The following is a 124,350-nucleotide window of genomic DNA, read 5'->3' as shown; positions in this document are numbered from 1 at the left end:
TAAATTATTACCGGCCAGTATGTTTGAGCGCGCATGGCGTGATATAGATCGGAGGCAATGCGTGCGCACTGAAGATATGCGTCGGCACCGAAAAATCGCGGACGCAATATAAGTATAAGTATATATAATATACTCATAACGGTTCGATGTATGCGTGTGCTCCATACGACCGCGTCACTTGTGCGTGCATGCATGAGTGCACTCTCGGCCGGCGATGACTTGTCATGTGCGGGCTCTCATTTAAAAGCATTGCCAATGGGACCCCGGCCGGTTCGAATCGGTGTAAAATTTTGTGTCTGAACACAGATTTTCAATTCGGCCGTTCGCTCGATCGTCCATGCGCGGGTTGCATTGCAATATGATGGTTACAACTCCTCAATTGTTGACCGTACGATAGTAAATCGTTCATGCGCGGTAGGCCTTAGCCGAAAAACTATGACATTGAGGCTGTCATAGATCGTTCGACATATATATGACAGTCTATGACATCATATTTTACACTCTGAGACAGAGGACGCCAACATAAGAAACGGGTTTTTCGTCATAGTCAGTAGGCACCGTGCAATGCCTTTGGGTGGATCCGAATTTTCTTAAATTCGTTGTTAAAAATTTGAAGAATTCCTTGGATATTACCACGTTTTTATTAGCTCGTATTCTTGCTTGTCCAGTACTAATTTTTTCTTGTGTATCCAGTACATTTTTTTTCTTGTTTGTCTAAGATTTGTATTGGACGATTGAAGATTTTTAACTAACTTCCCGACTAGCTATACATTTGAAACTTTTAGAATATGTCAGAACACGAGGAAAATGGATTCTTTTAATACTTTTAGCCATTTTTAGGCAGAATTGAATTCATTTTCAGTTATTTCTGTTTTGTAGGGAAAGTTATTTCGGAAGAAATTCGTAAAAAATACAACACTATTATTGGTTTCTAAGGGGGTCCTAGCTACTAAATTATTAGTATATACGTGCGTTACTATGGAAATCAATAAATGACATTTCAGTATTCTATAATATTTATTCAGTATTTCTATCAAGTACAAAAAAGTATTTATTAAGATCACGGGATTGGCATAAATATATTATGTTATCGCAATATTATATCTGTTAATAGACAGAATTTTATCACTAATAAATACTATTTATGTTATTTAATACATAGAATTGTCAAGTTTATATGATTTAACAGAAAATTTAAAAACGTGGTATATAAAAAGTTCTTTTTAGCTTGTAATTATTTTTTACCAATACATTTTCAACCAAAGACTTTGGTACCTACCAACCTACGCGTTTTGCGTTTCAATTTCTTGGAGGCTGAACCATAGATAATATACGTGACTGAACTCGCTTTTGGAGTACAAGTAGCAATTTTTTATACTAGCAATACTACAACTCCCTCCTCTTTGACATTTCAAAATATTTGAATTTAGAGTATTTGACATAACCCATAGGCTACATAACCTGTATAAAATTTACAAATAAAGTGTTTATTTTTTGTTATTTAATTGCACACTGTAAAAATGTTTCGATTTTTAAAAATTAATTTAAAAAATGCTTTTACCAGTAGAGTGTGCTATAAAGCTAAGCAAATCGAATATTGTTTGAACCACCTACCGTCTCCTGGTAGAAATGTCTGGTTTAGTTTCATAGATCAAATAAGAAGTCGCAATACAAATAAAGCAATGTTATGTGCAACAATATTGAGTTTGATTGGACTAGAGAAAGAAGAAGCGAAAGAAAGCGATTTAATCACGACTATTAAACGGTCTATACTTCTCATCCAAAGAGACGAACTTGTAAAGGCTAGTAGTTATTTTAGTATTTTAACCCTTAGAATGCTACGCAACGGTATATTGTTGTTTTTGATAATGGCCAGAAATGCTAACAACGATCGTCGTTTTGCTTTTCATGGCTGAAATGTTAAGTTGATTTGCGAACATGCTACTGCACCAGTGGTACGAAACATGGTTTTACCATATATTTAGTTGTATTGTTGTGTAATATAACCCGATTCATATGTTTTGTTACTGGGTAGGTAGGTTTTGAACTTATACCTATTGTATTTTTTTTTTCATGGCATCACCCTTTTTATAGTAAAAACATTAATTCCAAATACAAATTACAGTTTACAATGTAAAAATTTGTTTACAGTCAAATTTTTGGTGGAAGGACAATGTTTTATTTTATTTTATCCATTTGAAACAATGGGAAAGTCTTTTACTCGACTCAGTGTTTAAAGTAAAATGGATTTGTGCTATATAAAAACAGTTTCATTAAAGTATAAAAAAATAATGAAATAAAATCATTTCCAATACATATTTTAAATGTTCCAATAAACAAACACCATAAAGACCCTTTTCACAAATCACGTATATTGTACGCGATCTTTTAACGAGGCCACCATGCAAAAAATATCTTTAATAGCACATGTAGCATATCTAATTGCCCCATTATTTATTCAAAACGATAAATTAATTACGAAACGTGTTTTCATAATATTCCGATTTCGCAGAATCAATTAGAGTGGTAAGGTGTCTAAAAATAATACGATACTTTAATTTATCGACAATTATTGGTAGCAATCCTCGACCGGATTTTGCACAACATCGTAGCAGCCAAAGGGTTCACTATAAATAAAATACTTTTATTTATTTTTGATATATTTTTTATGACTCCTTATTATTTTATTGCAAGATAATAATATACGTAATAATTTAGGCAATTTATTATACAATATATATAATTTATTAATTTATTATTTTTAATACTATCGAATGAGGGTGGAATTTGAATTAAAATTCAATGCTAATTAATTTCAGTTTTGTACTTTACATTTGAGTCATTTTTCCGGCCTAGTTTCGAGGGTAATACCTAGAAATAGGAAAACTGGTCAAGTAAGTCTACTTATACAGTAATACGTAATATATAAGTATACTTAGTCTTCAAAATCGACCAGTTTGCCCACCTCTACTAAGTATACTTACTACCAGTATAAAAAAATACTTGGTATCGAAACTTTCCCCATAATACTTACTAGTAATACATACTCAACTAGAACTAAAACTAATTCCATATTATTACAGTATAGTCACCATTTCTGTCCTTCACTATACCAACTTTACAATTGGGGAGAAAGAGAGAGAATGACGATTTGAAATATCGGCTTTAATAAAATCGCTAAAAAATACACTGAGCGTTGAGTCGATTTTAAACACATTTTAAATTTATGAGCTGTTTTTATGTTAGGTTATAAATAATATTCTTGAATGAATATACAATGATTTTTTTAATTTAAAACATGTTTTGAACTGTCATAAAATAAGCCTGTCGGAATGTGGTCCAATAATCAGGCAAAATTTATAACCTATTATTTATACATAAGCGAGTCGTGGCGTCTGCGGCGATGATGTCATAGGTAGCAACTGTACCAACTAGCTAGCGGACTCACTGGTATCGAGGACGGCGAGATCTCATACTCGTAGCATGCGTTCGAACTTCTAAGTATTTTGTAACAAGTTTATTGGGCCACACGTATTGAATAGGAGTAGTGCATGCCGAGACTTGAGTACGCAAACTGGTGGCAGTATTTCCTCACCTTTAGTAATACCCAGTTTACACATGTATGGATTTACTGCTGACAGTACTGTAAACACGTATTATCGTGGAAATTACAAGATTGCATGCATAAATCAAAAAAGTTCAGAATATTCTGAATTTTCACGCAACAATTGGACCGTGCAATATATGTGCCTGTGCAGTAGAACGATAGAAGCATACCTGCCTGTAAAAAAACAAACTACACCGCGCAAAGATTCATTTTGAGCAATAACCGGTTTTCACGACCTGTCAAATAGTACCATATAATGATAACATTGCATCTCGCTTACTCTTGAAGAATGAGATTGGCGAGATAGTCAGCACTTTTACGTGTAAACAGTTATTAGCGTGATAGTTTAAAATACACACTATTGGTGCAAGTAAATCCATGCATGTGTACAGGCGCTATAAATGGTAGTGGGTATCTATATAAGTTCCAACTACCTCAAAATTTCCAACAATTAACACAATAAAAGAAATTTGACATTTATTATAATTACATACATTTTCTGATCCTGTAATACTGTCAAAATAAATTGGTATGTTTCTGAGACTTATAGAGAATTTTAAGGTTAAAAATATTACAATCAGCCATGTCCAACTTCAAGTAGGTTGCAGTGGCGAAGGGTGGAGGTAGGCTGTTAAGATCCGCCATAAACAGTGCACATTAAACTTTTTCAGACATACATATTTGTTTTCATTGAAATAAGACTACAATTTACAGTGATAGTGTTGGTTAGTTTTTAAAATTCAATTAAACCCTGAGAAACTAAGCCATAATAGATAATAGTCAAAAAATACATGTCTATCTATAAAATATCTAAAATTATGCAATTAAATCATACATAACTTGGAATATTTTATAAATATAATATAATTTTTTATTTATTATACTTTGGTTTAGTCAGGGCTTAATGAATTAAAAAAATTAACCAACAATATGTGTAATATGTATTTTTAATCCAACGAAAACAAATAACTATGAATGAAAAAGTATGCACAATTTTGTCGTATTGCCCAAATTAGACCAAAACTATTATGGTTTCGTTTAGGCATGGTTTAATTGATTTTTAAAAACTAACTAACACCATCTGTAGTCTTTTTTTTTTTTTTTTCGACCATGTCCGATCCTGATAGGATCATATGGGCCTCCACAGAGTGGAGGTTTGTATTGACAGATTTTGTTTTTTACGAGAAATGGATGTCAGCCACTTGCTCAACCTATTAGGTCCATACCCTGACACACACAAATTGAAAAACTTTGTTTTTTTTTTTGTTTTTGTTTTTTTGTACTTGCCAGACCCAGGATTCGAACCTGGGACCCACGGCTTTGTAGTCCAACGCTTATGCCGCGCGGCCACCGTGGGCGTCTTAGTTCAATAAAAACAAATACATATGACTAAAAAAGTTTAGTGTGCACTATTTATAGCGAATCTTAACAGCCTACCTCCACCCTTCGCCACTGTTCGCTACTGATAGGTTGTGACCTACTATCCAGTATAAAAACTGAAAGTAATTAGTACCACACTCTACCATAGTCATTCTCAAATATGTAATATTTGGCTGAGGACAATTGAACAATAAATAGCACTTTTGTCTTCTACCACCATAAAGAAATACCTACCTACTCAATTTACCGTTCATCATTTCCCATTTGTCATGAAAATGATAATTTAACCGAGGACACTGAGTTGCAACAAATTAAACACCACTGTTTTCCAACATCACAAAGATATAGGTATTCAATTTCCCATTTGTCATGAAAATAATAAGTTTTGGTCTTCTTTTGGGCACTCACTGCACCCACTGCACTCATCGTCAAACTATTCTCCTACTGTGCAAAGAGCCTACTGCACTTCTGTAAGAGGAAACTACACATTAGTTTAAAGCACACGGATTCACACTTTCTCTCACCTCTGTGGCAGGCCATGAGTGATGTAATACGAATCAAGTGACACAATGAGATCACGCGGGCTTCCTCACTGTTAATATGACAATGATCGGTCTATGGTGTAATCAACCAAAATCCCTTCGATGATCAACATATTAGTCATGTCTGAAGTAGATTTTAAAGATGAGAAGGCACTACATAAAAAAGTTTGTGCCAGCAATAAGTGTGAATGGTCGAAGTGAAATAATTTGAATATATTCATTGAATAAAACTTTTAGTTGGAAGTACAGTACTCCTCAGTAATCCGCCACCCCAAAAACCAGACAAGTGTCCAATTAGCGAAAGCGGTGGATTATAGTGCATACATACAAAATATGGTAAAAATTAAAACAGGTATTTCGTAAAAACAGTTTTTTTGAGAAATCTAGTACAAATTTCTTGTAATTGTTTGTCTTAAATGTCAAATTACGGTTTTATTTATAATCAAAATCAAGTATTTACGAAATTATACATATTTATAAACTAAGTTTATTAACTAAAGATTAAACAGTAAATTACTTGACACAACCAATTGTTCAGTGAGGCAGATATTCTTGAATGGTTTAGGATTCCTGGCTCTCCTTATGACCAAAAGCTTTATTTTATGTGTCCCGGTTGCAATGGAGCACGGCATAATTGTGATGCGGTCCTTGGGCACTTTCCTCCCTGGTACATTACTTTCTTTGCGATGAATGTAGGTTTTACGAAGGAGAAGTTTCCAAATAAAATCCGCCTCATCTGCTTTGTATACTTGTACGCGGTAGACTACTGAATTTGACAATGAATACCGGCGAATTATAGAGCTTGATTTTGTGCTTTCGACTAGTAAAAATAACGGCAGATTATAGTAGTTATCGGATAATCGAGCGGCGGATTACTGAGAGTGTACTGTTTTTTTTTTCCGACCATGTCCGATCCTAATAGGATCATATGGGCGTCCACAGAGTAGAGGTTTGAAATAGCAGGTTTTGTTTTTTACGAGAAATGGATGTCAGCCACTTGCTCAACCTATTAGGTCCATACCCTGACTCACACACAAATTGAAAAACAATATGTGTACTTGCCAAACCCAGGATTCGAACCTGGGACCCACGGCATGATAGTCCAACACTTAAGCCGCGCGGCCACTATAGTACAATAATATTCATTTTACATTCATACCATTAACATTTTTCTGCTTTAATATAGGATCATTGTAAATTGAAAAAAAGTTTAATTTCAGGCTGAACAAATGTTGCACTTGGCACTCCGCATAGCGCAACAAACACAGAGTGAACCTGGTATAACTTATATTTACGATGTGATGGCTAATCTTGCTCTTGAACGTGGCGAATTGGAAAAAGCTGAAAAGTTATTTGTCACTGTAATGCAACGACTTATTGCATATGGTGGAGCCCAAGATAGTATTAAGGTATGTTATAAAATAATATCAATCAAAATAAAATAAATGAATAATAGTCAAATGACTTAACCATGAACGCACGCATGAAGTAGGTGGGGCTAATTAGGATATCGTTGAAATCGACCGTGTTTACATTAGTCCCGCTGCAAGAAAATTTTATTTTACTTACGCAGTACAATATTATATTACACCATCTCGATCACATGAACATGTTTTTAATGTTACGAAATATGTAAAAGTGATGAAAAACATCTATACAATATGGACTACAATTTTGTTAAATTAGCAAATGAAGCAACTAGTATATCATACCTGTTAACAGCATTCAGAAATTAATGTGGGAAAGGAAAAAGTCGATAAACTTGACAGGTCACACGTTATTTAGTATTTCAAAAGGCAACATTTTTTTTTTCCGACCATGACCGATCCTAATAAGATCATATGGGCCTCCATACAGTGGAGGTTTGTATTAACAGATTTTGTTTTTTACGAGAAATGGATGTCAGCCACTTGCTCAACCTATTAGGACCTAAGGCAACATTACTCCATATTTAAAATAATGCAAACGAGAACAAAATTCATAAATTCTTCACCTTACTCCTACATTGATAAAATTACATGAAGTCTAAAAATAAAGTGACATTAGTAGGTATGGTATAAGGTATGTTAGATTGTAGGTAGTAGAGAATAATTAAGGAAATTTCTTATAATACTAGGGTTTCGATGGAAAAAGTGTGAGTCAAGGCAAAATTTAATGATTTGAGATTATTTTCTGTAGAGATCTTTGTTTTGAAATGAGTTCGTGAATTGGAATGAATGGATGTTGTCGTATTTGGATGACAACAGCGATGATTATTCAAATAGTAGATCACGGCTTTCCAAATTTGAAACATAGCAAGTAACATTTTTCAAAAATCCATTTTATTGTATTTTTAAATACACATATGTCTGTATTTAATTTTTTTTTTAAATTGCTTCATTTTCGAGTTATTCAAAATTAAAATACCTGCTGGTTTACAAATTCTTACACAGTATCCAACAAAAACAGTTTTGAAATCATGCAACGGCGCAACACTCAGATACGACATTAGAATGATGTGTGAATTATATTGTATGTAGCAAAATATTTGATACTGAAGGATTTTTTTATAATTCAACAATGGCTATGTATAATATAGGCTTGTTTACCGTGCTTAGCCGCTGTCGTGTCCGACCGAAAACAGTCAGTGATAACTGAACTTTCAATACTTCACGCTTATGTTGTTGAGTAATAGTTTTTAAACTGTCTAGCATTCGCCCATCTTAACAATAGAATACCAAACTTTTAATATAAATCCTCTTTGTATTCCTTACACAATTTTTTATAAACTAATATAATCAGTAAACAATGTACTTCATACATGACCACTAAAAAATGTTCTACATTAAAATTAAGTGGCGAAATATAATGTTAGATTTTTATTGAAAAATTGATCATAATAGTATGTTACCTCTAATATTAAATTATCTCTCGAATAACGTGCAAAAATTATTTTATAATTTGATTTAAATTAATTTCTGGATATTTAAATGCTCATCACAACATAGACGCGTTTCGTTTGGGCATGACTACATGTTCAATGCAATGTATGGGTTAATGAGTATTGAAGGCGTTCAACAATGAATTTGGACTAAAAAACAAGGTTTTCTTCAATATCTTTGGACAAACACATACGGCACTGTAAATCGACGTAAACTGCAGTGTGTCAAAGAAGGTCTTAATTCATTCCAAATTTATCCAATTGGAACCAAGCAAGAACCACTACAATTCGTGTCAATTTGTTGCAAATTACAGCATAATGTGTCTTGGCCCTTTGGTGTTAAAGATCTAATTGAAGTTATTTATTGGTATATATGGTTTTCATAAAAGAATAATTTTTAATCATAACCTATTTTTAGAACATACATATCAGTATAAAATTGGCAAGAATATGTCATCTGAAGGGACAAAATGAAAAAGCTTCTGTCGGCTATAGATGGACTATAGAGAAATTAGAAAAGGTTACTGAGAACCAACTTTCACAAAATGATCTTATGTTACTTATCCAAGCTAAAGACTGGTATGTTTTGAGTTGATATAATATTATTGTGTTGTATCTTTATATTCATTTAATGTTTACCATAACTAATAAAAGTGACTTTTCCACTGTCACATTGTGGAAAATTCTGCAATTTCACTGTACACAAATGGTCGTTTGAATAATGATAGGTTTAGATTCGGCTGTATCAAACCTTGATGTATTTCTGAATGGATAATAGATTATATTAAATGATCTTGATTAATTATTAGTGACCATTTTTTTTCTTTTTAAATCACGGTAGCTTTTAAGAATAGCATGTGGACCCCCCCCTCAGAATGGAGGTTATAGACACTCATTTTATGAGAATCCTTGCATTTTTTTAATACTCGCGAGATCGGACCCACAGCGGTAGCCACAGTGAGTGCAGTCAACTCAACACAACTACACCAATGTTATATTCTTATATTCAAGATTATTGAAATGTTATTATACTTGTTCATTGTATTTAAAAAGGTGTTTATTTTTTAGGTATGCTCGTTTATTAATGGATGAAAAAAAATATGAGGAAGCCTTAAAATGTTTAGAAGGATCTCATGATAATATATGTCAAATGGAAGAAAAAGACATGGAACACACTGTCATGGTATTAAATGATTTGGCAATAATATGCGAAATGGTAAGAATATTGAATTAATAGTACATAATATTATTTGAGTTTCCCAAAAAGTGCGCAGTGAATGATTGGAAAGTGCATTGCAAGATAATGTTTTGTTCAGTGAAGACTTTTCTACCATTTCCCACCAGATGTTTACTCTATGAGCAATCTATCTCTATCCTCTTAACCAGGAATGACAATTACTTCTTCAAGTATTGCGGTAAACTTTAAAAAAATGTGTTATCTTATACAAGTCTAAGTGGTTCATATTTTTCATTATAAAATATGATTTTGGAATAACCCATGATTTTGTTCGGCGATCTGTCGGCAATTTGAAAGAACTAATTTCAAGGCAGACATGTAAACTCACATTTTATAATTCAAATTGTTGTTTTAATCATAATTATAGCATTTTTTAATTGGGAATGAATAGGACTTGGAGATAATAGTATATTAAACCATGATCCAATATATTATACCATGATGGTTAAGTTTTCTCCAAAATTACATGTCAATTGCAAACTCTATCAGAAACTACCTACAAGAAAAAAATCTTTGAAAAGAATTAGGTATATATCATAGGTATTTTCAAATTATATTATGTTGAATAAAGAATGTTACTTTCTTAAATATTGTAAATAATTTGTTGAATAAAAAGTGCAGGTACGTTTTAACCAACATTTGAAGAGATCCTGCCATCGTCTAGTAATTATTAAGGTAATTGATACCTTTACTTAAACCACAAAAGTCTTTGTCCAATGTCCAATGTCCTTCTGAAATGGACGAAACAGGTTCAGAATAATATTAAAAAAGTGGAATCAGTTATAAATATTGTTTCATTTAATTATTAATCCAGTTGCTAAAATTAACGCAATTACTTAAGCGCTTAAAAATCTAAATATTGCTAGTTAATTTCGTTGTTTACAAATGGGACACACGTAACTCAATTGGTAAAGTACAATGGTGCGACTACATTAGATTGGAGTTCGAATCCTGCTGGGTGTCTTATTTTTTTCAAAGATTTTTCTAGTGGTGGTCTGAGATGTTGTATAATATGTTAAATAAGTTTCCTAAAGCCGCATTGACACGGTCCAAGTACGATCCAAGTACACTCGGATCGAGTGCCATCCAAGTGACAGCTTCATACTAATTATTCCTATCCAAGTTAACTTGGATGAGTAGGACGCGGTCCAAGTAGCTTCGACAGGAATAATTAGTATGAAGATGTCTCATACGAGTGCACTTGGAGTGCACTCGGTCCAAGTGTACTTGGATCGTATTTGGACCGTGTCAACGCAGCTTTATTGAATTGTGAAATGCAAAATTAATTTTAATGAAATGACATCTTACAAATTGTTTTTTTTTTTAAAGATGGAAGATTACAGTAAAGCAGAAGATTACTTATTACGAGCAATCAAACTCAGTAACGATGTTCCCGAAATATATGATATTGGAACAATGCATGTAAACTTAGGGAGAATGAACATAAGAAAAGGATTATATGATGTAGCCAGAAAAAATTGCGGTTTAGGATTAAAATTAGGCCAACAGCGAAAAAATGAAGAAACCGTCAAACAAGCGAGTTCATGCCTGCGAGATATTACTAGACTTCTTTAATTATTTTTTGTGCATATGAAATAAAAATCTTTCATAAGAATCGATTCAGTATAAATGAAATGAAAAAAAAATCATATTATTCTTTTTTTGGTCTGTCACAGTATGTCTTCCTTCTTCTTTCCTCAACATTTTGGGCCTGTTGTAGAGATACTTCTTTAGACGTGCTACTCTTCTGAGAATGGTCTCCATAATAAGGCCAAAATGTCGAGAAGAGATGGAGAAGGAAATACATACGGTGACAGAGAATATGATAACAGACAACCTTGAATGTCGCAAGCATTAAGTATATACATATGCATAATCATGGCCCCCACAAGGAGGGGGCTGACAGGGGTCTAGTCTGGGGGCCCGGGGTGGCTAGTTAAGTGAGATATACATACACCACAAATTTGCTTTGATAGTAAAAAAAAGTCACCTGCAAAGAATATTTACATGATGTGCGATGCAATTTGATTTGATTGAAGATTGGTATAGTTAAATGATAATTCATGTGTAAAATTTAATTTTATACTTATTTTTAGTGTGCTTCCTCACTATAAAAAATGGCCATTTATCCAATAGGTATGTCAAAGGGTCGCATGTTACTTGACTACCACAAAGGCGGTGGCGATTAGTGCCTCATAATAATAATTATGATGCTGAGTAGCGACAACTCAATAAATCAAGTGGGTTCTAAAAATACAAAAATCGCTAAAAAATACACGAAAAACCCTTAATTTGACCTCAAAGAACCCTGGGGTTCCGCGGAATACCATTTGGGGAACACTAATGAAAAAAAATCACACTGTCCTTCACCTTAGCGATAGGTAGGGGGCCCCCCAAACATCTTGGTCTGGGGGCCCACTTCCATGTTTGGAGCCATGTACATAATATGTGTATAAAAGTACATTATGTTTCAAAGCAATATTATTTAGGCCATGGTCTTTGGACCCATAAACAATGTAGGGAGGTGAAATTTGGGACGTTTGTAGAGTTTTGCTAGTGAATTAAGAATATCTGGTGTTACAAATTTTACAGAGTGGGCAAGCTACGCCAGATCATCTCAAACTTCCTTATTTTGCTGAACTTTAAAAATTCATTATTAATTTACGCGATGCTATTTAAATCGTTGTGTTTTTGATTTAGGTTTATAAGTTTTATATTTATTTTTTATCTAATATGGAAAAATATAGTTGTTTATGCATGCATCACAAAGGTCTTTTTTGTGACTTAGGAAGCATATATTTTTCTTTTTCATTGCATCATTAAATGGTTTCCTGCTTAACGACTGTATATTATTTTCCTGGCATTTATTTTGGTACTCCCTGTAAATATCGATCATCGTTCCTTTAAATAGGCTCCAAGTATATTTTATCAGTATCTCTCCTACAATAGTGTGAAGGTTAACTTAGCTAAGCTGTGTATAAATTCAATTAAAAATACATTATGAGCTTCTTTTCTGCTATTGCTATTTATGTTCTCTGAGTATTTTTAATGGGAATTCTGTGGTTATGGGTTTTTAGCCAGTTATGAACAGACCACTCTCCCACGCCAAATGTTGAAAGGAACGTTTTTTTGCATACCACATGTTTGTCATGATTTACTTTTAGGTAGTATGACAATGTGACCGCCCTTCTCGATTCTTTTTTGGGATCATAAGTTTTTCTCTGACTCCTTTGTACGAGGTTTACAATGTATACCTTTTTCTCACTCCACGACATTTTCTAAAAATTCTCCCATAAATTTATTCTTTGTAATAGTAAACATTGTAAACCAAGTTATTATTTATTAGATGCAAAATTACATGAGCACTTTTTCCGTATAAGATATAGAAATTATAAACCTAGGACGAAAATAAAATTATTAAAACAGCATTGCATTAATGGGTTAATTAAATCATTTAGTGCTAACAACGCGACTGGCGCGTTTGCATTACCTGGCCAATAGATATAATTAACATGATATTTAAATGTGGTAATTAAATATTAATTAACAGGTCAGCAGTGATTGTGTCATTAATTATGAATTTTTTGTATTTAGCAAAATCAGGATGTTTGAGAAGCTCTTGCATACTCCACCCGCATCGTAAATTATGCAAGATTCAATATTTTTAATCCATAAGTGTGCCTAATTTCAGCTTTCAAGTTTTAGGTACTGGTCTATATTGTTGTAAGTTTTTAAAATAATGAGATTAATTACTTTTGGACGACAAAGTTAGCCTTCAATGATATACAAATTATTTAAAAAAAGATTAATGAATCAATGGTGATCGTCATGTTTACATAATATTTGTGAAAATAATGTTATTATTCTTATACATAATATAGTTTGAATAGATTAATCAAAAACAAACTGTTTTATCTATTGTAATTAGGTGACTTTTAATAAAAAATATACCTAATGAGATTTTATTAATAATGTACTTTTATTCTATGGAATCTTTAAGATTTGAAGAAGAATTTATTTACCTCTGCGATTGTTGCTGATAAAAATGAATGTTTAATGAACAATTATAATACAAAAACATAAGTCAAAAGCATTTCAATAAATATATTTTGTCCTAATAACCACAACAAATAGTGATTTTCATGCATGAGAAATCAATGAAAACATACAATATTGTGCATTCTTACAATCATAGATTGTGTATTTAGATAATTTCTCAACTAAGGGACAGCCTTGGCAAAAATCTGTTCTATGAAGCATGGAGAACACCGAAATACCATAATAATTAATTACATACAAGGGACCAAAGAAGATGCTTCTAGATTAGTGGTTTTTAACTACTGGTTCATGAAAACATACAATATTCATCTCTAACATATTGATTCAAATCTGAAATACTAATACACAAAATACTATTACTGTTTATAATGAATTTTAATGCTGCCTTGGGGCTAAGACACACAGCAAAGCAGACGGTACTGCATCAGTGCTGCTTTTACTTGATTCCAAATGTATACAATTGGAATCAATGCATCTATTAGAAATGATATCGCTTGATTCCAATTGTATAGGTGTAAGACCTGCTTTGCCCTTAGCGGTGTGCAAATCAGTTTCCCTATCTACACCGGTCCACAGGTATATAACAAATTGGCAAACTTACTAGGGTCCGTCCTAGCAAGTGTGAGGCCTGATTGGAGAATTTGCGTGAGGCCGCTAGGGGTGCACGAATATTATACTCCCCTCTAGGGAATCTAATCCCGAGCCAAAATCTTTATCCCAGGTTTTCGGGATTACAATTTGACAATTCTGGGACTGTTCCCGGGATTGGAAATTTTTCAATAGTTAATATAAAATTTTTATATATACAAATAATGTTGATAAAATCGTTCAAAAATAAATCTTGTATAATTTATACTATTTAAGACATTTATTGCTAATATTGAAATCATAGACTCGCAATATTGTCTATTAAAGCAGAGATGGCATTTAAATTAGATTTAGTGGTATATAATATATTGTTAGTAATGTATCCATACAACACATTTCTTAGATATTGGAGTCATGAAAGGATGATATAAAGTACTGCATAAAAAAATGTGGCGGCATTTTGGCACTGCCTAGGGACAGCATACTGTCTAGGGACGTCACTGAGGTGGAATCACTTTGTTAAAAGTGGGAAGCATTGTTTTTTCCAATCTTTCCCATTTTTATTAATTTATGTGAAAAAATAAAATGAATTGTCAACATGGGTAATAAACCAAACTTCATACAAACTCAGTTTATTTCTAATGTAGTTAGGTATATGTTATTTAAAGTATTTTTTCTGTTATATTTTCGTTTTTATTTTATTTTCCATAAAAAATGATAAAAAAATCAATCCTGAAAGATTCGAGATTATGTTTACCGATCCCGGGATTCATAGGTATCGAAAATAGTTTAGGATCCTGGGATTGGAATCCCTACTCAAAGAAGTTATTCAGCAGAATAGTAATTTTTATTTTCATAAGGTCTTAATATCATCGCTGTAGGATTAGTTTGTCGAATAGACCAAATGTAAAATGTTCAGTAGATGAAAAACAAATTACATTATCCTATATTTAAATTGTTGTTTTTACAGCATATGAATGCTGTTTTCATTACAAAGCAATTTAAAGAAAAGGATGGTTCTGGTCCATCTAGATACAAAAAATCATTCTGCATTAAAAGGTCGATTCTGACAAAATCGGATATTTGACAAACCAATCCTATAGCGACAATATAACAAGGTCATAAAAAATTTTGGTCAGTATTGAGTGATGCATGCCATCTTATGCAGCAAATAAACCAGTTGAGTGAATGTTCGTTCATCCACCACTGCAACAAAATTCCCTTGATGTACCTACCTAAACACTTTTTGCCAAGCTAGCTAACATTCTTTTGTATTTTCTAGTGCTAATGCGTTTAGAAAAATGCTCTAAAAACGCTCATTCGTTTGATCTAAACGCCTTCTAGAGCGAAAGCAAAATAACGTTAAGCATTCGTGATCGGATGCATTCGCTGGCGGAGTGGTTTCACCTATACATTTACTCTGGGCTTTTTTTTTTAAAAACAAATGTGACGGAACTGCGTACTCACAATATAATCTAAATCATGTTTATTGAATACAAAAAAAAACAATTGGGTACATTGGTAACTGTATTGTTTATTAAATAGATATACAAAAAATGATACAAATAAAATGAAAGGAAATATAAAAAAAATAAAAACACTAATTTTTGTTTGAGGTTTTTAGCTAGACTTTTTATATTAGGTTGATATGTCGTTGATTGCAAATTAATACATGCTGCTGAATCTTACTTTGTCTACCTATTTCTAGTCTTTGAATGCAAGTACATGATTTAATATAGAATATCAACTGTCCAGTGTTGCCGCAATATACATCAACATGATTTCGCTATAATTTAATATTTTTCCGCTTTAAACGTTTTGAATACTAAAAAACAAAAGGAATTTATTTTTTTGGTGTGCCGTCAAAAATTTTTTACATGCCAAGGTGGGCACGCGTGCCATGTATTTGCCATCGCTGGTAGGTATAATATCTAATTTACTTGCCTACCTATTTTCTTCTGCCTATCCCTAGTATTCCGGTTATAGTATTTATTTAGGCAAGGAATTGATTTCAATATTATACAGCCATGTATTTCCAATACAACATCTCACGATGAACTGTGTTACAGCTAACTGCATACGTACAAATTTCAGGACATGGGCCTCCACAGGATAGATTGAATTAACATATTTTATTTTTACTAGACGGATGTTAAGCTAGGGTTTCCTAATAAAGCGGTATCGTTATGTAGCGGCCGTAAGGTAGTGGTGGTTGACGTCACTAAAACATTGTCTATGCAAACCAGATGGCGTTGGTTTCCTAGAGAGCGTTGATTGTGATCGTAACGTCAAAAAGGAGTGTCCCCATTTGCATGACGGCTGTCATGTCAGAACAAACAGTCGTGGAATGTTTTTTCCCGTGCAGCGGTGACTGTTTTAAATTAAAAAATGAGTGTTAATACTGCAAACGTAATTTGGACCATCGAAAATGACTAAATATTGATTTGTTTTGTAAGAAATAATGAAGCTTTATATAATGTGAATAGCACTATAGAAATCCCAGTTATAACAAAATCCATTACGTATGGTAATAGTGCCGCAGAAACCTGCATGAGCTTTTTTGACTTTCTTTTTAGACCAAACCCAATCTAATATAATCATAGTGTGAAATGTATGAAAATTTTAAATTAATAATTATTGGATCGAAAAGCATCTGCGTGGACAGAAAAAGGTACCTATTTAATATAATAATTTATTGTCTACTACTGGAATAAATTGTTTTTGTAAAAAAAGCTCTTGCGGGCATCTGCGGCATATTTACCAAAAGTATACATGGGTAACTTTTCTTCTGGGCATTGACTTTTTGTGTTTATTATATGGTTTTGAAGGTAAGCCGTCTCTTATGTGATTCAGTACATAATCAAACAATACTGGTGTTCAGCGAAAGTATTGTCTGAATTTTTCCTCGTTGCTGTGTAGGCGGCGATGCACTAAAATTAGAAATGCACTCTGTAGCACGATTTTTAAATATCTCGCTCTCCTCCAAACGACAGTTTTCGTCTTCCGATGACTACTCATCTTCCAAATATAGTAATAATGCTATGTCTAGATTATCCATTCTCTACCGCTATACGCTCACCATACGCTCACTGACAGTTGTCCGTCTTTTTTTAAATTTACATCTCTGCTTACCGTTCTTACGGACCTTTTCTTACATCTGCCACATCACCTCATGTTACGGCCGCTATATAACGGTACCGCTTTCTTAGGAAACCCTAGCTTTAGCCATTTGCTCATACTATTGGTCCAAACATACATTGGAAAACGTTTACATAATTCTCAATTTAAATTAAGAATTCCAACTGTTTATATTAGATTTAACCACAATGTTAAAGAACTTAGGTAGGTACAGTTCTACATAGCGATACCCTAATTCTATAAGGAAACAACTCAAAAATCCTTGTTCTGAGTAAATCGCATTTGAAGTTTTACATAAAATGGTTCCTTTAGTTCCGAAGATTTTTTTAGTGAAAGCATTATTAAATAGTGATAGATATAATATTGTAATTTATTAAGGTTTAATTTTTTAATAATATTATTAAAGGGCAGTCGGAAGCCAACAGCGGTGGAGTGAGGTTGTACAACTTCGCTTGAGTACTCGGGTCGCTATTCGCCTGGTTACTCGCGAACGGTTATAAATACGGGATACAACAAAAATAATATTGTTTGTAAACGAATTTGACAATAAACTCAACATGTGTGGTCCCATGTGATTTTGACAATCAGTGCCAGTGCTTGAGAAAAAGTGAAAAATATTTATTGTTGCACGGATAGTGCACTTTGTGCGGGGAGTGCGTCAAACGCTGTGAAGCGAGGGGTTGTCCACACTGTTTTTTGTTCACACTGTTGCGCGAATTCCAAGACCGCGTGAACGGCAAAAGCAATAAAATGGAAAACACCACGATGGAAGTGAATGAAACCAAAAAAACGAAGAAGAAAAGAAACGATGATGAAGAGGAAGTGGTTGGAGAAAAAGAAGAAGAATGGCAGACGGTGACCTCTGGAAAAAAACCCAGAAGAGACTCTGGGGTCACTCCAAAGGGAAACCAAAACATCGTCATGATAGCGACGGGAAGTAAAATTCCATTAAAATTGAAAATAGCGCAGATGCTGCATAAGGCAGGAGTAAAAGTACAGAAAATTTACAATACAAATTTAAAGACGTACATCCAAGTAGAAGATGAAAAAGAAGCAGATAAAGTGAAACAAGCTGGAGAACTCAAAGATCTCGGTTTTGTGACCAAAGAGAATGACTCCTGCTCTTATGGAGTAATAAGAAAAGTCGATATTGATATGGACCTCCAAGAACTGCAAATGGAAATCAAAAGTGATGCAAAAGTAATCAACCTTAAGAGGTTGACAAGAAAAGGTGATACAGGAGAGCTGACAAAGACCTCGTCAGTCAGTATTAAATTTGGGGAGAAAATATTGCCGAGAACAATTTACATATATGGAGTCTCTTTTGCTGTAGAACCGTATGTATTCAGGGTTATGCAATGCTACAAATGCTGGCGATATGGGCATATCGCGAACAATTGCGGACGTACAGTAGAAACGTGCCCTAAGTGTGGTGAAAACCACAAAACCTGCGAAAAAAATGAGGAAATTACGTGCATCAATTGCAAAGGTAACCACGCGGCAAACAGCCAAAAATGCCCAAAGTGGCAAGAGGAAAAGAATTGCAAAGAAGCAATGAAAAAAATGAACATACCTTTCAAGGAAGCAAAAAAAAATATGTTAAATAATAGCTATGCTGACATATTAAAACAAAAAAAAATCGTAGGAAGAGATGAAAGCGAAACAATTCAAAAAACTAAGGAAAACAAAAAGAAAGAAGAAGCGGTGGTAGAAGCTTCAGGCTCAACAATAATATCTACAGGTAGCAGCGTAAAGCCTACAAAAAATAAGAAAAATTCAAAGGGGAAGACAGAGGTTAACGCGATGGGAGAAATTATGAAAGTCTTGCTGAAAGGGGGAGACTGGCAGCAGATCATTAAACAACTAATAATTAAAGCAGTGGACTGGGTATGCAAACAATTCAAAGAAGGACACTTAAAGGAAATTCTAGGGGAGGTTCTGGAGCAAAATGGATAATAAAAAACAAATTAGGATTTTACAATGGAATGCCAGAAGTATGAAGCAAAAAAAAGGATGATATAGAACTCTACTTAATAAGACAAAAAAATTTCAATAGCATTAATCTCAGAGACTTGGCTGAGGTCTGAATTAGACTATCTGAAATTCAATGATTACACGATGTATCGAAAATACAGAAGGGATGGATACGGAGGAGAGCGATTCTGGTGCATAAAACACTGGCGTCTAAAGAAGAAAGAAAGAAAGACGGAAGAGCTAGACAAAATAATTATAAAGCCATTTAACAGAATAGGAGTGAGGACCTGATCGAAGGATCCCTTCTAGAAGAGAAGAGGCGATATGACAGCGAGTCGCAGTCAAAGCCTCGGTAAAATCACAAAAAAAAAAAAAAAAAATTATTAATAATTGATGCAAGAATAAATTAATATTAAATAAAAACTAAAGACTATTCGACTTGTTTCCAGTGACGACAAATAAATCCTCTACATTCATAGTTCTATAAGGAAACAAGTCAAATGGTTCCTTATAGAAATATGTTTGCTGCGCAAACTTGTTTGAATGCTGCTTGCCTATAGAAACATTAAACAAAAATATCCCCAAAAACTCCCAAAAATATCAGCAACAAAAAAGAAGGACTTAATTTTATTATGCGATGGCAATGTTATTCCTATGGTCCATTGGGATTTTTACAAAACCCCTTTTATAGTATCTACATCTTTTTTTAAGTTTGAATATTTTTATAATTATTCTTATGTCACTTTTATTGTTTACTAAACGTTGTTAAAATAAACATTGTCATGTCCCGAATGCCAATTTTTTATATATTTTTATTCACATACCAAAAAGAAGGACCCTATTACAGAGTAATAATGTCATAATACACCAACAAAATATGATTCCAATTGTAATGGATTTATGTTTTGTACTATTCTATTTGAGTCGATTTTTGCAACCCGGGTTTCGCCTTTCGGCATCTTCAGGCGCTATGTGCACCAGTAGCGAAGAGTGGAAGTAGGCTATTCAGATCCGTCCAGTGACGGCCCTAGACAGAATGCCGCCCCTAGGCAGTGCCAAAATGCCGCTCCATTTTGTATGCAGTATTATTTATCATCCTTTCATGACTCCATTATATAAGAAATGTGTGGTATGGATACACTATTAACAAAATATATACGACTAAACATACCAAATTAAATTTATAAATATTTTTAATTAATAAGTTAGTAAGTCAGATTTTAATTATTCACAAAACTGAACATGTCGTTTATTGTCACCAACGACATCAAAGGGCAACGGAAGTAAACTAGACATCGCGAACACGACAAAAAATTACAGTCCTGTTAAACCTTTTATGTTAATTAATACACTTTGTTTCCAACCAGTGAGCTGATTTTTAATGGAAGGTTATTTTCGTTATTATTAAATTTAGTTAATAATAACGAAATAATAAAATATACTAAATGATTCTCCTCTATTTGCCACCCTTCGAGTAGCTGCCGCCCCCAAGCGACACTCAATCTGCCTACCCCCACAGGACGTCACTGGATCCGCCATAAATAGTGCACACTACCCATTGTCAGTCAAACGTATTTGTTTTCATGGAAATAAGACAAAAAATTATAGACGGTGTTGGTTTGTTTTTAAAATTCAATTAAACCCTGCGAAAATTAAGCCCTAATAGATCATAGTCAAAAATACTTGTTTATCTATATTTTTTCTAAGATTATGTAGTTAAATTATAGAAAAAATTGGATATTTTATAGATAGTACAATATTTTTTTTATCTAGGAGGTTTAGGCAGGGCTTAATGAATTAAAAAAAAAATGAACTAACAATATGTGTACCTAGGTAATATGTATTCTTAATCCAACGAAAACAAATTTTGCGAAAATGGAGACTGCCGTTTTTGTTTCCAGAGCCCTCAATTTCCAACATGGCGGCCATATTAAATTTAAAAATTAAAATTCATTTTTACCACATAATGTACTTAATACTTAAACATATTTAACAAACTATTGACACCACACATAAATGTAGGTAGGTACTTTATTTTATTTATTTATGTTCCGGAAAGAATATCGTCTTAAAAATTATAGGTAGGTACTCCATCTAAGTGGCAACATACCCACAAATCAAAAGGAAATAATCTTATTATTGGGTAGGTACCTACCAGTTAACGTTACTTCAAACTTCAAACTCAGCTTCTTTTATACACTCTCACTTCTTTTATACACTCCAAAAATGTGTGTATCCGGTCTATTTTATTGAACTCATTAAAATCGATCAAAATCTCGTTCTAATAATTCATCATCCGCGTGTCTAAATTCAAACTGACATTATTCACCGCCACCTTGTTAAATTTAAATTTCCAATTTTTTTGTATGGCTGTTCTACTGCTTTTTTTGAACCGATGAAAATTATTTAATTTATTAGCTAATATCCCAAAAATATTTATAAGCAATTCAACAATAAATTGGTGTTATAATATAGGTACCTACACATTCAAATAATTATCAGCCTGGATCGGTTTACTCTTCCCGATCCTAAGTAAATATTGTTATATTAATTTATCAGAATTAGTGACAATTATTTTCGACATAATGCCGAATGAAATAGGTCCATTTACCTGGATCACCCAATGTTAAAACTCCAACTTTTTTTGTGTGCATTTGTTTGTGCATCGTTAGTGCACGTTTGTGCACGATTTTTTTTCATTTGTGCACCTATAATAACCGAAAAATTCCAATTTCAAATTGGGTGTTCCAGCAAAACGTTGGGTCACCCAATGTTGAATTTTCAACTTTTTTTTAGTGCATTCGTTTGTGCATCGTTAGTGCACGTTTGTGCACGCGTTTTTTTCGTTTGTGCATGCACATTAAGGGGGTTATTTGCTTTTCAATTTGGGTGACCCAGCTAAATGCTGGATACTTGTGTCACTAAACTTGGATTTTTTTCAAAATTTAAATTGTAAACACTAGTGCGTTGGTAGTAAACGTTAGTGCATGATTCTTTTTTGTCTTTTCATCTATATTCAGCGCGCTATTTAATTTTTAAGTTTGCATGCAAAACCTGACTGCGTGGGTTTAAAGTAAAATCTCTTTTCGCATAGCTAATGCGCAATCCTGCATACTTTTTTAATTTTTTTCTGATATGGTGCGTGAGTTATTCGATATGATATATTTGATGGACGTTAAGTAGAACCATCCAACAAACTTTTTTAATTTTTTATTAAGTCATCAATTTGCCTATTATTAGCTTACGTTTGTGCACGTGCTTTTTTTGTTTTCGAGATTATATCGTGAGAGATATTAGTTCTCTAAATTCAGTGACTTGATACTTGAACAATTAAATTTGCTTTAAAAAAAATTTGTTAAGTGCATACGATTATGTATATTTATTTAAAATTTTAACACGATTTTTCAAATTTTTATCTTTTATATTAATCTAGAAAATTAATTTTGAGTGGCCGTCAAGTTTTAACACCAAACATTTTTTTCCACATTTTTTAAATGCATACCTTTGAATAATTTAATTATATGATTTTTCATATATTTTTTATTGTTTTTCCATGTAAATTACGCGAAAAATTCGCATTTTTCCATTTTCACTAAGTACCCCGTCAAAATATCCCGAACAAAAACAATCGCATCCGCATCCGCATGGATGGTCTGGTCAAAAGAGTTTCGCAAAACAGCCAATACGGCTCCTATCTACCTGTTTTCCATTTATACTTATAGTTATATACTCTCTTGCTATCAATTAAATGTTGTGCAACCCTGTATCAGCGTGTTTACGTCCACCACCCACTCTTCTACTGTCAAATGTTGTCGGCTAGCGATATTAACTATTGCTCACTATAGCCGGTATCAGTATGAAATGAAATTTATGAGGAAAAGAATAAAATCCTTTCTACATAAATTTTAAAAAGATCTCATTGCTCCATCTATCTAGTAATCATAATAGTAATTCAAGAACCTTGTCTATCCGCTTAATTCAGCAGGGTGAAAAATTTTCTCAGTTCAGTTCATTCAGTTGTCTTGTAATTTGTTTTCAGGATTACAATCCAAGTCCAATAACAACACAGAGAATCAGGGGTTGTGTGCGGAGAACTGTTACTAACTTGCACGAGAAACCGCGACCAGGCTACGCAGTTTGCACTTTCTGCATTTGTCCTGCCGCACTTTGGCCTCGAGCAGATGTATATCATTTTATCGGGGGGATTCAGAGAATGTATGTATATTTTATATCATATTTGTTTAGGCGTACAGTTAAAAATATATTTTTTACTGGCCGTACAATCCGATGTGGATCTCGGCTGCCTCACGAAGAGGTCTCATAACAGATATTTTTTACAAGAAATATATGATCGTTTGCTCAACCTATTGGGTCCACAGCTTAACAGTTGATATTCCTAAATAATACACGTGATTTAAGAATGTAACAGTCTTCATTGAAAATATTTAGCTTGGAACAGCCTCAGTAAAATACCCATTCGAAAAATCTTGGATCTTCTCAAGCTGACTCAGCTGGCATGCGATAAATCTAGGGTTGATTCCCATGTCATGTTCTAACATTTTTATCAATTAGGTTTGTTTCTGAATCTGTTTCGAGTTATGTGTGGAAGATTGATGAATGTTTCATTGTTAAATCTTGTGTAACATCTTGAAGAATCTATAATTTAATTTAAACTATTAAAAAGTACTAGTATGTCAGTACGAAAATTCGAAGAGATCCTTATGCTATCTATGAATCAAAATTTGTATATAATAGAATATGACCTGGTATTCACCACTTAAGAAAATTGCTTTACAATAATTGTTTTGTTCACCCATACGCACTTGCGGCAGGCCGCTGCGGCTAGCCGGCATACAAAAAACGATATGCGGCAGGCCGCTTCGGCTAGCCGCAAGTGCGTATGGGCACTAAGCTTTTTATCAAGTCATCATCATCAGCCAGGGTCGATCTACAGTTGGATGAAGGCCTCCCTTAGCTTCCTCCATTTTTCTCGGTCCATAATTCTTTACTGCCACATACATCCTTCTTCTTGGTCGTTCACTCATGGCTGAGGATCGTGACCACTTTTTAATTTTGCCATTCAACTTTATTGCTGAGTTTTTTCTTATTTTTTTATCAAGTATGAGGACTTAAATTTATGTTCTAGTCTATATTATTATAATGTTGTAATTATTATTGTCAATACTGTATGGTGGGCGAATTTAAATAATTCATGCAAAGCCAATGTATAAATATATTAAGTTGTTTTATTGTATTCAACAATTATTCCTTCACTGGGCCTCCCAATGTTTCAAAAATGTCATAAAGGCTCAACCAAACAACTACGAGATAATAAAAATTCTTGGATCACTATACGCTAAATCTACCTTTCAATCTTAACGAGATGTAGCTCGTGCACATCTCAAGAAAGTCACCGATCAATTCCCAGATGACATCGAAGCTTGGATTTAATTAGAGCAGTCTGATTTGCAGTTATATCATCCCATTTTTTTATTAATATACAAGACATAAACTTTCATTTTTAAAGATATAATAATTATGTATAACCATCTTAGTCATTTTGTCATGTGTCTTTGTTTCATCGTTGATACTAGATAGATCAATATACACTTCAGATAAGAGGTGTTTATTATCTGCATTGTGAAACTTGTAAAACAGTTAAGAGATTCAGATTCACAATTCACCAAGCACGTCTTTATAGCGAGCAGCAGCCATATTGTAGATCCAATCCATGGTCCGAAATATGTGTATCTATATGACAAGGGTGATCGACTAAATCTCATGGAGCAATTTGGGATAAAAAAAGTGTATTCTAAAAAAGTCCATGTGGATGTTAATCTGTAAAAGACTTGTTTTCGCAGGGTTTAATTGAATTTTAAAAACTAACCCAACACCATCTGTAAGTTGTCTTATTTCAATGAAAAAAATATGCATGACTGACAAAGTTTAATGTGCACTATTTATGGCAGTTCTTAACAGCCTACCTCCACCCTTCACCACTGCTATCTATCCCCAAGGCTTTCTATGCAATGTGCTGCTCACCCATCTAATGGTTAAACAATCAATGAAATGTAAAAAGAATAAATTATTGACTACGTAGTATACGTTTATTCAGCAAATATTTTAAGTAATATTCTGTATAAAATCTATATCACGTTTGCTTAATCTTATCAATGCTTTTTTGTTTGCAGTATGAGAATTGTTTGAACAAATTCCACGCTCACCATAATGTGGATGATTTGATTTACATGGCCCGAGCTGTGTCGTATGCGAATCGACTCCAGGAAGCCAATATAGCTTTGCTGCGAGCCAGACGAGTTGGGCCTTGTAACGGCTCTCTACTCTACACCATGGTGCTCATCCTGGAAGAATGTCCGCCCACGTTTTGATTGGTCACAGAAGTTTATTACTTTCAATACTTACCTATGTAACTACCTACCCACAGAAAATTGATTAATTTTTGTATCATAAATTTCATGATTTTTCCTTTATAACATTGATGATTTATTGTAATATATTTAGACCAAGCAAAGAAATTACACGTTACACCTCCTTACATTTTTAAGTTTAAGTCGACCACCCAGTTAAGTACCTCTTGGATTGATGATTGATAATAGAAAGGTAGTTTAAAGTATTTTAATAAATAATTGATGTTTTATGATAAATGTTGAATTTCATTTTTTCACCCTTTCCTTTGCTCAGCTGTTAAGTTATAAAATATTATTAAATTCGCAGAGAGCATAATATTAATAGACTATAGATACATCTAGACGCCACCCGTTGCATTGCTAAATGAAGCTGCGTGCCATGCGTTTGGTTTGTGGGCGAGCGAACGCATTCGTCTACAAATGTTCGAGACCATAGACCATTTCGGTAGTGCTCGCACTAGACGCTCAGAATTAAAATATAATTTTCTATTTTTTTTACGTTATATAGTATTTTTAAGCGGTCAAAATGCAACCATTAGGTAAAGATATCCATAATTTAAGTTATTTTAAAGAAACTAGGTCACTGATATTAAAATATATAATAATATACAAATAAATTATCACGAACATGTATCAACTTACCTATGAAACGTAATACCATCTTTTTGCTTATCAGTACGGCTACCATATTTTAATACAACACACAAAACCATCTTTCCTGCTTAAATAATTAAAAATATTTTCCAATGACTATGTTTAACACAAAAAATATCAATTTAGTAACACGAGCTACGACGCTACGTGAAGCGATTTACCACAATTTGTCGGCGATTCTTTTGGAAACTAACTCAAAAATATGTAGACCTTTTATCTTACTCTAGCGCGTGTCGCAGGGATTATAAGGGTGCCGAATACTTTCCCACTCGCACTCATGCATCGTTTTTGTTCAGGCCTTGATAATATTACTAATTGCACTTTTGGAGGAGTCCACACTGCTCTAAAGGGATCTTATAGAATATACTATATCACAATATTTGTGAAGGTGACATTCTTTATGAACATAAAACACAATTTTAAAACATATCTGCTCGATTAATGGAACCGCTGGAAGCTGTGTCCCATTGTATTCTTACCAAGCCGCAAAGGTCAATAATACTAGCATAATTTGTAAAAAGCTTCAGTCACATTACGGCTAGTTATGCCGTAATTGGATATAATACTGGTGACTAAATTGGTAAAGCGCATCGGCCAGAATTCAATGTATACAGGTTCGAATTCTGTCAGGCGTCTTATTTTTTTAAGTACCAATGTTTCTGAGGTGTTTTCAAACAATGCAAGTAGGTGGGTATATTGTTCTTGTCGGTTTATAGGAAGCCAGCGGCAAACAAATTTTGAAAATAGCTGATATACCTACTGGATTATTTGTTAGGTTAGGTTTTCATTTTTGTATTCATGAATTTTGCCAAAATCAGCAATAAAAATTGGCGCGGTTCCCGCCTGGCTTCCTGTAAACTGACTTGCACCGGTATGTAAATCAATGCCCCGAAACCTTTTCTCACCCACGACACACCACAGGTCTTCACAGAAGACAGTGACACACCGCATGTAAAACAATTTATAAACCAAAACATGGACCCCATATCCTGAAGGGGGACCCCAGACTAGGATATTTGCCCCCCCTACCTATCGCTAAGGTTAAAGACAGTGGGATACTCTAAAATAGAGTTTTTAAAATGGTGTTTGAGGTATAATTAATGGTATTGAATGTTTGTATTTATTAATACATCCACTTGAATTATGGTTAGTTGTCTGGTTAAGAATATTTGTTTGTCGAATATTGACACAATAATAATAAATAATTATTGTAACCTACAATCGAATGTTTTAAATTATTAATACCAGCGTAGTAAAATAGCGCTGCAGACAATTATTTTTAATATGTGAGCAAATTTGTAATTTATGTTTATCTTACTTATCTGGTTGACCTGCCACGCAGTCCCACCCCTGAGCCTGGTCCCCCAGGCTAGAGGCCTATCAGTCCCCCACCCTGTGGGGGCCATGCACCAAAATAACATTTCATACATATTTCGATACATAATTAAATATACATAACAGACGAGGAAGAACTAAATATACATTTGCATGTATTTGTATTAATAACAAATTAATGTGATACCTGAGCTTCTTTCAATGAAGGTAAAAGTTTTATATATTTTTTGACTTGATATTTGAAAAAGCAACCCGAAGTTCTTGGTTATACTACATTCTCGAAATTTTTGATTATAACTTGAGTTGAAAAACTTTTGCACACATATATCGTAGATATGGTAGCTGAACTGCAGTAGCCTTGTCGGAAATCCAAGAATATTCTTTTTTAACCGAAATCCAGAAAATAGCCAATGGAACATCTGCAAAATTCAGTTTTTAGAGTCCCATAGTTTCTCAATTCTACTAATTCCTCTCAAATTTATAGAGAAAGCGCTTCCATATAATTTTCGGCATTGGTTGCGAAAGGGTTTCGAATCCAGTCGTATTGATTGTATGAATGTAATGATGAAATTACAATTTACACCCACGGTGGCCGCGTGGCTTAAGCGTTGGACTATCATGCCGTGGGTCTCAGGTTCGAATCCTGGGTCTGGCAAGTACACATATTGTTTTTCAATTTGTGTGTGAGTCAGGGTATGGACCTAATAGGTTGAGCAAGTGGCTGACATCCATTTCTCGTAAAAAAAACAAAATCTGTTAATACAAACCTCTACTCTGTGGAGGCCCATATGATCCTATTAGGATCGGACATGGTCGAAAAAAAAAAAAAAAAAAAATGATGAAATTTCTTTTGCTGCAAAGTTAATTGTTTTTGAGACGGATCCAAAATTAATTGCTTGTTTTTAATGGTGGTCTGGTAGGTCCTTTGATACATTTGTAGAGATCCTGGTCTTAACTCCTTCTAGTTTATCAGAGCACGTCAATATATTATTTTCATTCTGACTTTTCATTGTTTTATTAAGTTCATGCAGGTGTTAAAATATATTAAGTACCGAACATATATTTTTATATGTACGCAAATTTGGTTATTAAGTAATTATCGTATAATATACAAAATTATTTGTTTTTTTGCAAGCAATGCACCGCGACACACCTACCAACGTCTAGCGGCGCACCGGTGTGCTATAGAGCTACAAGCCTCATGACAGTTTTAAACAGAGTATGATTCTCTCAGTTCAGATGGCATCCTAGCTATTTTCGTGGAGCGTATGTGGCATAGGTGCTGGTGCATTATGGCTCATCCATCAATATTGACCACGGCACTGGGTGTGTAGAAAATGATGGGTATTAGGAAATGAAAAAAATATCGACGTTATCGTGACATTGTTACCATAGAATACTTCAATGTAGTTACTAGGTGCTGGGAAAATTCTAGGGAGAACAATAATTATCCACTATAATTGCTTAAGCAGGGATGTGGTAAATAGACGGATAAACTTGTATTAAATAGTATTTCCAGTACCCTAAACATGAAAGGCGCATCTCATGTGACAGAAAATGAAAATGTCATGCTTGGCGTCGTGTCGCCTTGCGTCCCGCAGCAGCCTACGCCCCGCGTGCGCCCCAGTTCGTGCCACGTGTTGTGCCGCCTTGTGCCGTTGCAGCCTACGCCCCCGCGTGCGCTCCAGTTCGTGCCACGTGTTGTGTCGTTGCAGTCTACGCCCTCGCGTGCACCCCAGCCTGTGTCACGTATCGTGCCGCCTTAAGTCCCGCAGCAGCCTACGCCCCGCGTGCGCCCCCGTTCGTACCACGTGTTGTGTCGCCTTGTGCCGTTGCAGCCTACGCTCCCGCGTGTGCCCCAATTCGTGCTACGTGTTGTGTCGTTGCAGTCTCGCCCTAGCGTGCACCCCAGCCTGTGTCACGTATCGTGCCGCCTTGCGTCCCGCAGCAGCCTACGCCCCCCCACGTGTCACGCCGCCTCGTGCCACGATTGTTTTTTTTTTATTGACTTTTTCGCCTGTGTTATGTTATAGTTATATACTCTCTTGCTATCAATTAAATGTTGTGCAACCCTGTATCAGCGTGTTTACGTCCACCACCCACTCTTCCACTGTCAAATGTTGTCGGCTAGCGATATTAACTATTGCTCACTATAGCCGGTATCATTTCTGGCGCCCAACGTGGGGCATACGCCTTCTGATCGTGATCGTCTACGATTAGAAGGTAGGCGGAATTTTTTTCGCCTGAATCCAAGCCCTGAGAAGCGATTGATTGACAACCGGAAGAGAGAGCAGCGTGTGGAATTGTGTAAAACAGTACAGCGTCCAGAGGCTCGACCTCTGGTGGCGCTCAACTTGCAAGCAAGCAGAATCATCAAGCCTTCAAGATGCCGCCTGTCATGGATCCGCCGCAGTTGGGAAACTATCGCCGGCCGACTCATCGCGCATCATCAGTAATCACGCACGAGGATGCTGCCGAATAACAGCACGCCAGACCAGTTGCAAAACCAAGGACTCTCGATGTTTCCCCGACCAGCTGCATCATCAGTCGACCCTGGCCCACGGATGGATACGTCGAGGAAGTTCCTGGCTCCAACTGTCTGCGCGCCTTGGAATCAGCCCTGGCCCAGACATGCAACACCAAAGTGCGTAGTCGCTACCCCACTTCGGAAGAGTCAAGCAGCCTTCTTCAGCAGAGAAAAGCACGCCAGACCAGTTGCAAAACCAAGGACTCTCGATGTTTCCCCGACCAGCTGCATCATCAGTCGACCCTGGCCCACGGACGGATACGTCGAGGAAGTTCCTGGCTCCAACTGTCTGCGCGCCTTGGAATCAGCCCTGGCCCAGACATGCAACACCAAAGTGTGTAGTCGACGCCACCGGCGCGTCATCTACCACACTTCGGAAGAGTCAAACAGCCTTCTTCAGCAGAGAAAAGCAGCCTCCAGCAGCAAAGCGAGCAGCCTAGCAGCATCCTCAACTAGCCGTAGCATAGCGTCATAGGTTAGGTAGTTTCAAAAAGTGTTTTGTGTTTGAACGTGGTGTAAAGTCAGTTTAAATATAAGTACAACATTTTAGCGTCAGTTTATACCTAGTAACCTAAGCCTTGTAAAAAAAACTTTAGCCTGTGTAATGACCTGTTAACCTAGTTTTTTTCATGTAAAATTGCCTGTCAGTGTGTGTAACTGGAGGCATGGCAAGCAAGCAATCAAAAAGTGGTCGCGTGGTATGCATCTGGGTGAAGTGTCGTTCGATCTTCGGACCGGCGTTAAGACAGGCTGGGCGCGACGCCCTCCACTCTCAGCATCCTTACGGTAGGTCCGGAAAACTGTGGAGTCACTGACCGCGAGGCGTCAAAGTGCTGTATTCCCAGTTTGACCGGCCACCGACGGTTCGGAGGGGCTTCGATCCTTTAACGCAGGAGATGCAACCACCCACATATCAAACCACCGCATTGTCCAGTTACACACGCTAAAAACTTTGAATCGTGGTCGATATTAATCTGCCCAATTACGGTTCAGGGCCTTTCCCAGAGAGGTCGCTTGATACCGCCTAAACCATGGCATCCTCAGAGGATCCAAGGCCATGAGGCCTGAATCATCATTGGGCTGATTCATGCAAACATAAACAGATCGACTGCGAGGCAAATTTCTAGCCCGTAAGCAAATAGTAATTATTAATATCATTTTTTAATATTATTACCTACATTAGCCTTCATCCAATTTTGACCAATAGGTATTAAATTCATACAATTACCTACCTAAATATTGAAAGCAAAGTTCCCAGCCATACAATGTACCTAGCACCTAGAATATCTGATTGGAGATTACTTTGAAAAAATATGTATTTGTACCTAGTTCAAATATTTCAAAAATATTACCTACAAATTCTGTCACTGAAAATTGACAAAAGGTCAGCCTTTACACCCTATGTACCTGGCTGGTAGGTACATTGGGTGTCATATTTCTGAGAATTTTTGCTAACCACAGAAATATTCAAACAGACCTTTTTTAGGTACCTGCTTTGAAAAGGGCTGTATTTCTTTGCTAGGTATGTACATATTTTGAAATATTTGAACTAGGTACAAATACATATTTTTTCAAAGTAATCTCAAATCAGATATTCTAGGTGCTAGGTACATTGTATGGCTGGGAACTTTGCTTTCAATATTTAGGTAGGTAAGTGTATGAATTTAATACCTATTGGTCAAAATTGGATGAAGGCTAATGTAGGTAATAATAGGTATTAAAAAATGATATTAATAATTACTATTTGCTTACGGGCTAGAAATTTGCCTTGCAGTCGATCTGTTCATGTTTGCATGAATCAGCCCAATGATGATTCAGGCCTCATGGCCTTGGATCCTCTGAGGATGCCATGGTTTAGGCGGTATCAATACTCATGTGATATATGAAATTTATATCATAATATTTACATTAAGTATGTAATTTTATTAATCAGACATAATTATAGGTTCATATAATTTCTTCATGTTTTCTTTACAGAGACTTAACGGCCCACATGCTCAGCGTAGGTAAAAATGGAGCTTTTATGGTATTCTTTTTCTTTTTTCTTTCGACCATGTCCGATCCTAATAGGATCATATGGGCCTCCACAGAGTAGAGGTTTGTATTGACAGATTTTGTTTTTTACGAGAAATGGATGTCAGCCATTTGCTCAACCTATTAGGTATATTCAGAGCATAATCCTGGACATTCCTTAACGTTTTAGATAATCTATTTATATAGTTTTGAAGCCTTATTATCCTTTGTATTTATTTTAAACATTTGATGACTGCATAAAGTATTTTTATTACATAAAATAGTTTTTTTAAACTTTTCGCTCTAATGTTTTAGAATATAGTCATATTTCGGTACATCCATGTGCAGTGGTATTAATATTTTTTAGATTCATTAATTTTTAAACGCATTTACAAAACCATTAGTAAAATTAATGTTAACATTATAAAGTGACATATTTACGATAAAAAATTATATTTAATAATCTTTGTGATCCCAAATTTAGCAAAAATTAGGCATTTTATTAATAAAAAATTGGCACGATTAACACATTTGAAGATAATTCTAAAGACACTAATTATAAGCTATGTCTTTGACCATTCAAATGTGATAAACATTCTACGAATAATGTTTGCTTTATAATAATTATTGACCTAAGAATAAGGTACTATTTTTTGAAATACGCCATATTTATTGGCATTTCCCAGTGGTTAAGCTACAACATACGGCCGTAGCCATAAATTGACAAATGATAAATGAAGTAGGGAGTAAGATCATGGTAATGCCCGTGTTTAAACATGTACCGATTTAAAAAAATATTTTTTTTCGGTTAGGTTAGATTATGGTTATGGCTACGGTCGTATGTTGTGGCTTAGCCACTGGGAAATGCCAATAGAAATGGCGTATTTCAAAATAATACTACCTTATTCTTAGGTCAATAATTATTATAAAGCAAACATTATTCGTAGAATGTTTATCAGTTGTGTAATTCATGCGCACTAGAAATCGTATCTGTGGATGATCAGGGTTAAATTATTGTTACACTATAATGGTTTTTCATTGGAAAAAATATTTTAAATATAAAAGATTTTTATTATGAGAAATGGATGTTCCTATATACGATAAGTGCACTTTTGGTCAAAATTGAGATAATGATGACATTTTTTTCTACCGCCAGCGCTCCACAATTTGGTTCAGTTGATTCGTTCCTAAAAACTATAAATTCATATGAAAAGAGAGTTTCAAAATCACGATGAATTCCTATCGGCGATAAATGCACGGTGCGGTTGGTTCCTAAGGCCGATAAATCCATGCGACCTTGTAGACAGCCAATTAGCATTTGCTAAAATCAACATGGCCGTTGTAGCAGTTCGCGTTATCAAAAGTGTCTCAAGTTTTTAGTAGAAATACAACGAAATAATGTTTGATCTTAGCCAGAATGTTGCTAAAGTGGAAGGAAATACATCAAGGAAACGATTCATCAATTAGGAATTATGGAAAAAGAACGTGGATCATCGGGGAAGGTATTTAAAATAAGACTATTTTGCATTAAATGTTGGCAAATATTGGGTGATTGAGAATTTCTCTCGAATTAAACAATTTATTTTTATTTTAGTTATTTCCGTACTTTTTTGTAATTGTTCTACCTGCACAAAATAAAATCTGTGTGAATGTAAGCTTCCCTCGTTTCAAATAATGGTTTTTTAATAAGATTTTTTTATAACATTTTTTTCTGTTAAAACTTACTCGGAATACGTTTATTTAAAAAAAAAATTGTGATTACATTCTTGATAGTAAAAAAGTGTCAAAATTATACATAATAGGTACATTGTGTAAAAGTACATGTTGTTTTTTCATGGTATGCTTGATCCAGTGCAAGGGCCTAATGGGTTGGGCGAATGGCAAACAACCATTCCTCGAAAAAAAAGGTCTCTTAATATAACCTTCACTCTGTGGAGGTTCCTATGCTCTGCTTAGGAGCGAAGACGGTAATAACATTTGTGTATCTTTTTCTACTATCACTTACCTAAAAAATCTTTTTAAGTTACCTAACCATGTTATATTTTTTTGATTTTATTTTACTAATCATTTGTCTATTTGATAAAGAGAAGACAAAACTTATGTTCGACTCGTTCTAATGTATTAGGTTTTATGATAATAAATAAATTTAAAAAAAATACGATTTTTATTTTACTGACGAAAATTCCCAGATCACCAATGAATGAAATCATTCTAACAAATTATTTTTGTATTTATTGAAATAATAATTGTTTTTTATTTACCCTATACTTGTCAACCACTCATCGTTAGCGTTGAGAAACAAAGACCGGTAAGTCACACCTACTGGGTTCCTAAATACGATAAATTTGACAGTAAGTTCCAAATGCCGATAAATCCATCACTGTTTTGTCAATTTCTCCTTTACTGCTATGAAAATGGTGAAAGAGGATAGGTTTTGATGAAATTGAGTTTTCATATTTCGACGCTTGTTCCCTATTACCTACCAAACGCTGTCAACCGCAGGCTGTACATGAATGAAAGGTAAAAGAGGATAAGTTTTGATAAAATTGAGTTTTCATATTTCGACGCTTGTTCCCTATTACCTTTCAAACGCTGTCAACCGCAGGCTGTCCATGAATGAAAGGTAAACGAAGATAAATTTTGATGAAATTGAATTTTCATATTTCGACGCTTGTTCCCTATTACCTTTCAAACGCTGTCAACCGCAGGCTGTCCATGAATGAAAGGTAAAAGAGGATAAGTTTTGATAAAATTGAGTTTTCATATTTCGACGCTTGTTCCCTATTACCTTTCAAACGCTGTCAACCGCAGGCTGTCCATGAATTAAAGGTAAAAGAGGATAAGTTTTGATGAAATTGAGTTTTCATATTTCGACGCTTGTTCCCTATTACCTTTCAAACGCTGTCAACCGCAGGCTGTCCATGAATGAAAGGTAAAAATGGATAAGTATTGATGAAATTAAGTTTTCATATTTTGACGCTTGTTTTCTATTACCTTTCAAACGCTGTCAACCGCAGGCTGTCCATGAATGAAAGGTAAAAGAGGATAAGTTTTGATAAAATTGAGTTTTCATATTTCGACGCTTGTTCCCTATTACCTTTTTAACGCTGTCAACCGCAGGCTGTCCATAAATGAAAGGTAAAAGAGGATAAATATTGATGAAATTGAGTTTTCATATTTTGACGCTTGTTCCCTATTACCTTTCAAACGCTGTCAACCGCAGGCTGTCCATGAATGAAAGGTAAAATAGGATAAGTTTGAATAAAATTGAGTTTTCATATTTCGACGCTTGTTCCCTATTACCTTTCAAACACTGTCAACCGCAGGCTGTCCATGAATGAAAGGTAAAAGAGGATAAATTTTGATGAAATTGAGTTTTCATATTTCGACGCTTGTTCCCTATTACCTTTCAAACGCTGTCAACCGCAGGCTGTCCAAGAATGAAAGTTAAAAGAGGATAAGTTTTGATAAAATTGAGTTTTCATATTTCGACGCTTGTTCCCTATTACCTTTCAAACGCTGTCAACCACAGGCGGTCCCTCAATAAAAGGTAAAAAAGGATAAGTTTTGATAAAATTGAGTTTTCATATTTCGACGCTTGTTCCCTATTACCTTTCAAACGCTGTCAACCGCAGGCTGTCCATGAATGAAAGGTACAAGAGGATAAGTTTGAATAAAATTGAGTTTTCATATTTCGACGCTTGTTCCCTATTACCTTTCAAACGCTGTCAACCGCAGGCTGTCCATCAATGAAAGGTAAAAGAGGCTAAGTTTTGATAAAATTGAGTTTTCATATTTCGACGCTTGTTCCCTATTACCTTTCAAACGCTGTCAACCGCAGGCTGTCCATGAATGAAAGGTAAAAGAGGATAAGTTTGAATAAAATTGAGTTTTCATATTTCGACGCTTGTTCCCTATTACCTTTCAAACGCTGTCAACCGCAGGCTGTCCATGAATAAAAGGTAAAAGAGGATAAGTTTTGATGAAATTGAGTTTTCATATTTCGACGCTTGTTCCCTTTTACCTTTCAAACGCTGTCAACCGCAGGCAGTCCATGAATGAAAGGTAAAAGAAAATAAGTTTTGATAAAATTCAGTTTTCATATTTCGACGCTTGTTCCCTATTACCTTTTAAACGCTCTCAACCGCAGGCTGTCCATGAATGAAAGGTAAAAGAGGATAAGTCTTGATGAAATTGAGTTTTCATATTTCGACGCTTGTTTCCTATAACCTTTCAAACGCTGTCAACCGCAGGCAGTCCATGAATGAAAGGTAAAAGAGGATAAGTTTTGATAAAATTCAGTTTTAATATTTCGACGCTTGTTCCCTATTACCTTTCAAACGCTGTCAACCGCAGGCTGTCTATGAATGAAAGGTAAAAGAGGATAAGTTTTAATGAAATTGAGTTTTCATATTTTGACGCTTGTTCCCTATTACCTTTCAAACGCTGTCAACCGCAGGCTGTCCATGAATGAAAGGTAAAAGAGGATAAGTTTTAATAAAATTCAGTTTTCATATTTCGACGCTTGTTCCATATTACCTTTCAAACGCTGTCAACCACAGGCTGTCCATGAATAAAAGGTAAAAGAGGAAAAGTTTTGATAAAATTGAGTTTTCATATTTCGACGCTTGTTCCCTATTACCTTTCAAACACTGTCAAGCGCAGGCTGTCCATGAATGAAAGGTAAAAGAGAATAAGTTTTGATAAAATTCAGTTTTCATATTTTGACGCTTGTTTCCTATTACCTTTCAAACGCTGTCAACCGCAGGCTGTCCATGAATAAAAAGTAAAAGAGAATAAGTTTTGATGAAATTAAGTTTTCATATTTCGACGCTTGTTCCCTACTACCTTTCAAACGCTGCTAACCGCAGGCTGTCCATGAATGAAAGGTAAAAGAGGATAAATTTTGATGAAATTGAGTTTTCATATTTCGACGCTTGTTCCCTACTACCTTTCAAACAATGTCAACCGTAGGCTGTCCATCAATTAAAGGTAAAAGAGGATAAGTTTTGATGAAATTGAGTTTTCATATTTCGACGCTTGTTCCCTATTACCTTTTAAACGCTGTCAACTGCAGGCTGTCCATGAATGAAAGGTTAAAGAGGATAAGTTTTAATAAAATTCAGTTTTCATATTTCGACGCTTGTTCCATATTACCTTTCAAACGCTGTCAACCGCAGGCTGTCCATGAATGAAAGGTAAAAGAAGATAAATTTTGATGAAATTGAGTTTTCATATTTTGACGCTTTTTCCCTACTACCTTTCAAACACTGTCAACCGCAGGCTGTCCATGAATGAAAGGTAAAAGAGGATAAGTTTTGATAAAATTCAGTTTTCATATTTCGACGCTTGTTCCCTATTACCTTTCAAACGCTGTCAACCGCAGGCTGTCCATGAATGAAAGGTAAAAGAGGATAAGTTTTGATAAAATTCAGTTTTCATATTTCGACGCTTGTTCCTTATTACCTTTCAAACGCTGTCAACCGCAAGTTGTCCATGAATGAAAGGTAAAAGAGGATAAGTTTGGATAAAATTGAGTTTTCATATTTTGATGCTTGTTCCCTATTACCTTTCAAACGCTGTCAACCGCAGGCTGTCCATGGAAAAAAGGTAAAAGGGGATAAAATTTGATGAAATTGAGTTTTCATATTTTGACGCTTGTTCCCCATTACCTTTCAAACGCTGTCAACCGCAGGCAGTCTATGAATGAAAGGTAAAAGGGGATAAGTTTTGATAAAATTGAGTTTTCATATTTCGACGCTTGTTCACTATTACCTTTCAAACGCTGTCAACTGCAGGCTGTCCATGAATGAAAGGTAAAAGAGGATAAGTTTTGATAAAATTGAGTTTTCATATTTAAACGCTTGTTCCTTATTACCTTTCAAACGCTGTCAACTGCAGGCTGTCCATCAATTAAAGGTAAAAGAGGATAAGTTTTGATAAAATTGAGTTTTCATATTTCGACGCTTGTTCCCTATTACCTTTCAAACGCTGTCAACCGCAGGCTGTCCATGAATGAAAGGTTAAAGAGGATAAGTTTGAAATAAATTGAGTTTTCATATTTCGACGCTTGTTCCCTAATACCTTTCAAACGCTGTCAACCGCAGGCTGTCCATGAATGAAAGGTAAAAGAGGATGAGTTTTGATGAAATTGAGTTTTTATATTTTGACGCTTGTTCCCTTTTACCTTTCAAACGCTGTCAACCGCAGGCAGTCCATGAATAAAGGTAAAAGTGGATAAGTTTTGATAAAATTGAGTTTTCATATTTCGACGCTTGTTCCCTATTACCTTTCAAACGCTGTCAACCGCAGGCTGTCCATGAATGAAATGTAAAAGAGGATAAGTTTTGATGAAATTGAGTTTTCATATTTTGACCGTTGTTCCCTATTACCTTTCAAACGCTGTCAACCGCAGGCAGTCCATGAATGAAAGGTAAAAGAGGATAAGTTTGGATAAAATTGAGTTTTCATATTATGACGCTTGTTCCCTATTACCTTTTAAACGCTGTACACCGCAGGCTGTCCATGAATGAAAGGTAAAAGAGGATAAGTTTTGATGAAATTGAGTTTTCATATTTTGACGCTTGTTCCCTTTTACCTTTCAAACGCTGCTAATCGCAGGCTGTCCATGAATGAAAGGTAAAAGAGGATAAATTTTGATGAAATTAAGTTTTCATATTTCGACGCTTGATCCCTATTACCTTTTATACGCTTTTAACCGCAGGCTGTCCATGAATGAAAGGTAAAAGAGGATAAGTTTTGATAAAATTGAGTTTTCATATTTCGACGCTTGTTTCCTATTACCTTTCAAACGCTGTCAACCCCAGGCTGTCCATGAATGAAAGGTAAAAGAGGATAAGATTTGATAAAATTGAGTTTTCATATTTTGACGCTTGTTTCCTATTACCTTTCAAACGCTGTCAACCGCAAGCAGTCCAAGAATGAAAAGTAAAAGAGGATAAGTTTTGATAAAATTCAGTTTTCATATTTCGACGCTTGTTCCCTATTACCTTTCAAACGCTTTCAACCGCAGGCTGTCCATGAATGAAAGGTAAAAGAGGATAAGTTTTGATGAAATTGAGTTTTCATATTTGGACGCTTGTTCCCTATTACCTTTCAAACGCTGTCAACCGCAGGCTGTCCATGAATGAAAGGTTAAAGAGGATAAGTTTTGATGAAATTGAGTTTTCATATTTCAACGCTTGTTCCATATTACCTTTCAAACGCTGTCAACCGCAGGCTGTCCATGAATGAAAGGTAAAAGAGAATAAGTTTTGATGAAATTGAAATTTCATATTTCCACGCTTGTTCCCTATTACCTTTCAAACACTGTCAACCGCAGGCTGTCCATGAATGAAAGGTAAAAGAGGATAAGTTTTGATAAAATTGAGTTTTCATATTTCGACGTTTGTTCCCTATTACCTTTCAAACGCTGTCAACCGCAGGCTGTCCATGAATGAAAGGTAAAAGAGGATAAGTTTGAATAAAATTGAGTTTTTATATTTCGACGCTTGTTCCCTAATACCTTTCAAACGCTGTCAACCGCAGGCTGTCCATGAATGAAAGGTAAAAGAGGATAAGTTTTGATGAAATTGAGTTTTCATATTTCGATGCTTGTTCCCTACTACCTTTCAAACGCTGCTTACCGCAGGCTGTCCATGAATGAAAGGTAAAAGAGGATAAGTTTTGATGAAATTGAGTTTTCATATTTCGACGCTTGTTCCCTATTACCTTTCAAACGCTGTAGACCGCAGGCTGTCCATGAATGAAAGGTAAAAGAGGATAAGTTTTGATGAAATTGAGTTTTCATATTTCGACGCTTGTTCCCTTTTACTTTTCAAACGCTGTAAACCGCAGGCAGTCCATGAATGAAAGGTAAAAGAGGATACGTTTTGATAAAATTCAGTTTTCATATTTCGACGCTTGTTCCCTATTACCTTTAAAACGCTGTCAACCGCAGGCTGTCCATGAATGAAAGGTAAAAGAGGATAAGTTTTGATAAAATTGAGTTTTCATATTTTGACGCTTGTTTCTTATTACCTTTCAAACGCTGTCAACCGCAAGCAGTCCATGAATAAAAGGTAAAAGAGGATAAGTTTTGATAAAATTCAGTTTTCATATTTCGACTCTTGTTCCTTATTACCTTTCAAACGCTTTCAACCGCAGGCTGTCCATGAATGAAAGGTAAAAGAGGATAAGTTTTGATGAAATTGAGTTTTCATATTTGGACGCTTGTTCTCTATTACCTTTCAAACGCTGTCAACCGCAGGCTGTCCATGAATGAAAGGTTAAAAAGGATAAGTTTTGATAAAATTGAGTTTTCATATTTCGACGCTTGTTCCCTATTACCTTTCAAACGCTGTCAACCGCAGGCTGTCCATGAATGAAAGGTAAAAGAGGATAGGTTTTGATGAAATTGAGTTTTCATATTTGGAGGCTTGTTCCCTATTACCTTTCAAACGCTGTCAACCGCAGGCTGTCCATGAATGAAAGGTTAAAGAGGATAAGTTTTGATGAAATTGAGTTTTCATATTTCGACGCTTGTTCCATATTACCTTTCAAACGCTGTAGACCGCAGGCTGTCCATGAATGAAAGGTAAAAGAGGATAAGTTTTGATGAAATTGAGTTTTTATATTTCGACGCTTGTTCCTTGTTACCTTTCCAACGCTTTAAACCGCAGGCTGTCCATGAATGAAAGGTAAAAGAGGATAAATTTGGATTAAATTGAGTTTTCATATTTTGACGCTTGTTCCCTATTACCTTATAAACACTGTCAACCGCAGGCTGTCCATGAATGAAAGGTAAAAGAGGATAAGTTTTGATAAAATTCAGTTTTCATATTTCGACGCTTGTTCCCTATTACCTTTCAAACGCTGTCAACCGCAGGCAGTCTATGAATGAAAGGTAAAAGGCGATAAGTTTTGATAAAATTGAGTTTTCATATTTCGACGTTTGTTCCCTATTACCTTTCAAACGCTGTTAACCGCAGGCTGTCCATCAATTAAAGGTAAAAGAGGATAAGTTTTGATAAAATTGAGTTTTCATATTTCGACGATTGTTCCCTATTACCTTTCAAACGCTGTCAACCGCAAGCTGTTCATGAATGAAAGGTAAAAGAGGATAAGTTTTGATGAAATTGAGTTTTTATATTTTGACGCTTGTTCTCTTTTACCTTTCAAACGCTGTCAACCGCAGGCAGTCCATGAATAAAGGTAAAAGTGGATAAGTTTTGATAAATTGAGTTTTCATATTTCGACGCTTGTTCCCTTTTACCTTTCAAACGCTTTCAACCGAAGGCAGTCCTTGAATGAAAGGTAAAAGAAAATAAGTTTTGATAAAATTCAGTTTTCATATTTCGACGCTTGTTCCCTATTACCTTTTAAATGCTGTCAACCGCAGGCTGTCCATGAATGAAAGGTAAAAGAGGATAAGTTTTGATAAAATTGAGTTTTCATATTTCGACGCTTGTTCCCTTTTACCTTTTAAACGCTGTCAACCGCAGGCTGTCCATGAATGAAAGGTAAAAGAGGATAAGTTTTGATGAAATTGAGTTTTCATATTTCGATGCTTGTTTCCTATTACCTTTCAATCGCTGTCAACCGCAGGCTGTCCATGAATGAAAGGTTGAAGAGGATAAGTTTTGATTAAATTCAGTTTTCATATTTCGACGCTTGTTCCCTATTACCTTTCAAACGCTGTCAACCGCAGGCTGTCCATGAATGAAAGGTAAAAGAGGATAAGTTTTGATAAAATTGAGTTTTCATATTTCGACGCTTGTTCCCTTTTTTACTTTCAAACGCTGTCAACCGCAGGCTGTCCATGAATGAAAGGTAAAAGAGGATAAGTTTTGATGAAATTGAGTTTTCATATTTCGATGCTTGTTTCCTATTACCTTTCAATCGCTGTCAACCGCAGGCTGTCCATGAATGAAAGGTAAAAGAGGATACGTTCTGATGAAATTGAGTTTTCATATTTCGACGCTTGTTTCCTATTACCTTTCAATCGCTGTCAACCGCAGGCAGTCCATGAATGAAAGGTAAAAGAGGATAAGTTTTGATAAAATTCAGTTTTCACATTTAAACGCTTGTTCCCTATTACCTTTCAAACGCTGTCAACCGCAGGCTGTCCATCAATTTAAGGTAAAAGAGGATAAGTTTTGATAAAATTGTATTTTCATATTTCGACGCTTGTTCCCTATTACCTTTCAAACGCTTTCAACCGCTGGCTGTCCATGAATGAAAGGTAAAAGAGGATATATTTTGATGAAATTGAGTTTTCATATTTCGACGCTTGTTCCCTATTACCTTTCAAACGCTGTCAGCCGCAGGCTGTCCATGAATAAAAGGTGAAAGAGGATAAGTTTTGATAAAATTCAGTTTTCATATTTCGACGCTTGTTCCCTATTACCTTTCAAACGCTGTCAACCGCAGGCTGTCCATGAATGAAAGGTAAAAGAGGATAAATTTTGATAAAATTCAGTTTTCATATTTCGACGCTTGTTCCCTATTACCTTTCAAACGCTGTCAACCACAGGCTGTCCATGAATGAAAGGTAAAAGAGGATTAGTTTTGATGAAATTGAGTTTTCATATTTTGACGCTTGTTTCCTTTTACCTTTCAAACGCTGTCAACCGCAAGCAGTCTATAAATGAAAGGTAAAAGAGGATAAGTTTTGATAAAATTCAGTTTTCATATTTCAGCGCTTGTTTCCTGTTACCTTTCAAACGCTGTCAACCGCAGGCTGTCCATGAATGAAAGGTAAAAGAGGATAAGTTTTGATAAAATTCAGTTTTCATATTTCGACGCTTGTTCCCTATTACCTTTCAAACGCTGTCAACCGCAGGCTGTCCATGAATGAAAGGTAAAAGAGGATAAATTTTGATGAAATTGAGTTTTCATATTTCGACGCTTGTTCTCTATTACCTTTCAAACGCTGCTAACCGCAGGCTGTCCACGAATGAAAGGTAAAAGAGGATAAATTTTGATGAAATTGAGTTTTCATATTTTGACGCTTGTTCCCTATTACCTTCCAAATGCTTTTAACCGCAGGCTGTCCATGAATGAAAGGTAAAAGAGGATAAGTTTTGATAAAATTGTATTTTCATATTTCGAAGCTTGTTCCCTATTACCTTTCAAACGCTGTCAACCGAAAAGCTGTCCATCAATTAAAGGTAAAAGAGGATAAGTTTTGATGAAATTGAGTTTTTATATTTTGACGCTTGTTCCCTATTACTTTTCAAACGCTGTCAACCGCAGGCAGTCCATGAATGAAAGGTAAAAGAGGATAAGTTTTGATAAAATTGAGTTTTCATATTTCGACGCTTGTTCCCTATTACCTTTCAAACGCTGTCAACCGCAGGCTGTCCATGAATGAAAATTAAAAGAGGATAAGTTTTGATGAAATTGAGTTTTAAAATTTTGACGCTTGTTTCCTATTACCTTTCAATCGCTGTCAACCACAGGCTGTCCATGAATGAAAGGTAAAAGAGGATAAGTTTTGATGAAATTGAGTTTTTATATTTCGATGCTTGTTCTTTATTACCTTTCAAACGCTGCTAACCGCAGGCTGTCCATGAATGAAAGGTAAAAGAGGATACGTTCTGATGAAATTGAGTTTTCATATTTCGACGCTTGTTTCCTATGACCTTTCAATCGCTGTCAACCGCAGGCTGTCCATGAATGAAAGGTAAAAGAGGATAAGTTTTGATAAAATTCAGTTTTTACATTTCAACGCTTGTTCCCTATTACCTTTCAAACGCTGTCAACCGCAGGCTGTCCATCAATTTAAGGTAAAAGAGGATAAGTTTTGATAAAATTGTATTTTCATATTTCGACGCTTGTTCCCTTTTACCTTTCAAACGCTTTCAACCGCTGGCTGTCCATGAATGAAAGGTAAAAGAGGATATATTTTGATGAAATTGAGTTTTCATATTTCGACGCTTGTTCCCTATTACCTTTCAAACGCTGTCAGCCGCAGGCTGTCCATGAATAAAAGGTAAAAGAGGATAAGTTTTGATAAAATTCAGTTTTCATATTTTGACGCTTGTTCCCTATTACCTTTCAAACGCTGTCAACCGCAGGCTGTCCATGAATGAAAGGTAAAAGAGGATAAGTTTTGATAAAATTCAGTTTTCATATTTCGACGCTTGTTCCCTATTACCTTTCAAACGCTGTCAACCGCAGGCTGTCCATGAATGAAAGGTAAAAGAGGATAAATTTTGATGAAATTGAGTTTTCATATTACGACGCTTGTTCCCTATTACCTTTCAAACGCTGCTAACCGCAGGCTGTCCACGAATGAAAGGTAAAAGAGGATAAATTTTGATGAAATTGAGTTTTCATATTTTGACGCTTGTTCCCTATTACCTTTCAAACGCTTTTAACCGCAGGCTGTCCATGAATGAAAGGTAAAAGAGGATAAGTTTGGATAAAATTATTTTTTTTTATTTTGACGCTTGTTCCCTATTACCTTTCAAACGCTGTCAACCGAAAAGCTGTCCATCAATTAAAGGTAAAAGAGGATAAGTTTTGATGAAATTGAGTTTTTATATTTTGACGCTTGTTCCCTATTACTTTTCAAACGCTGTCAACCGCAGGCAGTCCATGAATGAAAGGTAAAAGAGGATAAGTTTTGATAAAATTGAGTTTTCATATTTCGACGCTTGTTCCCTATTACCTTTCAAACGCTGTCAACCGCAGGCTGTCCATGAATGAAAATTAAAAGAGGATAAGTTTTGATGAAATTGAGTTTTAAAATTTTGACGCTTGTTTCCTATTACCTTTCAATCGCTGTCAACCACAGGCTGTCCATGAATGAAAGGTAAAAGAGGATAAGTTTTGATGAAATTGAGTTTTTATATTTCGATGCTTGTTCTTTATTACCTTTCAAACGCTGCTAACCGCAGGCTGTCCATGAATGAAAGGTAAAAGAGGATAAATTTTGATGAAATTGAGTTTTCATATTTCGACGCTTGTTCCCTATTACCTTTCAAACGCTTTGAACCGCAGACTGTCCATGAATGAAAGGTAAAAAAGGATAAATTTTGATGAAATTGAGTTTTCATATTTCGACGCTTGTTCCCTATTTCCTTTTAAACGCTGTCAACCGCAAGCTGTCCATCAATTAAAGGTAAAAGAGGATAAGTTTTGATGAAATTGAGTTTTCATATTTTGACGCTTGTTCCCTATTACCTTTCAAACGCTGTCAACCGCAGGCAGTCCATGAATGAAAGGTAAAAGAGGATAAGTTTTGATTAAATTCAGTTTTCATATTTCGACGCTTGTTCCCTATTACCTTTCAAACGCTGTCAACCGCAGGCTGTCCATGAATGAAAGGTAAAAGAGGATAAGTTTTGATAAAATTGAGTTTTCATATTTCGACGCTTGTTCCCTTTTACCTTTCAAACGCTGTCAACCGCAGGCTGTCCATGAATGAAAGGTAAAAGAGGATAAGTTTTGATGAAATTGAGTTTTCATATTTCGATGCTTGTTTCCTATTACCTTTCAATCGCTGTCAACCGCAGGCTGTCCATGAATGAAAGGTAAAAGAGGATACGTTCTGATGAAATTGAGTTTTCATATTTCGACGCTTGTTTCCTATTACCTTTCAATCGCTGTCAACCGCAGGCTGTCCATGAATGAAAGGTAAAAGAGGATAAGTTTTGATAAAATTCAGTTTTCACATTTCAACGCTTGTTCCCTATTACCTTTCAAACGCTGTCAACCGCAGGCTGTCCATCAATTTAAGGTAAAAGAGGATAAGTTTTGATAAAATTGTATTTTCATATTTCGACGCTTGTTCCCTATTACCTTTCAAACGCTATCAACCGCTGGCTGTCCATGAATGAAAGGTAAAAGAGGATATATTTTGATGAAATTGAGTTTTCATATTTCGACGCTTGTTCCCTATTACCTTTCAAACGCTGTCAACCGAAAAGCTGTCCATCAATTAAAGGTAAAAGAGGATAAGTTTTGATGAAATTGAGTTTTTATATTTTGACGCTTGTTCCCTATTACTTTTCAAACGCTGTCAACCGCAGGCAGTCCATGAATGAAAGGTAAAAGAGGATAAGTTTTGATAAAATTGAGTTTTCATATTTCGACGCTTGTTCCCTATTACCTTTCAAACGCTGTCAACCGCAGGCTGTCCATGAATGAAAATTAAAAGAGGATAAGTTTTGATGAAATTGAGTTTTAAAATTTTGACGCTTGTTTCCTATTACCTTTCAATCGCTGTCAACCACAGGCTGTCCATGAATGAAAGGTAAAAGAGGATAAGTTTTGATGAAATTGAGTTTTTATATTTCGATGCTTGTTCTTTATTACCTTTCAAACGCTGCTAACCGCAGGCTGTCCATGAATGAAAGGTAAAAGAGGATAAATTTTGATGAAATTGAGTTTTCATATTTCGACGCTTGTTCCCTATTACCTTTCAAACGCTTTGAACCGCAGACTGTCCATGAATGAAAGGTAAAAAAGGATAAATTTTGATGAAATTGAGTTTTCATATTTCGACGCTTGTTCCCTATTTCCTTTTAAACGCTGTCAACCGCAAGCTGTCCATCAATTAAAGGTAAAAGAGGATAAGTTTTGATGAAATTGAGTTTTCATATTTTGACGCTTGTTCCCTATTACCTTTCAAACGCTGTCAACCGCAGGCAGTCCATGAATGAAAGGTAAAAGAGGATAAGTTTTGATTAAATTCAGTTTTCATATTTCGACGCTTGTTCCCTATTACCTTTCAAACGCTGTCAACCGCAGGCTGTCCATGAATGAAAGGTAAAAGAGGATAAGTTTTGATAAAATTGAGTTTTCATATTTCGACGCTTGTTCCCTTTTACCTTTCAAACGCTGTCAACCGCAGGCTGTCCATGAATGAAAGGTAAAAGAGGATAAGTTTTGATGAAATTGAGTTTTCATATTTCGATGCTTGTTTCCTATTACCTTTCAATCGCTGTCAACCGCAGGCTGTCCATGAATGAAAGGTAAAAGAGGATACGTTCTGATGAAATTGAGTTTTCATATTTCGACGCTTGTTTCCTATTACCTTTCAATCGCTGTCAACCGCAGGCTGTCCATGAATGAAAGGTAAAAGAGGATAAGTTTTGATAAAATTCAGTTTTCACATTTCAACGCTTGTTCCCTATTACCTTTCAAACGCTGTCAACCGCAGGCTGTCCATCAATTTAAGGTAAAAGAGGATAAGTTTTGATAAAATTGTATTTTCATATTTCGACGCTTGTTCCCTATTACCTTTCAAACGCTATCAACCGCTGGCTGTCCATGAATGAAAGGTAAAAGAGGATATATTTTGATGAAATTGAGTTTTCATATTTCGACGCTTGTTCCCTATTACCTTTCAAACGCTGTCAACCGAAAAGCTGTCCATCAATTAAAGGTAAAAGAGGATAAGTTTTGATGAAATTGAGTTTTTATATTTTGACGCTTGTTCCCTATTACTTTTCAAACGCTGTCAACCGCAGGCAGTCCATGAATGAAAGGTAAAAGAGGATAAGTTTTGATAAAATTGAGTTTTCATATTTCGACGCTTGTTCCCTATTACCTTTCAAACGCTGTCAACCGCAGGCTGTCCATGAATGAAAATTAAAAGAGGATAAGTTTTGATGAAATTGAGTTTTAAAATTTTGACGCTTGTTTCCTATTACCTTTCAATCGCTGTCAACCACAGGCTGTCCATGAATGAAAGGTAAAAGAGGATAAGTTTTGATGAAATTGAGTTTTTATATTTCGATGCTTGTTCTTTATTACCTTTCAAACGCTGCTAACCGCAGGCTGTCCATGAATGAAAGGTAAAAGAGGATAAATTTTGATGAAATTGAGTTTTCATATTTCGACGCTTGTTCCCTATTACCTTTCAAACGCTTTGAACCGCAGACTGTCCATGAATGAAAGGTAAAAAAGGATAAATTTTGATGAAATTGAGTTTTCATATTTCGACGCTTGTTCCCTATTTCCTTTTAAACGCTGTCAACCGCAAGCTGTCCATCAATTAAAGGTAAAAGAGGATAAGTTTTGATGAAATTGAGTTTTCATATTTTGACGCTTGTTCCCTATTACCTTTCAAACGCTGTCAACCGCAGGCAGTCCATGAATGAAAGGTAAAAGAGGATAAGTTTTGATTAAATTCAGTTTTCATATTTCGACGCTTGTTCCCTATTACCTTTCAAACGCTGTCAACCGCAGGCTGTCCATGAATGAAAGGTAAAAGAGGATAAGTTTTGATAAAATTGAGTTTTCATATTTCGACGCTTGTTCCCTTTTACCTTTCAAACGCTGTCAACCGCAGGCTGTCCATGAATGAAAGGTAAAAGAGGATAAGTTTTGATGAAATTGAGTTTTCATATTTCGATGCTTGTTTCCTATTACCTTTCAATCGCTGTCAACCGCAGGCTGTCCATGAATGAAAGGTAAAAGAGGATACGTTCTGATGAAATTGAGTTTTCATATTTCGACGCTTGTTTCCTATTACCTTTCAATCGCTGTCAACCGCAGGCTGTCCATGAATGAAAGGTAAAAGAGGATAAGTTTTGATAAAATTCAGTTTTCACATTTCAACGCTTGTTCCCTATTACCTTTCAAACGCTGTCAACCGCAGGCTGTCCATCAATTTAAGGTAAAAGAGGATAAGTTTTGATAAAATTGTATTTTCATATTTCGACGCTTGTTCCCTATTACCTTTCAAACGCTATCAACTGCTGGCTGTCCATGAATGAAAGGTAAAAGAGGATATATTTTGATGAAATTGAGTTTTCATATTTCGACGCTTGTTCCCTATTACCTTTCAAACGCTGTCAACCGAAAAGCTGTCCATCAATTAAAGGTAAAAGAGGATAAGTTTTGATGAAATTGAGTTTTTATATTTTGACGCTTGTTCCCTATTACTTTTCAAACGCTGTCAACCGCAGGCAGTCCATGAATGAAAGGTAAAAGAGGATAAGTTTTGATAAAATTGAGTTTTCATATTTCGACGCTTGTTCCCTATTACCTTTCAAACGCTGTCAACCGCAGGCTGTCCATGAATGAAAATTAAAAGAGGATAAGTTTTGATGAAATTGAGTTTTAAAATTTTGACGCTTGTTTCCTATTACCTTTCAATCGCTGTCAACCACAGGCTGTCCATGAATGAAAGGTAAAAGAGGATAAGTTTTGATGAAATTGAGTTTTTATATTTCGATGCTTGTTCTTTATTACCTTTCAAACGCTGCTAACCGCAGGCTGTCCATGAATGAAAGGTAAAAGAGGATACGTTCTGATGAAATTGAGTTTTCATATTTCGACGCTTGTTTCCTATTACCTTTCAATCGCTGTCAACCGCAGGCTGTCCATGAATGAAAGGTAAAAGAGGATAAGTTTTGATAAAATTCAGTTTTTACATTTCAACGCTTGTTCCCTATTACCTTTCAAACGCTGTCAACCGCAGGCTGTCCATCAATTTAAGGTAAAAGAGGATAAGTTTTGATAAAATTGTATTTTTATATTTCGACGCTTGTTCCCTTTTACCTTTCAAACGCTTTCAACCGCTGGCTGTCCATTAATGAAAGGTAAAAGAGGATATATTTTGATGAAATTGAGTTTTCATATTTCGACGCTTGTTCCCTTTTACCTTTCAAACGCTGTCAGCCGCAGGCTGTCCATGAATAAAAGGTAAAAGAGGATAAGTTTTGATAAAATTCAGTTTTCATATTTCGACGCTTGTTCCCTATTACCTTTCAAACGCTGTCAACCACAGGCTGTCCATGAATGAAAGGTAAAAGAGGATAAGTTTTGATGAAATTGAGTTTTCATATTTTGACGCTTGTTTCCTTTTACCTTTCAAACGCTGTCAACCGCAAGCAGTCTATGAATGAAAGGTAAAAGAGGATAAGTTTTGATAAAATTCAGTTTTCATATTTCGACGCTTGTTCCCTGTTACCTTTCAAACGCTGTCAACCGCAGGCTGTCCATGAATGAAAGGTAAAAGAGGATAAGTTTTGATAAAATTCAGTTTTCATATTTCGACGCTTGTTCCATATTACCTTTCAAACGCTGTCAACCGCAAGCTGTCCATGAATGAAAGGTAAAAGAGCATAAGTTTTGATGTAATTGAGTTTTCATATTTCGACGCTTGTTCCCTATTACCTTTCAAACACTGTCAACCGCAGGCTGTCCATGAATGAAAGGTAAAAGAGGATAAGTTTTGATAAAATTCAGTTTTCATATATCGACGCTTGTTCTCTATTACCTTTCAAACGCTGTCAACCGCAGGCTGTCCATGAATGAAAGGTCAAAGAGAATAAGTTTTGATGAAATTGAGTTTTTATATTTCGACGCTTGTTCCCTACTACCTTTCAAACGCTGCTAACCGCAGGCTGTCCATGAATGAAAGGTAAAAGAGGATAAATTTTGATAAAATTGAGTTTTCATATTTTGACGCTTGTTCCTTATTACCTTTTAAACGCTGTCAACCGCAGGCTGTCCGTGAATGAAAGGTAAAAGAGGATAAGTTTGAATAAAATTGAGTTTTCATATTTCGACGCTTGTTCCCTGTTTCCTTTCAAACGCTGTCAACCGCAGGCTGTCCATGAATGAAAGGTAAAAGAGGATAAGTTTTGATGAAATTAAGTTTTTATATTTCGATGCTTGTTCTTTATTACCTTTCGCTGCTAACCGCAGGCTGTCCATGAATGAAAGGTAAAAGAGGATAAATTTTGATGAACTTGAGTTTTCATATTTCGACGCATGTTCCCTATTACCTTTCAAACGCTTTGAACCACTGGCTGTCCATGAATGAAAGGTAAAAGAGGATAAATTTTGATGAAATTGAGTTTTCATATTTCGACGCTTGTTCCCTATTACCTTTCAAACGCTGTCAACCGCAGGCAGTCCATGAATGAAAGGTAAAAGAGGATAAGTTTTGATGAAATTGAGTTTTCATATTTCGACGCTTGTTCCCTATTACCTTTCAAACGCTGTCAACCGCAGGCTGTCCATGAATGAAAGGTAAAAGAGGATAAATTTTGATGAAATTGAGTTTTTATATTTCGACGCTTGTTCCCTGTTACCTTTCAAACGCTGTCAACCGCAGGCTGTCCATGAATGAAAGGTAAGAGAGGATAAGTTTTGATGAAATTGAGTTTTCATATTTCGACGCTTGTTTCTTATTACCTTTTAAACGCTGTCAACCGCAGGCTGTCCATGAATGAAAGGTTAAAGAGGATATGTTTTGATAAAATTCAGTTTTCATATTTCGACGCTTGTTCCCTATTACCTTTCAAACGCTGTTAACCGCAGGCTGTCCATGAATGAAAGGTAAAAGAGGATAAGTTTTGATAAAATTGAGTTTTCATATTTCGACGCTTGTTCCCTATTACCTTTCAAACGCTGTCAACCGCAGGCTGTCCATGAATGAAAGGTAAAAGAGGATAAGTTTTGATGAAATTGAGTTTTCATATTTTGACGCTTGTTCCCTTTTACCTTTCAATCGCTGTCAACCGCAGGCTGTCCATGAATGAAAGGTAAAAGAGGATAAGTTTTGATGAAATTGAGTTTTTATATTTCGATGCTTGTTCTTTATTACCTTTCGCTGCTAACCGCAGGCTGTCCATGAATGAAAGGTAAAAGAGGATAAATTTTGATGAACTTGAGTTTTCATATTTCGACGCATGTTCCCTATTACCTTTCAAACGCTTTGAACCACTGGCTGTCCATGAATGAAAGGTAAAAGAGGATAAATTTTGATGAAATTGAGTTTTTCATATTTCGACGCTTGTTCCCTTTTTCCTTTCAAACGCTGTCAACCGCAAGCTGTCCATCAATTAAAGGTAAAAGAGGATAAGTTTTGATGAAATTGAGTTTTCATATTTTGACGCTTGTTCCCTATTACCTTTCAAACGCTGTCAACCGCAGGCAGTCCATGAATGAAAGGTAAAAGAGGATAAGTTTTGATAAAATTGAGTTTTCATATTTCGACGCTTGTTCCCTATTACCTTTCAAACGCTGTCAACCGCAGGCTGTCCATGAATGAAAGGTAAAAGAGGATAAATTTTGATGAAATTGAGTTTTCATATTTTGACGCTTGTTCCTTATTACCTTTTTAACGCTGTCAACCGCAGGCTGTCCGTGAATGAAAGGTAAAAGAGGATAAGTTTGAATAAAATTGAGTTTTCATATTTCGACGCTTGTTCCCTGTTTCCTTTCAAACGCTGTCAACCGCAGGCTGTCCATGAATGAAAGGTAAAAGAGGATAAGTTTTGATGAAATTGTTTTTTTATATTTCGATGCTTGTTCTTTATTACCTTTCGCTGCTAACCGCAGGCTGTCCATGAATGAAAGGTAAAAGAGGATAAATTTTGATGAAATTGAGTTTTCATATTTCGACGCTTGTTCCCTTTTTCCTTTCAAACGCTGTCAACCGCAAGCTGTTTATCAATTAAAGGTAAAAGAGGATAAGTTTTGATGAAATTGAGTTTTCATATTTTGACGCTTGTTCCCTATTACCTTTCAAACGCTGTCAACCGCAGGCTGTCCATGAATGAAAGGTAAAAGAGGATAAATTTTGATGAAATTGAGTTTTCATATTTTGACGCTTGTTCCTTATTACCTTTTAAACGCTGTCAACCGCAGGCTGTCCGTGAATGAAAGGTAAAAGAGGATAAGTTTGAATAAAATTGAGTTTTCATATTTCGACGCTTGTTCCCTGTTTCCTTTCAAACGCTGTCAACCGCAGGCTGTCCATGAATGAAAGGTAAAAGAGGATAAGTTTTGATGAAATTGAGTTTTCATATTTCGACGCTTGTTTCTTATTACCTTTCAAACGCTGTCAACCGCAGGCAGTCCATGAATGAAAGGTAAAAGAGGATATGTTTTGATAAAATTCAGTTTTCATATTTCGACGCTTGTTCCCTATTACCTTTCAAACGCTGTGAACCGCAGGCTGTCCATGAATGAAAGGTAAAAGAGGATAAGTTTTGATAAAATTGAGTTTTCATATTTCGACGCTTGTTCCCTTTTACCTTTCAAACGCTGTCAACCGCAGGCTGTCCATGAATGAAAGGTAAAAGAGGATAAGTTTTGATGAAATTGAGTTTTCATATTTCGATGCTTGTTTCCTATTACCTTTCAATCGCTGTCAACCGCAGGCTGTCCATGAATGAAAGGTTGAAGAGGATAAGTTTTGATAAAATTCAGTTTTCATATTTCGACGCTTGTTCCCTATTACCTTTCAAACGCTGTCAACCGCAGGCTGTCCGTGAATGAAAGGTAAAAGAGGATAAGTTTGAATAAAATTGAGTTTTCATATTTCGACGCTTGTTCCCTGTTTCCTTTCAAACGCTGTCAACCGCAGGCTGTCCATGAATGAAAGGTAAAAGAGGATAAGTTTTGATGAAATTGAGTTTTCATATTTCGACGCTTGTTTCTTATTACCTTTCAAACGCTGTCAACCGCAGGCAGTCCATGAATGAAAGGTAAAAGAGGATATGTTTTGATAAAATTCAGTTTTCATATTTCGACGCTTGTTCCCTATTACCTTTCAAACGCTGTGAACCGCAGGCTGTCCATGAATGAAAGGTAAAAGAGGATAAGTTTTGATAAAATTGAGTTTTCATATTTCGACGCTTGTTCCCTTTTACCTTTCAAACGCTGTCAACCGCAGGCTGTCCATGAATGAAAGGTAAAAGAGGATAAGTTTTGATGAAATTGAGTTTTCATATTTCGATGCTTGTTTCCTATTACCTTTCAATCGCTGTCAACCGCAGGCTGTCCATGAATGAAAGGTTGAAGAGGATAAGTTTTGATAAAATTCAGTTTTCATATTTCGACGCTTGTTCCCTATTACCTTTCAAACGCTGTCAACCGCAGGCTGTCCATGAATGAAAGGTAAAAGAGGATAAGTTTTGATAAAATTGAGTTTTCATATTTCGACGCTTGTTCCCTTTTACCTTTCAAACGCTGTCAACCGCAGGCTGTCCATGAATGAAAGGTAAAAGAGGATAAGTTTTGATGAAATTGAGTTTTCATATTTCGATGCTTGTTTCCTATTACCTTTCAATCGCTGTCAACCGCAGGCTGTCCATGAATGAAAGGTAAAAGAGGATACGTTCTGATGAAATTCAGTTTTCACATTTCAACGCTTGTTCCCTATTACCTTTCAAACGCTGTCAACCGCAGGCTGTCCATGAATGAAAGGTAAAAGAGGATAAGTTTTGATAAAATTCAGTTTTCATATTTCGACGCTTGTTCCCTTTTACCTTTCAAACGCTGTCAACCGCAGGCTGTCCATGAATGAAAGGTAAAAAGAGGATAAGTTTTGATAAAATTGAGTTATCATTCCACACAAGTATATTTTGCATATCTAATTTTTTTTTAATACTGTAATAAATATACATAAATACCTAATTACTAACTTCGCATGCTTGTACGTTGGTTCTGTTTCGACATCTCCACAATCATTACCTCTTCAAAACATTGTTTATATGCAAATATGAACCGATAGCAAGTGTTTACTTAAGTCAAATTGACATCTTACGCCAAACTAAAAATTACGAAATTTCCATAAACTAAACTTTATGTCGGTGTCATAAAGACGAAACGCCGCTTACCCCGAACTGTCCTTAATCAATCGGCATTAATGTCAGTCACACAGGCGTTAAAAGGTGTTCGCCTATATGAAACTAAAATTCCATATTGATTTGCAGATACGCCGAGTAATGTCTGGCAAACCGCTATACGTACGAGTTTCATCTTTGTTCATATAATAGAACTGCGTTTTAGCTAGACAATGCAATATTTAACTCAAAACAGCCATTTTGTAATTTCGCCCTTATGATCCTAGAACCCCGATTTAATGTCAACGACACACATACTCTTGCGCAGCCCTTATGAATGAGAGCTTGGCGCATGGAACTCAGAAATAGTAAAAGTTCTATGGCTTGGCGTAATAAGGAAATTTGTTTAGAGTCAATAAATCGGCGAACTATATTTCTGTAGACGATAAGAATGCCAAAACTATATCCGTCTTCTTTTCAGTGACGAAGGGTGGACGTAGGTTGTGCATATCGGGTATACATAGTGCATACTAAATTTTGTCAGTCAAACATAACATAAGTTTTCATTGAACTCTAAATTGCAATGTTTACTTAGTTTAACTAAGATTTTAAAATTCAATTAAATCCTACTGATCTAAGCGATATAATACTAAAAAAATATTCGACTATTAGCTGCTGTCTTTCTAATGATTTTTTAATTACCAAAATGCACGTTAATTACATCGATTGGCCGCCTGGTCATTACGCGCCAGGTGCGTCTTCAGCGTCCAAAGTATTAATAGGATGTATTCTTAATTCAACGAAAATAAATAAATATGACTGTAAACGAGTGCACCATTTTCGTCGGGTCGCGCATAGCACACCTGAACTATTATGGTTTGGAGAAGGCAGGGCTTAATTGAATTTTAGAAACTCACAGCACCATCTGCCTGTATTCTTAGTTCAATGAAAACAAATAATTATGACTGACAAAAAGTATAGTGCGCACTATGTATGTTGCATCTCAACAGCCTACCTCCACTCCTCGCCACTGCTATTAGACACAGAGATCCATAATTTAAGCTATTAGTAAAAAAAACTTCATCACTTGATATTAAAATATATAAGTAATAATATACTTACAAATAAACTATCACACACATATTATGTGTAAACTTACCTACATATGAAACATAATATCTGCTTCTTACTTCTCAGTACGGCTATTATAATTTTTAGTTAGACCCCTTTTTCTGATTCTATTTTTGTGACCGAATTGCATAAGCGACACTAATTCTTAAATTGAGTCATATTTTTAAAAAGTATCAACACCACCACTTAGACACAATCTTCAGGACCTTATAAAAGTGCAAATTTTAAAAATCGAACCATTGGGTGATTTAGAATGATTTTTTTTCCAAAATTCTTAACTTTTGAACATTTTGTATGTTGTCGGTTATTCCCGATAGCCTTTCAAATGCCGTCGACGTATGAAAAGCTTAAAGGAATAAGCGACAGTTTTGATGAAATGGAGTTCTATGTAATGGATCTTCTTTTTCATGTGTAAATAAAACTAGCTTAACGGTGCATAAAAAACATACAAACTATTAAATTTCCATATGTACCTATGTGATAGTTTAATACCTATTAAATGTGTTTTAAAATAAACAGTTCGGTTGTTTTTACAACGTTTTTCTTAGCTTGTATTCTTATTTGTCCGGTACAAATCTTGCAATCGATTTTTAACTAATTTCCCGACTAGCTAGACATTTGAAACTTTTAGAATATATCAGAACACGAAGCCAATGCATTCTTTTATTACTTTTAGATCTTTAAGTAGAATTGAATTCATTTTCAGTTAATTCTGTTTTGTATGAAAATTAGTTATTTCGACACCATTATCGGTTGCTAGGGGTCTGGGGTCCTAGCAACTAAATTATTAATATATACGTGCCTTACTATTGAAATCATAATGACATATTGTCAAGTACTTACAATTTTTTTGAAATCGTTTAAGCTAGTCAAGTCAAGTTGATATGGTTCAACAGAATTTAAAAACGTTGTATATAAAAAGTTCTTTTTTATCTTGTACTTAATTATTTTTATATAGGTAATATTTTATCTTAACAAATCCAGTATTCTCAAAATATAAATTCATTTTAAATCAAAAATGATGCTTTAGGTAAGTAAGTAGGTACCTAGGTACATACCTAATTCATTTTGCTATTGTCAAAATATATTTTCCTTCCAAGCGGACCAACTCATCACGCTGATAGTGAAGAGGCGACGTTGGACCTAGCTCGGCCACTGCGGACGCCTGAAGAGAAGTTCAACCTGACTGACCTGTTTCTTACAAGCCACCATATTCCAACGGAAGGGCACCAAATAACATCTACAGACCTACAAAGTTATCTAAAGAATGGATGGGGGAGCCGCCGTCGAAAACTACCCAATCAAGACTCGCAGCTGGACAAAATCTGACATTCGAATGACGTTTTCAAAATGGCGTCCATAGTGTAGTTCGTAGTTCAATTTTTGACCATTCTTTAGATAAGTTTGTAGGACTGTACGCTATGGCCCTCACATCCTTAACCGGGCCCCCAGGCTAGGATCTTTGGCGGGAGCCCCTTACCAATCACTTAGGACAAATACAGTGTGACGCTCCACATAGCGTTTTCCAAATGGTGTATACGGTAAAATTAATGTGTATATTTAGTGTTTTTTGCATATTTTAATACATCCATTTGAATCATAATCGCAGGCGACTTTTTTTTACTATGGAAGCAATTTTGTGATTTATGTGTTTATCTCACTTATCTGATGGACTCGCCTCACCGGGCCCCTAGGCTAGGGCCCTGCCAGAGCCTCCCTTGTGGGGGCCATGCTGTACACGGTGTATACGGCGGAGCCACGGAATGCTGGAATTACGCAAGGAGACTGATGAGTGACAGGGATTCTTGGAAGCGCCGAGTGGTGTCCATAATATGTTTCAACTAAGTGGCGGACAAGACATTTATAACAAAATACATCGAATTTGTAAAAAAAAAAACTTCGCTATAACCTTTCTAGTAAAGCAACCAGCAGCCCGGTAAGTAGGTACTACTACCTATGAGAGAAAATATGGCGTTTTATGGTAGTACCTAGGTATCTAGTAAAGAATATTAGTTTAGAAAAACTATTTTTTCTCCCATGAATAATATTTGGGAGATTTTCAAAAATTGCTTTATTTTTTAGTCTTTTCCAAATTATTTACTTGTATTAAAACAACAAAAAAATCAATAGTACATAATTCTTGTTAAAATTATCAATTTACAAGTCTGAAAGGCATTAAAGAATCGCTTGTACTCAAAACATGACATCGACATTAGGTACTTCTTTTACCAAAAGTCCAGAAATATAATATTATTATTTATTTACAACATTGAAGTAAATAATGCTATTTCGGTTAACCTATAATATTCATGTACAATACATAATAATTACAAGATAAAAAGAACTTTTTATATACTTACAACGTTTTTAAAATTTATGTTAAATAATCATATAAACTTGACTTGACTAGCTTGAAACGATCAAAAAAATTTGTACTTGATAGAAATGAGTCGTATAGTTCCTATATACGATAAGTGCACTTTTGGTCAAAATTGAGATAATGATGACATTTTTTTCTACCGCCAGCGCTCCACAATTTGGTTCAGTTGATTCGTTCCTAAAAACTATAAATTCATATGAAAAGAGAGTTTCAAAATCACGATGAATTCCTATCGGCGATAAATCCACGGTGCGGTTGGTTCCTAAGGCCGATAAATCCATGCGACCTTGTAGACAGCCAATTAGCATTTGCTAAAATCAACATGGCCGTTGTAGCAGTTCGCGTTATCAAAAGTGTCTCAAGTTTTTAGTAGAAATACAACGAAATAATGATTGATCTTAGCCAGAATGTTGCTAAAGTGGAAGGAAATACATCAAGGAAACGATTCATCAATTAGGAATTATGGAAAAAGAACGTGGATCATCGGGAAAGGTATTTAAAATAAGACTATTTTGCATTAAATGTTGGCAAATACTGGGTGATTGAGAATTTCTCTCGAATTAAACATTAAACAATTAGTGAGAGATTATGTAAACTTAAACTGAAAGGTACACTTTTCAATATTACGTTCATCAACGTTTTATGCCCCAACTGATGATGCGACCGAGGAAATTAAGGATAGATTCTATGAAGATCTGCAGAGAGCCTGCGTAAAAGTCTCCCCACATGATACTCTAATTATCTTGGGAGACTTCAATGCAAAAATTGGAAAAGAGGAAGCATTTAAAGAAGTAGCTAGGCAGCACAGTTTGCATGAAACGACAAGCGATAATGGTGAACGTCTATGCTTTTTAGCGGCTGCAAATAATTTCATAATTAGTAATAGATACATGGTTTAAACATAAAAATATCCACAAAGGAACCTGGAAGTAATACATGCAACCAAATAAATCACATTCTTATATCAAAAAGAAGAGCGACAACAGTGGAGGATGTGATCGTCTGCAGAGGAGCCAATTGCGATTCTGATCACTTCCTGATGAGTGCAAAATTAAAACAAAAAATCTCCTTAATACTGAAAAAATAAGGCCAGAGAAGAACTAAATGGAGAGCTGAAAAATTGAGGGATGAAGAAATTTCGGATAAATACCAGGAATCTATAGAAACAAACTTAAAAATGACTTTAATAACCGATGATATGAATGTGGACTGGGAAAATACAAAAAACTGTATTATCACGAGTGCCACAGAAATTCTGGGGGAAAACAAAACAAAAATAGATGCAGGATGGTTTGATGATGATTGCAGGCAAATACTGTTTGAAAAAAATGAAGCAAAGAAGAAATGCCTACAAAGGGAAACGCGCTAAAATTACGAAACTTATAAAGAAAAGAGAAAAACTGCAACAAAGCTCTGTCGAGAGAAAAAGCGATTGATGCTCAAGAGAATACTTTAAGACATGGAATGTCAAAGAAGAAACAATGATCCCAGAAAATTTTACAAGATTCTTCGAAATCTAACGAAATCCTATCAACCCAGATTAAACTCCTGTAAGGATAGTGAAGGACAAATGCTGATCAAAAAGAAGGACATTATGGAAAGATGGAAAGATGAAAAGGTTATTTCACAACACTTTTAAATCAGGCTTATAGTAATGGTCATGAGGAAACGGAAGAAGTATTGTACCACACTGCTGAGGAATTTATTAATGAGCCTACTCTGCCTGAAGTAAGAAGAGCATTAAGAACGCTGAAAAACAATAAAGCACCTGGAACCGACAGGATAACAGCCGAGCTGATAAAGAGTGGTGGCCCTACACTGGAAGCAAATATCCACAAGATAATTCTCAATATTTAGGAAAAAGAAATTCTACCTGAGGAATGGAAGATGGGTATAATCGCGCCTATTCTGAAAAAGGGAGACAAAACAATGTGCGATAACTACAGAGGGATCACAATTCTAAACACAGCTTATAAAGTTTTCTCATCTGTACTGTATAGCAGGTTAATGATCTATGGTGAGGAAATCCTGGGAGAATACCAATGCGGCTTCCGACCAAATAGATCCACCATAGATCACATCCATCTCATGAGGCAAACTATGGAGAAAGCGCACGAATACAACCTGACACTCCACCACCTGTTTATTGATTTTAAACAAGCTTTCGCCAGTGTGAATAAGGATAAGATGCTGCAAAGCCTAAAAATACTGGGAATTCCCTTAAAACTAGTAAGGCTAATAAAGACCACACTGACGGATACTAATTACAAGCAGATCCAAACAGAGGATGATCGACCATGGTGGCACTATGAAAATAAAAGCAAAAAACGTTGGGCTGGAAATAAACCAGTCAAAAACTAAGTATATGGTCAGCACACGCGATCAGGTACCGCTGCAGAATATAGTCATAGGACAGCATGCATATGAAGGGGTGGACAAGTTCACTTATCTCGGATCCAGCCTAAATACCCAAAATAAGACAGCAGAGGAGATAAAAATCCGCCTTATCTCCGGGAATAAATGATGGCATGCCTGCAAGCGACTGGTGGGGTCGAAAATTCTAGGCCGAAGAAGTAAACTTCTAATTTATAAAACGATTATAAGGCCAGTGGTCACTTATGGCTGTGAGAGTTGGTGCTTGACTCAAAACGAGGAGAACAAATTAGCTGTCTTCGAGCGCAAAATACTCCGCAAATCTTTGGACCCACGTTGGAAAATGGGAACTACAGAATTAAAATGAACCCCGAGTTGGAAGAGCTGATTGAACAGCAAACAATCATAATACACTGTAAGTCCCAAAGACTACGATGGGTGGGATATGTGGAGAGAATGCCTGAAGTTAGAGCGCCAAGGATCATGACGAAGTGGCTACCCCAACGAAAGAGACCCAGAGGCCGTCCAAGAAGGAGATGGGCTGACGCCGTAGAAATGGACTGGCTTCATATAGGAAGATCCGGTAACTGGAGAAGTGTGGCGAAAGACCGGAGTGAGTGGAGAGCGGTTGTGGAGGAGGCCAAATCCCACCCCGGGATGTAGCACCGTGGAAGAAGAAGAAGATACCATGTCACATATTTATGCCATCATTTTAATAAAAAAAATATTGGTGTTAGATTTTACAAATCCATAGGTACGACCAGGAGGAAAACTAATGACTTATATTCGAGCACCGCAATATAATGGATCTAATAAATGGAAATATTAATTTCAAACTGCGTTTTAGTGAAGAATAGCAAGAGCTCCCTGTACGAATAAATTAAAGTACTATTATGCAACCAAAATTCTTTGCAGCCTTCCTCAACTATATCAAGAAAGGCATGAAATAAAATAAAATAACTAAGAATACCTTCAGTTCTTGAAAACAAGTATGGTGGCTGATTATTACTAATTTTATAATAATCTGTCATTTGAAGCTAACTCGAAAATTAAAATGAATTACTTAAATATTATTTTGTTCATTTATGTGATGCTTATTACCCCTATTTATGCGATTTTATTGAATTTTCCAACATAATGTAGACAAGCAATAAATACTGTAAAACTTGGTGCTGTTTATTTTAATTCAAACATTGTAACTCCCAGTTCAAATCTCAAAAAAACAAAAGCAAACCATGTAACTCCTCTATATTCTATGTTAATAAATATTTTGTAAAAATGACAAGATTTACTCATTTATAACATTAAAATACTAAAAGTGTTCAAATTTCCTAAACCAGTCCGTTTTATTTTTCTTCCTTCTGTGAAGTTGGTTAATACGAAGTTACAAGTTCCGCGCATTTAGTTGACGAAATGTCATTCCAATATTATCTTTTGAAGAAAATATCGTTGAATAAAAATACATTGCATTTTTCAAAAATATGCATACCAACCTAATTATTGTATTATAACTTATTTATTTTTTATTACGGATCATAAGTTAAAAACAGTAGGTAAGTATAATTATTATTTACTGCATTTTTGCTTATGAAACTAACATTGATCCATTCAAAATCATAAATAAAAAGACAAATTTTAAGTTTAATAATGATTTTTTTTTTAATTTTGACACTTTTGTGAATACAAAATATTTATTTTTAAGTAATCTATTATAAACCGAAATATTTAGAGAGCATACAACGTTTTGGCTATTTTGCGAGATTCTTTTGAGCGGATCTTCCAAACGGATGCGGTTGTTTTTGTTCGGGATATTTTGACGGGGTACTTAGTAAAAATGAAAAAATGGGAATTTTTCGCGTAATTTAATCGTATCGCAAAATCAAATTTATAGCCTAATATAAGAGATAAAAAATTAAAAAATCATGTTAAAAGTTTAAAAAAATATATGTAATCGTATGCACCTAACAAAATAATTTTAAGGTAAATTTAATGGTTCAAGTATCAAGTCACTAAATTTAAAAAAATAATATCTCTCAAGATATAATCTCGAAATCAATAAAAGTACGTGCACAAACGTAAGCCAATAATAGACACATTGATGACCTAATAAAAAAGTAAAAAAGTTTGTTGGGTGGTTCTACTTAACGTTCATCAAATATTTCATATCGAATAACTCACGCACTATATGAGAAAAAAATTAAAAAAGTATGCAGAATTGCGCATTAGCTATGCGACAAAAGATTTCACTAAAAAAAATATTTTTTAACCCACGCAGTCAGGTTTTGCATACAAACTTAAAAATTAAATAGCGCGCTGAATACAGGTGAAAAGGCAAAAAAAAATCGTGCACTAACGTTCACTACTAACGCACTAGTGCTTACCATTTAAATTTTGAAAATAATCCAAGTTTAGTGACACAAGTATCCAGCATTTAGCTGGGTCACCCAAATTGAAATGCGAATAACCTCCTTAATGTGCGTGCACAAACGAAAAAAACACGTGGAAAAACGTGCACTAACGATGCACAAACGAATGCACTCAAAAAAAGTTGAAATTTCAACATTGGGTGACCCAACGTTTAGCTGGAACACCCAATTTGAAATTGGAATTTTTCGGTTATTATAGGTGCACAAACGAAAAAAAATCGTGCACAAACGTGCACTAACGATGCACAAACAAACGCACCCAAAAAAAATTGGAGTTTTAACATTGGGTGATCCAGGTAAATGGACCTGAATGAAATTTATGTTTATTGTAATATATTGTTGTCTATGACAATAAAATACTGTCAATAATGTATAAATTGATTTGTCTAGTCTATGACACTGACAGTAGAAAATTGCGATTACTAATCGCGGCTGTAGTTGTATCATATTGTAATTTTCCCCTATCAGTGAACTGACGTTTATCTTTAACAAAAGTGAATTTTCAATTTTGTTCACCAGCTCGCTCCAAGTACGTATAATATGTGTAGACTACTTACACATAATAATATACTTATTATAACCGTGCCAATAGAAAAACATTAATAAACACAACTTGTAAAAAAATATTAGGTTGCAATTTTGACCCATATTTATTAACAAGATAACAAAAGAAATTACGATATTATTGTAAGTATCGAGTTTTATGACTTCGAATCATACGGGAATGAGTCACTACTAAATTAATTTTAAGTCCGTATTTAAATTGTACCGTTTTAATTACAATAATATAACTTATCAACTACCTACCTCGATTGTATTATCTGTAACATTAAACCATAATCCTACTATCTTTTATTAAATTAAAATTCATTAAAGTACGCTCTAATAGCAGCTCAAAATTCCAATTTCAAATTCATAATCGGGTTAATCCTATCATTGAGTAAGTAGGTAAGTCATAACACCATGGCGTGGTGTTTACGCAGACTAGATACCTAGGTCAAAGTTTATATTATCAGTAGAACACTGTTTATTCCAGTATTTACAAACATTTTTAATCAATCAATTACTTAATTGTTAACTATGGCGTCATGCCCATGCCACGCCGGTTTCCGTTTATATTCAAACATAAAGAACGTTTCTTATTTTGTAAAAATAATTCTTGATGAAATTATTACCAGTGATAATACTGATAATGAAGACAGGGTTGTCATAAATCGTATCATTGAAGATTTAGGCAACACATATTTCACGAAACTTGAAGTGTATAAGTAATTCAATTTGTCTCTTGAAAGAGAAAGATGTACCTAGGGAGGTTTGTATCAAGCAGAGGTTTTTATATAGATCTTTATTTGATATTTATTGATTATATATTTTAAGCTATATTGATTAAACAATGAAATATTCATTATAATAGTCAATCTCATATTTATATTATTGAATATTCATTGATGCATGTTTTAATAGTGAGCATTTATGCTTTTGCAATTATTGAGGAGCTGGATTGAAGAGCGGCTTAAGTAAAATGGGGGCGTTCTGCTGCAGTGTTTTCAAAATGCTCTATTCCTTCTTCACCATATCACCAAAAATCATTTCAATCTGACAACTACAGGTGCTGCTTATTGGTGAAAATGTAAATATGTACAAAATGTACTATGCCTTTTTTCTTTGGATCGATCATTATTGTTGATTCATTCAACATAGCTACTGATTTGATTGCTGATTTTGTATAATTTAGAAACGTACTTACGTTTTGTTAACTTTCAATTGGATTGGAATATAAATGACACGAAAAAGATCATTAATTAGATAAAAAACTATTCTCCAGAAAAAGGTTATAATTATATCATGTTTTATTTTTTTATATTTGATAATTATTTCAAAAAAATTCGCCTTCCATTTGATGTCAGTCAAATAAAAAGATGTGGATAAGTAAATATAGCAACGGAGTAAATCATCATCAAAATGTTTAGAAGCATTTTTCTCAAAATTATAGTTCTTTGTAGCTCTTACACAGTTCATCAATAATTGCAATTGCTTGTGTGTCTGATAAATATGGTAAAACTTGGATTATCTAAGTTTCATTACGATCAATAGGATTGGTTTCGTATGAGCATTAGAAATACGTATGTATGAGAGCGAAATTTTTGGTAAATGGTGTAAAAAAAATGTTCAAGAAGTAAAAAAAGTCATCCCGAAATAGTCTGGCCGTCCATGTATGATGTCACACGATTTTTGATGTTGTTTGACCCCGCCTCCCTTCAACATCACACTTCATCATAAAGTCTTTTACCGCACGTCTAAATTACATTATATACTTAAACCTTCTCAATCACTAAGAAATAAATTCATTGAAATTGATCGATTTCAGTGTCACAGAATGTTTTATTCTCAGAAAAATGGGTAGGTATCAGTAGCGTACCGTCAATAGATGCTGTGGATGCTGAGCATACCCAGAAATACTCTGTAAAATAGTATGTAAAAATAGAAAAATAATAGTATGAATTTATTAATTTATTTATTATAAATTGCACTTTTTTATTATAAAATATTTTATATGAAAAGATCACAGAGCATCGCTCTAATATATTATGACAAACCACATGCAACACGTTGCTGAATTCCCGACGACAACTAGAGTATTTCAAATTTCAAAACTGATGTACTATTTATGGACTATAATGGGATTTATTGTAAATTATCAGTCACGCACAAGCGGTCCTTCTAGCAGAGTTACTGCTCCCTCTTTCCAGTGCATACATAATTAGGCATCATCTAAACCTAAACAAACAATGCTCTGGAGCAAAATATTATTATTATGATTCATGGCACTGAATCGATTCTGCGGAGTTCGGATCGCATATACCTTCCTCTAAGCTCTGTTCACACAAAAATAATCTTTAGTGCACCCTACCTTAAAGCTTTATTTGGTTTTTTCTGTGTATTCGCCTATCACAAGATTTTAGTGGAATGTTTTTTTATGCTCTTTGTCATTTTGTGGTGTTTCGTGTTTTATCCCTTAATCTTTTATGATATCGGTAATTTATTGCTTCAGTGATTTTTAGCAAGGATATTTTTGACAAAGATTATTGTTTTTAATCGTTTCTTATCAGTTGATGGATTAATGATTTGATGATTGTTTTGAAGCTATATTATATTCACTGCAAATCTACAAAATTAATCAGAATCGATATGGATCCAGAAACATACAATAATTGTAATTGCTTTATTGAACTAGGATTTTTCTTCACACACCTACGACAAAAAAGAAAAAAATCATTGCATTATGTAAAACCAATACTTTGTTTATATTATATTTAATCTATATCCAAGATCTTTTCGAATTTGGAAGAGAAATTTTCAAATATCAATAAATATACAAAATGGATCGGTGGGTGCAGTCATTTGTCGAAGTTATTTTGTTGGATATGTTTACATTTATGGAATGAGCCAGATGTTTGGAATAAATTTGGTTACCGTGACGTAAATAATATGAGTAAAGCTTGTAAAAGACACAAATGTTCGCAAATTCATTTTGACAGTGGAGTAAAATTTAAAAGATTTGGAAAATAAAATCATATCGAATAGTGTTTTATTAGTAAGTAACATAGATCAGCTCAATAATTAAGTTACCTACTGAAAATAAATACATAGAAATTGCCAAGAAGAAGACAGGTTATCACCACTGGCTTTAATATCAATAGAAAAAAATTATTGATGACGTTGAAGGTCAAAAATAAATTGTACGATGGAGTGATCGAAGAGTCCTGCAAAAAGAAACGCAGAATCAATTTTAATTGAGTAAATAATATTTACTTGTATATATGTACATATAGGTGTCTTTTAGCTAAGTGTAGGTCTAACCATAACTATATATTTTATTAAAAGCATCCCCTGACACAAACATAGACCTCTCCAAACCAACCCGCCCCGCACCACACTCGGTCTTAATCGAGCCCAAAAGTCACCGCACATTATGATGTCACACGTTTTATACTCCCCCTATACCCTTCGTCGCAAGTCATCGCAAACCATACCCCGCCACCCCTTTAATGCTTGACATCATAGTATGTGGACATTGAAAAATACGACACCCTTGTAATGCTGAATTAGCTATATGGCTTGTTTATTTCTGATTTTAATAAATTTTATTTGTTTAAGTTCTATCATATTAATATATTACTCATCAAATCTCCAGTGGTTCAATAAACTCTTTCTACTTTTGGATCATTCATTTTATATTACTTACGTAAGTAAATTATTCTTATTAGGCATTATATGCAATTGACTTTGATCCCTGGTGGTCAACGATAGATAGATAGATAGATAATAATGTGACCCAAATGTGTTCTGTGCATAATTGCTGAGTGGTCTTTCTAAAGTTGTAAGTTATTTCAATAGATTATTATTATTTACAACATTTGTTCAACTTTCTCATTTGCCGTGGAATAGGGATAAGCATGGTGAGGTTATAGTGTGTGAATGATGTCCTTCGTCTCTAATCGGATGAAGGTATCTGTAGTAGTATGATTAATCTGGATTTTTTAATCTAATTTTATAGGTATAAATCATGGAGGGGTCACGAGAGGATGACAGATTGCCGGTGTTAACAGATGTGCCACAAAATGAAGAATATAAAAACTGTTGCTCCAGCATCGTATGCAATCCAAATCACTCTGTCAATAGATTCATTGCATTGATCTTCATGTGCTTTATTGGCTTTGGTATGTATAACACTACTGTTTAAGCTGTATGTATATGGATTCCTCTGAAATACAGTTCTTTTTCACCTAGACATTTAGTTACCTATATTATAATAATGTATTGCATTGTAAGTATAATTCGATAGTTTGGGTTATTCCAAAATAGCAATCTTAATTCAATGCTAGAATCCAACATTTGTGTGTTTCAGTGACTTTTTTCTTCAGGTTGCAACAAAATTTTAACAAGTATTCTGCTATATACATAATTTGGAAACACCTCAAAAATTATACATATTTATAAGAAAAAAATAGGTGTCAGCAGGGATTTGAATCCGCATCCATCTAATTCCAGCCAATGTGTTTTATCCAGGAAATACAAAATTAACGGGAACTGGCTTACCCTACTAGGTGTGGTATAACAGACTTCAGATCTCAAGTGTGGAGAATAAAATTATGGGATAAGCTTAAAGCCACGTAGATAATATGTTATTTTTAATAGTTTGTCCCATCATATGTATTTAAAAAAAAATGTATTTAAGTTTGTCACGTAAACCAAACAGGCATCCAATATTAAGACTGTCAGCGCGCTTTTTGGGTTGGGTCATAAAATAATAAAAAAAGTCCGGCTTCAGAACCTTGGTCCAGGGCAACTGACCTTCAGATTTCTATTATATTAATCTGTTCTGTAGTTTTATCATTTACGCCACTTGTACCATACTTAATTATGATGAAACTATCCAATAACTATGTGTCCAAGGTGTTAATATCGGCGATCATTTTTTTGTGATTGTGAAATAAGATATTAACGAAAGGTATTCCTAAACGGGAACAGAATTTTAGTTTTAATCTAACAATATTTTTATCAAGATTTTTTCTAATTGGTATGTTTCTGAGGTGTTTCCAAATTATGTATGTTACATTCTTGAATTTTGAAAATTATTTATTGTATAAAAAAAATAGTTTTACAAAAAGTATATTGCTCTTCCCTTATCTCAAACGTTAAGCACAGAGTTAAACTCGGATATGAATTTGCTTATATTAAAATTTGTCTATTTGAAATTGGGTTGTTTTGATGGATGATTTACCTCAATTTCCAGGTTCGTATTTCTGCTATGATAATCCCGGAGCATTGCAGGATAACTTCAAGGAAGATTTGAAAATATCCACAACGCAGTTTGTGTTGTTGTATTCAATTTATTCGTGGCCAAATGTTGTACTCTGCTTCATTGGTGGTTTTTTGATTGACAGGTAATTATTTTTTTATCTTAAAATTTACCCACAAAAATGAAATTCCCTTCAAATCAATATGGTGGCGCTTTTAGCAAGTGGACTATAATTTCTGAAGGTGATGCTGGATGGTGGATTCCGGATATAGGGGGGAGGTGATGATGTACACACGAATACCAGGCACTGACCTTAGATGTGGTGATGACTGGCGCGCACTGTAGCTAGTTCAGTGTTCACGCACTCACACTGGTAAACTGACGGTGCACTTTTGATGGATGACATATGAATGATAATGATATGTCGTATGAATCATGAAGACGCGACGTTCACTTAAACCGTATCAGGTTTAGTGCCACGAAGGTCGAACTATCTATCTGGGTCACTTTATAGTTGACGCGGCGTCGATCCTATCATATCAGATGAATGCTAGACCCGTTGGCTGTCTGGTAGTAACTTTTTGAGTCACGCTGTAGGTAAGAAATGACGCGCAAAGTTTAACAACTTTCTCACGTCCGCTTGCTGCCTATTTATTGAGCTAATTGAATGTTGTTTGCAATTACATGCGTATTTGACCCGTAATTCCTAATAGTCTGGTCTTGTGACAACACTAAACAATGGGATTTGAGTAGGGGGGACTAAGGATGAATGCGACCACAATTTGGTTCAACCACAATATTTCCATAATCTTTACAATAATAATTGAAACTAAGTAAGTTGGAAATGTTTAAAAAATCTTTTATGTTCTTTCCATCAAACAATGACAGCAAGATCTTACTAATTTCAATATGGATGATGTGAAACTGTTAGGAGATAATTAATAAAGAAATCTGACTTATACACAACTGCAGGTGCGTACTGCGATGTTTTTGGGCCCGGGGCAGTCACAAAAAATGCACCCCTTAAGTCAGCGATTTCCAAACTGGAGGCGCGAAAAGTTTAACACAATTCACTTAAAGCCAGAATCCATATTTTCATACAGTGAAAGTGACGTGCCAAATATTTTTTTGATGTGATTGATGTAGATGTTGAATTTATTTAAAATTTAAGAAAAAACTAATGTAGCCACAGGTTTGCAGTTTGCAAATGCATAGTTAATAAAACGGCCGCTAGTTATAAATAGGGAGCGTATTTATATGCAACAAAAAACATGATTATATGCATGCACATATGCACTTAAAAACCATTAAAATATGCACTAAAACCAAAGAAATATACAGTGAAAAATTTACATTTTTATGGAAAAAATTGTAAATACTCACTTCATCCAATATTACTGATAAAAAATCGAATAACAATCTAATAATCTCAACCAATATAATACAATAACAAAAAGTACAAATAATCAATATAAAGTTAATCAATTACAATTTTAAAAATAGTTTGTTTACAAGTACAAATAATTGAATAAGAAATGCAATGTAAACTATACACAACTTTAAAAAACAAAAACGACACACTTAACTAGGTACTATTCCTAAATACTACATAATTACTGTTTTTTTTTCTCCGAAAAAAAGTTACAATATTGTGCTCTGGCATTAAAATTTTCCGCATATCTTCAGTATTTTGTTTATATGTGGAAAACGACCTGTCGACTTCCACAGAAGTGACTGGGCAAAATTTAAATAAAGGTGCCCGAGTTGACTTCACTTTTTCTGATAAATCCACAGTTCGGGGATGCCTACCTACCTAATTTAGTAATATTTCAATAAAATAATTAAAAAAAACTAAAATTATAAATGCCCTAAAATATGCATTTATTTATGAAATATCTATAAATGTCTCAAATATCCTCGAACGTCTCAAATATGCATTTATATGCACAATCTATTTTTGGATTCTGCGTCTTTCAAAACGGATTTCTGTGCAACTCTCATAGTTGTGCATACACCCTAACAAAACATGCACTAGCACAGGGGGGGGCAAACTTTTTGGATGGCGGGCCAAATTAAAGAATTCAAAATGAGCGGCGGGCCGCAAGTAAAATACCATTTTTAAATATACACTATTTATTATCACGAAAAATAAACATTACAAAAAAAATAATGAGAAGAATGAAACTATTGTACCATTTTTGAACATTTTTTTAAATTCAGGTGTTAATTTTCTAAATGATATTCTCAAAACTGCTTGTAAATGAGAAATCGTAAAGAATTTTTATTGAGGTTCATGATCGAAAATGTTTGTTCACATATATAGGTTGATCCAAAAATAACGTTTTTCTTGCATAATCTTTAAGTTGGTCGAATTTGTCTGAATTAAGGGCATTGTAAAATTTGGAGATTTCTTCGCGACGATGCAATTCTCTTAAATCAGTGTCACACTGCAGATCAATAATTTCAAGTTGCAGCTCTGTCGGCACACTATCAATATCTATGGAAATCGATGTTCAACGTAGAAAATAGTGATTACATAGTGTGAGACGAGACACAAGGAAGACGTACTGTCATAATACATTTACGAAACAACAAATTCTTCAAATTTTAATCTATTGTCAATATTTAAAAAAAAATATATAAAAAAGTTATTCGTAATCAGAAGTACAATTAATGATGGTGGGCCGCAAAAAAATACCCGGCGGGCCACATGCGGCCCGCGGGCCGCAGTTTGCCCCCCTCTGCACTAGCATATAAATCCGAGCCCTAGTTATAAACTATACAAAAAACAGTCTTATAAAAGGTTGTTTGTAAACCTGTCTGAAAATATGGAGACAAATTTTATAATACCTCACTTCTACACTATTGTGAAGCACGCTGGCTATCTCATGAAAAAATTAAGTCAGAATTAAAGGGTCAAATCATAATGTTGAAATTTGACGCAAGTTTGTTTAGGAACGATAATTTTATTGTATTTAGTTGAAATTAAAAAAAAAATGAGAGAATAAATCAATGCAAGGACCACTAATGCATTCATTGATTTAAAAAGACAAAGTGAAGGCATTCATAAAAATTTGGAGCTTTGGAAATCAAAATTACAAAAAAAATAAGTTTGCTATGTTTCCTCATTTAAATTATTTCTACGCCAGATATTGAAAACAAACAAAAATCTATTTACTGAGTTAGTTTGATAATGAACTTTTAACATTATTTTATTAACCCGGCGCCCGCTTCTGTCACGAGTGTAGTACGCGAAATTTCGCAAAACTACGGGGCAACAGCGCTTCTGTCGCCAATGTTGTACGCAAAAATGCGCCGGTCGATTATGTAGAATATACATGACGCATGATTTTGAAATCTCTACCATAATTTGCCTTATTTCATTACCAACGGTGACATATATGTAATATTGTCAAATAAATTGTGTTACAATACTAAAACTAAGATGTTTGACATGCCTTCGACAGGCCGTCAATCTACGCTCATTTAATTTTGGTTTGAAACATCGTGCCACTTTACTGCGTTTGCGCAGTATGCGTAATATCACTGTTGTGAGAGGACTGTGCAAGGAATCGCTCTTGTCGTTTTTCCGTACAAAATATTACGTATTTTACGCGATCTATTGTATTGTGTGAATTTTATTATAATATTTTGTCTGTGTTATTGTTTATGTGTTTTTAACTATACCATTCATGTGTATTAAACTGTTATAAAGTGTTTTGACTATATTTTTTTGGACTATTTTACCTTTGTTATCGTGTGAGTGTTTGGTTGAGAACTTTTTTCAAACTTCAATATGGCTGGTTTAAGTGAGGAATTGGACTCCGATTACGAAATGTCTGAAGAAGAATTGGAACCATCTGACCTCAGTGATGTAGATATATCAGAAGAGCCAATTGAACACTTGAGAACATGGACATCTGGACCCCATGTTCCGATCGTATATGAGTTTGATGATTTTCAATCCGGCATAGCAAACAGCGATTTGACTGAGACTTCGCCTGAGTGTCTTTTTTTTGAACATTTATTAAACCGTGATATAATGTTGAAGGTAGTCCAACAAACAAACATTTTTTTCCACTACCAGTACAACACTCAAGAAATTGGACCAAAATCACGTTCTCATAATTGGATCGATACAACTGTATCAGAATTATATGCATTTTTTGCGGTGTCAATGCTCATGACACGAAACAAACATTTGTCACTAGAAGAACACTGGAGTACGGATTGTTTTTTAAGTGCACCCATTTTCGGTCAGACGATGCCTAGAGACCGATATGAGTTATTGCTCCAAATGCTCCATTTTTCCGATCCAACAAGTGTTACCTCAGATAGACTAAATAAAATTAGGTTACTTTTAGAGCATACACGCAAAATTTTCAAAGACACGATGATTCCGCATCAAAATCTCTGTATTGATGAGAGCATTATTGTTTTTAAAGGGAGACTTATTTTTAAACAATTCATTCCATCGAAGCGTCATCGTTTCGGTATCAAAATGTTCGTGCTGTGTGACGTTATGACGGGTTATATTTTAGATTTTATTATTTATTGTGGTGACGGGACAGACATAGTGGATAGCCAAAACTTTGGAATTTCCGGAGCTGTTGTGACAACGCTGCTGACCGAGTATCTGGGCAAAGGGCATTCGTTGTGGTGCGATAACTGGTACACCGGTCCACAGTTATTCAAACACCTCCATGAAAATAAAACCAATGCTTGTGGGACTGTACGTAAGAATCGCAAAGAAATGCCATGCTTCAAAAAGCTGAAAAAGGGGGAGACAGAGGTAAAGTCAAACAGCCCATTGTTGGCTCTCAAATGTTGTGACAGAAGAGATGTCCACATGCTTACAACCATGCACGATGACTCCTTCGTTCCAACCGGTAAAACTAATTTTAGAACCGGAGAACCCATTATGAAGCCAAAGTGCATCTTAGAGTATAATAAAAATATGGGGACTGTCGACAAGGCCGACATGATGCTCAGCAGCTTGTCGTGCATGAGGAAATCTGTGAAATGGTACAAAAAAGTAGCATTTCACATGATTGACCTCTATTTATTAAATGCGTTCTATATGTATAAATCTGTTACTGGTAGTAAAAAAACTTTAGGAGAATTTCAGTTAGTCGTGATAAAACAATTAGTAGCTAAGTACGCTGTGAAAATCACGAAAACTCCACAACCCAGACCATCGACTAGTGAAAATCCATTGAGGTTGTTGCCTAGAACTTTAACAGATCATTTGCCGCAACACATTCCGCCCACGGCAAATAATAAAAAGCCCAGAAGACGCTGTCATGTGTGCGGAAATTCAAAAATTAATAAAAAAAAAAATCTCTATCTAGATATATGTGTTGTATTTGCAATGTGGCTTTATGTCTCAGTCCGTGTTATAAAATCTACCACTCTTCAAAACAATTTTAAATGTGTAAAGTAAAAATAAATATGTAACTCAGTAATAATATTTAATAGCTGTTTAAGTGTCTGCCTAAAAGTTTGTTTAGTCTAAAATTATTGTGCTATTTTTACGACCCTACTCAGGGAAAAAACATTATGTGTGATTTTATTACCATTTGTGAAGTGTTTCTATACTCGCGTCAAGCACGAGCGTGACGAATAACAAAATGCAAGCCTTGCAGTGCTCCATATACATAAAACAAAATGGCGGAAATCTTATAAATGGTGAGTCTTTGTATAGAATTAATTTCTTCGGATATTTTTGACATTATGACTGATTTATTACGGTTTTTTAATGTTGTAAAATAATCTGAACATGTCTAGGCGCCTAAAGAGCCATAAAACTCATTTTTTATTGCCATTTTTATTATGAAACACAGAAGTTAAATTAAACAAAAACCGTCACCGCCGAGAGTGAATTCGTCATACTACAATATGCCGCGAGTGCCAGGTTAATAGTAAAAAAGTCTGTTCTGTTTCAGGGCTATTAAATATTTTAAATATGTAGTTGAAAGATCCTGATCTCGGGGCCCGCTTCAGAGGGAGCTCAAGAGATCGATATTCAATTATAATTTAGTCGTAAACAGACCTCGGCGTCAGAAGCACGTTTATTTAAATCGATCTTTTCGCAAAAACCACTAAACATCGAAGATTTTATTTCAAGAAACGTTATTATTTTATTATTGTCATTCATGGATTTATTCTTATTAGCGTCAAATAACATGCACACCTGCGCGGTCTATCCGTCGACTGTAAAACAGGGCTCTCAAAATGATATATTAATATTTATTATTAATAATCAATCACAAATAAGTAACGATTTTCGTGTTGTTATCAACCTAATGGTTACGTTTTAAAGAGTTACAAATAGTTAAAAGTTAATAATAGCTTAAGTACTGTACAGATGGAATATGTAATTACACATTTCCAAGCGTTTTTGTATTCATGTGATAAAGTATATTTTGATATGAGTAGGTATATCCTAATCAGCGGCGGCTTCTCTAACACCATGCATGTGCACTGCACTCCTTTTTCCTAAACATCACTCAATGTGCTACAATGCTATTCATAAGTCATCACTCACTATCGCAATTTAATCCATGTAAATTTTTACCAAAAGCATGTACCCACTGAACAGTTGTCGAAAACGAGCGCTCGAGGTGAGCGCTCTAATATCGATCTTAGTTTGCCATTCATATTACATTGTGTAATAACAGTTCAACCCGATACGTGAAACTCATATACACATAAAATTTAATGGCCTTTTGGGACGCCGACCAGTCCACAAAATTCGACACAGAAAAAAAAACAGTAGTTATACGCGGAAAAATGTAGTAACTGAGATTTAGCAGGAATGATAAGGATGATAAAATAATCCTTAAATCGTTCTATATTTGCAAATATTTGAATATAATTTATAAAAAAATAGTAATATCTAAGTTACCATGTTCTTTTACAGAGTGAGTGAATTATTATAACATGATGTCATATTTTTAACAATACCTGACTGGCGCGAGCTATATTGCAATTTGTAGACAAAGGGTCTGACGCTTTGTCGAAATTAGTGTCGAAAAATACGTATTCAAAACAATCGATAGTTATACATTTTTTTTTTATATTTTCTTGAAAAATTATTGCAGTTCACTATTCAGTTTCGTTTCTGCTGCCGCGATCTAGGGTCATATTCTGTTTATCACGTTATTTTGATAATTTTCTTCGTAAAAAGAAATTCTGAATAATATATGATTGTTTAATCAGTGAAGTGTGTGTTTTAAAATGATGTCGATAAATGTAGACTGTATTAAACATAACAAGAGTTCCTACGAAGAAAGAATCAAAATAAAAAAGGCTGGTCCACCGAAGCCTGAATTAAATATTAAAAAAATATGTGGATTAAAACAAAAAGTCTTTACACGTTCTTTTCGAAAGGAAATGTATGACAAGGCTTTATGGTTATGTGGTTGTGAGAGATTGAATACATTTTTTTGTTTTCCGTGTCTAATTTTTGGTGGAGATTATAACTGGACAGAGAAAGGTATCGATGATTTAACACACTTTGGCAAGAACGTTAAAAAACATGATTTTTCACAGAAACATCTAGATAATATAATAAATTTATCGATTCTGGGTTTGGTTGATATAAGACAACAATTGGATTCTGTGTATTGTGCTGAAACTAAACAATTTAATAAAAATGTTGAAAACAATCGGTATATTTTATCAAAGTTAATTGACTGTAAAATTTTGTGGTGCATTTGAATTAGCTCTACTAACTACTGAAGATTCGTTAAATCGAGGTGTATTCCGTGGACTGATTGATTTTGTTGCTGAGATTGACACTGTAATGCAGACACATTTGAAAGGATCTACTGTTTTTAAGGGAACGTCAAAAACAATACAAAATGATATTTTAGATTCGATTTTTTGAATCAAATCTCTGAATCTGAATTTTTGTCAATACAAGCTGATGAGACTACACATGTGTCAACGGTAATGCAAATGGTATTAATAACTCATTATGCATGGAAAGGAAATGTTTATGAGCATTTTTGGAAATATTTAACACCAAAATCACACTGTGCTGAAGATTTGTCAGCAGCAATTTTAAAAGAATTGACCTAATTAAATATTTCTCCAAATAAATTAATCGCGCAGTGCTACGATGGTGCATCTGTAATAAGCGGGAAAATCAACAGTGTGCAATCCAAAATAAGAGAAAGATTTCCTCATGCACACTATGTACACTGTTATGCATATCAACTAAATTTAATTATTCAAAAAAGTGTAACAAAACACAAGCCAGTGCAGAAATGAGAATGTGATTGAGGTGTTCGCTAAGCAGAAACAACGCCGAATTGATCTTATTTTTAAATAAGATAAGAAAGTTTTTAGTGCACCCCCTATGAAAGTAATTTTGGAAACCACCGGCCGCCACTGATCCTAATATGAACTTGTTTCATTAAAATTGCTATTAACACAGGAAAATCTGTAAATCATTAAAATGTTAATTTCATCATAGTTTTTAATTAAACCTGTACAAGTACATACTGATAATTCAGGTGGATTATTTATATACCTATCGACGGGTATATTATATAACCTAATTCAAATTGAAGATAGGTTGATACTCAAATAATATTATAGTATCTTTATGATTTCGAGAAAATAATACGATGGTCTATAATCCATATCAATTATTTGAAAACATTATGTATTTGCATGTTTTTTTTTTTCCGACCATGTCCGATCCTAATAGGATCATATGGGCCTCCACAGAGTAGAGGTTTGCAGTAACAGATTTTGTTTTTTACGAGAAATGGATGTCAGCCACTTGCTCAACCTATTAGGTCCATACCCTGACACACAAATTGAAAAACAATAATGTGTACTTGCCAGACCCAGGATTTGAACCCGGGACCCACGGCGTGATAGTCCAACGCTTAAGCCGCTCGGCCACTGTGGGTGTACACTAGGGAATCCAATCCCGAGCCAAAATTCTGATCCCGGGATTTCGGGATTATAATTTGACAATCCCGGGACTGGTCCCGGGATTGGCATTGTTCTCGATTGTTAATATAAAATTTTTATATTTACAAATAACATTGATAAAACTGGTCAAAAATAAATCTAGTGTAATTTATACTATTTAAGACATTTATTGTTAATATTGTATACGTTCAATCTTGGAAATACATAAGTTTAATGGAGTAAATAACATTGTAATATAAATAATAATGTGAATTTAATATGAGATTACTGTTTCTGATAGTAAAGACTTAATGAACGGGTTAGCGAGATTTAAAATAGTAAAGCAAATCATGGTGTACTTATGGCCTTTCTGCTTTATAAATTTAATTAGTCAGCCAAATATGAAACTGCCGTAAAACGTATGAGATCATGGTGGAATTACTTTGTTAAAAGTGCGAAGCATTGTTTTTTCCAATCTTTCTCATTTTTATTAATTTATGTGATAAATAAAATGAATTGCCAACTTACACATGGGTAATAAATCAAACATCATTCATATTCGGTTTATGTCTAATGTAAGAACTTAGTTATTTGTTATTACAAGTATTTTTTGTGTTATATTTTCGTTTTTATTTTATTTTCTATAATCCATGTGTACACATTTGCATGTAGGTACATGTATAATATAGTGAAAAGGTCGGATAACTGTTAACTTTGCAAAATAACATCAAAATTTGTATATACTTACGTAAATGAGAAATGGCATTCATGAGTGAGCACGGCTGAAAACTTGGAAAATGTGTTTCTTTCTATTTGAAAATCTTGTGTATTATATTATTACAGACTCAAGGTCAACTTCATATAACTAATAGAAAATACTGTTTTTTTCTACGAATAAAAAAAGACAGGAAGGAACATGTGTACAAATCACGGCAATCAGAAAGGCCGGCAAATATGGCCGACAATGCGTGATACACAAAATTACAAACACATACGAAGTTTACCGCACACGTACAGACCACGTGATATTTGTTTACGCAAAATCGTCGCTTTCCAAAATGATGAATTTGGTTGCCAGTTGTTATACTGCGATGAATCAGTATGTTCCTTCCTGTCTTTTTGTTTACTATGTACTAACTAAAACCTTGTTTATTTTTTTTTCATTTTTATATTAGTACATTGTTGACTATTTAAAAAGGTGTCTGTATTATTTAATCGTACGTCAATTGTACGTAGCATGTTCACGTGTCGGCAAACTATCCGCTTTGTTCGTTCTCGCACCTGACAACAAAACGAAAAATGTCGTATATCACAATGTTCTTCAATGAAGGGAATCGACCCGAGTGCAACCCATAGCAAATAGTTTAACAGAAAGTAGTGCAACAATGCTACGCGAATCATTTCGATTTGCTTCAACAAAGTAAATGCCTTGCTGCCACGTGAATTACATTCATTTTAATGTAATTGAAATACTTTTCATTTTGATTTGATTTTCGCACATTTATTGAACTTAATTCATTTTGAGTATTCATTTTAACTTAATAAAAAACTAAATTTAATTCAGCTAATAAGTTAACAAAAGATTTATTGATTCTGAGGCGGTACGAAGTTCGCCAGGTCAGCTAGTATAGTATAAAAAGCATAGCACTCATCGCATACTTACTAATAAGACATGAAAAATAGTGAACTTTCAACATAAAGTATAATAACCAGACAAAACTGCTAAATAATCAATAAACAATAACTGAAAATTTGTTTTACAAATAATAAACACCGAGCTTATTTAAAATATATTACGTTATGTTTATCATAATCATAGAAAGAATCGTCCTCACCATAGTTTGGTTATTTCAGGATAAAATTTTTCTTTCACTATTTTTGCTTTTTACTCCTAATAGTTCCCACGATTTGGAAATACTGCACTGATGTTTGGTGAATAATTTAGAATCTTTAACAGTGTAGAGAGGGTAGAATCGTGGATTATTAGCTTGACATTACTAGGTACAAAGATCTGACTTTTTACTAACTGTACAACTATAAACTATGATAATATTTAAATGAGTGGATACTGAAGTAAATATTAGCAATAATTTTAAATAATAGAGGCGGCTGCCCAGCACGCATACCCATTGCTATGCAACTGGACTATGGTGAAAACAAATGAATTTGATTTTACTGGTGGATGTCAAGAAATATTTTTTTACATTCACATTTTGTATTTCATTTAACTATTGAATATAATATTATATAATACTGAATATTTAAAAAGGCATTACTCTCTTTATATTTCAGGGTTTTTGGAATACGATTAGGCACAGTTTTATATATGCTTGTGTTATTAACTGGCGCATTACTCTTCGCACTCGGTGGATATATAAATATTTTTCCGCTGATGGTTTTTGGGCGATTCGTGTTTGGGTAAGATTTTTTTCGGTTATATTCCCTGCTATACAAAATAGCAAAACTTTTTGAAATCACAAAAGATAATCACCAAATAGTTATTACATAATATAGTATTATCATTACAGTGAAATGTAAAAATTTGCCGAGTTACGAGTTACCTTTTCGCATAGCAAATGTCAAATAACTAAAACAAAATATGAGTATTTTGAAAGTTAGATATATTGCCGTGAATAGTAACTAAATAATTTTTCAAACTTTGTGTAGTTTTTAAATGTTCAGAAGTTATTATGTCAACCAATATATCAAAAGTTTCCATCGAAATATTGATGAAATTAAAGCAGAAATTGTATGCTTATACCAACAATATAATAATAATATTACTGTTATTATATACCAGTAGCGAAGGGTGGAAGGTGGGCTGTTATGATCCGCCATAAATAGTGCACATTAAACTTTGTCAGTCATACATATTTATTTTTATTGAACTAAGACTACAATTTACAGATGACATTTGTTAGTTTTTAAAAATCAATTAAACGCTACCTAAACTAAACCATCTGTAAATTGTAGCCTTATTTCAATGAAAACAAATACGTATGACTGACAAAGTTTAATATGCACTATTTATGGCAGATCTAAACAGCTTACCTCCACCTTTCGCCACTGTTATTTATACCAATTTGGTTTTTTGATTTACCAGATTTATAATTTTCTATTTGAATCATTTTTCGCGAGCAATCCATAGTATTGAATTTTTGTTGTCTTTAGTACTTCGTGACTTATGACATATTAGTAATTCTCATATAGAGTAAGCGCAATTACCTGATATTCTAAAAAACTTCAATGTCAATATTCCATTAACTGAGTAGGTAGTTTTTGTACCGACGAATATTATTTTTATGACATTTTAATAGATTAATTTAGTATGCAGTAAGTAACTATAATCTATGTCAGTAAAGTTGTATATTTACCATAGGCAAGTGTCTGAAGATCCCGAAAGGCAAAACCTGGATCACTTAAAACGATTCAAATCGAATAGTACTAAACTGAAATCAATTAGTATTTAAATTCAAATTCCATCAAGTATCCTCAGTTGACGGTATTAATATTTTACAGGATCGGCGGTGAATCGTTGGCCGTGGCACAAAATAATTACGCGGTCCGCTGGTTCAAAGGGAAAGAGCTGAACATGGTATTTGGATTGCAGCTTTCGTTTGCAAGAGTTGGAAGCACCATCAACTTTGTTGTCATGGAGCCATTGTATAAATATATTGGACATTACTACACTGGATATCAACGGACAGGAGTTGTATTGTTTATAGGTATATTAATTATTATTATTCAGGGGAAAATTAGATACAAAGATGTTAAAAAAAACTTTGATTTATAGAGACAGCTTAAATTACAATATAACCCCGATTTTACGTTTTTAAATATAAGATCACACACCAATCGCATTGTATAAAGATGGCCCTGGGTACTGCAGACTTGTCTATAAATAAAAACGCACACATGCGTCGACACCTTAATATTGATATCAATGATTGCCATACATTTGATTGAATGTGTTGAAATAGATTGAGTTTTTAATTTTTATAAGTAGGTACTAGTTTAGTTGAATTTTTAATATTTCAGATTTAAATTTTGATAGTAAAAAATGTAAAACCATGTATTAAATTTACTAGATTGAAACAGGATTACAGAAACTACACGCAAATAGCGGGAAATCTGTGAATTCCTGGCACGTAAAGTAAGTGTTCTACTGTATTTGAAAGTGAAGGTGCAAAAATGATTACTAAAGTAAAGATTAACTTGTGAGTCATTTCGCATTGTAGATTCATTTATAGCAATCATCACACTTTCGTGCTGTGATATTTATTTGCCAGGGCTGTATAAACAAAAATGCCTTGTAAATATTAGTGTTACAAGTGTAAAACAAGCTTTTATATGAGTATTGAACCATTATATAAAATAGTTACATGAACAATCACAAAATCAGTATGTCATACATAATATATTATTATAACCGAATATAGCCGCTTTTTCAATGACCAGGATATTAATTTTTCTATGGCAATCACTAAAACGTTACAAACTACATATTGAATTTGTTCCCAAAAGAGTAATATGGGTTGTTTAACCTAGATTATCCTGATTAATTGGAGATAAAGGTAATAATAACAGAAGAATAATTTAATTTCTGGAACAAACCTTTTTAATGGCATTTTTTGGAAATTTTCATTTTTCTTAAAATGCAAATTGGTTAATTTAGATCAGGGGTTGGGAACCTATACAGACTTATGGACCATATTCAACTTTTAGCCGGTGCTTACATACAAACTCGTCATGACTGCAACACGTCGAATATGTCAATGTGATTTTGTTGGAATTCACAAAACACGTGTAACTAAATGTACCATCGTATACGTTTGAAAAAAAATAGCTGGTATTCCATACAACAATTATCACCCGACATGCAGCGCTGTTATAATCCCAAAATGTCGCACTTCATCATTCATTTTTGCTAGCCGAGTGATGTTTATTTCCCGGCATGCCTCGCCAAAAGAAGAAAGTTGCAATGTTGCGCCCAGTTTTGGTTTATGACTATATCCCAATCGAGACGATTTTTAACGTGCGACTGGGCATAGTGTTATATAAATTAATAGGTCGTAAGTGTTTAGGTATTATAAAAATAATATTCATAATCATTGGCGGCCTTAGGCCCGAAAAACTGGTAGGTCAATTTTGAATATATTATTTTAATTTGCCTTTTCGTTGTATACTTAAAAGACGTATTGCAAATTGACTTTTTATACATTATATAATAAGTGCTAAAAATTGTTATAGATAGGTACCTACTTACCCTTCAAAAAATGTCCATTTTTCATAACGCCAACCCATCGTAATCGAAATTGCACACAACGCGTTATAATTTTTTGTAAATTAAGTCCACTTTTCTTTCTTTACTTTTTGAAAAATCATCAATCACACGATTATAAAAATTGTCTATTTTTCCCACATATTTTTTTTCAATACTGAGCATTGCAAGAGCGGTCAGTCTATCTTGACCCATCGTATTGCGTAGAAAGGTTTTTATTCTTTTGAGAGTGGAAAAACATCTTTCACTTTCAACTGTTGTCATTGGTATGACACAAATAAATTGGAGAACTTTGATCCACTCAGAAAATGTTTCGTTGAAATTATTGCTGAGTAAAAAATGTAGAAGAGAAACTGCACTATTAGCGCCATGCAAATCATCTCGTTGATAAAACACCAATAATTCATTTTTTAACTTGGTTATGTTAATTTCTTCTAACTGTTTTACCAAATTTACTTGACTTGTGGGAAAAATTATTTTTAAAATCAGTGTTCTTTTCTTTATTGAACAAATCGGATATAATGAGATGATCGTTGGATGTGAATCGTGCTTCTATTTCCACTATAATTGTATCACAGACTTTAATTGCTACTGCGTTGCTATTGTTATCTATCCGTCGCTTTTTATGATCACCCGTTGCACAGCTGGAATTCGGATTAGTGCTAGCTTCAGTTCTGATTTCGGAAATATATTTTTTAAAATTATCGATGTATGTTTTTATCTTAATAGCGTCTAAGTTTCTTTTTTGCATTTGTTTAAATAAAATTTGACAATGAGGCATTATTTTGTGAAAAAAAGTCAACCAATAAATAAAAGTGTTATTTTCCAAATTATTTATTAAGTTTTGGGCTTGACTTAGGGTATTGGTGTCATTTTCTCTGTCCAGTATTGAATTTAAACATTGTAAAATGTCTTCTCGGTACAAAAAAACTGTCTCCACACATTTAGCATTGAAGCACCATCTAGTTGGAGCTGCTTTCGGTAGACGCACTTTGACGAATTCATCTAATATTTTCGTTCTTTTTGGTGATCTCGAAAAAAAGACGGAAAATGATTGGACTGTGGCAAAAAAAACTTTCAGACCAGTGGTTATGGTGGATGCTTTTTGCAGAACTAAATTAAAGCGGACTCTCGTCTGAACTCCTCCAGTTTTCCCACTCATTATGGCAGCTCCGTCGTAGCTTTGCGCTATTAGCTGTCGGGGAAGAACTTCCAAGATTCTCAGCTCTTTTAAAATTTCTTCTGTTAATCCTTTTGTCGTGCACACCTCTGGATTTACAAACTTCCAAAATCTTTCACATACTATATTGTCTTTTAAATATCTCACAACGAAAACCATTTGCGTTTTTGTGGAGCTGTCTGTCGTTTCGTCAACTTGAATAGCTACGTAATTAGATTTTTTTATGTCACATCTAATTTTTTCTTGAGTGACTTTTAATATTGAATCTAGCAATTCGTTTTGGATAGTCTTCGAAATTCCTTTGAATGAAGTTGACCTTTCTAAATGCTCCTTCATAACAATATCTATTTCCTGCATGAAATTTATTAATCCACGAAATATACCAGGATTATCAGACTCTTTAGACTCATCATGGCCTCGTAAGGCCAGCTCAAACGATCCGCAAAATTGAATACACTTTAATATTTTTGTTAAAATTAAACGATTTTTATCGACAGTTTCATTGTGATCAGCAATCGATCTGCGGTACGCACTATCTAACTGAATTCGGATATCTGTTGTTCCTAACAAAACTAAACTCATAGAATTATTTATGTGTGCTGTTGACTTGCTATGCTTTTTTATTTTTTCTTTGAGATGTTTTAGATCACCAACACCAAATTCTGTCCATTGCTTATCATTTTTGCAATCAAAAATTAAACAATGAAAACAAAAAAATAAATTCTTTCGATCGCAACCACATATCCATTCGCAAAAATGATAGCTTTTCTTGTTGAAATATCTGTTAACATCTTTGCTTTTCTCTTTCGTTGTTTGAACTATTTTCATATCCGGCATGTACCTGCCTAATATCTTCGCTTGTAGACGTTTATCATAATTAAATGTCTCATTCTTTATTTCGTTTAAAATATAATCCACTGAATTAGACATTTTGTGTCAGTTCAAACAAATAAACCGTCGTAAATTCCACAAAACTTCACAAAAATGTAATAAATCACTAAAAACCAAACTTTGTGTGTATATTCGTATAATAACTGCACCAAAAACTATTTACATACGTTTAAAACAACCAAAGACATTCGTCGAAACTTGTCAACTGTCAGAAAAAATACATCATACAATAATCTCCGGCGTGGCAGTAGCAAGGGACCCTAGTCGACTTTATCATTCTGTTTCACATAATTAGCTGAAAATATTTTTTGTTTCACACTCGGACAATGGCCGAGAGGCATATAATCCACGCATCCTTGGAACTTAAAGCGTCGAATATTGTTTTATATCTTTCTTTGTCTAATGTATGAAAAATGAGAGAGAAAATTTTACAAAAATTCTCAGTTTGGGTCAAAAATTGAATCGCCGGACGTTGGCGGCGAATTATCGCCCATCGAGAATACAAAACAAAAACACGGCGTACGCCTTATAATTTCAAATCCACCGATTATTATTAATATTATTATATGACATTTTACATATTATTAATATTATTATGTCGATTGTAAGGTATTTATTTTGGGAGGACAATGACCGAATGACTTAATGGGAGAGCCGCGTATGTTCATAATATATTATTATTTTAATCTTTAAAAATACAGATTTTTAAAAATATGTGATATGAAAAAAACATGATTTATAAAAATAATATTGATTAAAAACATAATGCAGTTTTATGTATCACTGTCTATCTATTACAAACATGCTCTAATGATGTCTTCGCTATTTGGAAACACTTACATGCGTGAACAGGTTTTTAGTCGGATGAAGCATATCAAATCCCGAGTGAGAATACGAATCACTGATTTGCATTTGGAAAACTGTTTGCGTGTAGGAACAACCTCACTCGATATCAATATTGATGCACTTAGTTCTGCCACACAAAATCAAACTTCTCACTAAAATTTATTATTTTTATATTATTTTGTTTATTTTTTATTGTTTAAAAAAGCCTAATATAATAAATACAGTATAACCTCGTTTTTACGTGCCCGGAATTCACGTTTTCCCGGCAATTGCGTGTAATTTTTTCAGTGCCGATGTATTTCAGTACATTTAATACCCGCATTTACGTTTTTCTTTCCCGCGATTTATGTCGGAAATATTCAAAATATGCGAGTTACGCGCACTTGACAATGATTGGATCCTGACATTCGAACAGCGTAAGGTGAGAATTACATAACAAAAATGCAACAAACTAATATACATGATTTTTTTAGTACAAAATAAAAAAAATTTCAATAAAAATTTAAATTGAATGTTGTTTTTTAATAAAACGTTATTTTTTTAGAAACATAAAATTTAAATGTTCTTTTTTTCAATACCCTCCCTTTTACATTTTCCCTCCAATTAGGTTTTTTTTTCAGTCCCTTAAAAAACGTAAAATAGGGATTATACTGTATGTTTGATTCTCATTTTTGTTTTATTTTATTAATATATATTTCTTTTTTGTTTTGTGTAATAAAAAAAATCGGTTGTGCGGCCCAGTAGGCAATCTCGTTTTTAGAATCTGGCCCAACTGCTGCTGAAAAGGTTGGCCACCCATGGTCTATCTCCTGCTTAAGGTGACATTTATTGTTATTTGTTCCAGCCTCTCTCACATGTGTTTTCTCACTGATGTGTGGTCTCATTTTGGCATGGATGGATAGGAGAGCAGACAGAGTGTTGACTCAAAGTGACGAGCATCGGCAAAATCAACCACCGGTGAAACTTTCTGCAATCAGGCATTTCAGTAAATCATTTTGGCTGGTGACTGTGATTTGTGTTGCTTATTATGTGGCAATATTCCCTTTTGTTGCCTTGGGAAAGTAAGTATTTGTGAATGTTTACCAAATATTTCTTTTTAATGTTAAATTCTAAAATCATTTCTACATTTTACAGTTGAACCCCTATTTTACCACGTTTTTATTAGCTTGTATTCTTGTTTGTCCAGTACACATTTTATCTTGTGTGTTTATATTATTAATATATATGTGTGTTACTATGGAACCCAATATGAAATGTCAAAATGACATTTCAGTATTCTATATTTATTCAGTATTTCTATCAAGTACAAAAAAAAGTATTTATTAATACATAGAACTGTCAAGGTTATATGATTCAACAGATAATTTAAAAACATGGTATATAAAAAGTTTTTTTTATCTTGTAATTATTATGTTCTTATTTCCTGCAATTTACATCTGAAATGTTCAAAATTCAATTAAAATTAAAAATATTATTTATTTGAACACATTCAATGCAATGCTTTGAAATAAATTTCAGATACATATGTGCATTTATATTAAATTTATAGACATGCATGCAGTACCCAAGACGTATTTTATTAATGTTGTTTTTCTTGGTTTCTGCATGTTCAAATGTCTCGGCAAAAAAAAACATTGTCGTGTTCAAGAAATAAGAAACATTCTCGAAAATATGAAATTATATAAATTTTTTTAAATTTACATTTTTGCAAATTTACGTTTTCCCTTTACTTAGGTTTTTTTTGTCAGTCCCGTCAAAAATACAAAATCGGGGCTTCACTGTATTACTACATTATTAGTTGACTTGTTTCAGAATATTTTTCGAAAGGAAATTTGACTATAGTCCTGAAGATGCTAATTTGGTGAATTCAATCATCTACATCTTGTCGGCCGCAGCCAGCCCTATCTTGGGCTTTTTGATTGATAAAACGGGGAGAAATCTTTACTGGGTCATTGGAAGTATTTGCATAACGATTGGTGCCCATTCAATACTGACATTTACTTTTTGGAATCCATATGTTGGCATGGTAAATATTTTTCTGACATATAAAGTTACTCACACAGTAGTGGTAAGGTCTCAGATCATAAAGTTGACGTATTGGTGTAGTCAGTGACGTCCCTAGGAAAAATGCCGCCCCTAGGCAGCGCCAAAAAGCCGCCCCATTTTTTATAAAGTATTTTTATCAACCTTTCATGACTCCAGTATCTAAGAAATGTGTTGTATTGATACATTACTAACAAAATATACACCAATAAAGCGTACAAAATTAAATTTAGATATAAAAAGTGAATAAATATAATTAAGTTAGACACTTACCCAAATCATCAAAGTGTGATGTCATATTTGGTTGATATTTCTGACAAATTCGGTGTGTACCATTTAGCAATACACGGATTGTTATTATTGTTATTTCCACACTATTTTTACAAAGCTATTATTGTAGGTAGGTACAACATGTAAACAAAATATTTTAGCTATTTCTATAAGTATACCAAATCTTGATTTGCCGCCCTTCGAGTAACTGCCGCCCCCAAGCGACGCTCAATCTGCCTACCCCCACGGGACGTCACTGGGTGTAGTGCAATCAAGAAATGGTTAAGAACGTCTGACCTGTACCAACAATTTTAACGTGTGATTATTTTCAGTGCACTTTGGGGTTGGCATACTCGATGTTGGCGAGTGGACTGTGGCCTTTGGTCTCACTCATAATTCCAGAAAATCAATTGGGGTCAGCATATGGAATGTAAGTCTATATTATATTTTATAATATCACAAAAATTAGGAATTCATAAATTATTTTTGTTGACTGAATGATAACCAATTCACCTGATATTATAACAATGCAAAGATGAGAATTTAACAAATTTATAAAACCCAATAAATATTATAATAATTGAAGTTCATTTGCACATATTATTATCAATACAAACAGTTTTTCTGTATATTTCTGAAGATGTTTATTTCAAACTGATTATTTTTCAATTTCAGCTGTCAATCTGTACAAAATTTGGGTCTCGCAATAGTCTCTATTATATCTGGTATAATTGTGGATAATGGCGGTTACTTTTTGCTGGAGATGTTCTTCCTTGGGTGTCTATTTAGTAAGAGATTATATTGTCTTAATTATATTTTTGTGTGCATTCTGATGAATGGAACAAACATTTTTTCTATTCATTATTTAGTTTGTTCATTAAGATTTTTTATTCTTCTATGTTCTATCACATTTATATTGTTTTTTTACTCATGATTCAGATGTAATTGTGAATATTTTTCTTTTAGTTTCATTGATATCAGCTGTCTTCATATGCTTACTTGACTCGGCCAGTAATGGTACTCTCAATATGACTCCGGCACAGCGAAGGAAACATGCGTAAGTACAATAATAAGAATCATTTTCTTATCTATTCTTCATACTATGAATGATCAATTTCACCACAGAGATACCTTACAGGCTAGTTCGGAATTATCACGTGCCACGCAGCATGCATGTGTATTTTCGCTATGCCACAGATTATGCTAAATGAGATTGTATGGAGGTGGTTTCAAATTGTGATGCTTACGTCGATGGTACAATAATTTTCAATTACACCCGATCCTCTTTTTGCACGGTTTCGAAATAACACGGTTTAAAAAAAGTACCGATTATTTTTTAATTACACTGATTTTTTTGCTTTAACACGGTCCAAAAAACTAAAAAGAATAAAAATACGTATGTATGTACTCTTCTGCAACATCTTCTTGGCTATGCTTCTAGGCGCTGTTGTCTACTAAATGGGAGGAGCTTGTTAGTTTATAATGGATGAGCGGTTATAAACGGGTGGAGCATGTTAGTTCACAGTTTTAACACGTAGCCAAGAAGATGTTGCTGATGAGTACATACATAGTTATCAAAAATTGCTTTGCAATGTACCGCACGCCACTGGTGCATACATATGTTGTCACTGGATGCCGCCACTAGTCAAGTCACTTCGGGTTTGATACGAGAGACGCGGCGCGTGCTTCGGCGTCAGCGTCATTATATTTCCAGCGATGAGAGAGATTTTTCACCGGCGAAGAACAGCAGTAAACGGGCACGTTTATCGTCAAGTAGCGACACTGAATGAATTTATTTCTCTGTGTTAAATTTAATTTAAATCGAAAACTATATTTTTATGTATAAATAATAAATAAATTCAATTTATTTTTATTTTTTCGTATTTTGAGTTGATTTTAAGTTATGGAACCTATCTACCATTTTTGTATGGGCACCTTATCTTTTTTTACACGGTAGTGAAAGAGGATCGGGTGTATTCTAAATTTACATCTGAATTTCAAAGAGTTAACTTGATTCTTCTGATTATCGGCTTACCTGATTATGTATAAGTTTTAACGATTATATTCACATGAAATATGTACATGCAATATTGTTTTTTTACCTACAGTGTGTTATATGTATCATAGCCAAAAAAATTAAAAAATTCAACACTGCATCACTGGTTGCATGTTTTCCCGTTGACAATTTGTGTTTTGTTTCCCAATTTTTTTGGATATGCGAGTGTAATATCATGACCTTTATATTCTTTTATTATAAAAAAAAAATATGCCAAAATGATTATAAATTAGGAAGACATTTTATGAAATTGATAAAATTTTTTTTGGGAACACTCAGGGAACTCAGAAATAATGGGAACTGAAATACACAACGGGTAAGGCGATAGCAGGTAACTGACTCGAGGAAGGATTAATCCCGGTTAAACTTACACACGTGTATAGAATACATTTAGCGTCGAATACTGAAAACTGCTTTCGGTTTATGCATTTACGCTCATTTAATGTTGGTGTATTACACACACTATTGCACGTGCATAATGCGTGCTTCATTTTCGTAGGACACTCATACATTCAAACGCCTGCTTCACCATGCGGCATATTGAATATAGCCTATTGGTATTCTATTTATTATCTGTTCTGTGGGTACACTAGTGTGTGGATTATTTGAATGAATGAACAGTATTCTTGGTATACCTAACTAATGTTTTTTTTTCAGTGATGATAATCCTATTGCCATACTTCAGTCAGATTCAGTGGCTGATTATTCTTACGATAGGAATGATGATGAGCAACCGGGCTCCACAACCTCTAAGCGTATAAGATCAAAGTATCTAGCCAAAATAGGAACTCACAATGACTCTGAACCATTATTGCATTAATAAAAGTTATGTAAACTGTAATAATATTTGAACTAAAACTGATGATCTGTCATTTTACTTATATTTTAAAGTTATTATTGTATAAAACTTATGATAATGGCCATGTATTCTTATAAAATTTGTCAGTATAATAATATTTTATTAGATCAGTACAATAGGTCAAATATATTATTGGTTGATAAGTGTCATATTCAATCCAGTCATATTTGGAAAGTTATAGACTGCGAAATCTTTAACGTGAGACCTGGCGACGGCGCTCGTGTTGTATCTTGTCTATGGCTTTCGATTTCGAAGTATTGAAAGTACTGAAACGCGAGAGGAGGGAATGTAGTTCTCCATACACTATCTCCTATCACCGTAAAGATTATGCACTGTATCTATAAAACACCAATAGACAATTATAAAGTAAGTACTTAAAAATGTTTTTTTATTATTCACGGCTGCATGAATATGACTTCCACATCAGGGGCCGAGTATGTTGCCACATAGCGAAGTTCTCACGAATATTTGTTTTTTTTTTGTTAGTATCCCTATTAACTTGCAGACACATTTTGAAGTTAGCTCTCTGAAACGTATCTCACTAGCCTGGTTAGGTATAAAATGTTGTACTCTATGCTTTTGACATTCATTAATTAAATCCAAAATTCTGTGATATTATTAAGTCATAAAATAAGGTAAGTAATAAAAGCTTTTTAAATAGTTATTGTTCAATGCCGAGTATAATGTTTGGAAATTTATTTCAATAAAGCCCTACAGCAATGCCTGTATTTAACACTAACTTGGACATAAAGTTCATATCAAATGATTAACTAGAATGTAATGAATTACTATATTATTATTGTATAAATATGTATGTATTCAAAAGTATTTTTGTACAATTTGTACTGATTATTTTCTATTTTATAAAGTAAACTAATAGATGTAATGTTAATAATTAAAACAAAAGTCTTATTAGACTGAAATAGTTTAAGAAAATTGGTTATTCTGGATATCTTCAATGTTTTAAATATTCCCGTATGATTAATGTGCTTGCACACTCTAGTGTATTTTAATTTAGAAGTTCAAAATGAAAAATAGTTACATCAGAAACGGATTTGGCGTGTGGGTAGAGTTGGGTATTTCCCGAGAAAATCTCAATCCCGAGATTCGGGATTTTCCGAAATGATGAAATTTTGAATTCTCGCGATTCGGGATTTCCAGAAAAGAATTCTCGAGATATCGGGATGTTTAAAAAAACTTGTAAAAATTCTAAAATCAGTGTAAAAACAAATTCCAAAAGTAGGAAAACAAAAATAATTCAAAACATTACTTATTAAAATAGTATACTGTCAATCGTGTACGCTTTTGAGACACAAAATCCCCTGATGTTATTGCACTCATTTTGAATCGACGTTGGCTTAATTGTGTTAAATGCCCTGATCAGTCCTTGAATGTTTTGTGTTTTCTGTCCACTTTTTTCATATAGAAAATCGTTTTTTCAGTAAATATTTGATAATGAAGAAATCCCGAATCCCGAGAAGAGATTCTTGAGATCCGGGATTTCCCGAAGTGTTAAAAATTTCAATTCTCGAGATTCGGGATGGAAAATCTTGAGTATTCCCGAAACCCAACTCTACGTGTGGGATATTGTATCAGTCATAGGGTGATTATTCACAATGCATACAATCATCCGAACATCAGCTAATGCAAATCTAGAAATATTTTGGAGTGATTTAATGGACATCAAACCGACACCAATCAATTGCTACCTCACGCTGAGGATTTAATCAAATTGGACAAATCACAGATCAGTTTTAGAGTACAGGGAGTAAGAAGTGTTACGATTATGTAAGATTCTGTTTCTTGTTTCTCGGTTGATTTATCTGTTGGCATCACTAGGTGTGCAGTCATTTTTAGTTATAATTTATGTTTTTATTATTTGGATATAATATTTAGTGTTTGATTACTATTTTATCGAAGAGGAAAAACGATTTGATTAATTTTATATTAATTACGTAAGAACAAAATATTGACAATATGTGTAGTTTCAACGCGAGTTGATATTTTATGAAAAATATTTTAGAATATAAGACACTTATTGTAAACATGAAATATATTATTATGAATTTTTAAAAATAAATATTGCTCATTTTAAACACATATTCTTTTATTATCATCATACATACAAGTTTATAAAAGCATTATATTATGATAAATTGAGTTACTGCATAATACCAATTCTATTGTTGGTGATAACTGTGTGAAACGAAAAGGGAGAAAGTCTTCAACCACTACTTTTCAGGAGAGCTAAAAGAAGATCAATTTTCGGACAGGGTATCCTGTTTCTGTGGAATTTAGTAATTTAGAAGTGTTTGACTAATAGTATAGTCTCATATAAGCCTTATGATTTATTTGGCAATTTTTAAGAGTTATCACCCCTTTTCTTTCACACAGATATTAAAGTGCAAAATGTTGAATTGAAGGTTAGTAGATATGCAGGGAATAATTGTATGTAGTACTTTTATATTACATACATAGTTTATAATATAACAAATATGAATGAAGATTGTATACCGGTAGTCCCAGAAGTACCCGACCTGACGTATAGATAGCAGTTGTTTAAAAATAGTGACCATGATAGAAAGTACCAACCTTATAAAGCCTAAGTTTGAAGTTTGACGACGCTACGTTGTTCAGTAATTATTTGTCAGCCATCAACAGTGAACGCTCTCAGTAAATTTGTAAACATGGAAAAAATTGGTCATATTTATGTGATACAATACTTTCATTTGAAAGGCTTCAATCCAACCAATATCAAAGCGGCGCTAGATTCTACTATAGGGGTGTCTGCTCCTTTGTTTACAACAGTAATATATTGGGTGGCTGAGTTTAAACGAGGCTGTACGAGCTGCCAAGACGACTGAAAATTTGGACATAAGAAAGCTGTGCGCAAGGTGGGTGCCGCGATTACTCACTATGGAACAAAAACAGCATCGTGGGGATGTTTCAATCGAGTGTTTGGCGAAGTTTTACAGCAATAAAGCAGAGTTTTTGCGTCTATTCATAACCATGGATGAAACATGGGTCCATCACTTCACACCTGAGACGAAAGAACAGTCAAAACAATCGACTGAAAGGGGAGAATCGGCTCCAAAGAAGGCGAAGACAGTTCCATCTGCAGGCAAGGTCATGGTGTCAGTTTTTTGGGATACGCATGGGGTAATTTTCATTGATTATCTTCAGAAAGGAAAATCAATCAACGGTGTGTATTATGCAAACTTATTGCAGCGTTTGAGTAATGAAATCAAGAAAAACAACCGCATTTCGCGAAAAAGAAAGTTTCGTTTCATCAGTTCACACATCCGTTATCGCGATGGCCAAAACAATGAGTTAATGTTCGAAATGCTTCCTCACGCACCCTATTCGCCAGATTTAGCCCCCTCGGATTATGTTCTGTTTCCAAACTTGAAAAAATGGCTCGGTGGTAAAAGATTTGCCAACAATGAAGAGGTGGAGTCGCCGGTTGATGACTATTTCGAAGAAACCGACGATTCTCACTATAAACAGGGTATCAAAGCTATTGAACATCGCTAGAAAGTGTATCGACCTAAAAGGAGACTACCTACGTAGAGAAATAAAAAAAAATTCCCAAATTTTTTGTGTTTTCTTTGTTAGGTCGGGTACTTCTGGGACCACCCTCGTAGTAATATGGGGAAGGAAAATGTTAATCGAAATAATCTTCAATGTCAATATCAGGATTTAGGATGTCATCACCGTAAGGCGATAAATCAAGTTGATTCAATATCAAATTTTCACATGTTTCTTCTAGTCCAGTTTCCCCGATCAAAATTGCACCCTGCAGCTTATTGTCCACCAAGACAAATTTGATATATTCCATATTTGGGGTAGATCTTATTAAAATTTCATAATTTGTGCCGAACCCTTGGCCATTGAATTTACCCAACAGAACAACTTGATAACCAAACAGTTTAGTGGTATGAGTGAACAGTTCAAAACAGAAGTCTTGTAGAATTTCTTCACTTTTAAATGCAGCATTCATGCTTCTAGCAGCCATTGCGCCCATCTGATGCGCCTGGGTCCACAGGCGCATTTGAAACCAGTGCTCAGCTAACTGCCAGTCGGCAAAACAAACATCTCCGGCTGCGAAAACTTTAGAGACTGACGTTTCCATCTTCCAATCTACAGCTAAGCCTCCGTCTGGACCGAGTTTGAATTGCTTGTCGCATTCAATTTTGAAAAACGGATTTACTCCTGTAGCAGACACGATTAAGTCACATTCGACTGATGACCCATTGGAAAGTTCGACACTTAACGGCCATTCGTGTGATTCACTGTCTTTGATATTTTTAATATGTGTTTGATAAAGAATATTCAATGTACACTTATCGGCGGTTCCTGTGAGAGTTTTATCTTTGAGCCAATCAGGTCCCAGTGCTGCGGCCGATCCAGACGAATTTCCTAAATTTTCTTCACAATACAGAAACCGCTTAATAGTAGTTTTTTGGGCATCAGGATTTTTACTTGATCTGTTACTCGCTTGGAAAAATTCTGATGCTCCGGGGTCAACAAATGTAGACGTAATGTGTTTATCCTTTATTACCCACACAATTTCAATACCTTTGGTGGCGTGGACGAGTTCAGACGCGATACCTCCATTGCCGACGATGACAATTCTTCGAGACTGGCTAATTTTTTCTTGATAATTCTTCACAGAATCGGTGTCTCTTATTCCTACGACGTTAATATTATTTTTAGCCTGGGGGATGATATTAGGAGTGCCTCCAGTGCAGACGCAGAGATATTGGTAATTGATGATGTCAGTCTTTTCAGTGATGACTTCAAAGCGCAAACTATTTATTTTCACTACTTTATCGTAGACGATTTCGAGGTTTGGATGCTTCAATTTAAGTTTTTCTGCGTTGCTTTCAGAAACAGTATATGTGTACAAAGTTCTACTGAGGGGAGTTACATCTGTGACAGTTTTGATCAAGGCGGAGGCAGTGATTAAAATAACCTTTTCGTTAGGAGCCAATAATCCTAAATATTCGACACAAGTGACTCCCGCAATACCACCTCCTATCACCACAAATGTAGCAGAAGTCATTATTTTAGTTCGGCTACCGAGCTTGGTATATAATCAGAATAATCGTACTCTCTAAAAGGGACATCAAATGTAATAAGGCCTTGATCCTTTGCACGTTCAATGGCTACAAGCAACTCTTTATATTTCTTTTGACACACGCCAGTTGTGCTGTAGCTCAATATCTGAAACATAAAATATAAATATATATGTAAGTATCTTTAATGGACATGACGTAAAAATTTTCTATAGTATGAGCGATGACCAATTGATCTCAATAATTATGTTATTGCTTGTATTAAAGATTCATTCGGGTGTTTTTACCAGCACCATGGTGAACGGTTCTATACGTTTATCCTGGATACAGCGGCAAACACATAGGCTATTGTTATTATATTGGCTATTTTCAAAATGTGTTTGCCGCTGTTTCCAGGATAACCAACTAGTACCTGATGAACTTAGCAGTGATATATGTACTAGAGGTGAGTTAGAAATACTGTCACCAGTTTGCATACAAAAGTCTCAGCATGTACTACCCATACTCAGTACGTGTGGCCCAATAAACTTGAAACGTATTAGAAGTTCGAGTTCGAACGCATTCGATGATAATATCATCGCCGCGCTCGCTAGTCGGTACTGTTGGTAGACTTTCAATGCTATTAACATTAAATGCGCGCGAGCGAAATAGCATAATACACGTATGTCTAGCCGTGATATACTCAACTGTCATTGCTCTCCCTTTCTCCCCAGTTGTAAAGTTGGTATAGTGAAGGAGAGAAATGGTAACATGTACGTTTTATAGTAATACTACGGAGTTAGTTTTAGTTTCAGTTGAGTACGACACTTATATTAAGTTGACGTCAGTCGCAAGTCCCGGAATAGGTACTAGTATTTGAGTTCTGATAACGCTAACTGACTACGAGTTTGTCTAGTTTCGTCACGCCGAGTTTCTCGATCGTTTAGTGTATAATTGGAACTTATAAACATAAACTGAATTCAAATTGTATGCGTGATTGTATAAATGGACAATAATTATATTATACTTAATAAGCAATTTGTGTAAAAATGGCTACTAAAAGGTTAAGTTTCATGTGGAATCATTTCAAAGACATAGATACAAATTATGCCATCTGTAATATTTGTAAAATAAAAATTTCATATAAGTCAATGTCAAATATGAAGAAACATTTACAGCGCAAGTACCCAACTGTTCATATTGAATTTGCCAGGCAAAATATAGCTCCAGCTACAAATTACAAATAAATGAAACCAGTGCTTTTAATGCTTTAGTATTTTCTACTAAAACAGGAGTGACTAGCACCACAGTTCCAGCTGTACCTGTCTTGAAAATGGGACTTTTCGAAAAGCCGATGTATTTTTAACGATTCTATTAAAGCCGATATTTCAAATACTAGTAAGTATTTTGGAACAAGTTTCGATACTAAGTATTTTTTTATACTGGTAGTAAGTATACTTAGTCTTCAAAATCGACCAGTTTTCCCACCTCTAATAATATGTACTACACTGGTGGTTTTTTTGACTAGCACTTATTTTGACATGTCCCATGTGCCAGGAATCACATGCATATCATCTAATTATTTGAAAGTTAACATAAGTGCAGATAGACCAAGCAGGGTACACAATGTATATTTTTTTTTGAAATGCGGAACAAAATTAATGCTATTTTTTCAGTTTATTGACAACGTATATTACTTTTTTTATCTATGATGTTTTTTTGTTATTAATTTTGTTTAGTTAGGTAAGTGTTTTCATATTTAAAATTTTACTGATTGTTTTTCAAATCCACCGTTGATCGCGACATTTCACTTATCATGACTGTGTCCAAAACGTATCTAACATGATCAATATCGAACGTAATCTTTTTTTAATGATCCACCAGAGTACCGAGACATAAATACATAGGCAGTTTTTAATTTGTTTTCAAGTTTAGCAACTAAAAACTGATGACAGTCACCGTTATTGCATTAATTTCTTCTGTCAATAGGTCGAATCGTGCTAATTTTAGATTTTTACATTTGAAAACATGAAGTTTGTTCTATTTTTCAAGTTGTTTTTAAGATATGTACCGTTAATTTACCAAGGATAATAAATTATGATCATGAATTTTAACACTGATGGAAAAGAAACATCAAAATAGTAATAGTTACCTGTCCAGTGTGGTCTGAAATGAATTGCTTCAATAACAATACATTCTTTTCGTGTAAAATTAAGTATTCATCCCTACATATGGGGCAAGGGTTTCCAGTAGAAATAATTCCAGATCTCACGCAAGTCTTTCGAGTTTTTCTTGGAGGAAGACCGCCTTTATGATTTCGACGATACTGCATCCAGACTAGGTTTTGTCCATAGGTTTCTTTGTAAGCATTACTTTGCATATATCTGATGGCTGTCTCGACTGGAATAGTTTTCCTTCGATCTTTAGCTGGGTCGACTGCAGGTTGGTCTTCGGCGTTTTCGGTATTTGTACTCTGACTGCAGTTTCGTACCTGAGAAGTTAGCAGACTGGGTAACTTCTTACTCATAGATTCATGACTGAATATATTATTTGCCACTCTACAAGAAAATCTAAGTATTGACATGATTATTGACATACACTGTAAGTTGATGTACTAAAAATAATATAACGAATTTGAAATTAATTTTGAGATTTGACTGCACAATTTATTTGACATGAGATAACCTAAAAATTGTGGGGTTCCCAGTCGGAAATAATAAATGATAACCAATTAATTATACTATAATTATTAATTTAGAAATTATTAGCCAAAGAGATTACCATTGATATTAGCAAATAAACGTAAATTTAATATTATATAATATTTTTAGTGTTTTCCATATTATTTTATTATGGAATCAAAATTTGTTTTATAGTCTGATAAAGATACCTACCTAGGTACAACTATTTTTTGGAAATTATAAGATATTGTGAGTTCTTTTTTATTTAATTAGTAATAAATAAATATATAATATTATTATAGAGTTGTATTTATTATTTGTAAATTAAATACACTGTCAAGACATGTAAAAATATTGTGTCATAAATAAATATTTTTTTTCTCTTTGGTATCATGGTATTATTTTTTGTTTATTTTATTTGTCGTCTATCATTGTCTATGTTTGGACATTTCAAATTTTGAAATTTTTGACGTTGAGTGTTCTTGAAAAATATTTGTCTTTATCGGCGCGTTTTCTTTATTGTGTTGGCATCTGCTGAATTAAAAAGTTTGTTCAGAAACGTAACAATGATGGAAAATAGAAAGACCCCGACTGCGAAAAGGACTCGCATTGATGTAAAAAATCATGATCAAAATATACAAAAAAATGATGGTTTTACCACCCCTTCAAAAAGGGGGTTAGTTGACTTCAAAATATCTTCGAAAACTCCGAAAAAGGAAGAATTCACTCCACTAAATAAAGGAAAAAATCGTTTCAATCATAGTATTTCAAAATCAGGTCAAAAATTTGATTTGCATACACCAACACACAGAGTAAGAGGATCTGAGCATGATAATGAATTTGGAAAAATATACGTAGTCGTCAGATTCTGCCCGATGGCGCCAAGGGATATCACGTGCAGCAACATCTTTTTACCATTTACGATATGCGATAAAAGCATTGTTGTTAAACAAGGATTAACATGTGACACATCATCGGAAATGTCCACTACATACGCGTATGACAATGTTTTCTGGTCAACACAGGACAGCTTATATTCGTATTCTAGTCAGAAACACGTATTTAACGAAGTGGCATTACCTTTAATCGGCGCTGCTTTAGAAGGTTATAATGCATGTTTGTTTGCTTATGGACAAACAGGTTCTGGAAAAACATACAGTATGATGGGAGGTAACAATCAGAATGAAGAAGAAGCGGGTATAATTCCCAGGTTTTGTGATGAGTTGCTTAGAAAAACACAATGCCAATCCAAATTATTAATTGATTTGAGTTATTACGAAATTTACAATGAAAAAATACATGATCTCCTAAGTTCTACTAGTGACAAGGAAAATAAGATAAGTTTAAAAGTGAGAGAGCATCCAGTAACTGGACCGTATGTAGAAAACTTGAGTTGTCATCGTGTGAATACATTAACCAGTTTAAACTCATTATTAGTTCTCGGGAACAGCAGACGAGCGATTGGCTCCACAATTTACAACGATCGCTCATCTCGATCCCATACTATTCTTGAAATAGTGCTGTCTTTATCTACTGGTGGACCGACAGTCCATTCAAAGATAAGCCTAGTCGATTTGGCAGGAAGCGAACGCATCGCTCATTGTCAAGCGAGTGATGAACGTTTTAAAGAAGGTCTTAGCATTAACAAGTCCTTACTCACATTGGGGAAAGTTATATCTTCACTATCTGACTTGAAAAGAGGAAGCTTCATACCTTATAGAGAGTCAGTCTTGACTTGGTTGCTTAAAGTAAGTTTTTTGATCAGATAAATATTTTTTTCGTCTGTCTAAACTGACAATTGTCAGTGCAGTCTGATATCATATGCAGATGCACTAAGGCACTTGTTTTGGTAATTGTGCCGCAGATACCTAAACGTCATGAGCTTTTATGATTTTTTTTTACAAAGACAGTTTATTCCATGTAGACAATTATAATAAATACCTTTTTATGTCAGCGCATAGGCTTTTCGAACCAATAATTGTTAATTTAAAATTTTCATATATTTTAATGTATCATTATGATTATCACTAAGATAATATTACAGGTTGGGATAGGTTAGATTAGGTTAGGCTATGTTAGGTTATGTTAGGTTTGGTTTGGTCTAAAAAGAAAGTTATAAAATCTCATGACGGCAGCTCCGGCACATTTACCCTTGTTTTTTCTCAATGTTCTTCATTCGTCGTCAGCTGAGATCGATCCACTTTGCAGAACTGAATGTGTTTATCGCTTTGCTTATGTTTTTTTTACAGTTATCCACTTACCGAGCGATATTTCCAGCCCATTGTCATATTTGAAGGCAGTGATACACAACATTTTGTCATTTTTATAAGAAATAGGAATGCTAAAAAATAAACATTAATGCCACTTCTTCTTCGATGGCGCTACAGCTCAAGTCGAGCCCTGGCCTCCTCCACCGCTGTCCTCCAGCCGGAACGGTCCTCCGCACGTCCTTTCCAGTTCCCGACCTTTAGCAGCTGGTTGGCATCCTTTGCAACACTATCACCCCATCGTGTGCATGGCTTTCCCACTGGCCTTTTCCCCCCTGGGTTTCTTTCGAGGATCTTCTTCGGTATCCGTGACTCAAGCATGCGCTGGACATGGCCTGCCCAGTTTAGCCTCTGGAGTTTTATGAAGTTGGAGAGTTTTGTATCTTGGTATAAGCGGTATAGTTCCGTGTTGTACCTAATTCTCCACTCCCCACCATCATTCATGGGTCCGTATATCCGCCTAAGGATCTTTCTCTCAAAGCAATCCACCATTTCAGCTGCTTTCACATTTAGCGTCCATGACTTGCACCCGTATGCAACGACTGTGCGTATGACGGTTTTATAGAGCCGCGTCTTAGTTTTTCTGTGGACATTTCGGGATTTGAATATGGGCAGCAATGAGAAGTATGATTTATTTGCAGCGGTTATTCGGGCTTTTATTTCTTCCTCATTCTCTTTTGTAATATTGGAACCCAGGTATGTGAACCGGTTGACAACCTCAAATTGATGGTTTCCAAAACGGGAAATTTGGCCTAGCCTACTCTGATTTTGTCGGCTTTGCACCATGACTTTGGTTTTGTTTTCATTTACTCTTAAGCCAATCTCTAGTGCGGCCCTTTGGAGGTGGTCAAATTCTTTCTTCACAATCTGTATGGATCTACCCATCATGTTGATGTCGTCTGCGTAGCCAACCAATTGGCTCGGTCTGCTTAATATATTGCCGCTCCTGTTCACTTGAGACTTTCTGATAGCGGATTCGAGGGCTAAGTTGAACAGCATGGGGGCCAATCCGTCTCCTTGCTTAAGACCCCGAGATACTTCAAAGCCCTCCGTCAGTTGGCCATTCACCTTCACCTGGGAGAGTGTATTCAGCAGTGTGATTCTAACAAGCCTGACTAGTTTTGGTGGGATTTCAAAGTCCAGAAGGACAGTGAATAGTTTTTCCCGGTACTATAATGTCATAATGGATGACTTCTAATGTGATGATTGGATTCTTGGAATGCTTTGTGGGGACATATTGGAAGTCTTCATTAGTTGCAAATTCATAAGTAGTACCACCATAATTGAAATTGGACTCAATGCTCATCAATTTCTTGAAAAGCATTCAATATCATGAGATATGTACTAATATAATTTATTTTTAAATTGATCTGTAATAAGTTGTCATCATCATCAACTGGGGTCAATCCACTGTTGGATGAATGCCTCCCACAGCTCCGTCCACCCTGAATCTGCTGAACTTCATATCGCAACAGGTTTCAGGATGTCCCTATGGTCGTTTAGTGCCCTTTGGGTGCTACTGTATGATAGTGGCGAAGGGTGAAGGTAGGCTGTTAAGATCTGACACTAAAATATCTCAGGCAAACCATATTGGTTTTCATTTAACCAATACTACAATGTGTAGATAGTGTGTGTTATTATTTAAAATTCATTTAAGCCCTGCCTAATATAAGCCATCATAGGTAATAGTCAATAAATGTTTGTTTATCCATAAAATATCTAAAATTATACCATATTGTTAGTTATTTTATAGATAGAAGAATATTTTTTATCGATTATGGCGTGGTTAGGCAGGGCTTAATGAATTCAAAAAAACTAACTAACACCATCTGTAATCTGTATTCTTAATTCAACCAAAACAAATAAGTATGAATGAAAAACTGTGCAAAATTTTGTTGTATCGCCCAAAGTATACCAAAACTATTATCGTTTGGTTTAGACAGCCTTTCATTGATTTTTAAAAACTAACTAACACTATCTGTAAATTGTAGTCTTAAGGTTCGTATCATTCAACCTGAATTGAACAAATCAAATGGAACGGTTTGATTTGTTTGATTCGGGACTTTTTCGCTTTTCTGATGACTAATTAGTGTTGCCAGTACTTAAAATTAATTCAACATATTCGTCTCTAAAATAGCAACACATTTATTGAAATGTCAACTTGTTATGAAATTCTAACCTATCGTCGTCTATAACAGTGCTCCGTAGCCGGTGTGCCATGAGACGATGCTAGGTGTGCCGCGGCGCATTGCTCCCAATAAAAAAAGATACAAATAATTATGTACTTATAATATTATACCTACAATACTTACTTAATAGCCAAATTTTCGTACATGGCTGGTAATATATTTGAGCACCTGTATTAACTTAATAAAACAATGCAAGGTCAGAATGAAAATATATTGACATGCTCTGATAAAGTAGGAGTTAAGACAAGGATCTCTACAAATGCACCAAACCTACCAGACCATCATTGAAAACAAAAATTTATTTTGGGTCCATCTCAAAAACATTTAACTTTGTTGCAAAATAAATTTCATCATTACTTTCATACAATCAATATAACTGGATTCAAAACTCTTTTGCAACCAATGCTGAAACATCTATAGAAGCGCTTTCCCTATAAATTCGAGAGGAATTGGTTGGATTGAGAAACGACAGGATGCTAAAACTGACCTTCGCCGATGTTCCATAGACTATTTTCTGGATTTCGGTTAATAAAGAATATCCTCGGATTTCCGACAAGCCTATCGCAGTTCAGCTCCCATTTTCTACGACATATCTAGGTGAGCAAAGTTTTTCAACTCAAGTTATAATTAAAAATAATTAGTAGTCTTGCTTGAAGAGTCTTGACCGAGAACTTCGGGTTGCTCTTTCAAATATCAAGTCAAAATATATAAAACTTTTACATTCAATGAAACAAGCTCGGTTATCACATTAATTAGTAATTAAATTGATAATACAAATACATGGAAATATGTACATTTTTAGTTCTTCGTCGTGTGTTATGTTGTTTGTATATTTAATAATTTATCAAATAAAAAACATAAATTAATGTAACTTTGATGCATGGCCCCCACGCGGGGGGAGCTGACAGGGATCTAGCCTGTGGGCCCAGGCTCAGGTGGAGCCGGTGTGGCAGGTCAACCAGATAAGTGAGATAAACATAAATTACAAATTTGCATTATTAGTAAAAAAGTCGCCTGCGGCCCTAAATTACTACGTCAGTATTAATATTTTAAAACATGCGATGATACAAATTATTATTATTATGTCAATACTCGACAAATAATAAAATTATTCTTAACCCGACAACTATCCATAATTCAAGTGGATCTATTAATAAATATAAAAAATCGCTAAACATACAATCAATACCATTAATTTTACCCCAAACACCATTTGAAAAACGCTATTTTAGAGTATCACACTGTCTTTAACCTTAGCGATAGGTAGGGGGCCCGCCAAAGTCAGGATGTGGGGTCCATGTTTTGGTGTATAAATTGTTTTACTTGTGTGCCGTGGAATTCTAAGAATACCTTTGGTGTGCCGTGGGTGAGAAAAGGTTGCGGAGCACTAGTCTACAATAACACAAATTTAACAAACTGTCGTATTCATATTTTTAAATATACAAAATATAAATAATGCTTCAAGAATAGGTAGTTTTAGTTCATTCATAAGATTTATAGGTATGACAAAAGTTTTTAAAAATTACTTTTGACTAAAGCTTTTCATAATTGCCCACTTGTTTGATTGTTTCGACAGTATGGTATTGTGACTTAGAAGACAATCGAACATAATAAATTGATAAAATTCGTTAGGTAATATAAAACTTGATCATTCCGGGTTGGTTTAACACAGTTTGTAGTTTAGAATCTCAGTTACAAAATATAAATAAAATGAAAATAAATTCTTGGTACATAATAATTATAGTAACGATTTTAAATCAAACTCTTTGCATAGAAAATATGGCTGGATTTTGGGATAATAATACCAAAAGCGGCTTCTTGTTCGCGTATACATATATATGAATAATAGGTATTGATTATTAATCTATAATATACATAATTCAAGTGAATTCCTATGGTGTAAATGTCTAACATATTAATATGAACATCTCACAATATATAAATGCCGAATAATGCTTATCAACATTTTGACAGATCGTCATTAGTCTATGAATCGTCCGAAATGGTCTGACGTTTCATGTCAAACCATTTCTGATGGTCCGAGAACGGTTTGATTTTCAATGATACACTGAACCAAATGTCAAATCTCAAACCATTTATGGTCTACTTTCTACTCATACAATTTGTACGTATATTGTATATGGTTTAGTTTGATTTGTTTGATTCAGGTTGAATGATACGAACTTTTAGTTGAATAAAAACAAATACATATGACTAACAAGTTTAATGTGCACCATTTATGTCGGATCTTAACAGCCTACCTCCACCCTACGCTACTGCTGTATGATGGCATTTGTCCAGGAATTATCCACTCGCCGAGTTACATCTGCAGCCCATTGCACTTCATTAAAATGATTTCTATTTACAATTTCAAAATGTTTTTTAGGAATCATTAGGAGGTAACTCTCGTACAGCTATGCTGGCTACAGTTTCGCCAAGTCCCAGTGCTGTTGAAGAAACTATGGCTACCCTGAGATACGCTTGCCAGGCTCGGCATATTTTGAACAAGGTTACAGTTAATGAAGACCCTCAAATGAAAATTATACGGGAGTTAAAAGAAGAGGTTTGTTTTTACTTTTTTTTTTATTCTTTCTGAAATGTTTAACTGTCTACATGTTAGTTTTTTATTTTTTACCTTTAAATACCAATAAAATAAATGTTACCTTTCATATTGATCAAATTTCGTAGGTATCTCCATATTTCATAATAATATGTGTATTGCCAACTGTACTATAATAAATTATAGTATTGGCTGGAAATGCTAAACCATAAATCAGCTCGGACTATGATTCTGAATGGAATCTCTAAAATTCATGGTGTTTAGCATGTGTGTGTGTGTTCCTAGTGTTTTTTAAATCTTAATTTCTGGATATTTTTTTTAATATCAAGAAACACTACCGTTTTTTGTCATCTAAATTATTTTCTCACTCTATCTGGAATATTCTGTTGACTGAGGGTTATCAACACTACTCAACATTATTATAATTATTATGTACCTATATAAAGTACTTATTTTGAATTAATAATTTAACAAATAAGTAATTCACAAGATTTAAGAATGTACCATTCTTTTATTGAACATACATAATTTGAAAATACCTCGGGCACCATCCTATCTTGCTGGGTGTCATATTTTCTTCAAAAAGATTTTTTCAAGTGGTTATATTTTCCTGAGCCGTTTTAAATTATGTATGTATTATGTGCGTACATTTACGGTATTAAGTAGGTCACATAAATAAATTGTTTTTATTTGTTTTTACTTATAATGTCATTACTGTTACAGGTTGAACGGTTGAAATCCATCAAAGAAGAATACGTAAGAAATTGTCAGTCCGGTGACAGTAGTAAAAATCACCCAGTTGCAAAAACTCCTGAAGAAAGAAGTAAATTGAAGCAGTATAACCTGTCACACATTGAAACAAAGCAGAAAGCTGTGGAAGATCAATTAAAATTTGAATTATCCAGGCTGGGGAGTAACTTAGAAGCCGCTGAGAGAAGATGTGATGAACTAGAATCGCAAAATGTGGCCTTTATTTCCAAGCTTAAAAACGACAGGGTATCTATTTATAAGAGTAACTTTTTTGAAAATTTAAATAGTATTTTGAATGAGTCTGTTGAAGAATCATCACCGTTGTTTCAAAGCGTCGAAAAAGATAATGACAGCCAAGTATTTTTACACTTAGAACATGTGAGTACATCACTCCAAGCATTGCAAGGCATTATATCTTCAACAAATTTGAATGATAGCATATGCTTGGGAAGAGCTGAAAAAGTTTTATTGAAAATGCAGAAGGACTATCAAGAATTGCATGAAATATTAGTTATCAATTCAATTTAAATTTTATGCTCAGATACCTAAGTGCATATAGTTTTTGTCGGTTTCATTTATTTATTTGTTAACTTCTATTATATTTGTGTATGAATGTAATATTTTAAACAACCTCGTGAATAACTATAATATTATTATCGAAGTATGTGGACATAGTGGCAGGGGCGTAGCGAGGAGTTTTAGTGCCTGTAGCAATTACAAAAAATGTCACCCTTGCATAATCGAAAACTTGTACATGTGCACACTTGTACCTATTCTACCTATACATATTAAGTTCATAGGTGTTACCATTAATAGATTTAATTAATATGATTTAAATAGCTAATAATATAAGTTTTGTAAAAATGTATGGCCCCTTAAAATTAGACAAATAATTCTAGGATCTCCAAATTTTTTTTGTTAGTAGGTATTTGCTGATTGATAAATGAAAAACAGTGAATTTTCAGCATAGTGTATAATTATCAGACAAAAGTGCAAAACAATCAATATACAATAATTAAAAACTATTTTTTATACAATATGACAATTAATTAATACTAAGGATATTTGCTCCATAGATATTTTTTTTTTGAACAATTTATTGTTTAGTTTTGAACAATTAATGTTTCAACATTCATTTTTATCGTAATCATAAGGTTCATTCTCCCCATAATTTGGTAATTTCAGGATGAAATTTCCTTTTTACTATTTCAGTTTTCTACTCTTAAAATTTTTCATAATCTGGGAATACTGCACTGATGTTTAGTGAACAATTAAGAATCTATAATAGCATGGAGAGGGTGTGATCCTCAGAAAGGAGGATGTGCAGCCAATACTCAACTGCTTTTCCCTTGCTATGCCGTTGCTTAGTGGGGTAGTGTACTCAACGCATGTCTCTAAATCCGTTGGTCACAGGCTTGAATCATCTTGGCGAACTAATCGACATTTTTTTTTCGTCTGTTGTAGAAGTTCATATGATCCACCTTGGAATGAAAGTGGTGATTTATCTTTTTTTTTATGACGTACTTAGTACGTAGTGAAAATACGTACCTACATGTTAAATTATTTTTATAATTGGAGATGTAAATTAAATAATCATTTGTAAAATCTCGGTGGTAATGAAAGAATATGACCCATGCTTTAAATTAATATTTACTTTATTTTGTTTGTATCGAAACATCACTAATAGTTAGTACATGAAACCTTTACCAAGCTATCAGTGGATAGTTTTTATGTTCATTTTGTGTAATTTAAACTAACCATCTTATTTTTAAGAATCATGTAATACATCTTCATCAGATTGAAATAATATTTGTTTGAAATCTGGTGTAACCCTGAATTTAGTAGCATCTTTGAATTTTTTTATAATGTATAACTTGAAATCCTTTTTATTTATCAAATCGAGCTTCAATATTGAGACTTTACCACAGGTGTTGATTAATTAAAACACTTACAAAATAAATATAAATCAATAAAAAGTTTTAAATTGCATACTTTAAATTCTGCCGCTAGATGTCCCTAATAGGTTGAGCTTCAATGTCCAAAGAATATCTCTCAAAGATATGTTTTTGCCGATAGTGACTTTATTATCGTGATTATTGTGTAAAAAAAAATCATGAATAGTCTCATGCATTTTTAAAAGTTTACATAATATGTAAATTATATGTAATATAACTCATTCTTTTAAGATTAACAATTATTATGACTTGCCAAAAATATTTTCATAATGCAGTGAAAAATGTTTTGTGAACCAAATTATGTCTCATGTTATATAAAATAATAATTTTTGTATAGGATTTTTAGTACCTAGTTTACAAGTGACAGTGATTCTTATTATATTAATTATAATATTAGTCTGTAAATTAACATTAATTTTCATAAGTAGTTTAAAATTTTTTCTTTGGGATGATTTTTTAAAAAATAATTCTTCATTCAGTATTTTCTATGTATGTATATTTGTTTGATGTGCCATTATGAATTTTCATAATACATGTGATGTGTTTTAAACAAGTTGTTGAGTTTGTGTCTATTTATTTTATTTATGCATAAGTTTCTGTATGTGACTTGATTAAAATAAATTCTTTTCAAGAAAATATTGGCGTTTACTTTTGTTCAATGAAATTTGGAATAAAGAATATAGATTCACAATGGTGGTTTTCCATGGAGCAGGTGACGCGGTTGCGTTGTCATAAAATATGAGATACTTTGAAATATGGGTATTTTTCAAAATTGGAGTTTTCAGTGATTACTCAACGAGTAAAACAATCATTTAAACAACTGACAACATCATTTATTATTACTACATTTCTATTATTGCATAATCAAATGTACAAGGTAGGCTCCAAATGCTGTCAGCGGCATGAGCCTCTACATACCTAAAATTTCCATTGTACTGTCACTCATGATAATGTGTCTGTGAGGCTTGTAAATTGAAGCGTTATTAATTGTGGTTTGGATAATTGAACTAAAGATGCCTGGTTAAATTTAATAAATTTTAAATGTCCCGAAAAAAATATTCACATTTGTACTTATGGTTTCAGGCGCGCACACAGAAAAATAGTATGGGAGGGGGTCCAGTTCGAAAAAATATCCATAAAAACAATAATAAATTGTTTGTTTAAGGAGCCACTGACTTCTGTATTCACCCGTCTTCTACGTATAACTTGTTGCTTCAACCGCGGACTACCGTACTTTTCCGGGTTGCCCCATACCCACACTTTGCATTTTGAAAATCCACAAGTGTTTATCAAATGCTAGTGGATATTAGGATCGTTATTGTATGTTTGTGTCGTCCGTGCTGTCTTTTCTTTAGACATGCCGCATCCGAATACTATATTGGATGCCTCAGATGGTTGCACTAATTCATGAATTCCACTGACACACGCTTTGTGTGTCACAGAATCCCGAAAGCTGTTCGACAGCAATGTCATACGGGTCAAGATCCTCACTCATGAGGTCCTGTCGAAGAAGAATATGTTATATTGGGTATACCTGCATAATTTGTTTTTTCCTTCGTTCCTTTTTCCGGATCCGAAAACCCCCCCCCCCCCCTTGCATGGTTTGATAATGTTTTTCAGATATCTGCTTACTTTAACTATTTACTATTCACTGATGTATGATTTATACCAGGGCTTAGAGCCGTTATTTTTTCGGTTTTCGTTTCGGTTCAAGTCAAAAAATATATATCGGTTCGGTTCGGTTTTCGTTTAAAAAAAAATAACAGTTTTTCCAGTTTTCGGTTCAGCTCCGGTTCGAAGCCGATTTATAGGCACGTGTTTGGACATGTACCGTTTAAAAAAAAAAAAAAATTTTCTGTTAGGTACCTACATGTTCAAACACGCGCGTTAACATCATTTTACTCCCTACTTCAATTATAGTTTGTCAATTTATGGCTACGGCCGTATGTTGAAGCTTAACCACTGGGGAATGCCAAAAGAAATGGCGTATTTCAAAAAAACACTACCTTATTCTTAGGTCAATAATTATTATAAAGCAATCATTATTCGTAGGATGTTTATCACACTTGAATGGTCAAAGACAGCTTATAATTAGTATCTTTAGAATTATCTTCAAATGTATTAATCTTGCCCATTTTTTGAATAATAAAATGCCTGATTCTTGACAAATCTGGGATCATAGATTATCAATATAATTTTTTATCGTAAATATTTCACTATAATAATGTCAACATAAATTATATTGATGGTTTTATAAATGCTTTTAAAAATTAATAAATCTAAAAAATATTAACACCACTGCACATTTATGTACTGAAATATGACTATATTCTAAAACATTAGAGCGAGAGGTTTGAAAGAATACTATTTTATGTAATAAAAATACTTTATGCAGTCATCAAATGTTTAAAATAAATATAAAGGATAATAAGGCTTCAAAATTATATAAATAGATTATCTACAACGTTTAAGGTATGTCCAGGATCATGCTTTGAAAATAGGAAAAAAGCTCCATTTTGACCCACGCTGAGCACGTCCGCCCATAACAAAAATCCTTTATGGATTTTATTTTTTTATAGTGGAGGGCCTCAAAATCGGGCGTCAGTGACTCGGGCTTCCCTAAGCCCGACAGTGTTCTTAATGATATATCTATATATACCTATAACGTAACATAGGTAGATATATAAAGTCCCAAGATCCCGAAAGCCAAAATCAGGTCAATAGAACGTATATTTTTACGAAACAACACTTTATCAAATACACTAAGTATCCATCACGCAACCTACTATTATTTATACCCAGGCAGTAGCCAATTTTAACGAAATTTGAGAAGCACTTCAGTTGCATGACTATAAGTTAATTTCGTCGTGATTATGTAGGGGGCAGTTGGATAAATTGGTAATGGTTCGAGTCCTGTCCAGTACTATATTTTTTTCAGTCTAAAAATATGTATGTTTCTTTTGTATTTTCGATGATCAATAAAGAATTTTACATTCCGAAATCTTGTGAATTATTCGTTGAATAACAAACATAGTGTATTAGACTTACATGGGATATTCTTGTTTGCTACGTATCATGTTCTTACACTAGAGTTGCTGGACTTCTTTTTTATTGGTTGTCGATGATTCGTTCGCGTATGTGGTTAAGGGAGTGGACGCTGATTGAACACATTGCTCAAACATTTGCATTAATTTCAGTGTCGTCACCAACATTCCTAAAACATTGTCCTCAAACATTGTACTAAACAACACTCCTAAAACATAGCACTCTTGTCGCTCTCTAGTTTATCGCTGCCATATACTTTCCCCGAGTATGATGAGTTTGTCGGTCCAGCGGGCTTAGATCCAAAATTTAGATGCCCCAGATGGCATCAATTCATCAGTGCGGCGGGTCTTCCAGTGGTCACAAGTAGGGAATCCAATCCCGGGATCCCGAACAATATTCCATATATATGAATCCCGGGATTAGTAAGCATAATCCCAAAACCTCCGGGATTGATTTTTTTTATCAATCACAATCTATTAGTATGTGTAAAAAAATGTTAGTGAAGTGTATGTACCTGCACATGTCACAGGGGGAATCGCCGGATGCTCTCGGATAATAAATAACCATTTTATGTTGTCATACGCAATCGTAAGAACATCAGAAAAATAATAAATTCGTTCATTTAACGAGCTAGACGCCAATGACGTTCTGGCACGCGAACGGCGTCGAACCGCCACTGCCACGGACGTACAGGCATTACAGAATTATTTTCTTAAATAAATAAAAAAAACTGTTTTACTCTCAAATTATTATCTATATTACAATAATATTATTTACTCCATTATACCCACGTATTTCCAAGATTGATCGTACAAAATATTAACATTAAATGTCTTAAATAGTATGACATTTTTGACCGATTTTATCAATGCTATTTGTATATAAAAAAAATAGTATCAACTATCGAAAAAACACCAATCCCGGGATCGTCAAATTGTAATCCCGGGATCAAAATTTTGGCTCGGGATTGGATTCCCTAGTCATTAGCTTGGGGGTATCGTAGAATGGCGAGAGTATAGGGACCAACTCGAAGAACTGGGTCACGATTCTCATTCATGAGGACCTAACGAAGAGGAAGAATATAAGTACTTATTCTTTTATGTATTTACTATTTATTATTTTATATTTTACTTATTATTTTCCATTCTCTTAATTCGGACCCCCCCCTTGTGTACATTCCTATATATTATATTCAGATTATTCGATTCCTAAAATGACACTGCACCGATACATTTTTTTCTAGCATGTATAAGTTGAGGATACATAGTAGAGAATTCTTATAACTTTTCGTACAAAGCAAATACACCTGAGATTTTTTTATTAAATGTGTCATTCATACCATTTAAATCCTAATTTTAGTACCTTATTATGCTTAGTTAAGCATATAACATGTTTTATTTTATTATAGCTGTGTATCAAGTTTTCCCACAATGTATTTTATCGATATTGGTGAATAAAAACAACTAGTACCTACGTTGCTCGAGTTAAAAAAGTTCTTCGATTCTCAAATCCTTAAATCAGACGTCCTTCGCTTGTGCTATTATTTGATGAAGCGAGTGGAGTCGGCACAATGGCAGCGACTAGTGGTGGCACTTAGCGGGAGTGCCGCTACTTGTTGCCGGAGATGGAGTGCTGTTTCCATGGAAACGGCATACATATCGCCACCGTGTGCCTCCCGAATTCCTACTCCACCAGTTTTACCCCCCTTTGCCCGTATTATGCCCACATCATCAGATGCTGTAAACATACAAAGTAAGTAATAAGTATACAAAGGATTTTATTGTATGTTATCTACCGACATTATTTTTCTTATAACTTATTAGGTAAGTTAGCTTAGACCGCCGCCCTGGACGATAGTAAATAAAATAAAAACCATGAATTTTAACTATCAACGTACCATAGGAAACATATTAATGTATCGCTTTCCTAGAATCATATTACCCTGTAAATAAACATAGGTAATCATGGCCCCCACAAGGGGGGGGGGGGGGGGGTGACAGGGCTGTAGCCTAGGAGCCCGGCGTGGCGGGTCGACAAGATAAATGAGATAAACAATCTTAAATTTGCTCAAATTGTCAAAATTCGCCTGCGGTGCTACTTTATTTCAAAATTATTACCATTTTAAAATATATGGTTATGCAATGCAATTTTCAGTTGTGTGTTGAAACTCGATAACTCCATAATTAGATGTGTTAAAAAATTGCTGAGAATACCTACACTGAATTTCATTTGACCTCGAACACCATTTTGATAAACGCGACAGACTGCCTTTAACGTTAGCGATAGGTAGGGGGCCAGTCAAAGATCCTGGCCTGGGGGCCCGCTTCAGGATGTGGGACCATGTAAGGTAATTATCATTGATGATGACAGTCATGACACGCAAATATCAGTGCTGTATTTTTATGTACAAATCTGTTTGAATGGTTATGTTATAGGCCCATTTGATGTTAGTTATTGTTACGTTTTGAACTATTTCGTTTGGGTTGAACTTAGAACTGATTCAAGGCAACTTTATAATTAATATTCTGACGGATCGATTGGGCCAATGAAAATCTGCGCTGATTAAACGACGAGTTTATCTGAAAGTTGTACCTACCTACTGGGTATTATTGTTCAGGGTAGTGTGCTCAGAAGATTGTCCTCACAATCACTGTACCTCGTTTGTCACAAAACGTCCAAACGCTACAACGCGCTATATACTCGATCTCGAAGGAAAGCACAAAGTAGCACTATTTTTACGGTCCATTTCCATATCCTCCGTATTCTGCAACTACACCGCATTTATGTCACTTGTGTATCATCAATTGGAGAATGAGAGAGGGTTGGCAACGGCCAGTGACGTCCCTAGATAAAATGCCGTCCCTAGACAGCGGCAAAATTCCGCCTCATTTTTTATACATTATTTTTATCATCCTTTCAAGAGTCAAATATCTAAGAAATGTGTTGAATGGATACATTACTAACAAAATATCAGACTATTTATTCGAAAATCTGCACGTGTCGTTTCTGGTGACCAAGGATGTCGAAGGGCAACGGAAGTAAACTAGACAAAACCAGTTAGTTGACTTTTTTAATGGAAAGATATTTTCGTTATTATGTCTAAGTTTAGTTAGCTATTTCTATATATTCCAAATAATTTTCCTCGATTTGCCGCCCTTTGAGTAACTGCCGCCCCCAAGCGACGCTCAATCTGCCTTCCCCTACGGGACGTCACTGGCAACGGTGACGGAATCCATACGTCTGTGGCAGAATGGTGTGGAGTGAAACAGCGGCGGCATCCGGAGTACACGTCCCAGACACGTGAGGCGCCACGTCTTCATGATCACATCGGTTTAACTGAGCCTACTTCAGCGAATAAGCATAGATATCCAAAGAGATACTGCAGTCGCTGTTTTAGATACTCTTGAGGTATCCAGGAGATTGGGGAGGTATTTTATATATCTACATGGGGAAACCTGTATATCAATAGTTTTATAATAATTAATATTTTATAGTTTATATAATATATTATGTACATAGGTACTTGGTTTAATTTTACACCTTTTGTCACTTATTATGTTTTACTTTTTTATTATTATTATTGTTTCTCTATGAAGTTTTTCAATTCTCTATAAAGTTCTCAATGTAATATTATAATATGTAACTACTTGTTTGAAACAAAAAGATAATGTTTAATAGCTCGCGATCCTAGGATTGAAGCAATTTCCTCCTGGGACCGAGTTGAAAGGAGAATAGGATTTAGTGCTTCGGACGGGTCTTTACCGACTTTCCGCCATTTCCATCAACTTCACCCCGACAATCGTGGGCGTCTCAAGTATTAAATCAAAGAGATATTCTTTTTTATCGGATCACATACGTAAGTATAATAGAATAAAGATTACGTACACCGCGGAGTAACGATTGCTTGGCTTTGTTCTGAATTTAAAAAAGAAAACGTAAGAGAATCAAATTGAGTTCATTTTAAATTAAAAATGGCGACTTTATTTCAAAAGACAGACTCTAAAATATATATTTAATATGCTCAAAACGCACTGTCAAAATATATAGTTTCAATTAAACATATACATACATTTAAATTAATTAGTTACCTAACCTCGAACCTCTTTTATGAGTTATTAGCAGCTGCTGTTTCGGGCTACACATTAATTTTTAAGAATATATCTATAATAGTAACCATAGATTGAGTAGATTAAAAGCAAAATGGTTACTCTCCATCACCTATGCATTGGAGATTTGCGAATAAAAATAATTACAGACTTTTGAGGGGTTTTAGATGCAACAGCTCACTGTGAACTGTGATACGGTGAACTGCATACGTACAATTTTCCGCGCATGAAATTATAATTAGTGTTATTATTTTACGTTCATAGAGTATGTATATTGAGATAATTAATCCATTGTTTAAATTAAAAAAGGGGGGACATGCTCAGGGTACGTCAAAATGGAGTTTTTTGTGCTTTTTTCTAAGCATGATCCTGGAAATTCCTTAAACGTTCTAGATAATCTATTTATGTAATTTTGAAGCCTTATTATCCTTTATATTTATTTTAAACATTAAAATTTGATGACTGCATAAAGTATTGTTATTACGTAAAATAGTATTCTTTTAAACCTCTCGCTCTAATGTTTTAGAATATAGTCATATTTCAGTACGTACATGTGAAGTGGTGTTAAGATTTTTTATATTTATTAATTTTTAAAAGCATTTATAAAACCATCAGTAAAATTTATGTCGATAATATCGATTAATATTTACAATAAAAAAATATATTGATAATCTCTGTGATCCCAAATTTGACAAGACTTAGGCATTTTATTATTCAAAAAATGGGCAATATTTACACATTTAAAGATAATTTTCAAAAGACCATTCAAATGTGATAAACATTCTACGAATAACGTTTGCTTTATAATAATTATTGACCTAAGAATAAAGTAGTATTTTTTTGAAATACGCCATATTTTCTATTGGCATTTCCCAGTGGCTAAGCTACAACATACGGCCGTAGCCATAAATTGACAAACGATAAATGAAGTAGGGAGTAAGATCATGTTAACGCGCGTGTTTGAACATGTACCTAACCGATTTTTTTTTAAACAGTACATTTGGTGCACACATACACACGGTGTTTGCTTATAGCCTACTCAATTATAGTAAGATCGTTTTGACGATGGGTTAGTCCGAAACGACTGTCAACATCAATACCTTAAAAATTGTAGAAAGATTACATACTTTCTTTACAAATCATGAAAAGAGTTTTGGAGTGGTAGGGATTGGTCACTTGCTCGTCATTGGACAAAAAATGATGAAGCAGGATTTTTATTATAAATGGATTCAGTTTCGATCTTCAATAATCGCTAAAGAAATGTGGTATAGGTACAAGAATAATTTATCATTATTATTTAAGTTTTTTTTGCTATAATCTGGTAGGTATCGCATGAAAGTAAAAAGTACAACGAGGCACTGTATCTGAAAATGAATATTTTAAAAATTAAATAAAAAATAACATGTAATAGATATTTATACCTACATTATTTTCATGATTTTTTTTGATTAAGGACAAGGTACCTACTCTTAACCATTTTTAATAATTTGAAGAATTTAATCTACATACTTTAGGACCGGTTTTTTTTCTTTATAATGTAAGGTGACTGATCATATTATTATATGATAAGTATGATGTCTATATAAATTGAAAAATATCTTTAAAAATGATTATAGTCATATAATATCACAATGCATATCCCGTATGTTACGCCAAACAAGTCACATAATAAATTATTAAAATTTATTGAAGTTGTATGGATGCATATAAGTAGGTATCCGTATAGGTATATGGTATATTATGCAATTAAAGGTAGGTATGGAAATTTCCCCCGTCACTGGACCCTGCCTGGTCTATGAAAGCTTCAAGTAATTAATTGCTCGTGACGTTAACGTGGGTTTGATCTGAAAACAGTAGCGTCGCAAGGAAAATAAAATTGTGAAAGTGTCATGACATTGTAAAAATATGATAGGAAAAGAGAATTATTATAAAAATAATGTAGATTATCACTAATTTACTTTACTTGACCTGAATATCTCCAATACACTAATAAGGCTGGTTAAAATGTTTATGGTAAATGTGGAAATTTAAGTGTAGAATCAATCGTAACAGTTCCAAGTTACTTTTTGGTATCCTTGCCTGTCTGCTATTCGATATAGGGCTAGCAAAACTCATCGGAGATTACAACTCTTCGCATATACCGATCAGCCCCAAAAAACTTATTTATCGCACTGGTAAGAGTTTCCAATGAATTGGGACTCATTTAAACTCCACCTCTACAGAGATAGCTGTCGTGGTGCAGTGCGTAAAGCGCTGACCTGTCTTACGGGAGCTCTAGGTTCGATCCCGATGAGGAAACAGTATGTTTATGTGATTTTCTCAAAGCATGGGTGTTTGTGATTATTTCACTTCTATTACTAAATACATTACTGTCGTTGGGCCATTAGACCTATTGTATTGTTAAAAAAGAATATATATTATATAAGTATGTAAATATATAAAAGTGATGTTAATAAAAATTCCTGTTTTACAATTTTTCATCCATACCTCTGGGTGTTCCGACACCCAGAATGATATTCATCGATGGTTACATAATATATAAAAAATGGAACTTGTGACACATTGAAACACGCTTTAGCGATTTTGATAGGAAAACCATAGAAGGCTCCATCTGGCAAATGAAGGTTTATTAAATATCTTTCGTTTTTAATATATTCATATAATCCAAATCACGTTGAGTTCACCACATTTGAAACGTTTTACATAACATTTGTTTTATCATACCATAGTCATGATCATCGTCGGCCAGTGTTGATCGGCTTCTGGATGAAGGCCTCCCATAGTTCCGTGTACTCTTATCGAGCCCTAGCGTCGCCCCTAGGCCTGCGCTGCTGTGTAACATCCATCGGATTTGATAAGATTGTCGATTCAGAGGTTTTAAGGCGCCCTGTGGTCGTTTATCGACTCTCGGGTCGGCACTTAATTTAATAACGGATAATCAAAAAATAATAAAGTGACACATTAATGTATTAAGTAGCTATTAATGAAATTTATTGTAATATTTTAAATATTATCGGTAACAAGCACCATTTAATAATTTGAAGACTGGAAAGATATATATGTATTTTCAAAATATATATGTACCTATTATATATTATTTGCTGACGTAGTTTTCTCTTGAAAGAGAAACGGAAGCGAGTCAAAATGCTTTGAAAGTAAGTTAGAGATGATTTAACAAAGGCAATGCGCGTCATAGGCTACAATAATAATCGTCGGCTTTCTCTTTAGACTTTTCAAAGGATGAAAGGAACTACTATACAATACCTATATATTGTATCTACCCACATATAAGTACTTACACTATTTTTTTGAAATGACCATGAAATTTGAATAAATTTATGTTCTTACATAAAATAATATGATTAGTAGTAAAATTTAACAACAACAAAAATACATACCTAATCGCAAATAATACATTTTTGGGTGTAGACACTCATTCATAATAAATTGACACTCAAATCCGGTATCTATCTCGGCTGCCTTCGAAAATCTCTACATGCTTGTATGTTCTATGGATTTATAGTTTATTAAAACGCCCAATGTGTTGGTAGGTATATTATTTGTTTACACATCAGGTTCGCAAATGTTTTTAGAGCTGCGAGCTCTTTTTGTAATAGCCAAAAGCCATGCGACACATTTTATAAAAAAATATTTTGAAAAGCAATAGCGTGACATACAGAATTAATCAGCGCTCGAAATGGAAAAGTTTACGAACCGGAGCGCTCGACAATTTTCTGAAGATATTAACATGCTCGTAGTTATCAAATTATATATAAATGAATTAGAGTATTATATAAAAAAAATAGTGTTAGATTTTTTGGTATATTATGACCTATCTAGCTCAGACGGTCAAATTATTTTTCCACGAGACGGAGCGATAATTTTACCGATTTCACGAACCGGAACGGCGCTCCGGTGCGCTCCGGTCCATTTCGAGCCCTGGAATTAATGTTGTTTGCAAAATTTGCGGCTCTTTATTCGACAAAGTCAATCTTAAGTCATTTTGATGTGTAGATGGGTTGAAAATCCAATTTTTCAGCGAAATGTAAAACTTCAAAGGCAAGGAAGCATGGTGACATTTGTATATGAATTAAATCAGCAATCGATGCAAAAAACCGACTGAAGTATCAGCTGATTGACACCTACCTGCTGACTATCGACGTGACAATTGATTTTTTATATTTTAAATAAATTATTGAAACATTGGAACACATTAATACATTACAAGGTAAATATCGATACATATTGAACTTATCAGAGTCAATATTTTTTCAGTTCACCTCTCGTGCCCACTCCTTAGGATCGTGATCCATGGGTCCATACCGTCTTGATATGAAATAGTGAACCATACCATCCTTCGAAACGAGTGATTTTTGGCACTATAATCTAAGCCTAAACGCAATTTCTTTTGATTAAAATTTTTGATTTTTGAATAATATGGTAAATATAATACAAATATTGTGTTATGGACGGTAGGTATACGAGTAAAATAAAACTGTTGCATTGTTCGTCCATGAACAGTACATTATTATGTTTTCCCGCTATTGAGATATTATGTATTAAACTTATTGATAAAATACATAACAGATTTTTATACACAGATATTAGCAATTTTCGAGAAAATCTTAAGTTTGCGAGTTAAATATAGGTAGGTAAATAGTACATTGTATGAGAAAAATGGGTTAAAATTAATAAGATAAAGATGAATACGCGAAAGATTGGGTTTTCTAGTATTGATTAATCATGAAACAATATAATGATAACAATTTAGATAAATTAATTATCTGTTTTCCAGAAGAAATATAATATACGATATTATAGTGAAACACCCAAATGTATGATTAAATTTATGGAAAATACAATAAAGGAAACAATTGGGAAAGTCAATGTCATCGGTCATCGCCCAATCATTACCTGTTTAAAATGAAAGATAAAAATGTTGTCCGGTAAAAGATTGCATGATTAATTCAACTACCTACTACTGTGATAATTGATTGATTGTTATTGTTTATTTTACCAACATAAATATCGATAATAAAATGTATATAGGTGTTCGAAATATTGCTTATATTATTTTATTATTATATATATTTCTCAAAGTAGTCTTGACTCTTGATACTATGAGCAAGAGTTACATGTAAATAATTGTACGTATTACATTTCACCGTAGTACAGTTCGCCGTGAGCTTTCTTACCGGAAAGAAATGATCGTATACTATACACCATACGGTCATCCCTATAGCACCGAGATGAAAAAATTACGCGTTGTTCGTGGAACATTGCAGACAACAATATTCCAATTTTATTAAATTCAATATGAACATTAATTTGATATTGATTGGTTTCAAATATTTGATAATAACGGTATCATTATTTGAATTCAAGAATGAATACATAACCTAACATAACCTAACCTAAGTTATACTAATCTAACCTAACAAATAATCCAGTATATCAGCTATTTTCAAATTTTGTTTGCCGCTGGCTTCTTGTAAACTAACAAGAGCCGTGTTTTATTTAGACATGAATAATATCTCAGTACTATACGACCCAAAAAGGTTGGACGATACAAAATTTCACGGTGAATTGTGATATGGCAAACTGCATACGTACAAATGTCCGGACACGATGAGCAAGCTATGTAAAAATATATGGGTTCCATAATTAATTATAAAAAAGTAGGTAGGCACCGGTTGAAATATATAATACATGACACCAGCCTTGTTATGCATCTGTAATAGATTTTGATGAAATGAGCGAAAGCGATTTCGGGAACAAAAGAAGATTTAAAAAAAAAAAAATCGGTGTGTGTACTTATGTACGCGCGTTAGAAGTTATACTTATTTGGCGTAACAAACCAAAAACAAAACTTGTGATAGGTAACCTAGATTCTTCGACTATCTCTTAATTATCTTGTTAAATTACACACTCAAGAAAAAGGACCGCTTATTGGAACGCCGTTGGTTTATTTCTATACACTTTAACTTATATTACTAAATTATTTAATTATTTATCGTTGTTTTCATTTTTAAAGTAACAACTGCCACTATGACGCTTAATAGTTTGTTTACGTAAGGAATTGCAAATGGCCGACAACAATAAATTCGCTGCCTAGGCAACGGAACAATTCTAAACTATAATATTATACTGTATAATCGTCACGATTGGAGTATCATACTGTGCCGTAGTGGTAGTGCGTTCGGCTGATAACCGAACAATCGGTGGTTCGAGTCCAATCGAGTGCGTTTATTTTTGTGTGAAAAAATAAATTATGTGTTACATATCACACGCCAAAAATACACTCTGATCTGATTTTCCAAACGTTCCAATAAGCGGTCCTTTTTCTTGAGTGTGTAATTTAACAAGATAATTAATTAAAAGCTAGTCAAAGAATCTAGTTTATCACAAGTTTTGTTTTTGTTTTGTTACGCCAAAGAAGTATAACTTCTAACGCGCGTACATAAGTATACACACCGATTTTTTTAAAACTAAGATGTCGATATTTTCTAATGAAGTGACCGCATCTTCTGCATCTACCGCATTTGTAATATTTGTATTTGATCCTTCATTCGCCACCCTTTATAATGTGCCGCCTCTGTGCAACGCACGACCTGTCTAGCCCCACGGGACATCACTCGTTAACAAAAATGCAGTAGTCAATTATAAGTCAAGATATTGAAAAAAAAACCGTGTTATATAAAGACGGAACCTGGACACAGGGGTGCGCCAAGCAGGGGTGTTAGGTGTGCAAAACACCCGGGCAGCAGGATTTGCAGTGCGGCAAAAATATGAAAAAACATTTTTGTTGATTTTATTTAATCTTATGATGAAATATATGAAATATCAAAATGCGCTGGCAACTGCTAAAGGACGACAAGAGTGAATTACATTTATTACATACTTTTATATCTCTGCTCAATGACTAATGCATCACAGTTTTATAAAAAAAATACCGAAAATCATTTTTTAAGAGTCTTAAAAGAATGGGCCAGTATCATAGCATAATAAAGAAAACGTTTCTATAAAAGTATAATTATACAAAGAACGCCAGAAAAGTACGTACATTACAAGATTTATATTTTGATTCACGGATACTATAAAAGTCGCCTGTGGCGCAAGTATCGTCCAAATTTTTTAAATTGTGTTTTTGTACTCAAATCGATACAATATCGATTGTTTCACACTACTTTACGTTATTTGGATGTTAGATAATATTTAATAGATAAATATGTTATATATTTGTTTTATAATATGATTTTCATGACAATAGAATAATTCATTCAACTTGGGACTGGCACCTGGAAGGCAGCTACCCTTGGCGTGCTCCTACCTTATGAAAGTGGAGTTGAAAAAAGGTCTACTAATTTTCATACAAACTGTGAAGAAACATAGGAACAGTTCGTTGAACTTGCATAGGTTCTTATGATAAACTGGAGCTTTTTCAGCGATTTTGATAGAGAAATCATAAAAGGCTATAATCTGTTAGAAGATGGGTTTCTTCTTCAGAATCTTTGGTAATAAATAATAAACAAAAGTAATGAATCGATAAAAATCAGACCATGATTAAATAAAATGACGTATAATTTTCTGTTTATCATCGATTTTCACCATGTCTGTTTCGTTTGTCATCATTGACAAACTGCCACCATATGAATATATATATATATGTACGCTAAATACCAACATAGTTAATAAATTAAAATGTCAGTCTACGACGAAATGTGGCTTAATATTGTTATTATTGGACTGCGTAAAAGATTTTTTATTGCTTTATAATTATTAACGAAATTAAATCGTTGAAAGACAATAAAATCATTTTGATTTCAGTAGTACACCTAGGTAATAAAATAAAAAAAATGAATGCATTGTTTACACAACGAAACATTTCTATCTAGGTCAGTTTGCCATTTACTTTTCGAGAAACCATTGGTCACTTTTACAAACTGTTCAGAATTCAGAAGGCTGCGGAATTTACATAAATTACAATAGACAACGCTTGCTGGGATATAAAAATAAAAAGGGAACACCCTGCAAATGAATTAATAATAAATCACGCGGGAAAAGGGAAAAATATTTGCGATAAAGAAACATTTTTATCATCGTCTATCGTTATCAATTTCTGACGAAGGCCACCCCCATTGCATTCAGTATAGATACATTTGTTGTGATTCAACACCATTGGTAGAAATCTTGAGTAGGAATCCTAACTTCTAACCAAAATGAAAATCAATCTGATATTTAACTTTACTTTGCTTTGATATCCTTCATATTTTCTCTATAGTAAATATTTACTTGGTGCAATTTTGGGCTGACACCCGGGCGGC

The 124,350-nt window shown here is 34.2% G+C and overlaps 5 protein-coding genes across 5 annotated transcripts; 3 read left to right on the top strand and 2 right to left on the bottom strand.

Annotated features, from left to right (window-relative positions):
* Positions 1-1,428: 1,428 nt before the first annotated feature.
* Ttc19 (tetratricopeptide repeat domain 19) lies at positions 1,429-13,654 on the top strand. The gene is made up of 5 exons (XM_085955511.1): positions 1,429-1,802; positions 6,750-6,938; positions 8,868-9,028; positions 9,518-9,665; positions 11,016-13,654. Exons 1-5 carry the CDS (start codon positions 1,521-1,523, stop codon positions 11,259-11,261), a joined length of 1,026 nt encoding a protein of 341 aa, XP_085811637.1. The 5' UTR covers positions 1,429-1,520; the 3' UTR covers positions 11,262-13,654.
* Positions 13,655-63,649: 49,995 nt separating this feature from the next.
* Positions 63,650-93,508, top strand: LOC147066143 (lysosomal dipeptide transporter MFSD1-like). Its single transcript, XM_085955989.1, has 11 exons — positions 63,650-63,785; positions 67,815-67,977; positions 69,054-69,204; positions 80,283-80,408; positions 81,510-81,715; positions 87,033-87,249; positions 88,001-88,214; positions 88,834-88,931; positions 89,177-89,289; positions 89,468-89,558; positions 91,215-93,508. The coding sequence occupies exons 2-11, from the start codon at positions 67,824-67,826 to the stop codon at positions 91,375-91,377; spliced, it is 1,533 nt and encodes a 510-aa protein (XP_085812115.1). The 5' UTR covers positions 63,650-63,785; positions 67,815-67,823; the 3' UTR covers positions 91,378-93,508.
* On the bottom strand, positions 93,506-99,169 carry Pyroxd1 (pyridine nucleotide-disulfide oxidoreductase domain 1). Its single transcript, XM_085955990.1, has 3 exons — positions 99,072-99,169; positions 98,626-98,964; positions 93,506-96,642 (listed from the first exon to the last, which is right to left on the bottom strand). The coding sequence occupies exon 3, from the start codon at positions 96,479-96,481 to the stop codon at positions 95,081-95,083; it is 1,401 nt and encodes a 466-aa protein (XP_085812116.1). The 5' UTR covers positions 96,482-96,642; positions 98,626-98,964; positions 99,072-99,169; the 3' UTR covers positions 93,506-95,080.
* mRpS18B (mitochondrial ribosomal protein S18B) lies at positions 93,506-99,169 on the bottom strand. The gene is made up of 2 exons (XM_085955991.1): positions 98,626-99,169; positions 93,506-96,642 (listed from the first exon to the last, which is right to left on the bottom strand). The coding sequence occupies exons 1-2, from the start codon at positions 99,067-99,069 to the stop codon at positions 96,481-96,483; spliced, it is 606 nt and encodes a 201-aa protein (XP_085812117.1). The 5' UTR covers positions 99,070-99,169; the 3' UTR covers positions 93,506-96,480.
* A 462-nt stretch (positions 99,170-99,631) lies between these two features.
* Positions 99,632-107,638, top strand: neb (kinesin family member nebbish). Its single transcript, XM_085955520.1, has 3 exons — positions 99,632-100,902; positions 105,997-106,173; positions 106,894-107,638. The coding sequence occupies exons 1-3, from the start codon at positions 99,721-99,723 to the stop codon at positions 107,446-107,448; spliced, it is 1,914 nt and encodes a 637-aa protein (XP_085811646.1). The 5' UTR covers positions 99,632-99,720; the 3' UTR covers positions 107,449-107,638.
* Positions 107,639-124,350: the final 16,712 nt, after the last annotated feature.

Source organism: Rhyacophila brunnea, unplaced genomic scaffold (genome assembly GCF_057557595.1).
Source record: "Rhyacophila brunnea isolate RB1 unplaced genomic scaffold, BYU_Rbru_1.0 scaffold_5, whole genome shotgun sequence".
Classification (NCBI taxonomy): domain Eukaryota; kingdom Metazoa; phylum Arthropoda; class Insecta; order Trichoptera; family Rhyacophilidae; genus Rhyacophila; species Rhyacophila brunnea.
The sequence above is the reverse complement of the archived record's forward strand: the minus strand, read 5'-3'. Positions and strand labels throughout refer to the sequence as shown.

Bases quoted from the DNA above. Each gene is read 5' to 3' on its own strand.
- LOC147066143 (XM_085955989.1), top strand. From the start codon at position 67,824: ATGGAGGGGTCACGAGAGGATGACAGATTGCCGGTGTTAACAGATGTG. The intron at 67,978-69,053 runs GTATGTATAACA...CTCAATTTCCAG, and splicing joins CATGTGCTTTATTGGCTTTG to GTTCGTATTTCTGCTATGAT. The intron at 88,215-88,833 runs GTAAATATTTTT...GATTATTTTCAG, and splicing joins GGAATCCATATGTTGGCATG to TGCACTTTGGGGTTGGCATA.
- Ttc19 (XM_085955511.1), top strand. From the start codon at position 1,521: ATGTTTCGATTTTTAAAAATTAATTTAAAAAATGCTTTTACCAGTAGA. The intron at 1,803-6,749 runs GCTAGTAGTTAT...GTTTAATTTCAG, and splicing joins AAAGAGACGAACTTGTAAAG to GCTGAACAAATGTTGCACTT. The intron at 6,939-8,867 runs GTATGTTATAAA...ACCTATTTTTAG, and splicing joins GAGCCCAAGATAGTATTAAG to AACATACATATCAGTATAAA.
- mRpS18B (XM_085955991.1), bottom strand. From the start codon at position 99,069: ATGTCAATAATCATGTCAATACTTAGATTTTCTTGTAGAGTGGCAAAT. The intron at 96,643-98,625 runs GTAACTATTACT...TTTATGTTTCAG, and splicing joins TTTCAGACCACACTGGACAG to ATATTGAGCTACAGCACAAC.
- Pyroxd1 (XM_085955990.1), bottom strand. From the start codon at position 96,481: ATGACTTCTGCTACATTTGTGGTGATAGGAGGTGGTATTGCGGGAGTC.
- neb (XM_085955520.1), top strand. From the start codon at position 99,721: ATGATGGAAAATAGAAAGACCCCGACTGCGAAAAGGACTCGCATTGAT. The intron at 100,903-105,996 runs GTAAGTTTTTTG...AATGTTTTTTAG, and splicing joins TCTTGACTTGGTTGCTTAAA to GAATCATTAGGAGGTAACTC. The intron at 106,174-106,893 runs GTTTGTTTTTAC...TTACTGTTACAG, and splicing joins TACGGGAGTTAAAAGAAGAG to GTTGAACGGTTGAAATCCAT.